General features: G+C 38.4%; 5 protein-coding genes across 8 annotated transcripts in view; 4 read left to right on the plus strand and 1 right to left on the minus strand.

Annotated features, from left to right (window-relative positions):
- Positions 1-14,952, plus strand: part of smad1 (SMAD family member 1) — a 23,132-nt gene extending 8,180 nt beyond the window's left edge. Inside the window, exons 2-7 of the mRNA XM_041260093.1 lie at positions 767-1,399; positions 6,465-6,725; positions 7,150-7,269; positions 12,686-12,907; positions 13,040-13,296; positions 13,640-14,952. Of these exons, the coding sequence (XP_041116027.1) occupies positions 1,000-1,399; positions 6,465-6,725; positions 7,150-7,269; positions 12,686-12,907; positions 13,040-13,296; positions 13,640-13,783 (1,404 nt within the window). The 5' untranslated portion in view covers positions 767-999 and the 3' untranslated portion in view covers positions 13,784-14,952. The remainder of the gene's footprint in view (positions 1-766; positions 1,400-6,464; positions 6,726-7,149; positions 7,270-12,685; positions 12,908-13,039; positions 13,297-13,639) is intronic.
- Positions 14,953-19,474: 4,522 nt separating this feature from the next.
- On the plus strand, positions 19,475-26,511 carry mmaa (metabolism of cobalamin associated A). The gene is made up of 7 exons (XM_041260104.1): positions 19,475-19,780; positions 20,162-20,595; positions 21,052-21,174; positions 22,152-22,322; positions 23,109-23,194; positions 23,637-23,786; positions 24,970-26,511. Exons 2-7 carry the CDS (start codon positions 20,193-20,195, stop codon positions 25,255-25,257), a joined length of 1,221 nt encoding a protein of 406 aa, XP_041116038.1. The 5' UTR covers positions 19,475-19,780; positions 20,162-20,192; the 3' UTR covers positions 25,258-26,511.
- A 7,825-nt stretch (positions 26,512-34,336) lies between these two features.
- On the plus strand, positions 34,337-44,462 carry LOC121321211. Its single transcript, XM_041260115.1, has 7 exons — positions 34,337-34,746; positions 34,937-35,016; positions 37,391-37,467; positions 38,315-38,387; positions 41,411-41,469; positions 42,153-42,222; positions 42,615-44,462. The coding sequence occupies exons 1-7, from the start codon at positions 34,466-34,468 to the stop codon at positions 42,812-42,814; spliced, it is 840 nt and encodes a 279-aa protein (XP_041116049.1). The 5' UTR covers positions 34,337-34,465; the 3' UTR covers positions 42,815-44,462.
- A 4,370-nt stretch (positions 44,463-48,832) lies between these two features.
- LOC121321223 (zinc finger protein 827-like) lies at positions 48,833-99,994 on the minus strand. Of its 4 annotated transcripts, none has more exons than XM_041260148.1 (14): positions 99,674-99,994; positions 87,720-88,868; positions 77,129-77,307; positions 75,633-76,095; positions 71,769-71,999; positions 68,692-68,928; positions 67,872-67,929; positions 63,630-63,730; positions 62,190-62,327; positions 58,509-58,680; positions 57,913-58,079; positions 54,741-54,950; positions 54,328-54,505; positions 48,833-50,171 (listed from the first exon to the last, which is right to left on the minus strand). In XM_041260148.1, exons 1-14 carry the CDS (start codon positions 99,714-99,716, stop codon positions 49,319-49,321), a joined length of 4,179 nt encoding a protein of 1,392 aa, XP_041116082.1. In that variant the 5' UTR covers positions 99,717-99,994; the 3' UTR covers positions 48,833-49,318. The 4 variants fall into 4 exon arrangements, with proteins under 4 accessions (XP_041116082.1, XP_041116074.1, XP_041116066.1 ...); XM_041260140.1 differs by having other exon boundaries at positions 68,692-68,931; XM_041260132.1 differs by having other exon boundaries at positions 77,123-77,307.
- A 22,942-nt stretch (positions 99,995-122,936) lies between these two features.
- lsm6 (LSM6 homolog, U6 small nuclear RNA and mRNA degradation associated) lies at positions 122,937-135,433 on the plus strand. The gene is made up of 4 exons (XM_041260159.1): positions 122,937-122,995; positions 126,242-126,343; positions 134,683-134,796; positions 135,194-135,433. The coding sequence occupies exons 2-4, from the start codon at positions 126,250-126,252 to the stop codon at positions 135,226-135,228; spliced, it is 243 nt and encodes an 80-aa protein (XP_041116093.1). The 5' UTR covers positions 122,937-122,995; positions 126,242-126,249; the 3' UTR covers positions 135,229-135,433.
- The last annotated feature ends 7,468 nt before the right edge of the window (positions 135,434-142,901 follow it).

Genomic DNA, 142,901 nt, shown 5'->3' on the forward strand with positions numbered 1-142,901 from the left:
AACTCATTGAAGTCATTTCATTATGCATACATGGCTTTGATTAAATATGCAGTATTTTCCCAGGTGAAAAAAAGACTTGCGCTGCTTCTCTAAATGTAGGAACACATCTTTTTACCTCAACCTAAGTCTACAGTAGGTCATGTAGTTTTGCAGGTTGGAATAAGACTTACTGAATTTTGATAAACCAGCTCAAATTTATGTCTGGTTAACAAGTGTGTTGTGGTTGTATCTAGTACATGATGTGCTGTACTTAATGTTTCGTTACTTTCTTCTGTAGAACTGTGATGTAATGGACATTGTTCATAGTCAGTAAGCGAGATATTTTGCACATCCTAAGTAACTGCCAGCAAATATCCCAGTATCCCATAGCTGTGTGTGTGTGTGTGTGTGTGTGTGTATGTATGTATATATATATTGGTGTGTACTGTTGTGGCAAATGATCTTCTCTTGATGTCTTGTATTGACAGCTGAACTGTAGTGCCAGTGTTGGGATTCAGGATTCCCACTGTGTCCATGGTATGTGTATAATTTGACCCTTTGTGACTCAAGGAACAGATTCCCAGAAGCTGTAATAAAATGACATCACTTCCCAAAGAGACCAGGGTGTTCTGCAAATATTAACTCTGCTTCCTGTGCTAGGCTAGTTGGTGTACTGTTGTTTTGCCCAAATCCTTACATTTGGACAAAATGTATAAGACCCTACCCATTTTGACAACTTCCTTCCCCACAATGTTTTTAACTCTTGTGTGCTCTCTCTCTCTTTCAGGTGCTTGTGACAGAGCGCAGTAACCAGACTGAAAGAACAAAGCTGATTTATTCAGATGGCGGAATGCTCATGCAACCTTTCTAACTGAGACAAAAACCTGAACCACACTTAAGTTTTTTTTTGTTTTGTTTTTTTGTTTTTTGTTTTTACATATTTTTTATTTTTGTGGGAAGCTGACTTTTTTTACAAAAAGTTTCTGTTAAATCAGACGCTGCCCACGGGGGAAAAAAACGATGAACGTGACCAGCTTGTTCTCCTTCACCAGCCCGGCTGTGAAGCGGCTACTGGGCTGGAAGCAGGGCGACGAGGAGGAGAAATGGGCGGAGAAGGCGGTGGACGCCCTGGTGAAGAAGCTGAAGAAGAAGAAGGGTGCGATGGAGGAGCTGGAAAAGGCACTCAGCTGCCCCGGCCAGCCATCCAACTGCGTCACCATCCCCCGCTCCCTGGACGGCCGCCTGCAGGTGTCTCACCGCAAGGGGCTACCGCATGTCATCTACTGCCGCGTCTGGCGTTGGCCCGACCTGCAGAGCCACCACGAACTGAAACCGCTGGAGTGCTGTGAGTACCCCTTCGGCTCCAAGCAGAAGGAGGTCTGCATCAACCCCTACCACTACAAGCGGGTAGAGAGTCCTGGTAGGTAGTACTGTAACCCTTAGGGAGCAATTTGTAGTGAGCCTATTTGATTGAGCTGGTAATTTGCTTCATGGTAGATTTGTGATGTTTAGTGTGTGCTAATTGCTTTCTGGTAGGGGTGGGCGATTTATATTTAAATATCATATCGGGGATCTAAATTGGCAACAAAAAGGTCAAGGCCATAATGGCCTTCAGTTCAAGATATTTGTGGAGGGCACCAAGGCCACTAAACTTAAGTCAAGGCCAAAGTGTAGAATGTTGTGTAATTTTGCTTAGGATTCATATATTCCATGGCCAAGAAAATGACCTTTCAAGTGTTCTCTCCAAGTAGTGGGACTTCCTTGGGGTAACTCTGAACAGAAATAGTTCTGCATCTGTACCAAGGATAATATAAAATTATTATCCTTGATAATATATGTACTAACGTTACTGTACCGCACACTGCTTTACCACATATCATGGATTTTCATCTCGTCACTGATCATGTGAGGGTGTTAACATTAAATCTTGTGATAAGAATTTCAGACTAGGAAATCCTCATAGCTGAAGGGCATTAGATTGCAGAGATGGTAGAAATGGTATACCAGTAAATATCACAAACTTTAGTTCCAAAAAATTATTTTTTAAAAAATGACTACAAAAAAATGTCAACTGTCCAAAATAGCCCCAGATTACGGTACATTTAATATCACCAAGCAGATGTGATAAGGATCTTGTGATGTATCAAACAAGTTGCAATACAATAGAGAATACTGCTTAGTCAGCTGACTCCTCGTGCTTTAGTGCAGGAAATACAGGTACATTTACCTTCCAATACGTTATTTGGGAAAGGGTTACAGATTAGTATACTGTTCATGGCAGCAGTTGAAAATGTGAGTCAACTTGGTCGATCTGAACGCTGTACAATTGTTTATTTACATAAACAAAAAACTAAGTCAAATGTAATCTTGATGCCATAGAGCAGTGGGCACACTTTATTCACAGGAAGCTCCTGAGGGTGACAAATTTTATTAGCACCAGTGCAATGATTAGGTTGAGAGAATATTTCAGATTTTGGTCCATTTATTAATTTGCATTTTGTTTAATATCCTGTCGGTATGTTTAGTTAAAATTATCACAAGTAGTCTGTTTCTACTGCCATTGACAGTCTTAAACCCTTCCTTTTGAAAATATTGGAAGAGAAAGGGGGATTTTTTTTTTTCTAAATAACTTTTCGTTGAATTGTTACTGCAAACAGTTTGTCTGCTTGACACTATCGGCTCATTTGATACATTGTGAACTTTGATTCCATTACCATTTTGCTGTAACATTGTACTGTAACTGTTCATAGAATTTGTCTGAATTTAGGGGCTAACTCATGCAGTCAGAGTTCAAATTAACATTCAGAAACGCAGCAACATGGCTCCTTGCGTGGTTTATTAAAGCATTTAGTGAACCTTAAAGTTTAATGGTTGTAAACTTGTGTATTCGTTTAAACTGTATACAAGTAGAATATGTACTCTGGATAAGTGATCCTATATTTTGGGATCGAGATTACTGCTATCTGGATCGCTTTGATACAGTTTGTCAGAAAATGTCACTGCTGGAATACATTTATCCAATATATATAGTCGCTTTGATCACAAAATATAGGAATTACAAAATCCGGATCACTTATCTGGATTACAAATTGAGAAAACAGCCCCGGTGCTCAACTGTCTGACTTGCCGAAAGCAAAAACATCTCCACTCAATAATTACATTAAAATTAAAGAAAATGAGCAGTATTTCAGTTTTATTGAAATAGATGTACCTTTTCTCCATCTAAACGTTGTTACATTTTTTTAATAAGCAGTATTTTTTTTTTTTTATAAGCAGTACAGTAGGGTCGGCTGACGAGAGAAAACCAGCTGTAGTGTATGAGAGCGAGGGGGAGAGAGCAGGAAATTCCAGACTGGGAGAATGAAAGCTTTGTCTTAGGCTTGCTCTTTCCACCCAGCTGCAGCAAACATGTGGTAACATTGAGGAAGAGTGCAGTGGGAAGCTTGTCATCTGGCATGCCTGCCCATACAATAGTAGGAAATAGCAGTGGCCAGCTTGCATTTGTCTTGTGTAATCTCCTCCTTCTCAGCAAGTCCCAGGGTTGAAAAATACCACTTGTCCTTTTGGATTGGAAACAGCTGCAGTGTATAGTCCAGCATTTATACTCTATTCTGTCATCTAGCCTGGGCTCTGAGGAGCAAATTTTATTGTCTAAGTGTTAGTTGTGGTTGTGCAGCATTAAAAGTTATTTCCATAGTAAATGTAGTGGAGTCGTTCCCTTTGTTTGAGTAGTCCAAAATCACTGTCTGTAAAACCAGTCGACATGTTGTAAACAGGAGAATAACACCATCTGCTGAATGGTTCCATTAGTAACAAATGGCAGCTTGATCTGGTGTTGGCCTGCATTCTACCCTCCCCTCTTTCATTTCAGTCAAGCATTCTTTTTCTTCATTTTATTAATCAAATTAAATACCTGTATAGTAAGTATAAAAAATGTATTTGGTCAATTGCTGCTTTTTATAAATGCATATTCTCTATGAACTCTAACAAGGGTGCTGAGCTAAGAGAAACTCATCTACTAGTTAAAGATTCTCGTATAGTCTGCATAAACTCCTTGGTCAAAATGTTCTTGTGACATTACTAAAAACAGGTTTTGACATACCCCTGTGCAAAACAGTACCTGTGTTGAAAGATTCTCTCAGGCTCAACTAGTGGTGTCAGGAAATAAAAGAAAATAATCCTCCTGTGCCACACTTCGTACTGTCACCCTAAGTACGACGTCTCACAGTGGATTACTCTGATGCTTGCGTAAAAGTTGCTATATTATAGTTTTTTTTTTTTTTTTTTTTTAAAGCAAGCTCTGGAACAAAGGGCCTTACTGACTTTTTGATATTTGCACTGCCACAGTCCATGTTTCCAGGTAGGGTTCTTTTATATGTGTACACATTTATCCCAAGGAATGATTCATCCACAGGTTTCCCATGCAAGCAGTTTTTAACATTTTACTGAACTTGACTGTAAAGCTTTCAAGTAGAGTACTGCTTTAATGGCACCTGCATCAATACTTAGGAGTTGATATTGGACGCAGGTAATATACCTTTCTGTACAGAGTTTCCATTTGGCTTGCAAATCAGAACAGAGTTTCTGCTGATTCTAGATTTGTAACTTGAGCTTAACAAATTGAACAGCTCTAACACTTTCTGGCCCCTTTTGTACCTTTTGAGTAAGATGAGGGTTAAGTTGACAGGTTATTAACAGCTTGGTGGGTGTTGGGTATTCATCCTGCTTGCTCTGCAGAAGGCAAGCATTGACTTGCTCCATCTGAAACCTAACTCCACTGGTTCCTGATCTCTGGGAGCTTCAGAGATGCTGCAGTGTGGCCTGAGGTGAGGCATGTGCACAGTCATATTCCATAGCTAGATTACCATTCACACAAAGCTAGACAAGTTGTAGATGGCAGTGAAATGGTTGGCCAATAGAAACAAGAGCTACTCAAGGGCTGTTAATGTAGAAGTTCTGTTTTATACTACAGTGTTTAAAAAAAATAAAGGGACACCGAGGATGTTTTTACAGAGCAGAATGTTAAACTGTTAGTTCAGTTAAGCTGTGTCTCAGTACTTAAGTGCAGAAATTCCAAAAATGTAGGAGCATATGCAGCTATATACAGTGCAACCCTGTTATAATGCAGTTGTTGGGCCCATAATTAGGAGACAGGGTTATTTGTGTTTCACTAATCTTGGCATTTTTGTTCCCGAAATGACACGCACAATTTGCAGGTACTCGAATCCGCGGTTTATTGGGATGATTATTCCCAGCCCGTTTGCCTGGGCCACACCAAAAACAACATAGTCTTATACTCTCACAGCAACACATTTTCACAGCAGTTTGTCTCGCTCTTTAACGCAGCACCTTTTTTTTTTCTAGAGCAGCCCTCTTTGGAGTCAATTTTATCAAGAAAACCTTTTTGTTTTTCTTTGTCTTTTTAGCCATCCACGCAATATCTGATATGTTTTGAAACTGCTTGAGTTTCACCTTTTCTTACTCTATCCACCATATCAAGTTTCATTAACAGATTTTAGTTTTTTGCTGTCTGCCATGCTTTGTACTGTATATTGTACAGAATCTTCTGTCTGGTTTTATTAATTTTACATCAAGATTAAAGTGAACTGCCCTCAGCAATAACTACAGTCACATGTTTTCACCTGATGTATGAGGAGGATGAAGGCTGGCAGTTTCTTTTTTTTTCTTTTTTTTAATAAAAAAAAAAAAAAAACACTTTGTTTGAAAGGGTTTGTGACAGGATAGCCCCAGGGCCCAAGATGTTACTGGAAGGAATTGGAGACTGAGACAGAAGCTGCAGTTTTTAAAGTGCAAATCACGCATTGTATTAAATAAAAAGGCACAAGGGCCAAAACAAAAGACTTGCATCAAACAAAATAATATAGGCTGGGCATTCGCCTTCAATATAAAGTTCACTAACATACCCACAGGTCAAAAACACTCTCCTAGCTCCCTCCAACAAACAAACAAATGATTTCTGGTTCCTTTTATACATGTGGCCACTCCCCAGTTATCACTAAATTACCTAATTGGGGAATGGCCACATCGTAATTGCTGACAGGGACAGATTTAACCCCATCCCTGCCAACCTTGCATTCAAGCAGGGTTGCCCTGCCACAGGGTTATTTTAAATATTTAAGCTAAGTAACTATGTACAGAAATTCAACTCCATAACACAGAATACGTTAAGGAAAATGTAAGTAGTTTTTAAAGTTGTATTACCTAGACTTTTCTACTGGGCTACAGTGTTGAAAAGATATCTGTAATATGGAATGTTCTTACTTGGTAAGTAAATCTTTTTTGTGGACTCAAGGAACTGTCCACTGGCTTAGAGTCAAGCAGAATGAGTCATGTGAGATTCTAACTGGGGTCCTCGGCTAACCACTAATTCGCTTTTGCCACCAAGAAGTAGGACTTTGGCTGCTTAGAACTGTTTTATTTTTTGTCCTATTTTCTAATCCTTATTTATCTTCTCCCCCTCCCAGTGCTTCCTCCGGTCCTGGTTCCCAGACACAGCGAATTCAACCCTCAACACAGCCTCCTGGCACAGTTTCGCAACCTGGCCCAGAATGAGCCCCACATGCCTCACAACGCAACCTACCCTGACTCCTTCCCCCAGGCCAACAGCAACCCTTTTCCCCATTCACCCAACAGCAGCTACCCCAACTCTCCAGGCAGCGGGAGTGGCAGCACCTTCCCACACTCTCCTGCCAGCTCGGACCCTGGGAGCCCCTTCCAGATACCTGGTGAGTGCCTGGACAGGTGCATCATATTCCTCATAATTTCATACCTCATGGTGGTGTATTCCTGAAGAAATGCTCAAAAGGTATTAAAAAATAATTTAAAGCCAAATTCCACCACAGCTTGTTTGTTTGTTTGATGTGAAATAATAAATAGTAATACAAGATAATCCCTTTAGGGGCTTTTCAGATTGTGAGTGTGATTTTTTTTTTTGACTGTGCCAGATCAGATTGAAATTACTTTGGATCACTTGAACTGAGCAAAACCTGGAGGCATTGTTACTCAAACCAAGTATATATCTGAAGAACCGTAGAACCACATACTGTATCCAACTGTGATGAAACTTGGTAATGACATTCCCAAGTAAATGTTGAGCATCTGAATCTGGCTATTTCAGTGTGTCAATGCAATCTGTTACTTTGTTTTTAGCTGAAACTCCTCCTCCTGCATATATGCCCCCAGAGGATCAGATGACTCAAGATAGCTCCCAACCTATGGACACCAACTTGATGGCACCTCCTCTTCCCCTAGAAATCAGCAACAGACCAGGTAAGTAAACCAAGGCATGGAAGCTTTTTGATTTCTATATGTGTAGTAGAACTAAATAAAAACGTGTTGGTTAAATGTGCATACTGTGAAGAGAGTTTGGAAAAATGTACAAACCATATTCTGTCACATAAAATGTATGGTTTATCTAGTTTATTTTCACAGAACTAAAAAAAAAGATGGAACCTATGTAGACCTAAAATATTGTGTATGCTTTGAGACCAAAAATGAGTCCAATATAAAGGTATTGAAAAAATAAACCTGGAAATCTATGTTGAAAAGTGGGTTAACATGACAAATCTGTATCCAATTATTTTTTTATTTTTTTTAAATAACTGCAAAATAACTAACAGCTTCACCCTTTACTTTCAGTACCCTGACAAACATCTGTTTTGAAATGGAAAGGAAACCTATCTAGCTGCTTTAATGCTTAAAATATTTAGTTTCAGGTTGAATCGATTCCCAGATGAACAATTGTGCAATTGTTCTTGTTGGAAAGTCTAGGAATGGTTTTGCTTTAAATTTGACATGGCATTTGGCCAGTGTGGCTTGTTTATGGTTTCAAGATGCACAGTGAGTGGTGGTCTGTAGCAATATTAGAGAAAAACCTGAAGGCTCAAAGCTGTAGGTGAACCAAAAGTTGGTTCCTTTTAATCTCCAAATAAATTACAGAAAATGCAAAAGGATAGGTAACATTGAGATTTGTTTCTGTGGCTTAGTGGACTGACTAGAATTGTTTATTCAGTCAATAAACAGTGTGTGTGTGTGTTTCCCTTAACAGGTCATTAAACTGAGGCCGTAGATAAATGTGGTAGGTAATAAGCAGTTGTGCTCAAATTTAGAAGCAGGCAGTATGACAAATGTAAATGTTTGTTTACAAGCTGCAATGAAGACATTTACTGTAGACCAGGTCGAATTTGAATACATGGGGGGGGGGGGGGGGGGGGGGGGGGGGGGGGGGTGGGGGGGGGGGGTAATATTCTTGTGTATTTGAATATCCAACATAAAGAATAAAAGGCAGATACGCATCTGTACTACAGCAGACAGCATGCAAAGTGTAAGCCGCTAAAGTTCAAGTTCACTCTTCGGAAGAGCCGGCTGGGTTCACAAAGTGTAAGCAATGTCCAAGCCCAGATTTCCTTGTTCAAGTTAGTAGGTTTATTTAATAACCTGTAAATAATTCAAAATAATGAACATACCTGGTTGTACTTCTAATGGTCAGTGCAAATGTTGACGTTGCTCCATCCATTTACAGAAAGTCAGCAATAGATTTTTTACATTGTACTGCAGTCCACAGAGTTAAACTACTTCCATGCTGTTTTCTCAGTCACTGCGGTGTTCTGCTTAGCATTTTAATGTCTTTACATTCAACATAAAGCTAAATTTTAGAGTTCTAATTTCAATGTTACTAAAGTTAGGCTTCATTTTTAGCACTTGCTGTATCCATTTGTTTACAAATTAAAGTTAGCCGGTGCAGTGCTCCTGGAAGCTGTTTCACGGCTGCCTAGCAACAGCGGCTGTGTGCAGTCATTACAGGGTAACTCAAGTGGGGGGGGTCTGTTTTAACATTAGCTGAAAACAAGGCAACACAATTGTCAACAATTTCAAACCGAATAAGTTTACTGTAGAATTCTGCAGTTACAAGCATTTCATGATTAATTCGGGTCCTTGCGTTTTAATGTGGCAATCTCATGTATAGGAACACACAGGGTTCAACACTAACTTTAAACACTTGTCAAGTGGCAGCATTTTAAAAAAAAAAAGGCGTGTTTGCGTCTAAAAGCTAACATACAAGTCTTTTCATGTACTCAAGTATGTAATATGCCATTTGAATAGTTTTGTTTTTGTGTATTCGACTACACTGACCCATCTCTGGACTGTATGAACCATGGCAGTATTAAATAGGCTGAAAATATAGTATAGTAACATTTGTCATGTCACCTCACATCCAGGTGTTTTATGACAACTTTAAATTTTTAGTTTTTATTCCAAACCCATGCCAGTACAAACCTACATTTTCATCCCTACAAAACATTTGTTTTGTAAGAAAGAAAAAAAAAAATAGAACTTTGTATATTAATGGTTACCTTATGTACCCTAGGGCAGGGATTCCCAATCGTGGCCTTGGGAACCCCTATCTCTTCTGGTTTTCATTCCAACTGAGCTCGCAGTTACTTAATCAAAACCTTAATTGAACTAAATTTGCTTAATTAAACCTTTTTAATTATTCTCTTCCTAAAAAGTTGCCAATTTTTCAATTTACTTCTAAAATTATATAGTTTCCTTGAAAGCTCCAACTGTTTAAAAGCTAAAAACAATTAAGGTCTAGTTAGTTAAACTAATGAATAGTTCAATTAAGTAACTGAAAATTCAGTTGGAATGAAGACCAGCAGACACAGTGGTCTCCCAGGACCAGGACTGGGAAACCCTGCCCTAGAGTAAACTGAGCATTTGCTGGAAGTTCTCATCAGATTTGATCTAACAAGCTGCATCCTGTGGAGTTGAGTAATTACCATTGTTGGTCTTTACTGGGAATGGAGAAACAAAATGCACCTGCTCACTATCACAGCATTTATAAAGGAAGTTTGAAATAAACATGCTTGCTTCTTCAAGAGAGTCCAGCTGGCATAGCTTCTATCAGAAATTAAGTGGCATCGATGTAGCCTTGACATTTACTTGTACTTCATAAAATGGAAATAAATCGTATCTCATACATTTTAACTGAGTACACTTCTTTTTTTATTATACTGAATCTGCTGATTTTTGTTGTACTAATGGGTGCAAACGCACCCCAGCATGTTAAAGACTAACATGTCTTTTGACCTAGGCCACCAGAAAATTGGAAGCCTGTAGCTCAAAAGAAGCTTAATTCCCGTTTGAAATGTGTTCTCGCTGTCGTCATCACATTGAAAATAGCACCAGATCAGCCATTCATTTAAAGAGGTCTGTCTTTCAAATTCAACATTCTTATCCGTTGTGCACTTAGCATAATTCACACAAACATTTGTACTGTCTTTGCATGTAGGGGTGTCACGATATGAACATTTTCTCATACGATTATTGTGTGTGTTATTGCAAAGAACTACAAAAAAAACCCTTACAAATGTATAAGGTTTACTGTTTATTAAGTTATAATAGGTATGAAATCAGTATAGCCTAAACTTTAACTATAAAAATATGGTGCTCACTTATAGTACAATAGATATTTATACACTACTCAATATTTGAAATGCAGCATTTCCAAAGTAAAATAAAATAAGCCTTACAGAAAAAAAAAAAATTGTCCAGCCTTTTTTAGTGTTTTTCTTGTATTTTTTTTTTTTTTTTGCTCATTTAAATTGTTGGCACCAAAAACAGAACATAGTCCAGTATGGGGGGGAGGGGTGGGGGGGACGACGACGACAACTGACTAAACATTAAAAAGGAAATATTTTCATTGGCGTGAGGTGGACAAACTTAAATGGCATTCATTTCAGGTTTTTGTGTAAAAACACTAACTAACATGTTTGTGTTCTGGTGAAAGACGTGATCGGAAGTGTGTTACAGTATTTCCACATGCGTTCAATATTTCCAAATGTTTTCATATGTCTGATTACATTTTATTCATAAATAAAACAGCTACTTGTTAATCTATGTATACATGTATTATACCATGTATTATTATATCGCCAGCATAGCTGTCAACAAATGTCACATCACATATTCTCTAAATTGCAATTTTCAAATGTATTTTTGTTTTATTAATAAAAAATAACTCATTGATGTTTTAAAATACTAATACTAAAAAAAAAACTACTGAACTGTTTGTATACTATACACCTTGTATAGTAACACACCAATATTAATTATAACCAGCAAATTCTGCTCAGGAGGACATCGTTTTCCTGGCTTGTCAGATGACAATCAAGTACTATGCAGAGCAGCTAAACACAACTTGGCAGCAAAATAAAAAGCAGGAGACTGTTCGTTCAACAGTACAGAGCCAATTAAAAAGTTAATATGGCCAAGTTTATCAGTGCTTGTGTTTTTGAGTTATTTATTTTTAAACAGGAAGTCCAATATGCAAACTGTTCATAACATTAGTAATTTGTGACTGTATATGATCAAATACGTCTTAAACCAAGAAGTTTGAAAACAGTAATATTTTGTTGAAACAAAGACAGATTCAAGTATATACAGTGAGTAACATATTAATTTAGATATCCGATAGTCAGTTATGTTCAAGTACACTGTACAGAAAGATCACGTTGAAAAGAATTACAGTAGCTAAAACATAACATAATTAAACACATTTCAACTATTAATAATACTTCAACTAAACTGTTTATACTTTGTTCCTTCTTTATAAAGCGTTCATGGTGATCTCTTAAATGCATGAACATATTTGTTGTGTTGCTGCTCTTGCAGAGAACACTAACTGCATGCTTTACAGATTGGACCCCCCTCTTCAACAATTCGATCGTCATCATTTTCTTTAAACCAAAATAATCCCATATTGATTTTCTTTCATTTTTTTGGAGGGTACAGCTAGTTTGTCTCTTCACTGTCTGCCATCTTGTAGTGCAGTGTGCGCTGCAAACGCACACGTGATTCAAACACAACTGATCTTACACAGTGCTGGGCCACGTAACACGACCAATCACAGCATTAGAAAAGTAGATAAGTTTCTACACTGGAAAAGAGTATGCAGGATGAAGTATACAGTGATACTGTCAGATCACTTTAAAGATTCCATCACTGCAATTTGAAATTGACTTGTATTAATTTAGGATTACAAATTATGACTTGATGTTGACAATAATTACCGCAATATTGAAAAATACTGACGATCCAATAATTGTCAGAATATTTATCACGATTTATCTTTTTATCGTTGCATTACAGACACCCCTATTGCATGTGTGAATTTGTTTAATTTTCATAATTATCTTGCACCATAATATCTTTTGTTTTTGCTGAACATCTCTGGACGGTATGTCTAGTCATTCATGGCATACTACTGATAGAACACGTGATTACAGGCAGCATCCTCATAAGTAGGAAAAGAAAGAACTGATAGTTTAAGAAAAAAGAAAACAAACTATTCAGCTAATGCCAAAGGAATTCAAATGAAGAGATTTGTAGTTCTCTTTACAGGAAGGCCTGGGTTCTGTTTTAAAAAGGCACAACAAAGCCCAGATATTAATGAAATAAGTGAATGGGGAGCTACATAACCAATACATTATAAACATTAAAAATCAACTTAACACAGTTCCTGTGCCATCAAGAACCTGTGGTCAAAGTACACCCACTGTTGAAAAATGATTAATGGATTTGAGTGGTGCTTTCAGACTTTGCAGACCATCATAGCTGCTTGTTAGACTCTTGTTCATTTTAAGAAATGTAACTTTTTTGTTAAATTTTTTTTTTTCCTCTGCAGATGTTCAGCCAGTGGCCTATGAGGAGCCAAAACACTGGTGCTCAATTGTTTATTATGAGCTGAATAACCGTGTGGGAGAGGCGTTCCATGCCTCCTCCACAAGTGTGTTGGTGGATGGCTTCACTGATCCTTCAAACAACAGGAACCGGTTTTGTCTTGGACTCCTGTCCAATGTTAACCGCAACTCCACCATTGAGAACACTAGGCGGCATATTGGCAAAGGTGAGCAAGTCTGCATTATATCATAAAACTGACGTGTGTAATTCAGAAGTAGGTGGTGTCAAATAAACTAAACCTAATAAATCACAAAATAAATATTGATTTGCGATGCATTTTCTGTATTTTGTTTCTCAGGAGTCCATCTTTACTATGTTGGGGGTGAAGTGTATGCAGAGTGCCTTAGTGACAGCAGCATTTTTGTGCAGAGTCGAAACTGCAACTATCACCACGGCTTCCACCCTACGACGGTTTGCAAGATCCCCAGTGGCTGCAGCTTGAAGATCTTCAACAACCAGGAGTTTGCTGAGCTTTTGGCCCAGTCTGTGAACCACGGCTTTGAAGCCGTCTATGAGCTTACTAAGATGTGCACCATCCGCATGAGTTTTGTAAAGGTAAGTGAAGATGGTGGTGGGTGTAAATAGTAAAATGTAATTTGGGTTATGATCACATATGCTGGTCAGCAGTGAGATGGATATAATTTATATGAATGCCTGAGCTCCTGGAGATAGATTAATTGTCCAAGTCTGCTGGTTAATCTCAAAATCACCATAAAAAGTGTAAATTAAATAGTACCAAGTTAAATGTTTTAATCTCTTAAAAATGTTTGCCTATTTGAATTCAGCATACCCTGCCAGGGATGCTTTTTGGTTTTTTTGGGTACACCAAGTTTGAAATTGAAATGTGAGATTTCAATACTGTTTATTGTTTGTTTGTAAAAATTCATTTTTATTCTAGGGTTGGGGTGCAGAATATCATCGCCAGGATGTCACTAGCACCCCCTGCTGGATTGAGATCCATCTGCATGGGCCTCTGCAATGGCTGGATAAAGTTCTTACTCAGATGGGATCCCCTCACAACCCCATTTCTTCAGTGTCCTAGACTGTTTCCTTGCCCATCGCTGTTGGAAACGAGTGTGGAATTTCAAAGGGGGTTGCATTTTACTTGAAGGATGTTTGAAATGGGCACATTGCAGAATGGCACAGGGGTGTGGGAGTCTGGAAGATACTTGATTTTTCTGACCAACTGTAATAATCAAGACCATCATGCGTTTGAGTATCAAAGCTGGTCTCATTAATTTGTTTTAGTTTACATCAGTATTCCATTGTATACCCAAGCAGTTATTTTGTCTTGGTGGGTCTGTTACATGAACATTAAGGATTAAAAAAGGTGGAAGGTGACCAATTGAGAAAAAAAAAAAAAAAAACGGTAAATAGTTTTTGTAGCAGAAGTTGTCATTAGCTTGTTTCTGTATTGTAATCATGACAAAAAAAATTGCTATGGTTGCAGGTGTGTGTTATAGGAACTGAAATATGCATTGCACAGATTTAAAACCTACCAAGAGCCTTTTTTTAAAACTTTATTAATACATTTCAAAATGCTTCCCATAGCAGTACTTCAAAAAGGGGGATGAAATACAAAATAAGATTTATCATAGTCTTCGTAATAACCTTTTCTTGTGTACTGACTTGTATTCTGCATTAGAGTAAACAAAAGGCTGCCTTTGGAAGTTTAGTATGGTTAGAATAGTCTGCAGGTTTTGCAGGTAGTTTGATATGGTAGAAAACTGAAGTAAGCAGATTAGCACAGTTATACATGACCCCTGGTGTGCATTTTACAGGTAACACGTTTGTTGCTGTGCTATTGACCTAAATCTTTTATTTTTAATTATTTTGCAATTGCTACTTGACTTGAATTGCAGTAGCTCAGCTGGAGTACTGTTTGTCTTGTTTTTTTTTTTTTTTTATATATATATGGACATGGCTGTTGTACTAAATTAATAACAGCCATGCAAGACCTAGCAGCTAGTAAAATGTTTTACAGGAGTTTTTTTTTTTTTTTTTTTTTTTTTTTTTTTTTTTTAAAACTGTCGTTTTGTATTAACTTTTTTGTATGATCTTTTCTGCTCCTCTTGTTACGCACTTTTACTAAATGCTCCCCTTCCTATTTTTTTTTTGTTTTGTTTTGTTGTGCTGTTGTATTCCCGGAAGGCAATTTTATTCCATGAATATCAAGTCTCTACTGGAAGATTCAATAAAACGGTTTCATTATCACTTGCTTCCTTACCTTCTTTCCTATATATAAAACTTGAATTTCAGAGAGCCTGTTTTATAAGGAAAAATAATCATTTGACCTTCAATGGCTGTCCTATTAAGTACACTTTTGAGTTGCCTCTGGCCATATTTGTGATATAGACAAAATGCTTTTGGTACACAGCTGTGTTCTAGGATTCTGTTTTCTTTTTATCAGTGTTAAATGTAAAAATTAACCATTTCTATGCCACAAACCTCTGGCTTTATCAATGAGACAGACTAAACTCTTTTGAGATGTCTGTCTCTTCAGTTGATGTCCAGTAATTAACCTCTTACCATATCAATGATGCATATGAAAATGCGTTTTAACTTTTTTACATATTCATTAGGAGTGTGCTGATACTTGTAATTGCCTTTACAAAATTTGAAGTTGTTGGATATTCATTTTAAATTGAATAAAATGTTGTAATTACTCAACACAAAACAATGCAGTCCCTTCGTTTCCCTTGTGTACACAATTGAGCACATCAAGCAATACCAATCTGACAGTGCAATTTAATATAGAACCTGTCGTGATCAAACTAACAAACTCATTTATAGTTCTAAGTGATTTGTTTGTCTTGCCTTTTTTATATTAAAGCATTAGTTTCTTTAGAAATGCATCATCTCTGCAGTGAATTGTGGGATTGGACAAGGTGTTATGTGATTTAAACTCGACCGAAGAAATACATATCACTGTTTCCTCAGCAGTAGTTAATAAGGTTAAAGGAAAGGTCATGTTTACGTGACAAATCTGTTGCATTAGCTAGTTTTGCAACATTTTCATTTTCAGTAAAAATATCAGTGCACCAGATGAGGAAAATTTGCTTCTGATCTTTTTGCAGAACAGTCAGTGCAGAAGTTAATTGCCGTTGATTAGTACTCCATTGTTAAGGTGAGAGAAAGGAATCCTCTTGTTTTGAAATCAATACATTAATAAATAGGTTAATACTTATTAAAGGCAACTACTCAGAAAAAGAACACCCCTAATGTTCATTTTATTTCATTACTTATAGTTTTTAAAATACTTAATATGTTTTTGTTACTTTAAATTGATTAACACCTGGCCATACATATATTGCACTAAACATCACAAACATGTACAAATGATGTTCTGTAATGGGGTGTAACAATGGAAAACTGATTCCTGGTTTGTTAATCGCACTGTAAAAAAAAAAAAAAAGACCTATAAACAGGCCAAGTCAAATTGGAAAATTCCAGTCTGCAGTCCTATGTAAGTATTTGGTGTCATGTGATCCAATGGACCAGTATAAGCTCAGTTGTATGCCACAATTCTGGGAAAGCAGAAGGGTGTTCACAAGGGGCATGATGGTGAGTGCTTTTCAACTGGCTCATTCCTCAATGCAGTGTTCATGGAATGGCTGTGCTTCCTTGTGGATCATGACCGATTTAAGCCCTTAAACTAGGAAATTGGTTATGACAAACCTTTAACTTGTCTGTTTCCACCAGTAAGTATATGAACTCTACAGAAAATGGTCTTAATTTAAAACACAAATGGTTTTCCCTTTTATTCAACTAATGGAGTCAACGTGTGAGATAAGGTAAACTAACAAATGCATGTACTAGATTTGTCAAGTGTCAAGGTCTTCACAACAGTGCAATGTACAAAAGAAGACAGGGTGATCAAACTGAATACTACACACCAAGTAACTTTAGTTGTTATTGAACACAGAGTTGCTTGCTAATCATGTTCTTCTTTAAAAGCAAAGATCAAAATATGGCCTAATCTTGTTGTACATGTAAACTTTTCTGCTTGTTATACACACTTCTAAATTAGCCCCCCCCTGACTTAAGTTGTCAGATGTAAGGTCAACATTTCTTTTATATAAAGCTTTATCTAATGGCAGTCATTGAATGTAATACATAAGCAATATACTACTTCTGACTTCTTGTGATTCAACTTACAAGCCTCATTTTATATAAACTATTTTAGCAAATGTCAATATGCTGTTGTGCAGTACTAAAGAGCCACTTTTGAACAGGATAACCATGCCCTCTACTGGCTTGGCCAGGCAATTGCTCTATTGACACCTGTGTGTTAAAAAAACAAAATTACCATTCAGAACAGGCTTTTATTTTCCACATTAAACAGGAAGAGGAATGTAATCTTTGAGCTACACGAGTAACACAACTGCTACGTAAGCTAGCACGAGAGCACTTGGCAAAAAAAAAAAGTGGTCTATGTGCAGAACCCTATTCAATTGTGTTCTGATAGCAAATGAAAATTGATAGCATATTTACATGTTACTGCTGCAAGTAGTAGCAGGAGAATGTATATTTCTCTCAACCAGTTAACCATCTGGGAAGAGCAGTTAAAGCAGAGCGAAACTTTTGGTAGATGAAAGAAAAAAGTCAATCTACACAAGTTACATTTTAGAGTAAACTCGAACATGATTATGGGACACTACAGATTTAAACTATAATACGTTTCATTTCTGGCATTACTCTTGTTTATTCATTCTCTTTAATATTTTAATATTGAGTTCTAGTATAGGCCAGGTATATAAGGACATAATAATTAGGTGGGACACGATTGAAGTCTTTAAAATCATAAAAGGTGCTGACATAGTTAACTCAAACCATTGCTTTAAGCACAGTACAGAAACCAGGACCTGAGGACACAACCAATTAAGTGGAGATAGACTTAGGAGGACAGAGGGAAGGATACACTTATTCACACATAATGGTGAGCTTTTGGAATGTGCTACCTAGTCATGTTGTTGAAGCAGAAGCACTTGGATCCTTTAAGACCCAACAAAGTTCTGAGATCAATCGGCTACTAAGAACCAGATGGGCTGAATGGCCTCCTCCTGTTTGCAAATTTCTTATGTTCTTTTTTTCTTACACAATTTATTACAGTATCTTACTTTTGCTGTTAAATGTACAGAGTGAGACCGTTAAAACAGTTCAGCATTGTGATGTCATGTGAGTCTCCCACTGACATCTAAGTAGAAGGCATTCATTTAGCCTTTAGTGATGTCATTATATTTACTGTTTATTCAACAAAATCCAGGGAACAGTAATTTGTATATAAGTCAGTGTTGTAGAAACACGCTGTCATACACACATTAGAATAAGGCTGTGCCCCTCAGTAAATCGTGGGTAGCATTCCACGAGGTAATTTAACAGGAAGCTGATGAGAGCGCTTGTCAGTTGTTTTTATTTTCTGACATAAATTAAATAACTTGCTTTTGCTATCCGACTCTGTAAGCGGACAGCCTTCAATTTACATGTGAAACTTGTTGCAAGAACTAAACTGACAACATAAGTGACAGCTAGGGGTAACCACTGCAGACGGGAGCTAACATTATGCCAACTCTTATAAGGGGGAAAATGATATGGCAAGTGTTTGGGTCTGGTTTGTGTGGAAAAAAATATGAAGCAACAAGGCCATAATTTTTTTTTTTTTTTTAAGAAATGTGTCATGCTAGCACCTGCAAGCAAGCTGCACTCCCACAATAACATTCTCTTTAACGGTTCAATATGCCAGCAAAGGTCATTCAAAATCATTTAGACTAGATTCTGATCTGGGCAGACACATTGCAAATGACATTAATAGAGAAAAGTGTAAGGTTCTGCACACAGCCCCCCCCCCAAGACCTCACACACACACACACACACACACACACACACACACACCACCACCAATACAGAGATGAAAATAAGACTCCCATTGCATAGTAGTATGACCTATTCTTGATTTTGCTATGAGTTTAATTAGACACACCTGAGCTTGATAAATATACACTGGGGCTGCTCAAGCACATTATAAAACCAGAAATGGGTAAAAGTGCTATGCAATAGGAGTCTTATTTCCATACATGCAATACATTACAGTTAGGTGTTTTAGCAAAAGAATCAGCAATTATGCACAATAAATGGGGGGTTGTAGTATTAGCTTGTGAGACATAAGTAATGGATTTTAAAGTACTGGTTACCACTCATGTTTCCGGTTTGGACGCCACTCCTGACTCGTTTGTGTGGAAATGTATCGGAATTTAAGTGGAAATTAAAACATATCCTCAAAAAACGACATTATGGCTTAATTTGCCTAGTTGATTTTAATGAAGGAATAAGGAAAGAACTACAGCAGGGGAGGTAGCATGAAGCACCATGCAGTTTGAACTCTCTGGAATCTACAATAATATTCAACACCGGTATATGAAACAGGTGCATTTAAAAGTACAAGCAATCAAATAAATGCAGGTACATGTGGTAAAAGCCTTAGTATCTGCTTTCAATATAAAACTGGATTTTTTAAGCTTTATCGTTAATCGTTATCGTTAAACCCACATGATAAATTTGTGATAATATTTTTTATACTTTTTGAAATGTATTCTCTAATTTGCACCATTATTAGACCCTCTCTCTGCGCTCCTCACCAGTCGAGGCGGTATAGCCAGTGCAATAAGAGTTGTCATCTTTCCCAGTTGACGCACGGATTTCTGGGAGATGTAATTTATAAATTCTAGCAGCGCACAGAAAGAACCATGAATGCCTTTGAGAAAATAATTTGGACGCAATAGCTATAAGGAAGGAAAGAATTGCAAGTAATATTAAAACACAAGATAATATAAATGTACTTTTCACTGTCTCGCGTGTAAATATAGGGGCCGTTCCCAACGTGACCGGATATGGGATATGGGAAGTACTGTGTACACAAGTACACACAGCTCACAGGCAAACTTCACTGAGGTCAAGTTCATTTTGCAAAAAAATATCAGCATTGTTGGCAGCTATTAGATGTGAAAAAAAACAAAACAAAACTGCGTTAATGTAAATGAAGGTAAGGTTAACACGCTTCTCAGGAAGACAAAGAGCAAATATAGTAGCGGTAATTTATTTTACGCCGTTGCGGTGGTTTACAAAAACAGCAGTTGTAACTAACTTAATAACTATTTTTATTTTGTAGAAATTGATTCATACAAATGTTATAAACGTGAACAAACCGGTTTTGGAAAACCATCATTATTGGAAGCTGTTTGATATGGATACAAGACCGCTACAGTACAGACAGCATTCGTCTTTTGTTGTTGTTGTATTTGTGTTGATGAGTTTTAGGCAGCATGTGAGCCGCATAGAACTGTTGGTAACACGTGGCTGGCTAGCAGACTTCCATGTAAAACACTATCACTACACTTAATTATGCCCTCTTTTTTTATTTCAGTTCCGTTTCATTAATGATTAAGTGCTGAAGAATGGGAACCACCAACCTTTTTTTGCCCCATTTTAGAAGAGCTGCTGCAAGGAACCACATCATAAATGCTATTGTTCAGGTAGTTCCAAAATCCAGCTCAGGACTGTGTTCTCAACACACTGGTAGGAATGGAGTGGCTGCAGGACAAAGGAGAAGCTATTGCATTCAGGCAGCTTTGAGCTGGCAGCTGCATGACCTCACAGCAAAGGAGCAGAGACTGCTGGCTGGCCTGTACCAGGGCCTGGTCCAAGGACATCGGGCCAGCCTTGCCGAGTCCATCACACTGGTAGAATCCTGCAACAGCAGGAAGAAGGAACTTGCTCAAGTGCTGCTTCAGCAGGTCTTGGCTTACCAGAGACAACAAGAATGTTTACATGGAGGAAAACCTCTTGCTTTCAGAGTGGGTCAGTCCCAGATTATTATATACACAGTGTGTATGGACTATGAAGTTAAGTGTTAATTCGATGTAATTGCGAAAGGTCTGATTAAAGCATTCGTTTTTTACCTTGGTAATTAATATATACCATGCCTTATCGTCTCAGCCCTGCCCCTTTAAAACTAAAAGGTGCTGTAACAGAGATTGTAAGATTTATATTTACCTAGCCTGTTCGCTTTAGTATCATTTTAGTATTGAGTCTACAGATAATGAGCCCACCTCCCCCTCCCCCTCTCCACACTCAATTTACTAGAAAGTTTCTTTCAGAGGAAATATTTAATTGTCTCATTTACCATCCCACAGATTTACTAAACAAGAATGGCAAACCGTGGTTTAAGTGAACATAGATTGCTTGTTAGCATTGAGTAGTTCCTCATCATGCTTTTTTAGTTTTGCTCCAACATTAAAGGTTGTGCTTCGTTAGGGTTGTCTGGTCCTCCCGGTGCTGGAAAGTCAACCTTTATCGAGGTGGTTGGGAAGATGCTGACGAGAAGAGGACACAAAGTCGCAGTTTTGGCCGTAGACCCATCTTCCTGCACTACTGGAGGTAAGTCTTCATAGGGCTTGATACTGCAGTAATAAATTGGCAGTTATATGTTCATGCAGGACTACACAGGGAAGTCTTTGTAACAAGCCATAGCTGGTTGATCCATGATGGCGTGGTCTGCTGCTAAAGGTAAACAGTGAAGGTCACATACAGGCATGTTAGCAGTCTCTTCCTACCAACCTTGGTCAAAGATTTCACGATTTCCGTGAAATTTACCCATTGCCGTGTTATTTGTAGTTTTGTGTGAAAATTAATTTCTGAAAGAAGTGTACAATTTTTTTATCACTTAAAAATAAATACTGCAAATGCTTGCTTTAGTAATGCACTACCTGTCACATTAAGAAAGCTGGTTTTGTGTGCTTCCAGCAAATGAATGAACACAGTGCAAAGAGCTGCACGATTTCTTTAATGTCTTCAACATAAGACACCAACTGCATCAAAGATCAGAAATATTTCTGCTAAAGATTGCTCTGTCCAGTACAAGAAGCGGACAAGTTTAAAATATTCTGAAATTTACGGTTTACTATTGTTCAGGTAAATACAGTATTGAAATATTTAAGAACATTTGTTGTATAATAACTACAGAGAATATGATCACTTTTGAATGTAACAACACTATTTTTTCTGCTTTTAATAAATATTGTCATTGTGAAATATATATTTACAGCCCAGTGTATCATGTTCTGCAAACAGTAGTTTGGTAATCATTTTAAGATTCACTCTTCCTCCCGAACTTGGTTACTAGTGCCTTTCTCCAGTCTGCTTCTTGACGTAACTTTTTTTGGGTATTACAGCTGTTCTACCTCTGTCATGACTAACACATTGTGAAACGCTGAATATGTATTTTTTTGTTTTTAGAAAAATAAGCAATACAGCGCGCCATCGTTGTTTCACATTGTCGCAATTCAAGAATTCACTTATTTTCATGTTTTTTAGGAGGGAGAATTGTCTCCATTTTTTTTTTTTTTTTTTTTCAGGGTCTCTCATGGGAGACAAAACCCGGATGACAGAGCTGTCCAGGGATATGAATGCTTACATCCGTCCTTCCCCTACCTCTGGTACTCTGGGAGGAGTAACAAGAACCACAAATGAAGCCATACTACTTTGCGAGGGAGCAGGTTATGACATAGTTTTGGTGGAGACTGTAGGTAAGATTTGTTTTCCAGTGTTAGGTGTTATTAGTAATAGCGTTCCTATTTAACTATGGATGGCAGCTATTCTTCCTTGGATTCCAAACATATCTTCCAGGCTGTATGTGACACAAGGCAACTTTTTCTTGCAAAATTTAAAACAATGAGTTCATAGCAAATATTGATACCTTCCAAGGAGCAATTAAATTAATTGTTGCAGCATTAATGTATAGCCTTGAGAAGACCTTTTGTGTTTTAGCAGCTAGTTGCAAGGTGTCTGTCCCTGAAAGTAAAGTAAGTGGCTCCCCTCTGCCTGTTGAAAAAGTACAAGCTGATTTGATCTGAACATGGTGAGCAATGCTTTGCTGTAAATAGAAGCTTGTACAGTTGGACTGCAAAAAAAAAAAAAAAAATTCTACATGCCTCTCCCCTTTCAGTGCATGAAGAAGATTGAGGGCAGGGCTACAGAAATCAATATTGTGAATAGACAGAAGGTTCTGCTCTTGAGCTGTCAATGAGAAAAGGAGGGCAGGGCCTCTCTGTATATGTTAGTGCACTGGAGAGTGGAATAATTTCGCATTGGGTTTGGTCTTGCACATCTTTAAAGGTCTGTCCTCATTACTGTGTAAAATAAGAAAACAATTCGGATTTGTATGGGTAACATCATGCGTTTTACTGGCTATTCATGATTGTTCAAAGCACATTGCTACAAAGATTTAAATAATCCTGCAGTTTGAAGTGCCAAAATGCAACACTATATTAGTATTACAATCAAGACTGTATTTTTTTTTTTTTTTTCCCCAGGTGTTGGACAGTCTGAATTTGCTGTGGCTGACATGGTCGATATGTTTGTGTTACTGATTCCGCCAGCCGGGGGTGACGAGCTGCAGGTCAGTGAGAAAAAAAAAAAGTGCCTCTGTGTTCTAATGCTGACTGGCAGGGAAGGGTCTGAACTGCTCTTGAATGCACCACTCGTCTTATGCTGCTGATATCTCCTCTCCAGCAGCAAGTTACCTAGTATTCAGCACGCCCCACAAGGTTGGGGTGCTTTGAGTGCACCAACCTAGTTTGAAAATTCAAATACTTTAAGCAATATTTTTTATTATAAATATTTTAACTGCAAGGATTTCTTTTTTTCAGGTATAACAGCTATAAAAAATGTCTCCATGTAAAAGAATATTAATAAGATATCAGTTGGATACAACGTTGTTTTTAAAATCTTTTATTTAGTTTGTTATTGAGTTATTCCCTTAAAAACAGGATGATGCAAGATCATATTTAATTAAATTCCAATTATATTTACTGGTAATTGTATAATTGCAATCTCTGCAGGGAATCAAGCGAGGGATTATCGAAATGGCAGATTTGGTGGTTGTAACTAAAGCTGACAGCGACTTGTTGGTTCCTGCGCGCAGAATACAAGCTGAATACACCAGTGCTTTGAAACTTCTTAGAAATAAGTCAAAGTTGTGGAAGCCGCAGGTTTGTATTATCTGTATTCTGTCTCTCCAAATGAAATGTAGAAATTTATTGTAAACAGCAGATTTTACAGTAGCTGCAGTAGCACCATGAAGAGAAAAAACCACTCCCTCAAATCTGTGTAGCTGCATACCTCTCCCTTTTCAGTGCATGAAGAAGATTGAGGGCAGGGCTACAGAAATCAATATTGTGAATAGCCGGAAGGTTCTGCTCTTGAGCTGTCAATGAGAAAAGGAGGGCAGGGCCTCTCTGTGTTGTTCACATACTCACTGTCTGAATACATTAGTGGACTGAAGAGTGGAATAATTCCACATTGGGTTTGGTCTTGCACATCTTGGAAGAGCTATTGCCATCTGCGTTAAGTTCCATCTTATTTGAATGACATTTTTAACATGCTCTGTACAAGTTGTTCACTTTTGTTTACAAGCAGTATTAATTTCCATGGAAACAAAAAGGTTGAATAGTTACACCAATGTAATGTAGGTGTTATTGTTAGGTACATGTTAAAGGTAGACTTGATATTAAACATCAAAAGGAAAACAAACTAGTAGTAGGTGCAAGAGGTCTTCATAGGTCCAAAATAACAAAACTGATCCGACCCAGAACATGTATGACTGTCAGTACTAAAAGCAGCCTCGCAAGCAACACTAGATGCTGGAACACACATGCGCATGTGTGGTCTGACAAGTTTATCAACAGTAAAATAAAAAAATAGTAAAAAATAAAAAAAAATTCACAAAATCACCTTTAATAGTAATGCATAGCTGTTTTACATTATGCAGATGGGGTACACTGAAAGAAGTTAACATTAAATGAAGAGACCCAACCTGAGTGCTGTATAACAATTTTCTACCCGGAACCCGCACGGGTACGGGTCGTATCTTGGGTCATCGGGTCCGCCCCGGAACTGTGAAGACCTCAAGTAGGTACTGCTATTAGCCATAGCGATACAAACTTTAATAACTACAAACAAATGTAAAACTTTGTCTTGATGGAAGCACCCACAAGGCGTGCAATGGTGACTGCCTTGAGCTTGTCCTTTACTCATTTTTAGGAATGTATAATTGTGCATTTAGAAGAAGGGACAGTGACGAATGTTAATTAATACCTGATATTTTTTACCTTGTGGTTGAGACACTGTTAAGCAGATGCTCGAAACATTGTCTGTATATATGTCTATTTCTAGGTGACCCGCGTATCCTCAAAGACTGGAGAAGGGGTTCCAGAACTGTGGGCTAAAATTAAAGAGTTTCATGAGGCCATGCTTGGCAGTGGAGAGCTGTTAGCCAGGAGAAGCAGCCAGCAGAGGGTGTGGATGTGGAACTTGATCCAGGAGAATGCGCTGAGGCATTTCCGAGAGCACCCTGCGGTCCGTGAGCAGATCCCAGGCTTGGAGCAGAAAGTCACCAGTGGGGTGCTGTCTCCAGGACTGGCTGCAGATCTGCTGCTGAAGGCTTTCTCAGCAAGACAATGAAAACTGGAGATAGTATTTTACTGATACCTTCATCACCACTCATTCACCACCGCAGTAATGAGGAGGTGGGGTCTGTCTGCCAAAGAATGCTGATTACAAAAGAGCAGCCAGCCAGCTAAGGGCTCTTTGTTTTGGATGTAACACATTATATTCACAGGTCTCTTTTCTGCTGAGTTTTCTCTCTCTGTGTCCCTCAATCCATCCTTTCTACTGCGACAGGCTACCAGAACAGTTTTTTTCTCATAGACACTTGCTAGAATCGCAACTGGTTAATTAACAGGAAATGTTTCACTACCTGTTATTGCTTAACTGATCCACCCAGCGTCTTTGATCTGTAATACTTAACTGAATGTTTGTTATAATTGTGTCTGTATCAGGTCTTGGAAGTGTGACTCTCTTAGTAATGCTGAACTGAAGTGTAAACACCTGGGGCTTGTAATTAAGTGTTGCACACATACAGTGAATTCCTACAGGCAGCATGTTTTGGTTTACAGCTGCCAATGGCACCTAACCCCAAAAGACCGTTGCCAGAAAAAAAATTAGTCCCATTTGTTGACCGTTTTAGTCGCAGTCTGGAGCCCTGTTCGATCTCCATTGTTCAAAAGTGGCAAAAAAAATAATTCCGACATACACCCCAAAATAATGGTCCGCTGAAAGAGAAATGCACCCCGATTTACCAGATGTAATCTCTATGTATTCCTATAGGAACCTGTTTTGAAGACTGAGATACGTTTAAAAGTATGGATTTTGAAGACTGCATTATTTACGCACTACAACATAACGGAGTGTGACAGACTCCAGGCAATTCAGAACTGCAAATGGAGAAAATATATTCAATATTCAAAAGTGGATGTATTTTAATTCAGTTTAATGTATTTCAGTGTAGTGCACTCTGGTGCTAGTGGGACTTAGAGAATTGTTTTGAACAAGGCCGATCGAGAAAGAATCTGAAAGTTTTTCACAAAGCTTGGAGGCAGAGTTTTCCAACCTTGGGGTCTATTCAGTTGATCTAAACAGTGGTGGATCTAAACACCACCACCCTCTACATAGTAAATTAACCTTCATGTCAATCTGAAACGAGTGGTGGTTTAAATGGGTGAAATGCTGTATGTGGCAGGAATTCCTGTTGCCATGAAAAATATGATGAATTTTAAAGGTAGCTATTGTATTCATAGATGTCGCATGGAGCTTCATTTTGGATAATTAATGTTGTGGAACAGACAAGTGATAACAGAGATATATATATATATATATATACACACACACACACACACACAGTACCAGTCAAAAGTTTGAGTACACTTGCTGGAAACTAGGTTTTTTTCATAATTGACAATGTTTTACGTCATATACGTTTCTGTAAATACTTGAAAATAAAAACACATGTTACAATATACAAAACAAAACATAAAGAGTATCAAAGCAATGTTCAAGAAAATTTAAAATGGTCTCAAAATCTTGGATTCTTCAAAATAGCCACCCTTTGCCTTAATAACAGCCTCACAAACACGAGGCGTTCGGTTAACAAGTTTCAGCAGGAAATCACCCGACACGTCCTCCCAGCTCTTCTGCAGCAATTCCCAGAGATGTAGGGCACTTGGTGGTAGCTTTGCTTTGACTCTTACGTCCAGATCGTCCCATACAAGTTCTATGGGATTGAGGTCTGGAGACTGGGCAGGCCAGGTCATTAGACAGAGTTGTCCTTCACTTTCCTTCTTCGCCAGATAGTTCTTGCACAACTTTGAGGTGTGTTTCAGGTCATTATCTTGCTGAAGAATGAAGGACTGCCCAACTAGCCGTAATCCTGAGGGAATGGCATGCCTCTGAAGTATGCTATGATAGAAATGCTGGTTGAGCTTGCCATGGACTGGGTAAAGATCACCAACTGTCACCAGCAAAGCAACTCCGGACCATGACACTGCCTCCTCCATGCTTGACAGTGGGAACCACACATGCAGAACTCATGCGCTCACCCTCTCTGTGTCTTACAAATACTCGGCGGTTAGACCCAGATATTTCAAATTTTGACTCATCGGTCCATAAGACTGACTTCCACTCCTCAAATGTTCAGTTTCTGTGTTTTTTGGCCCAGGCAAGTCTCTTCCTCTTATTCTGCACTCTTAACAATGGTTTCTTTACAGCAATTCTTCCAGTTAGGCCAGCTTCACGCAATCTCCTCTGAACAGTTGATGTTGAAACATCTGTACTTCTAGTAGCATTTAGCTGAGCTTGTATTTCAGGGGCAGTTAAATCGCCGGTTTCGCAGACTTGTGACTTGAATGAACTTGTTCTCTTTTTCTGAGGTCACCCTTGGCCTGCCTGACCTTGTTCAGTCCTCATGAGTGGCAGTTTCTTCAAATCGTTTGATGGTCTTGGCCACAGCAGTTACAGACACTTGCAAAGTTCTTGCAATTTGTCTTAAAGATTGACCTTCATTTCTTAAAGTAATTACAGACTATCTTTTTTCTTTGCTTATCTCAGGTTATTTTGCCATTTTCTGCTCCCTTACATTCAGGAATGACAAACTTGTGCCTATGCTACCTATATTTATAGTAATCTTGGACCCTCACCTGTTAACAATAACTGGTGACAAAAGGTTAATTACGTAACATGCTAGTTAACTCAGAAAATCTAACAAAGACACTTTTATACTTAGGCCAGTGTTCTAACACCATGTTATACACATTTCAGACTTTTAACTGACTTGGGCTTCAGACTGAAATCCCCTTGCTTTAGATGACCATTTCATTGAAATTGACAAGATTTACATTTTCATTTAAAAATTAAATTTTGAATGCAATTCACTTATGATTATCAGCTTATATAAGTACACTTATCATATAATGAAATATTAAGTGTTTATAGACAAGTTTATACAGTTAAAAGCATAGATAATCATGAAAAACCTGGTTTCAAGCACCTTGTACTTAGCTTGATTCATGCGTCCTTCACAAAGACAAATCTGCCCGATTCCAGCCTTGCTGAAGCACCCCGAGATCATCACCGATCCTCCATCACATTTCACAGTGGGTGTGAGACACTGTGGCTTGTAGGCCTCTCCAGGTCTCCGTCTAACCATTAGACGACCAGGTGTTGGGCAAACCTGAAAATTGGACTCATCGGAGAAGATGACCTTACTCCAGTCCTCTACAGTCCAATCCTTATGGTCTTTTGCAAACCTCAGCCTGGCTCTTCTTTGCTTCTCATTGACGAAGGGCTTTTTTCTAGCTTTGCACGACTTCAGCCCTGCCCCTAGGAGCCTGTTTCGAACCATCCTCGCCGTGTACTTCACCCCAGCTGCCGTTTGCCATTCTTTTTGTAGGTGACTTGATGGCATCCTATGGTTGCTGAGTGACATTCAAATGAGTTGGTAGTCATCCCGGTCAGTGGAGAGTCGTTTTCGCCCTCTGCCGGTCTGTAGCTTTGTTGTCCCCAATGTGTGCTGCTTGACCTTGTTCTTATGAACCGCCTTTGAAATTTTAAGGATGGAAGCAACCCGACGCTCACTGTATCCCTCTGTCAGTAAAGCCAGAATTGAACCCTTCTTTTCCTCACAAAACTTTCCTTTTCAACTCTTGGGCATGGTCAATAGTTATTTTTTGAGTCCAATTACTTTTGAGGTACTACTAGCATTGTTTTGCCATCCAGCTGGTCCTATTGCAAGAGGATAGTGATGACCACAGGAGTGGTTTTTATACTTTTCCTCATTAAATAAGATTTGGTTCAGGTGATCCCCTAATCAGTACCTCATTCAGTAGAATGAGGTGTGCCTGTGTTGGAATTCAACAGACACTGGAATGGAATGGCTGCCATACATGCAGAGATGCTGTTTTAAGAAAAATTTGCAGTGGTCTCTTAATTTTTTCCAGAGCTGTGTGTGTATATATATATATATATATATATATATATATATATATATAGTGGCAGATTAGGGGGAGGAGAGGTAGTGGGGGATATTACATTCCCCAGAATGCCATAGGAGGAGCCAGAGAGGAACACCTGGCTCCAATAGAGTTAATGTGCCCCTGCATCAAGGGGGTGGAATCCCTGTAGTCACGGCTGTGTGCCAGACTGAGGAAGTCGCATGGAGGAGAGACCTGTGTGGTCTACAAAAAGGTACTGTGTGTCCAAATGTTTTGGCACAGGTAAACAGCTTAGCCATCCTGTGTGGTAGTCAGGGACTTCTAAAAAGTGTAGTCAGTGTTCCGTGAAGGAGGTAACCATTTGTTTTGTTTATTTATTATTTGTTGGTTTTGTCTTTTTCTCATCTAGCCTGATGGGTAGATTTGGGATTTTACCAACTGTGTAAAAGGGTCAAAAAAAAAAAAAAAGAATTATGAGTGACTTGTACTGCTGCACTGCTCCTAAATCAATACATCTCCTGTAAACATGTACTAACAATACAACTCTGGGTGTTGAAGTTTTGTAATCCCCCATTATATAACATAATAAGGGCATTTGTGTTACTGAATACATTGTGATTCCCTGCTATAAATAATTGAAAGACACTCTTGAGGGAACTCGTAATAGACCCAGAGTAATGGATTTATGTGGATAATTACCAATGTGCTTGTTAGTTGTACATGCAGGATAATATCAGCAGGGATGAATGCTACATCAATCAATATTTGTTTTATATAGTACCTTTCATAGTGGACCACCATCAAAAAACGCTTTACAAGATAGTGAGGAACAATGCATAATACATTAAATACAGTGAAATACAGGGCATAGTACATTAAATATAAACAGAACAAAAAAATGCAAATAGATTAAATACAGGCATAATAAATTAAATACAAGGCTAGGATGTAAATTCTAAACATTGTAGATGTGTGTATCATACAGAATCATATGAATAAGATGGAGTGAAAAACCTGAAATAGCAATTTAGACAGCAGCTAATAACATAACAGGCTTAAAGAATAGTGGGTCTTCAGAGTTGATTTGAAGTGAGCGACTGTGGGAGCTTCACGAACTAAAGATTCGGGCCATGAAGCTAAAATAACACTCTACTTGGGTATAACAAGCAAGCCAGAGTCAGAGGACCTCAGCTTGTGTGCAGGGACATAACGGGTCAGCAGGTTGGAGAGATACTCTGGACCTGTGTGATGAAGGGCCTTGTAGGCAAGCAGGAGAGTTTTGAAAGTAATCCTGAACTTCACAGGTAACTTTACAGCTGGGCAAGACTGGATAATGTGAGCATGCTTTTTACATCTGGTAAGGATCCTAGCAGCGGCGTTTTAAACCAGGTGCAATCGGTTTATAGCGCTTGACGGAAGACCACCGTAGGGAGAGTTGCAGTAGTCTAGTCGAGAGGAGATGAATGCATGACAGAGTATCTCTGCATCCGGCAGGGAAAGGAAGGGATGGATCTTTGAGATGTTTCGGAGGTGGTAGAACAAGGATTTGACTACAGAGGAGATGTGGGCATCAAAGGAGAGGTTGCTGTCCAGAAGTACACCAATGCTTCGTACAGTGGGGAAGGTAGCAGCAGACAATTTCCGAGGTTCTTGAGCTTTCAATACTACTAGCAGTTCAGATTTGTTGGTGTTGAGCTGAAGAAAATTGGCAGACATCCAGGCCTCGTAACTCATGTTACATGCTACTGCCATAACGGTTACAGATCGCTGCCAACAATCCAGATACAGCACTGGAGGGGCTTGTAAAAAAGACTCATCAATAATGTACAAGGGCTGTAAAATAACTAGGGTAATTTCTTTCTGTACAGCTTTGTACTGATCTTGGCTACTAAATCTGGATGATGATATTCCTTTTCCTGACACATCATTGAGATCTGTGGACCACTTCATAAATTTTATGTTTCAAGGTGTTTTTTTGTTTTTTTTTCCAATGAAACACGGGTTGATGTTCATTAAACCACTCAACGTTTTTTTTTTTTTAACAGTCTAAAACAGTTTTATGATTATCAAGCTATTCATTAAAACAGACAAAAACGTGTACAGTAATGACTCTAGCATTGAAGTGAAGTAATTGATTTTCTATTTCCTGCTTCTGACTCGAAGATGGAACACATCGACTATAACAGTGTGGGAAGGTCCTTTCTTAACAAAAATCCCCACAAGGACAATGTATTCCTGTGAAAGATGGGGGGGATAATCAGAGATCTCCTTGAAGCTAATATCTAGCAAATAACCTTCTGTTCTTAGGATGTTCTAATTAGCAACATTCTAGTTAACTGACTGCAGCTTTGATAACCATTTTCATCCTCCATTACTTCAAATCATTAATAATCTTTTTTTTTTTGTATTACTCAAGTCTATAATTACTACTTTTGTTCTGTGGTGTATTGCCCTCTTTCAGCTAACATGCTTGCAAGGGCCCTGTCGCCATGGCAGATTTACATTTAGGGGAATGTTGCCAGGGCACTGTTGTTCTTGCAGTTTCTCTTGTACTACAAGTACCTTGGGAACTTTTGTGTCAGTGGAGCAGATGGGCACCCACTTTAACATCTCTACCAAAGGACTGCAGCGTTTTAATAGCAGTTCACACAGCACTGTGGTAGGTTGTTGACAGAGGTAAACCGGTTCAGGTGTCTCCTCAAAGCAACAAGAGTGCAATATATATATATATATATATATATGTATTTTTTTTTTTACTGATGAATACTTAAATGTTTAAATTAGTCTCTGATAATTTGAATTTATTCATGTATGGACCATTATATATAAAGAAAAGTATGCATGATGAACACATTCTGTATTGCACATGCAAGATTCTCCAAACATGAGTACATCAAGCATCATTTTAACCAAGCAATCAAAACAATAGTTATTCTTGATTTTGAGTGTCGCAGTGGGGGTCATCAGGTCAGCACCACTACTATCTATAGTGGGTGTCACTGACATCTAGCTTTCACAAGAACCAATACAAAGTAGTCCCACTCCTTCAATCATACCAATATATATGCTCCCCAAAATGCCATTACACTAACACTAGTAGTCTCATTATAAAGCGGAACATGGCTCTGGCTCCTGACTACAGAGTTATACAGTGCCAATAAAAAGTCTACACCCCCTTTCAAAATGTTCACCTTTTGTTGCTTTATAGGCTGAAATTAAAATGAATTACAATAGTTTTTTTTTTCATTTATCTGCACATCCTAACCCACACTTAAATAAAAACTGAAATAGCTTGGTTGGATAAGTGTCCAACTCCCTTGTAATAGTAATTCTAAATTAGCTCAGGTGTAACCAATCACCTTCAAAATCACACACCAAGTTAAGTGACCTCCACCTGTGTTAAATTGTAGTGATTCACATGATTTCAGCAGTTCCTGAAGGTTCCCTCTGCTGGGTAGTGCATTTCAAAGCAAAGACTCAACCATGAGTACCAAGGTGCTTGCAAAAGAACTCTGGGATAAAGTTGTTGAAAGGCACAAATCAGATGGGTATAAAAAAATATCAAAGGCCTTGAATATCCCTTGGAACACGGTCAAGACGATTATTAAGAAGTGGAAGGTGTAAGCCGTCCCTCCAAAGTGGATGACCGAGCAAGAAGGAAACTGATCAGAGAGGCTACCAAGAGGCGAATGGCAACTTTACAAGAACTATAGGCTTTTATGGCCAAGACTGGTCAAAGTGTGCATGTGACAACAATATCCCAAGCACTCCACAAATCTGGCCTGTATGGTAGAGTGGCAAGAAGGAAGCCATTACTCAAGAAAGCCCACCTTGAATCCTGTTTGAAGTATGCAAAAAACACTCAGGAGACTCTGTAGCCATGTGGCAAAAAGTTTTGTGGTCTGATAAAACTAAAATTTAACTTTTTGGCCTAAATACAAAGTGTTATGTTTGGCACAAACCCAACACAGTACATCGCACATAGAACACCATCCCTACTGTGAAGCATGGTGATGGCAGCATCATGGGGATGTTTGTTATCAGCAGGGACTGGGGCACTTGTCAGGATAGAAGGGAAAATGAATGGAGCAAAGTAAAGTCCTTGAGGAAAACCTGCTGCCCTCTGCAAGTAATCTGAAACTGGGACGGAAGTTCACCTTTCAGCATGACAACTAGCCAAAGCACACAGCCAAAGCTACACTGGAGTGGCTAAGGAACAAAAAGGTAAATGTCCTTGAGTGGCCCAGTCAGAGTCCCGACCTAAATCCAATCGAAAATTTGTGGCATGACTTGGATTGCTGTCCATCAACGCTCCCCAAGGAACTTGACAGAACTTGAGCAGTTTTGTAAAGAAGAATGGTCAAAGATTGTCAAATTTTGGTGTGCAAAGTTGGTAGAGACCTATCCCAACAGACTCAGAGCTGTAATTGCTGCCAAAGGTGCTTCCACCAAGTATTAACTCAGGGGGGGTGGAGACTTATCCAATTAGGATCTTTCAGTTTTGTGTTTTTAATATATAAAAGACTTTCTATAGGCACTGTGTGTATATATATATATATATATATATATATATATATATATATATATATATATATATATATATGATATAATATAATGATGCCTCAGTCATTTGTTGTTTATTCTGCAGCAAAGCATTTTCCACACACTAACTCAAGTAAACCAAATCTTTATAAAGGTCAAGAATAAGTCATAGAAACATACATATTTATGTCATAAAATAAACATGAACACAAATAAAGTGGGAAGAAAGACGTTACCTGTGTCATGTGTGTGTGTATGTGTGTGTCTGTTTCATTTTAGTCCTGTCACGCATATTCCTGCTTTTAGATTTTAGACTTTCCCAGGAAGATGCCACGAAGCGAATCAGGTTCAAATAACTATTTGAACACCTTAGCAACGGTCGCTGCGTTGCCTCGAGCCTAGTAGTCTGTTTAGAATGCGGTGATGCTGCATCTGTTTATTTGTTTCAAGCCGAGACATTTGGAAATAGTGACTGTTCGGACCATAAATTGGCATGTATGTACACTGTCAGATTAACTGAGTTTCACCTAATTCAAAATTTAGCACATCAAACTGGCTATACAGTATTGTGTGAGTGTGCATTCTGTTTGTTCTGGAGATTCAGCACCAGGATTGCTTCAGCAGCCATACAAAGTGATCGGCTTTTGTTTGCATAGGCTGTTGCTTAGCAAAAACAAAGCAACACAAGTGTTCACAGCATTACAACAACTGAGCTCTCTGTCTTGATAGCTTCAAACAGCTCTGAAAACTTTATTACTTCATTTAAAAGATTGCAACCTTTTTTTTTTTTAAACTTATCGAAAATGACGTTTTCTCAGTTGCGTAGTCAGTCTGACGATTCCACTTTTGATAGGCGTTGGGGGGACGCGAAAGGCTGTAGTCTCTCATTGAGAAAAATAGAACAGCAGGGCTTTGAAGACATCAAAAGAAAAGCGAGAGTAGGGTGGGAAAGAGATGATGTGCAAAGGGCAAAAAGCGCCACCACCTACAGGGGGCAGCACTGCGCCAAAACACTGGATGAGCCGACAAAGCTCAGGCGCAGACCATGCTCTCCCACCAGGCTAAACAATCCTCATCCACCAGAGTAAGTTCAGGTCTTGGGATATCTCGTTTCTGGAAACTGTGTTATACACTAGCTATTATTTAAACATTATTATTATTTTTTTTTCTCACCTGTAAATTATGTAATGTTGTCTGTAAAAAAAAAAATGTTGCCAAAACAGCAACCTATGTAATCTACATCACTTTTTTTTTTTTTTTTTTTTGAAATCCAGGGTGTTTTTAGTAACCCGGCTTCATAGCATCCCCGGGTATGTGGCTAATGCACGACTGGACGCTGCTTCAGATCCAAGAGGTAAGCACACGTTCCTTAATAAAAAAATAATAAAAGGAGCGGGGGGTGCATTGGCAATACGGCCACTTCAAAATGTATAGTTCTATTACGTTACTTTTGTTGTTTCTTTATTTATAATATATTTTGTTATACTTTAAGAAAACGTGTCATGAAATGTACTAAAATATTACCATTACTGCTTTTACTGAAAATGGTGTTATCGTTTATGGAACATATTGCAGTGTTGGGTGGAAATGAAGACAGACTCACACTGGTATTTCAGGTTCTCGAATGCAGCATGCAGCTGAGCAGCCTAGTTCTACTCAGACTAAAAAATAATAAAAGGTAGTTACACTGTTTTGGCTATGTGCTACGCCCAACTAAGTGCAGTCTCTGGCTTGATTCCTTCTTTCTTCCTTAGTCCTGCTTTTCTCTGGCTCTCCTTAGCTGTTTTCTCCAATTATCTCTCAGTTCTGCAGCCCCCTTTGTCACTTTGTCTGTCCAATTATCTCTCAGTTCTGCAGCCCTCTTTTAGTCTCTAGAGGCTTGCCACTGCTCCCCCTCTCCTGCTTTTCTCTGGCTCTCTTTAGCTGTTCTCTCCAATTATCTCTCAGTTCTTCAGCCCTCTTTTAGTCTCTACAGGCTTGCCACTGCTCCCCCTCTGCTACTTAACCCCCCCCCCCCCATCCAGGCCATGTCCCAGCCACCAATCCCAAGCATGCACGACTTCCCGCTCTTGATCACTTTCAACATTGTAATAACAATTTACCCCAGATTTGTGACAACAATGCTGCAACCGGGTTCCTCTCGTGGTGCAAGTCAAGCTTCTGATTGGTGGCAATTCTCCTGTCTCTGACATCCCTGAACACCTGCTGCAGTTGAACCTTTGACTGGGTCACAGAACCTTCTACAATGTGGTTACAGTTGACCCAGGGTGGTTACACAGCTCTCCCCTTAAAGTCCCTCGTCCTTGATGGGACCAACAAAGTCCCGAAATCCACGTGGGGGTCTGCATTGGCATTGGGGTCTTGGCTGCCCAGCTGACCCAAGGCTCCCTGTGTCTGCAGGTGGTGGTCTGTTGAGTCCAGGTGGAGGGGGACTGTCAGGCAGAGCAGGGCCAGAGCTACAGTATGGTGAAGCAGGACTGTCAGGTAAAGGGGAGGCAAATACTGCCGTGTCAGGCTGCACAGGGTCCCGTCATCGGTAGGGAGCGAGCCGATCCTGGTGGAGTACCACCCGCTGTCCTCTGGGTGGAAGCTGGATTCTATAGATGACCTCCCTGCAAGACCTGACAAGGTCCTAGCCAGTGGCTGTCTGTCTGGGGGTAGTGGCCCTGCTTCCATTAGGGGCTATATACCCAGACCAGCTCCCCCACTGTGAAGTGCCTCCCTGGTGTCGTACTTTCTTTTCTGCTGGCAGCCTGTAACTGGTTCCTGGCAAAGCTATGGGCCAGCTACAGACGGTCCTGTAGAAGCCTGGCATGCTCTGGTCTGGGTGATTCAGTGGAGAGGTCCAGCGACCGGCCAAACACCATCTTGGAAAGGCTACAAAGTTCCCGGCCGAAACATCAAGCGCGCCAGGGTTCAGGAGGTGTTCTGTACTGCGGAGCGGCAGGCCAAGATGAGGTACAGCTGGACATTCCAGTCGCGTTAGTGAGTGGTGGTGATGATCAGCTGGACCGCAAGCATGCAGTTAAACCGCTCGACCAAGCTATTGCTCTGCGGGTGAAGGGGGATCATCCAGGTCTCAGTCATCAGCACCTCCCTGAACACCCTTGGCTCAAAGTTCTGCCCCTGGTCACTATGGAGCTCCTGAAGGATCCTGAACTGGATGAAGAACCCCTCAGCAGTACTTCAGCCACTGTCTCCGCTTTCTGGTCGGGCAGCGCATAGGTTTCAGGCCACTTTGTAAAGTAGTCGAGGCCTACCAGGACGTATCAATTCCTCTTGTCTGAGTAGGGGAATGGGTCCAAGACGCTGACCCCAAACCTCTCACAGGGTCCACCAACAGGAAGCTGCTAAACTGGGGGGCGTGCGACCGATCTGTGGGTCATTTGCGGGCAGTGCAAGTCCCCAGTAGAACTACTTTAATTGGTAATTTACATGCATCTTAGTGGTGGAACTTTCTAAAACACTGCGGTGAAATAATCAGTAAGACAGCAATTAGTAAAACTTAATTTGATAAAATATGAATTGAATATAAAAATGTTATCCTCTGCTCCAAACACGGGTTTAATGATCTAACTAAAAGGGGTTGATCTAACTGTGTAATAGTGGCCTGTTTTAGAAAAGGTTCTGACAGTCCTGTCTATTCGTTACAGTAATTGTTTTTGTTGTCTGTCCTGACACCCAGCTATTTCAATTTTGGCCTAACGAAAATCTTAAAACCTCCACAGACAAAGACAATAAGTATCCATGGCCAGGCACAGTTTCCTGGACCCTCAGAAAAACCCAGACTAACAGAGACAAAGAGGTTTGTATTTATTTATTAATTTGGACGGCTGCATACTCCTAGCATCTTAAGTGCCAGGGAAGATTTGATCAGGTTCTTAGTATTATTGCTGTTCTAATTTGAATGTGCTGAGACATCTACATTGTAACCCATGGAGAACAAACAACAGAGAGTGATAGCTAAGTGAGTTAGCTGTGGAAACCTAAGGTTGGCATTGACATTATGCTTGATTATGTCTTATCAGATTATGTTCTTCAGCAGTGTAATCAAATCCAAGTGCACTGCTCCTTGAAATATTGTTTGCATTATCCTCCTGTGCAGCCCATTGCTGATGAATATTAAGGACAAGTAAAGCAGAATTTGATGTAGGATTATTAGGATATCAAACTGATTAGTTTCTTGCTAGTTAAAGGCTGTCCTTATAAAAGTTTACCACAGGATTTGTGCATGCAATTTTTGCAGTTCTACCATGCTTGTCCCAATGTTATAGGATGTATTTACCATAGTTTACCCCGGTGTGCTTTGTTTGTTCATATTCTTTACCACACCTTGCTATTCTTTACAATGCTTACCTATGCTTTAGTACACTCTGCAATGATTTTACTATGATCAACCTTTCCAAGGTGTTAAAATAGTCATCTTACTCCTTTCTGAAAATGAACTTTTACACAAACTTATAAATGGAGCCCTTGGTGTCTACTTAGATCCTAGGCTGATTCAAGTCAAATATTTAATACCAAAACCTCAGTAGATTATTTTAATCAATTTTTATGCTGCAGATGGCATTGCTTGTGTTTATTGTCATGTTAATAAATAAATAATAATGCTGAACTGTAGAAAGCTGGTGACACATCACTTCCTTTTTCAGGTATTTCAATCGTTTGGTGATTCTTATTTAGCTCAAGCAGTTGCCGCTGGGAAGAAACTTACCTCTGAATCTGGTGGGTAGCTAGTATTAAAAAAACTACATAAACCACAGAGGTTTGAAAGTCAGTGGTGTGCATTTCCATTTAGTATTTAAGACTCCAATGTGCAGTTTGGACAGACATGTTACAGAAAACATGTACGGTATTTCCTTTTTAAAAACATGAAATCTGGCAATTTACTAGGTTAAAGCCTTACTTTCAATTAGTTTTGCACTTCCTTGGCCTTTATTTGTCACATCTTCAATGCCTTTTCTTCCAGTATTAACCAACTAGCTGATTTCTTGAGTGACTGACATTATTTAGTACTATATAGTACTTGAACCCACATAAGAGGGTTTTACTGTCTAGTAAGGCCTGCCTTATTCTGTTAAAGTGTAACATAACCAGAAGGGCCTTACCAGACGGTAAAACCCTCTTATAAGGGTTCAATTACTATTAGAAAGTGGCTGCGTTAAAAAAAAAAAAAGTGAACATGGTTTGTGAATGGTTTGTTTTTACAAGTGTGGTGTTATTTTGCGGTACGCGTTAAAATGTGGTACGCCCTGTGCTGTTCTTGCCCGGGCATGCACAAATGATTTTAGCTCAGAAAACAAGGAAATGCCCATCTGAACGATGTACAATGTACTGAGTTGGGCCTTAAAGTTCTTTTTAATATTGTTTTTTTTTTTTCACAATTCAGCAAATGTATGTGACTGATGAGCAACAAATTGGGTAATCTAAAACTGTAAACAGATTCAATTTTGTGGGTGATCTAGTTTGTCTTGCTCGTAGTGATTTGTGCAGTCGTCAAATCACAGTACTTCCGAATCAATGTGCCCTTAATTAGAGCCTTGTAATATGATTGGAGATCTAATTTTAAAAGGTGTCAATATAACTTTTTAAATTATTATGATAAGGCATGTTTATTTTAAGTGTAGTAGGCTTTATTAAAGTATGGGGCTATATTAAGATCACAACGATAACTAAGCAGTATTTTCGTTTGTTTGTTTTTGCCGATCGCTTACAGCCCTGTGTCAGCTAGTTAATAAATGCTTGTCATGCCATTTCTTGTAACTGTTCTACCCATCTCCCTTGCATGTCTTGGATGGGATCGACAAAGGTGTTTATTTTTTATTGTTTATGTATTTTACTTATTATACTGAAAAATAACAATGCAATGTGCTCTGAGTGTATTGAACCGAATGTTGCTTAAACAAAAATAAAATCCAGGGGGAAAAAAAAACAAACTAAAGATCTGCCAAAAATATTACTATTTTTGTATTCATTTTTAATTTTAAATAATGGTAATTACCTTTTATCTATTCGTGGCGTGCTGTTTTTATTCCACAGAGGAGAGTCCCTAAGCTTATTTCTTGCAAACGCACGTAGTAGCGCAGTTCACAGCAATTCTCCAAGTAACACAGTTTGACTGATCAGGTGAAACGACAGAGGAAATGAAACAGTAAGAGACTTCCCGAAGTGTAGTATTAGATATCATATTATAACATCCTATAACATGTGTTTCTTTGAAAACTGCACATTTGAGACCTATAGCAAAAGAAAGAGCACAACAGATAAAGATTAGGAATGTTGGCTGCAACAGCTCTAAAGGATTGAGGTTCAAAATTTACTGTTTCCTTAAAGGTATAGTCTATATGGGAAACTTTCATTGGTTATTGTTGGCTTTCTCATCCTGATGTGGAAGTTTTCTCACAATGACAGTGGGGAGTTCTTCAGTTTCCTTATCTTAGGAAGGGATGATGGGTCCATCAGGTGAATGTATTATCCCACATAAATTAGGCAGTGTTCACACTAGAATACATACAACAGCTGGTATGTGCAATTAGAATGTAGAATTTTTAGAAACATTTCTGATTTTACATATGGCCAGGACCTACTGGCATAAAATAATATAGCCTGTCCACTGTGCACTGTTAAACCTTAAACAGATGCTGGCTGCATTTTGGTGTTACTGCATCTTGTAAAGCATTTTGTGATGGTGGTCCACTATGAATGGCGCTATATAAAATAAAGATTGATTGATTGATTGACTGGTGGTGGCTGTGTGAATTTCCCGCTATTCCAGTCCATACCAGCAGGTGGCAGTGTTAGTTAAATGAATTGACTCCAAATTGACCCGGCTGGGCAGCTAGAACATAAGAATGCCCTCTCAATACACATATAGCAGTCTAGAACAGGACTCAACACAACAGTTCTCATCAGCTCAGCTTCTTACAGACAGTTCCAGTAAGTAGTTAAAGTTGCTGGAAGGTCATGAGCCAAGATCAGCATGGGATTACACATTTTGGCAACCAATTATGGAGTTTCTCCTGCAAATCTGCTGACTGTTCCCTTATGACCCACACCAAAAGTGGATGAACTTACAACAAAAGTCAGCACACTATTGATCAGTGATGACCAACCTTTCAGAAAGCTCACGCTGTGTAGTCTGCAGCACTAAGAAGGGCTCCTGCAAGGAAGAAAAATCTTTTTTTTTTACTATAGATGGTTGCTCTTGATTGGATGGCACGTTGGAGTTTTCTTTTTTCAGTCACATATACGGTATATAGCTCCCCCATTTATAGCAACCGTGATTCGAAGTTGCCTTAGGTGAGAGGTTAATAATGGGGAGGTCAGTGGGTTAGCATTGTGTTTTAAAGCCTCTTTCCTTTATCATAGGTTTAGTTAACTTAGCACAGGTCAGTAGTGAACAGAAGTCATTGCCATCTGGATGAAGGGATGATTGAGCTGTTCCTTGGTGTCCACACCACCCACAACATCATCACTATGGCAATGAATCTGCAGTAGCAGGTAGTCTTTAAATGTAGCAAGGAGACTACCCCCTCACCCCCTAACTCTCCAGCACAGGCTTGAGCCATGCTCACATTGCCAGGCGCAGAGGATGATGAAGTTAGATCCCCAGTTCTGGCTTCTATAAGCAACCCCATTCATTAAAAGAAGAAATATATAATCTAGGAAAAGAAAAAAAAAAACTGCTGTAAAAATTACATTTCACATTTCTGCCAATAAATAAATAAAATTAAAATCATGCTTGACAGGTTCAATGAATAAAAAGACTGATGAGAAAGACCCACCATCGAAGAGCAACATCATCCAGGTAGGTAGTTTCGTTCTCCTTTGTTTTAATAGTACAAACAGTGATGGTTAATAAACCTGATTCTTTACTGACCTCGTTTCACTGTAGTTTATATTGTGTAGTACTGTAATTCCTAATGCTTCAGAGTTGAACAATTAATAAACCTTTAGGTTTTGGGGTAACAGTGCTTCTCATGTATGTTCATAAACTGGTTCCCAGCCCTCTGAGCCTGTGGCAGAGCGAACAGGTAGGATCCTGGCAGAGATGATGCATTGAGAAACCCATCAAAATGCTGAACTTTTGTGAAAGGAGTCAGGAACCAGTTAGACGTTTCTGATTGAGCAGGTTGGATTCAACCAGCGGATGTTGTGAATTCAGAAGACATTTTGACTGGAAGGCCTGACGCATAATCAATGTGAAATGAAAATAACTAGTCAAAACTGATTTATGATCAGGGATATGTTAATAAAAATATCAAAACAGTTGCAATTACTGTAAATTGAAAAAGATGTTGCAGAAATATTTCCAACTAAGGAGGAGGTTGGGGAAAGTAATGCGTTGTGTTTTAAACCCTACAGCCTGTTCAGTAACACTTTAAATATCATTTTGCTTTTTGGCCCTGCTGATAATGAAACCAATAGCCACAACAGAAACAGACAGGTTAATCTGCCTTTTCAGTGCAATGCCTCTTCTTCTTTTGACAGGCCCTGTCCAAATATAATCCTGACTCTGTTGTGTCAAGGAACAGATGGCTCAGGAAAGCTGGGAAAGAAGGTAGAGTTTGAAATCTGAGAGATTGAGAAGTACATTTCAGTTATTTGTGAGATTCAAAAATGTTTTCTCAAAGGCTCAATATACATTTTTAGTTGAAGCCCCACTCCTCTGTTGAAATCCAAGAGCAGCTGGAATGGTTCTAGATTATTTTACTGTATGGATATTCTAGGGTAAATCTCCCATTCGCACTGTAGGTCTCACATGTGTAGTTTTGAAAGAACAACAAAATATAGCAAACTTTTTGTTTATTTGTTTTTCATTTTAAATAATATTATCTGGTTCTACACTTTGGGGCACATGTGGGAATCCCTGTTTCTGTGTTTTTGGAATGGGGTTTAATATTCTGAGAACCATTTTACTGTACTGTCACTGTGACACCTGTTTTCTTCCAGAAACCATGGCAGTAGAAAAGCTGATCAAAAAACTTTCCATGAACCATAGGGCGGCTCCGACGTGTTGCCCTCACTTTCATGTCACCAGCTTTGACTCGCTTGGGGTGAAGCCTCTGAAGCCTAAGGTTTACGATTACCAGATTAACCCAGAGTGGGTCACACAGCCCTGGCACACCCAATACCGCCAGGGCAGGGACTAAACCTTGCCTCCCCGAGCTTACCAACAATAACATCACTAACATTTTAATCAACAGAGGGAAATTAGGGATTTAAAGCTGTCTGAAGAGGCGGGGAAGTGATTTGTCTTGGAAAATCAATCAAACAAATACTTTTATGATTTTATTGAAGTTTTAGGAAAAAGTTACAAATACGACCTTGCATTGTAATGTCACTGTATACATTGTTTTATTAGTATCTCAAGCTTTACAGCTTGCAAACTGTAGATTTCAACTCATGTTCTTGGAAACAGCCCCCTTTAGCCTTGATCCTTACCAGGCTGGTAAATGTTATAACATACTCCAGACAGACTGTGGCATGCTTGCTGGTGATGCTACCAGGAGGACTGATCCACATTGTTAGGAAGCCTTGGTTTTACATTCCTGTTCACTTCCATCAACTTAAAGAATGTCTGGTGATGTGATGGGCATTGCTGTGACCACACACTCGCCTGCTACTTCCTTCCATTTAACGAGGCGCTGCAGATTTTGGACGCATGATTTTGAAATGATGATTTTTTCTTTAAGATTAATTCAACCGATAAACTGTTGATCAGGTGGCGTGACAGGTCCCACAAAATGCTAAGTCAGTTTTCTCAGTGGAAGGCATCTAGCCCTGAATTAGGGTTTAGTTCAGAAGACACTACTGGGAAGAGAGCCTGAGATGATGATCACTAGGAGTGCACCAAATATTTAGATTTTCCAAGTAATTCCCTTTAACAAGATATTAAATGAAACTGACACAAACCTGCCTTTCCCTCATTCATACAGTACCAATCAATGGCAATGAACTTCAGCATTGAGTGATTAAAATGTTTAACTGGAAATACATTCTTTTCACTCAGGGCAGCATCGTTTTTACTGCCATATCCTGGGTGGAGCTGTAAACTGAGAAAAAACACGTGGCAATACTATAAATGCCACTGATTCATCACGTACATGTGACCTTTCCTTAGTCCTACTTTAAGATCTAAATCATGCTTACTGAATAATCACAGCTGTTACGGGAGATGTGTTTGTTTGTCGAGTTTAAGTCCCACAATTCATTGCACAGATGTTGCACACAATAAATGTGTTGACAAAATGTGGTTTTAGTTTGGTTGATTATGACAGGTTCAATATGAAATCCCACGCCAATTGTTATTGATTGGTGGTACTCAGTAGTTGTGTAGACGAGAGAAAACAAGGGAAAGGTTTGTTTTCTACCTTTTAAATAAGGAGTTAAGCGGGCTTAAAGGGAATAACTCAGAATGTCAAGAGTATCTGCACACCCCTAGTAATAGCTTACAGTGCTGAATGTCTGTGATATGAAGGACCTGGCTAGGACACAGTGTGGGATCCCCACCAGCTCACCTGCTACAATATTACATTCAGAAGATTCAAACCCTCACAATATTTGTTGCTTAATCAATAATTATGCTGTTATAACTTCAAAAAAGTAAACAAAGACTTATTTATAAATCCAAACTATGTTTTAAACTCCAGTCAAGTAGACAAATGTTTTGAAAATGTCTTTCCAAGGACTTTCTTATACAGCAGGTTTCACAATACTTACGGTCGCAGACAAAAGTACTGGCATCCTGTGCTTATTATACCATAATTCAAGGTAACAAATTTAGTAAACTTCAGCCACTTCAAAAAAAAAAAAAAGCATGATGGAGGACCACCAGACCAAGACCGTCATGGTCAGCCCAATCTCCAGACCTGAACTCCATTGAAAACCTCTGGAATGTGATCAAGAGGAAGATGGATGGTCACAAGCCATCAAACAAAGCCGAGCTGCTTCAATTTTTGCGCCAGGAGTGGCATAAAGTCACCCAACAGCAATGTGAAAGATTGGTGGAGAGCATGCCAAGACGCATGAAAGCTGTGCTTGAAAATCAGGGTTATTCCACCACATACTGATTTCTGAACTCTTCCTAAGTTAAAACATTAGTATTGTGTTGTTTAAAAATTAATATGAACTTATTTTCTTTGCAATATTCGAGGTCTGACAAAACTGCATCTTTTTTGTTATTTTGACCAGTTGTCATTTTCTGCAAATAAATGCTCTAAATGACAATATTTTTATTTGGAATTTGGGAGAAATGTTGTCAGTAGTTTATAGAATAAAACAAAAATGTTCATTTTACCCAAACACATACCTATAAATAGTAAAACCAGAGAAAGTGATAATTTTGCAGTGGTCTCTTAATTTTTTCCAGAGCTGTGTGTGTGTGTGTGTGTATATATATATATATATATATATATATATATATATATATATATATATAGGTTCTATATAGGTCACAGATCAATCCAAATGTGGCAATTACACCGTTATTAAAACAGATTTTTATAAAAATTTAACGACTGAAGTATTTTTGTAAATATTGTTTGTTAAACTACCAGTAATTGTGTATTTTTGTCTTCTCATATTAATTAATGTTCACTAAATGTATTTAACATGTTTTCCTGAATTGTAGGGTGCCAATATTTTTGCCTGCGACTGTACATGGTTGTCTGGTCGAAAAGCTGTTATGTAGGCCTTTTAATGATTTTGCTACCTGTGTTGTTCAATCTGTCCTAATGTCGTTATTATATACAATAAAAGGGACAACAATGTTGTATCTGGAGTAAGCTTTACTTCCAAATCCTGGTACATTGAAAACTGGCAATATGAACAAAAGATAATGCAAAAACAAACAAATACATTCTGAAATACCAGTTATTGTCACAAAGAACCCTGTACAGCCTTAAAGATTAAATAAAAAGCTTTATACAGTATGTAACATCTTTACTGTGTATGAAGAAAAAAAAAAGTTAGAAAAAACATTTATGGTGCTTTAATGAATAATAAAGTACAGCAAACTTAAAGCTAAACATGGATCAAAGAGACAGTGCTGAGAAACGACTGCACTACTAATGCAGGTCGACAAGTCATTCTTAAGAAAACAATGTAAGTGCTAACTAGAGATTGCAATATCATGCAACTTCTGACGTGCTAAATGTAGTCACGAAAAAAACTAAACCACTGTGCTGCTTACACTTAGGCAAACAATAGCTGAATTAAGTGCTTAGAAAGGGTTAGACCAATTCATTAAATGCTTTTCTCCCCACTGAACGCAATGTGGAAGTGCAGCCTTTACAGATTATTCCATACAATCGAAGGCAGACACAAAGTGTCAGTCGATGGAGAAGTTTCTCAAAGGACATTGAAAAATCAGTTTGACTTATTCTCAATGATGTTTCTGTTTTGCTACCAGCAAGTGGCGCTAGAGTACAAAAGATATTACAAAATCACTGGGAGTGTAAAACTCATGGAAAGCATGAACGTAGCAACAGAGCTGCATGCTATTCATATACAAAGCAAAAACTGAAGTGGGTAAAGTTGTATGTGAATTAATCCACAGATTCAGATTATTAAAAGTACTAGCTTATGTTCAGGCAGCCCTTTTATTCATTTATTTATGTATTTATTTATTTTTTTCATTTGTAAAAAAAAAAAAAAAAACAAACAAAAAAAAAAGGCAAAACAGCAAAATGCTAGTGAAACACAACATAGGAAACTTGAATGCTGTACTTTAAACATAAGCATGTACTTAGAATAACAATCAATATTTATATATATATATATATATATATATATATATATATATATATATATATATATATATTTTTTTTTTTTTCTAGTCTTATTTTTTTATTAGTTTCACCATCTTAATTTTGTATCAACACCTCCTTATACTTTTACTGACAAATACAAAATAGTGCAAGACTAAAGCACTGTGCAAAACTGCCATTTTGTCTTTTTTTTTTTTTTTAGCCTGAGCACTTTTCTCTCAGGATTCCTCTAACATCCATTTATATTATATCCAAACAACACTTTATGTACATGATACTTGTCCAAATCCCTTAGAGGGTTAACTATAGAGGAGCCACTGCAGTACTCAAAATGTACCTGGACTATGATAAACACATATAGACATACACACACATTCAAATGTGCTACTCTCATTCCCTTACAGGTGAGACAGCATAGGTAGGGAACAGTGAAGAAGATATATGATATACTTTAGAGAAGTTACTCTAACCTTCATAACATTAAGGCAGTTAAATTTTAATTGCACCAAACACATTGAGTTTTACCCTTTTAGGCTTCAGAAATAGCTAAGCATCCCAAATGTGGATGGAGTGTATTCATGACTATTTTTTCATCTCTGTTTTTCACTGCTGGGATAATGGTCGAGATGATGTGCAATAGTTATGATACATTTTTAAACAGCGTGCAATTTCTCAAAGTGTTTCTCTTTGCAAATTATTTTCTAATCATTAATAATGTTTAGTGTTTTGTTGATAAAAACCATTATTTTTGTTTTTACTTCATGGCTGATTTCATGACATTATTTATTTATTTATTTTTAAAGGAAGATTCAGTGTGTAGTTTTAAAAGGTAGTGTTTTACACAGCTCCTTACAATGCCTTACATAATGACACAAAGGCACCTGCAGTCTTCATAACCAGATCAACGAGCCTGTGAGCACGTGTGTGAGTATGCATGCCTTAATGAACACCCCACTTCCCATTTCAAGATTCCAGCTGAAGTAATAACATTTACAGGCATGAGTGAGTATTTGTGTTTGTGGAGGTGCCAGGATTTGGGGGTCAAGCTTTAATTGACCCTTCTAAAACACAGGATTTGGAGTTTCCAGGGGCCCCCGCAGTATAATCCAAACTGGGCCTGAACCAAGAAATGTCCTAACATGAACCATTTTGAGCATCCATAAACATAGCACCATGTGAAGAGCAGAGTGGATACTGAACACTGACAGGAATGTATGGAAATTATATATATATATATATATATATATATATATATATATATATATATATATATATATATATATATATATATATATATACAGATAGATAGATAGATAGATAGATAGATACACACACACATATACACACACACAGTCAGCACTCACATATCCGACCATATAAAATTGACTTCAGTGACGGTTAAATATGTGCGACGCATATCTGATTGTTTCATTTTGACCAGTTCAAACCCCTTGTATCTTTTCTGGGTTTCCTGCAAAACAGACAATATCAAAAATAGATATCTGAAAAGACTGTCTTTTAAAAATAAGTAGGCTTCCATTTAGATATATTGTATTGGTTTCACTGGTAGAGTATTATATTTTTAACAGAAGTAGTATTTTAATTCAGAACCATATAATTCTGAAAATATCACTTGCCAAAACTAGAGACAAGACGTTAACTAATACAGTGCGTACTTTTAAATCCGGTACGGATTGTAGCGGTATGTAAACTTTCCCATTAACAACCTAACAGCAAAATAACATCTAAATGTTATCCATGCATAGAACTGCGTAAAACATAAAAGGGAATGCAATTTAGCCAAACCAAAAAAAATGTTTCCAGAATTAAAACAGTATCCAAAGTCAGTATTCAAAATTGCAGAATACAATGCTCAATAAGGCCCTAATGTCACAGTTTACTTGTAAATGCACAAAAGCAACAAAAGAGCAGAGAAAAGTTTTTTAAAAAAAAAATCAGAGTACCTAAAACTGTTTAATTAACTGTTACATTACCCTAGCTTGTCTCGATCGCTTTGTTTTGGCTGCAGTTTCGTCAGGTGGAACTGGAGGAAGCGCTGTGTAACTGCACAATATAAGACAGACTGATTTGGCAATTAAGAGAGAATTAAAAAAAAAAAAAAAAAAAAAAAAAAAAATATGCAAGCTATTCAGATGAATTACAAAATTGAAGAGATGGGATTTGTATCAGAAAACTGGTGACGGAGTCAGAAATCGCGTGTGACGGGTAAGTGCATTCATTTGTTACACACACACACACACACATATATATATATATATATATATATATATATATATATATATATATATATATATAAAAAATGGGGATTGATTTTATTCTTAATACAAGGGCGGTAAAACGTGACTAACGTGTATCTGGGTAACAGATAACCGACTGCTGACTGCATATCTCTCTCTCTCTCTCTCTCTCTCTCTCTATAGACACACACAGTATACATATTTTTATATAGCTTAATATAAAAGTTTAGTCTTAGAACTGTTAGGAACTACTTTTGGGTTTTGGGTCTAATTCATCATATTGGCAGATGAAAAAAAATTCCAGACATCCAAGAATAACTGTTTGGAACAGTGAAGAGAATATCAGAAACCGTTCAAACATGTCTAGACTTCTATCCCCTCCTCATTCTCTTCCCCTCCCAGTGATTTTTGGGTAGTGCAGTGGATTCCTATTTAAGAGAAGTCAACTAAAACGATTATAACCAGGAAAAAAAAGCAGCCATGACATAAATGCAATAAGCGCAAATACAGCCTTACTTTTTCTAGCTCGACTACCATTATATCCAGCAAGTCCCGTTAACTTGGTTGAAAAGCTCCTATTGCAGCGGTACTGTCAAGAGAGTAAGGGTTGGGTATCAGGGAGGCAAGCTTAGACCGTCTTTGCCCTCTCAGCGAGCCCCAGGTAAGCAAGGAAGGAGTGTTTGGGCGATTCTGGAGAGGGGAAGGGGCAGGAGGACTCGGGCCGCAGTCTGGAGTAGGAAGATGAATGGTGGAATGTGTTGCTCCCCCTGGTGCTGTCACCGAACTGGCTAGGTGGGAAGAGGGTGGTGAGGGGAATGAGGTGGGCCAGGTCACAATTCCTGTACTTCTCGTAATGGGAAGAAAAGGAGGTCCCGTTTGTTGAAAAGTAACGCAGAACCGGCTCTGCCGCCTGCTGCTGCTTGCCCGTCACGGACAGAGCCACGGACTGGAGCGCATGGGAGGCGGACATGGTCAAGAGAGGGCTGCTGCTCCCACTGCTGTTGCTGCTGCTGGTCAGGAAGGCTTCTTTGCCCTTCCGCGGATGGGGGTGGTGCTCCTCGTCCAGGCACTCCCCATTCTGGTGCTTCTTGACGTGGCGGCTGAACACAAAGGGGTGCGTGGTGGTGAAGGCGCACTCTGCGCAGCTGAAGCTCTGGCGGGGAGTGTGCTTCAGCTTCTTGTGCAGGTTGAGGTTGTCCTTGCGCTTGCAGCTGTAGCTGCACTGGTCGCAGTGGAAGGGCCGCTCCCCCGTGTGCACGCGCACATGCTCGATCAGTTTGTTGGCCGTCTTGGACAGGTAGCCACACTGCTCGCACTTGTAGTGGTTGCCCAGCCGGTGCTCGCGGATGTGCATCTCCAGCTCCAGCTGGTTGGACTTGACCGCCTGGCAGATGCGGCACTTGTACTCCATCTTGTAGTGTGACTTCAGGTGACACTCCAGGGCCGAGGGACGGTTTGTGGAGTAGATGCAGAAGGGGCACCTGAAGCAAAATCAAGAAAAGCAGGTCAGTAACATGAGAAGCTGACCCATTTCATCATTTATTTATTTATGGAATATTTCCATTATCTAGGACAGCCAAAATGATGAATCCACATTTTCTTTTATCCACATCCATTATTTGAAGATAAGGCTAAACTTATAAGACACTAAGAACGTCAAACAGAAGATGTTTCAGTTAAGCTCAGTTAAATAAATACAACTGAATCCAAAGATGTCCTATTGGGCTTGTGTGACTTCATAATAAGTGTATAGTTTATGTTTAAAGGACACATTGGCAATATAGTATCTATAAACACACTACTAAGTATGAAGTACCTATTTAGTCTCTTTTAAGTTTTACCTCACAAGGTTTGTTCAAGGTTTTTCACTGGCAGATGACACAACCACAACCTTGCCTAGCTTAAAATGATGGGGAAGAAACAGAAACAATACTATAAAAAAAAAAAAAAAAAAAAGGTAGGAGATTATGACCAATCTACTTTTGTTGAGTCGATGTGCAGTGAGCTGGAGCCTAGTGCTAAACTACCTGGCTGGAGGTCTCTCTGGGATCCTTGCTGAAGCTCTGCATGTGTCTACTCCATGGGCCAATGCACTGCCTGGGGTTTATCTGGTCTCACTCAATAATATGTGCTTTTTAAGAGCTGTGCTTCGAGACTTCAATAACAAAACAGAGGTTTAACAACAACTGTGTGGAAAAAGAGGCGCGGGACACACAAAGAGAACAATACAACCGGAGATATCAGAACAGAATGAGAAAAACAACTTGATTTTCAATTTAAGTGGTCTTACTGATTCCCAGCAATCCCTTTTGAACAAAGGACTCTCATATGTTCCAACCACGTTGACTAATCCATTCAAACTTAAAGAACAACTTAAGGTTTTTCGTTCATTGAAATTAAAATATTTCTGTAACAGACACAGTGGACCATATCGATACAATTATCCCCAGAACATATACATCTTTTAAAACACAGAGTACATTTTGCTCACAAGTTAATAATGCAGCCATTTCAAAGAGATGTTGACAGAAGTAAAACGGCAATTATCCGATACTAACTTTTATAAGAAATTGGTCGGTGATCCCACTACTGTCTTTAAATTGGAAAATGATCGTTTTTTACAATCAGCACATGAATTGGGATATATTTCAGAAGGTGTTCACAAGTATTTAACATGTGATTACCCTATAAAGCCTGTGAGATGATGATTACCCTATATAAGATATATATATATATATATATATATATATATATATATATATATATATATATATATATTATATATATATATATATATATATATAAGGTATATAAATCATTGGACAATCCACCAGGCCGCCCTATTGTCTCTGGTATTGGTTCTCTTATTGAACCCCTCTCTAATTACATTTATTCCTTTCTGTGACCCTTGGTTATTGAATTGCCTTCATATCTTAGGGACACAGGTGACTTTATAAGTCAATTATCAAATGTTAGATTACCTAATGAAAATATAATTCTTGCTACACTTTATGTTGTAGTCTATTCCACATTTTGATGGCCTCAATGCTCTTAAATTTGATCTTGATAACAGAAAAGACTTCCAGACACCTATTGTATTTTTAACTTGAGATGGCACATATGATCCTCACTAAAAACTCCTTTCTTTTTGAGAGAGATTTTTATTTACAAATTCAGGGTACAGTAATGAGAGCTTCATTTGCACCCGATTATGCAATCTCTTTATGGGATTCCTTGAACATAATATATTTGGACATAATCCTTTCATAGAGAACATCAGTATGTGGAAACGATATATTGATGACATTTTTTTTTGTTATGGTCTGGCACAGAAATAGAACTTAAAAGTTTTGCTGCTTATTTGAATGGTTTGATTTTGTCTATCAATTTTAGTTTGGAATATGACAAACAAGGTTAGCTTTCTCGATATTACTGTATGTCTGGATGTGGGATCCTTGTATACCACCCTCTATACCAAACCAACTGATAAAAATAGTATTCTACATGCCTCTAGTTTTCATTTTGTGCCATTAAAAAGGGGACTCCCCTCTACAGTCAAATTTTGCAACTTAAATGTATTTGCTTTAAAGCTGAGGATTTTGACATTGAAGCTGGTAAAATGTATGACCAATTCTTACCTAGGAATTACCCAAGAAAATGGTTAGATAATGCTCTCTTTAAAGTTCACAACGTCGATACAAATCCTTATGTGAAGAAGAATAAAGAATTCTCTTCCATTTGTTGCACGACCTTTTCAACACACAGAGAAAACATTGGCACATTCTATCAACTGACACTATTGGAGGTAAAATATTTCACTATATGCCCTTCTTTACACATTATAGAGGTAGAAATATGTGTGATATTTTAGTTAGACTCATTTAAAGATACAGCTAAAAAGTTTAACTGGGGTACAATAACTAATGGATTCTTTCCATGTCGAAAATGCGCAGCTCGTGAGAACGCCATTAAAATCAAAACCTTCACAAGTCATGTTACTAACAAAGAATATACGATTCCCAAGTCATTACTTGTACATCTGATTTTGTTGTTTATTTAAACAATTCTTGCCCTTGCAATTTACAATGTCGGCAAAACCAAAAGACAACTAAGAGTTTGCATCAATGAACACAAAAGTGCAATTTGTAGAAAGGACATACATTCGCCTTTGGCTATACATTTTGCGGAGAAAAAGCACTCCACATTGGATTTTAAATTCTGTGGTATACAACGTCATAGGGGGTAATCTAAACCAAAAAATTACTTCAATGTGAAGCTAAATGGATTTTCTATCTCAAAACAGTACACCCTGAAGAAATTAATGACGAATTAGGGTTATCTTGTTATCTTTAGAATAAATACATCATCTTTATTTAATTATCTCTAATACGAACATAAATGCTATTTAATTGTGTCAATTTTATTCCAAATGTATATGAATTACTATAATCTGGATGACTGTTTAAATTCATTAGTTTATCAATATGCTACATTTTTTATGATCCCTATCATTATATTACATATTATATTTTCCTGTCAATGTAATTATATAATATAGTATATATTATATGTTCTTTAATGTCTATATGTTCTAATGTATTAATTGGTCTGTAAACCTGTTCATCTGTTTTTAATTGAACACCTGACTCTTTCAATACCCAGGTGTTCCTAACTTGTTTAGCACAGCACTGAAGATGGTCAAACGACCAAAACGTTTGCACTTGCACTGATCGCTTTATTTGCTTGTTCTTTGGTCTAATAAAATAATGTTTTTTTCGCTTGCTTTGATGATGCAGTGGTTTCCTTGTCGCCACTCTCCTGATCACAGTGTGCGGATCCTTTTTGACTTCTGCTACTGTATGTAATTGGGGATCTATGCACCTGGTTTCGTTTGTTTGGACTTCGTTTTTTAAGGCGCAGTAAGAACTCTATTCAAGACTACATTAATAACAACAACCATGGTTTGAGACTGAATAAAGCCGCCTCGGAAACAGATGAGAAAGGTTAAGATTACCAAACCTTATCTATAAAAATAAAAAAAACCAGAAAAAAAAAAAAAAAAAAATTAAAAAGACTAAATATTGCCTTATGTTATTTAAACATGCTGAAATGTGTTTTTGCTCTTCTATATGAAAACTTTCACATAAGTATACATTTATGATTTATAACTTCACTAAAACAAACTCTTCTTATAAAGAACCCCCGTTTTTAACAATACCAACAGGAAGAATCGATTTTTTCAATGCACATTAGCCCTATTAGAATGATCACGTACAGGATCGACCCAGATAGAATGATCTCAGTACTGACTGACACGGAACTTTCTCTAGTGTCAAGTGTGTTATCCTCTCAGTACTATATACTGATGTTCAATTCAAATTTGCCGTTTTGTCATTATTCTGACACAGAAACATGCCAAACCCCATTATAGAGAACACACTGATATAACAAACACTTCTCCAGGTCCCAGGGGGGTTCGTTAGAGTGACGTTAGCCTGTATGTTTAAAGAATGTCTGGATTGACTTCAAGGGCTGACAATAGGCTGTCACAATGAAACTACATTTCTAATCATGCGGAGTGAAGCTTCAGCACAGGACAAATCAATAATGAACCTCTGTTGTACTTGCTTTCCTTACTTGAGCCCTCCAGTCGGAACGGTATGGCATTTCTGGTGCTCCAGCAGCTGCTCTGGAGTCTTCATGAACTTGTGGCAGACGTCACACTCGAACATCCGCGTGATCAGGTGGATCTGCAAGTGCCGCTCGTACATCATCTTCGTCTTGCAGACAAAGTTACAGAAGATGCATTCGAAACCTGGAAGGCAATGGGTTCATAGTAGCAACTGATGTTTTCAAATTCATTTCCTCTAGTACCCTCTCCCATTAGAATTAATTATTTTTATTTCTTATGATTTCCCCTCTCCCCCATGAAGTATTCTTATTGCAGCAAAGTACAAAGTAAACATCGTCTGTTCATTGATAATACAGCAACATTCTCATATGGAAAAGTACTCATGTATGTTCATAACTTCTGTAAAATGTATAGGTACCTTTTTCAGACTTTTCCTCTGCGCCCGATCCAGAGTGGCTCCCTGAACCTGATTGGGTGCTAGTTTCCATGGGCAGGACCAGAAAGCTCTTGAGCTCCTCGTTGCCGTGGGCGATGTCACTGCTCTCTGAGCCATTGAAGGAATCGCTAAGTGCTGACAGTGAGGAGGATGTGCTCTTTGTCTCACTCAGAGGGCTTTTTGAGTTGTGACCTAAATTCAGATATTGTCAGACTCAGACTGAATTCAGCACTCCAGAAGACAAATTTACTCCCAACAGAACCCAACCCCCAACCAAAAAGTATATTTTCACAGCACGTGGACTGAAAGCACAGCCTAATCAACTTTGGAAGTGTTTCCTAAATTGTACCCTTCAGTCAGGTGTCCGTCAAGTAGACCCCTAAACATCCCTGTTACCTTGTTTTACCACAGCTATTGTTCTGGAGATAAAGGCCTAGAGAAAAGTGAACACATGTCCCTGTATCAGTGTCACCCAGGGGCTGACCTTGTAAAAGTTTACCACAGTTTTACCATGATTTTCTCCTGGTTATACTATGCATTTACTATAGTTTATTCTGGTTTATTAGTATGCTTTACCATACCTCTCTATTCTTTACAATGCTTACCTATGCTGCACCATGATTTAACACTACTCAGTTATGATTTTATTATGGAAAATTTTACAAGGTTATAATTCAATAATTCAAATGTCTGCAAAATAGAATTAAAAAATTAATTAAACTGTTGCCTTTCAGCATTCCTTTTTTTAATTTCCATTAGGAATACAGTTACTTGGTTATTAAAATTGGTTACAGTACTATATAAACTAGAAATGTGAGTTTAAAAATAAAAATGAAGCATCCCTGATAACAATGTCATCTAAATCAGATTAAATGGTTTGTAAAACTGATGTAAATGGAAATGTGAAAGCACATTTCTACTGGACACCACCTGTAACAAAATGTTATTGAGAGAATCACAGAATTCTGCATGTAAGGACACTATCTCAGGGCACCAACTATAAATAACTATAAGACTGCGGTCTGCACCATTAGTATGGTCAGAGCTAAATGCAATTTGGTATTGAAGTGGTCTTTACTGAGCAACAGTTGTATACAGCTATACTGTGTACCAAACATCAAGACAATAATTCCAAGTGTCCTGTCTCTGTACAAAAGAAACTTAAGAAGTCACCTGAGCTAATAATGGCAGACACATGAGGTCAGTGGTGCACAACTCATGCCATGGAGGGCCAGTGTCCCGCCTTGTTTTTGTTCTAACCATACCCTAAATTAGTTAACTGGACCAATTAAGCTTCTAATTATGTCCAATAAAGTACTTTAGGTTGCAGTTGGAATAAAAACCTGCAGGGACACTGGCCCTCCAGGACCGAGTTGTGCACCATTGGTTTAGGTCATAGATTAAAGTCATGGCTATCAACACCATTTAGAATAAATCACTACCTGAAATGGTTTCTGAGATATGAGGCTTTGAAATTTAAGACAGCAACAGCTTTGCAAAAAAAAAAAAAAAAAGTCACATGATCGAACTTGACCATTGAAACAAACAAATGTGTTCCGAGTATTAAGCCAATATCATGCTGAAAGCAAAAGTCACATGACCCTGATATCGTGGCCATCTTAGATCACAGGTCAAAGTGATGGGTGTCGGATTTTACTCTATAGTTCAATTTCCATCTTTTTTGAACATCTCATTCTTTTGTGTTGGAAATATATTTGCTATTGGTTGAATAATTGATATAGCTTATTTTATTTTTATTGCCAGAAGATGCAATGTGATATACGCTACAATTGGACTTTGTAACAGGCTTGGAGCATACAAAAAATTCATATTCCTGGGGGTGAGGAATCACAATTGTGATTAAAACTACAAAAGTCTCCCATAATGTCTCTCGCTCCACTAACTTTCTGATGCCTGTAGAAGTGTTTTTTTCTCCCTGTTACACTCTCTTTCCTCTTTGATGCTTACAACCAGTTTTCGGCACACCTTATTTGGGGCATTTTTTTTATACTGTAAAAAATTGCTTATTTCATGGCACTTCACGGTCTAAAAATAAATATTTCACGATTAAACCTAATATTTATTAAAGCAGAAACAATAGCCCTGTCATATTTAAAATCTATTTTTCTTTATTTATTGCACTAATGTTCTCAAATATGACTAACAGCAGCAAATGCTAAGACCACCTTTTTAGTTTGAGTTTGCAGTTCAAGTTCAACTCCAGATTGCGTGATGCTGCCATGTGGAATGAGGGCTATACATTGGCATGGGTGCATTTTTTTTTTTTTTTTTTAGTGAGTATGCTTATTATTTTCAGATGTGTTTTTTTTTTTTTTTTTTTTTTAAAGCTATATTGCAATGTTTCATCTTTTAAGTTATTCCCCTATATTTTGATGTATGAATGTATCTCTGTTTTATGTGGCTATGCATGGTTGAGATCATGTACTAGTGTGACTTGCAGCTGGTACAATGCAATCAATCAAGAAAAGTAAGTAAAATTTGTATGTGGTTGTTTTTATAAAGCACTTTATTCCCCAGGACTCCCATGGAAATGAGATCTTCAGTCTATCCATATGTGACAAACAAAGCTTTAAATACATAATAGCATAATATTCTCAAAGGTCCAGACTAAGTGAAGACATTTTCAGCATCACTGTGCTGTAAGTCATGGACATCAAAGGGCTTACAGTATTTATACGTACATAATAACCTGCCCTTCTTATACAAGTTTGGGTGTAAAGTATAATATTAATGACAATAAACAAACAGCGTTAATTTTTTTCTGATGGTAGTTTAATATAAAGTTTCAAACTCCGCTCAATAATGTACAGCTTTGTAAACCTTGCCTTAGTCCCAAGTGCGATGTCATGAGTACTGCTCATTTACTGTCGCATTTGTGCTCATTATCTATAATACCTCAGCATTTTTTAATTTTAGTCCACTTCCAGACCTGCAGAACACTTAGAGGTATTTGAATCCCTGTGTATATGTCTTCAAAATACTGTACAAAACAATGGGCATCTTCCGACTAAAGAGACTTTCTGTTTGAAGAGTTATAAAAAGATGAGAAAAAAGAACAAAAAAAGTAACAAGAAAAAATGAAGTACGTCTATGAAACAGCAGTCGAAAGAAGAAAGAGGCATGAACACACTACCTGCATGGACTGTATTTACATGCACCTTCATCTCCCCTTCCTCGCTGCAGATGAAGTCACACGTGCCGCAGCAGATTGAGAACATCCACTGCTCCTTATCAACGTGAAGAGACATGTGGCTGACAAACTGGGCATTCAGCTCGGTCTCAAACCCACACACGTGGCAGCTGCAGGGCGCAGAGAAGAGACAACAGACAAAACAACATTTTAACAAAGGTTCTGCACTTTTCATTTGAATCCAATACAGATATTAAGTAAGAAACAACTGCCACCAACAATACAAAGCACTGGTAGAGGGCTACTTCAATGAAAAAAGAGGCATTTACTGGGGCTCAGGTTTGTATTTGGCATCACAGTCAAGAATCAAGGTTGAAAAAAAGACTCCCATTAAATAGCTCTTTGACCCATTCCTGGTTTTACTATGATAAAGACACACCTGAGCTTGTTACCATTACACTGGGGTTAATCAAGCTCATAGTAAGACCTGGAATGGATGAAACTGCTATGCAATAGGAGTCTTATTCCCATCCCTGGATAACAGTAACTATTTCTATTATCAAGTATTTATGCCCAACCCATTACTGGGACAGCATTACCAGTAATAATAGGGGTAGTTCTTGCGGTCGTTGCTCTCCGTGGTCACTGCGCTCACGATTTCCTCAGTGTCGGTGCTCACCAGCTTCACGGAGTGGACTGTCAGGTGCTGGTTGAGGTTGGCACGGCACTTGGCAGCATAGGGGCACAAGTGACACTTGTACTTTCTCTCTTCTATAATTAGAATTAGCAGTCAAACCTTGCTGTCAGATAGAAGAAATGTTTGTGTTTTCTGTTTTACAGTGTAAAGTTATGGCCAAAAGTTTTGCATCACTCAAGAATTTTAGGATTGAGACTTTTTTTTTTTTTTTTTTTTTTTTTAAGTACATGAACATAATTTAGGACTTTTATTTAAGAAACTACAAAATGATATCGCAAAAGTCTACCGGAAGCCAGAATGGTAGGACTTCGTATTTGCAGCGCATTCCATTGTGTTTTAAGACCTTAATCCTCTGTCATGGACTCAATGAGGCGCTGAAGAGTCAAGTTATCCTTTAGATTCCTCCATGCAGCCTTTTAGGGCTGTCAGCTAAGCCTCCAAATAGCAATCGATTAATTGGGCACACAAAATCGAATTGTTCAACCAAATAGCGATAATTATACTGCCTACATACATTTTCGCTCCATTCCCCTCCTCATGATGTGATTATTTTAATATCATTGCTGTTACATGTACAAGCTTGTGCACAACAATTGAATATGAGGGGTAATTACACCTTACTAGCATCAGAAGAAAAAAAAAACATTTACACAGGCCCAAAGCAAGTTTAACACACTACAGGGGTGTTACTAAAATATTTATTCCAAACAGATTGCAGTACTTTGGAATGTAGTCTATATGAAACTAGACATGAGTTTGTGAAAAACATATTTTTTTAATTCAGTGACAGCTGCAGCATCACCCATTGCGATTTGTTAATACTGTACCACCTAACCTTCACTATCTGTGAAACACACAACGCGGAAACCCCTGTTTAAAATAAGGATTTTCTTCAACGTGCACAATTTATTTACAGGCTGTTTGCCAGGAATACAAGCCTGTCATCCTGCTCTAGATTCAAAGTGAGGCGCTTTTTGTTTGTTTACATCAAATACACAAAGGGGCGTACTTTCAAAGCATTTTCAAAACTGATTCGCTGGTAGGATAGGACCAGCAAATCAAATGCTAGTTAACACGAGCAGGAAAAGAAGAGCACGCTCACAGCTTATCTGTGGCAGAAATACTGTAAGGCAGGGCGTTTGGGGCATTTTCGCTGAAAAACTTAATGTTACTAACTATGCGCATTATAAAAATGTAATTATTGAATTGATTACCCAGTATTTATATCGATGTACAGTATATAATGAGGAATGGAATCGATCGAAAAATCGATTTTCGATTTAATCGTAGCAGCCCTACAGCCTTTACACTTGATTCCAGTTCGTTTCGGTTGCATGGTTGATTTTTCCTGATTTCTTATCCTAACAGTCCTCAAATATTCTCACTAGGATTGAGATACGGCGAGTTTCCAGGCCAGAATTGAAGTGGTGTGATACTGTTGTCTTGTCTAACCATTTCTACACTTGTTTGGCTCGATCGAGGGGCTCCTTCGATAAAAGTAGAAATCACTGTTGGGAAAATGGTTCTGACCCATAGGGAGGAGGTGGTCTTGAAGTGCTTTCAGGTACCAGTCCTTGTTCATAGCTGTCCCTTTGGGTAAAACGTGTCGGGATCCTGTGCCTTTAGCATCCCCCGATACGGGCAGTTTCCAGATGCTTCGTCATTGGAATGGTACACTCTGGCTTGTGCCTTTCTCCTTTGTGTCTTCGAACTCTTGGTCCACCTCGGTTTCCAAAACAGCTGAAGGGGGACTCGTGAGAGAAAATTACTTTGGTCCAGTCATCTTTGGCCCAGTATTTGTTTGTGTGACAAAAGTCCAGACAATCTCTGATGTTTTTCTTGCTCAGAAGGGGCTTCTTGGCAGACCTCCCCGACATGAGACCATTCCTCAAGAGACTCCTCAGAGCGCGCGCGGACACCTTCACTCCAACGTATTTTCACAGCAAGTGGACACAACTGGCCTTTCTACCTCTCAAACTTGGACGGCTGGATGATCCCAAATACTGTGCTTTTGCTTGCATAACCTCTGTTGGCTATCCTTCCTTATGAGGTGCAGTGATGGCTGAGTGTGTTTCCGAGGAGGTATGGCTCTTCCCCATGGCTTGGTTTGAAGTTACAAAATCTTTGTAAAACCATGCTTAAATCTACACGTTACCACTTGTTACCTTTTGATTACTTCACGTGTCAAGATGTCTTTTCAGAAAAAGTGTTTTCATGTAATTTAATATGTTAACTAGGGATGTCACAGTACACCTGTTTCACGGTTTTGAAACCGCAACCATTTTCCTATACCATGGTTACTGTGTTCACAGTTTTCCATGGTATGCCAAAGTAGTTCATGTGTTTCTGTCTCTACCAGATCCCAATTGTTGCTTGTCAGTTTTGAACTCCAAACAACAAAAATTAAATAAAAATAAAAACCAGCGCCGCTGACGGTCAAAGTGTTTCACACAGGAAACAGTTGTGTTGAAACTAAATAAGCAAAACTAAAATGTTGGAAAGTAAACAAACTCGTACAAGTAACGAAAGTGACCTCTTTCTCGCTACAAAACTGATAAAATCATCCAACTGTGGATATTTTGGGTGTGAAAATAATAAAGAGGGCTTTGTAGTTGAGGATGGAAAACCGGTTTGCAGAGCATGCAGGAATCAGGCAACAGCTAGAGGTGGAACACATCCAACCTCTTAACTCACCCACAAGAGTATCAACCGTCCAGGAATAGAGAAGCTCAGGTATACACTCTTATTATACTCTTAAACAATAAGTTTTATAGGAAAAATGCAACCGCAGTAAGAGCACTGAAATAAACAGCTTAACATAGCTGTTTTAAAAAGAGAGAGCGTAATGTTAAAAGTGTTAAAGTTAAACTTAATTAATAAAAATATTACTTGAACACGGTGTATTTCTTTAAATAGCCATTTTAAAAATGGATTTTAAAAAAATGACATTATACCATGGTATGACGATGTTCTCATACCGTCAAAATGCAATACCGTGACATCCCTAATGTTAACATAACATTATTCAGTAGGTTTAATTAGATAATTCTAGGGTGATGCAAAACTGTACTGCCATAGCTGTACAGTACAGTTGCAGAACAAATAAATGCTCATATTAAAAGGGCAATTTGTTTCATGCGTAATTTTATTTATTTTTGCACATGTTTGTAATCTCCAATATTGAATTTTTATATTTTTCTCTGAATCCGAATCCACTTGGCATTATTCATGCTGGCAGAATCAAAGTTGCTGGCACCTTTACAGAACATCACGAATCCATAAGTCATTAATATGTGGTTAATAGGCGTCGAAAGGCAACTAGGATCCAACATGCACAGATAATACCAGGGGGATTCCGATAAAGAGAAAGTGGAATGGATTAAATTTAATGTTGCAGCAACAGAACAAAGAAATCATTCAGAATGGTTGTAAACATAACAATAAAAAAAGGCAAAAGTCAAAAAACAGAAGCCACCTACCCTCCAAATAACATTTGAATCCCCACTTAGTCATAGACAAACCTTGTGAACTGCCCTGGAAGAGGTAGCTTCTGTGATGGTATTTACTTCAATGCCGTGCTTACCAGTATGTAGGGAGAGGTGTCGAGACAGTGTCTGCTGTCTCCCGAACACCTTCCCACAGATACTGCAGGGAAACAGCTGCTCGTTCATCTTCCACTGGGGTATTTCGTTCCCTGATTCCAGGCTCGGCCTCTCAGAGTCTGGAACACAAAACCCCACCACACGACACAGTGCTGTTATTGCACCTGAAGCGAAAGTGTTACAATCTTGAACAGCTTTCCATTGTTCTCAAAGTGCTCCTGCTTTTTTCTGTGGGTCATTATCTGGCCTGTTTAAATTACAGAATGTCGTAAAAAGCCAAGCACTCACCTGGTATCTGCTGTTAAGCTTCTATACGTATTATTGTATTGTATATCATTCTGAAAAAACAATGAAGCGAATTCATGCAGATGCGTTGCGGCCACTGGCCTTCGTCAGTGCAGTAATTGACGAAGTCATTGTTTTTTTTCCATAATAATAATAAATATATAAGCTTAACAGCAGATACCTGGTGAGTGCTTGGCTTTTTACGACATTCTGTATATTTACTTGACACCTATAGCACACCATCAATACAAGGCTTGTTTAAAATGAAATTGCTACATTTTTTAAAATTTCTTAACTGAAAACCAGTGCCCTGCCAACAACAACGACGACTTCAATTTATATAGTGTCTTTCAAACTCCAGCACCTCAAAGCGTTTAATGAAAGTTACAAAAACAAGACAAGAAGAAAATAAATAAATAAGAAAAATAACACAAAAACACATGAGTTCCAAAACAAGCAGAGCAATATTATTTAACCTCATTCTCCATGGTCCACCATGCCAATCAAGTTTTATAAATTACAGTTCAAAGACCTGAGAGATTAAAGCCCTCAAGGGGATTTTGCACCACAAATGGCTTTTGGAAAACCGCTGGTGCAAGATGGCAAAAGCAGTGACCACCCACAGAGGCATAATTGGACTCTTGAAGATAAACATTGACAGTACAATACTTCATAACAAATGTATTCCATTGAGAAGGGCAAGGCGTACCTGGAACACCAAGGGTTGTCTTCTCAGAAATACTTTTACATTACTATCCACTAAAGCACCCAGACTGTTCAATTAGACTTCATTTATTCATATTTATGAAGCAGCTGGGGAAGCAGCACAGGCCAAAGTGGATGGGTGAGGATTAGCAGAGTTCATGACACAATGTAATCATTTTTACAGAAACTTGGGATACCAGGATAAGAAACATCCATTTGCCTTTTGTATTATCGGTTACTGATCGGAGATGTGAAGTATGTTTTTTTTTTTTAAACTGTACAGCTTAGGAATCCTTTTGGAATGAGTTAACCATTCAGAATGTGATAATGAGGTATCTGCTACCATGAAGGTTCTTTCTCGGAATCAGATACAGGATCAGATGTAACAAAGACCCACTTAATGAGGGAGGTTGAAGCCAGTGATTTCATACCTTGGAGTGATCCCCTCCCAGAGGAGCCTGATTCGCTGGGTAACAGGTCCTTGGAGCTGGAGTTAAAGGGTGATTGTCTGAAGTTGTCTTCAAGGTAAGGGCTGATAAATTTTTTTTTTTAAAAATCGAAAAAAAAGAGAGACAGATGACCAACTGAATTTCTAATATAACCTACACTTTTTTTTTTTTTAATCTTTCAAGAGTAAATTTAAAGCATTTTAATAATTTATAACAATTTCTAATAAAACACATGACATATAAAAGTTAAACTCAGTAACATTGAGTTTTGACTGCTCCAAATGCAAAGAGGATAACCATATACAAATAACTGGTTAGAAGTAGTTACTCTGCATTAATGATTCAGGCAATTGCTTGCATCATCAATGACGAAGGTTCAGATGAAGAGTTCAGAGATTTCGGATCAGATGGTATGGATGCAGTCTGATTGATTATGCTTTCCTGTTAAGCTACAATCTATATATATATACAGTACTGTGCAAAAGTTTTAGGCAGGTGTGAAAAAATGCTGTAAAGTAAGAATGCTTTCAAAAATAGACATGTTAATAGTTTATTTATCAATTAACAAAATGCAAAGTGAGTGAACAGAAGAATAATCTACATCAAATGAATATTTGGTGTGACCACCCTTTGCCTTCAAAACAGCATCAATTCTTCTAGGTACACTTGCACAAAGTCAGGGATTTTGTAGGCATATAGTCAGGTGTATGATTAAACAATTATACCAAACAGGTGCTAATGATCATCAATTCAATAAGTAGGTTGAAACACAATCATTAACTGAAACAGAAACAGCTGTTTAGGAGGAATAAAACTGGGTCGGAACAGCCAAACTCAGCTAACAAGGTGAGGTTGCTGAAGACAGTTTACTGTCAAAAGTCATACACCATGGCAAGACTGAGCACATCAACAAGACACAAGGTAGTTATACTGCATCAGCAAGGTCTCTCCCAGGCAGAAATTTCAAGGCAGACAGGGGTTTCCAGATGTGATGTCCAAGCTCTTTTGAAGAAGCACAAAGAAACTGGCAATGTTGAGGACCGTAGACGCAGTGGTCGGCCAAGGAAACTTACTGCAGCAGATGAAACACACATCATGCTTACTTCTCTTCGCAATCGGAAGATGTCCAGCAGTGCCATCAGCTCAGAATTGGCAGAAAACAGTGGGACCGTGGTACACCCATCTACTGTCCGGAGAAGTCTGGTCAGAAGTGGCCTTCATGGAAGACTTGCAGCCAAAAAGCCATATGGAGGTTCCTTGCAAGTTTGGGGCTGCATTTCTGCAAATGGAGTTGGGCATTTGGTCAGAATTAATGGTCTCCTCAATGCTGCGACGTATAGGCAGATACTTATCCATCATGCAATACCATCAGGGAGGCATCTGATTGGCCCCAAATTTATTCTGCAGCACGACAACGACCCCAAACATACAGCGAAAGTCATTAAGAACTATCTTCAGCGTAAAGAAGAACAAGGAGTCCTGGAAGTGATGGTATGACCCACAGAGCCCTGATCTCAACATCATCGAGTCTGTCTGGGATTACATGATGAAAGAGAAGCAACTGAGGCTTCCTAAATCCACAGAAGAACTGTGGTTAGTTCTCCAAGAACTTTGGGCCAACCTACCTGCCAAGTTCCTTCAAAAACTGTGTGCAAGTGTACCTAAAAGAATTGATGCTGTTTTTAAGGCAAAGGGTGGTCACACCAAATATTGATTTGATGTAGATTTTTCTTCTGTTCACTCACTTTGCATTTTGTTAATTGATAAATATAAACTATTAACATGTCTATTTTTTAAAGCATTCTTACTTTACAGCATTTTTTCACACCTGCCTAAAACTTTTGCACAGTACTATATATATATACATACACACACACACACACACACACACACGCACACTGCAAGTGCTTATATCTCAGGCATATTTTAAATATTTGAATGCTATAGTGCTACTGTGCGTGCTATGTCAATGTTTTATTTCGTGTTGTTTTTCCACACTGGGCACTCCAATTTCTTACTTACAGGGATTATGTAAAGACATTTATTTTAGTGGACAAAAAAAATTCACTTGTTTACATATTTTTTAATGTAGCAATGCTTATTCTAGCGTTTTTCACCTACAAATGTGGTTTAAAAGGTTAATGTTTGTTTTGTGAAAATATTTGACATGACAAAACAGTGGACATGCTGCAGAAACTTTGAATTGTATTCCACCAGTCAATAAATATTCAGTGCGACTGTGAGCTATGCGCTACCTTTGAATTTTAAGCATGTCTAATTGTAAACCTAATTAATGAATTGTCAATTAAATTGCAGTTAACTTCTACAGTTAATGCGCACATTTTTTTGGGAGATTCATTTTTTTAACCCATGTTAATCGCACTCCTTTGTCTTGTCCCTGTTAGCATACCGTAATTCATTTCCTGCAGCATCATTTTGATACACTTGAGTGCATGCCAGGATTGAACGAGTGTCGTCATCGTCTGAATATGAAATGAGTCACGGAACCGCATCATGTAGCAAAACCCTGAAACTGAAGGACTTGTGAATGGGGAGTTTATTTTGTAAACACTTTCTGATGGTTCATTGGATAAAAAGAGGGTTACTTGCAACTTGGGTTCTACTGTCAAAGTGAGTTCCAGTATCACTGAAGTGCATCTAGTCTGCTGCACCACCTGGGGGCTAAACATGCTTTCACTTCTCAAAAATACACTTTCTAGCAGACAACAACACCACAACAAATTAAACCTGATCATTGTAAATGCAGTAAGGTGAGTAATAAATTGACTCCATTGTGATTTAGCAGTTTGTTCCAACAACATAACGACAATGCTGGATTGTAAATAAATATAAAACTATAAAGAGACTCCAGAAACAGGAAAACAGGGTTTTTATGCCAGGTTGCTTTTTGTATGATAATAACAACAATAATAATAGCAGCAGTGATAAAACAAACTTAAAATCAGACGGCTGCAGTAACTGTAACAATTAATCAATGCATCGATTGATCATCTGTCCTTAAATTTCCTGAGCTTCGATTACATATTGGTGTATCGATGCATCAATTTAGAAACCAGTTTTAAAGTGTCCTGTTGTCGGTTAACATTAAAACCTTGAGTGTGACAGTGTGCTTCTTTTAGTGCCAGTATGGTAGATTAGCGCGTTGCTAGGATACACACTTTAGGCTACATTCGCATTGGACAAGTCAAATTAGGAGTAGGCCTATTGTATTCAAGTTTTCTTGATTTAAAAATTAAGGCAATATCTTTTTAGTTTTTGTGGTGTGTGTTTTATATCTACCAATTACCTTCTTTTGATTCAAAGCATGTTGTGTTTGGATTATATGGCAACATTATATAAAAATAAACTGAATTTCGTATGATTGTTGTCAATCTTAGCACTACAGTAGCTTTCAGTTTGTTTTTTTTTTGTTCTCAAAGGACTTGCAAACAGCCTATAAGACTGTAGCCTCAGTCTTTGCTCAAAACAGATCAGATTATAAATCAGGGCTTCTGATTTTGTGTTTAACCAATAAAAACCGCTAAAACACCGGCACAAAAAAATACAGTAACCTACAAAAAAAAGTACAGTTGGGCAATGTCCCTCCTTCCTGACTTGTATCTCACATTGATTCTTTCTGAATACTTTAAACCCACCAAGTACTGAGTGGCAGCAAATTCCCACATTTCTATTGGAGGACTGTAACACAAGATTTAAAACGAGATCATAATTACTAGAGCGGAGGATTGTTCTTTCATGTGAGATTTAAAACTATTACAGTGCCAAAGGGAGTATTTACAGGCTTGTGGAACTTAAAACAGAATTGTAAATTGTGGCGAAATGTTAAAAAACAAAACAAACAAAAAAAAAAACACACATCAAAAAACCAAAAACACACAAAAACACTAGAAGAATATGCCTGTGACCATAATGATTTTGTTGTTGAACACAGCAAAGGAAAGAAGATACAGTTAATACATATTTAACAGAAAAAAAAGCCCAAGAATTTTGGAAAGTAACCGAAAACAATAATTTCAAACAATATATAAAAAACAAAAGCCCTGGAAAAAAAACAAAAACAAAAACATTTACATAAAAATCGAAAATAGCCGAAAAATGAAATAACTGAAAAACAGAAGCCAGAATTATAATATTAAAACCCTGACTGTTTTATGCCTTGAAAACTTTCCGTGCAGAACCAATGAGCTCCCTCTTGTGGCTTACCTGTTCATACTGTTCAGGATACTGTTAGCTTTGTGGTTGTGAGCTTTGCTCACTTTTTCTGAAAAAGAAAAGCTCTATTACATAACACAGAAATAAATTCTTATTTATCTTTTAAATTCCACAATTTCCTTTAGGTTCAAACTCATCCAGGTTACAAAGTAAGTTACAAATATTCAAAAAAGGAGAAGGTTCGTTCTTATCAGCAAAACATGCCCTTGTTGCTTTCCTTTTCATAAAAGATGATTTATATAGAATTACTATCTACAGTCGACAGTTTTCGTCTGAGAAGGCAGACAGACTTCAGTGTAAGTGACAGACCAGGTCAACAATACTTATTAACTCGTATGAAGAGACCCATAGAAGCCAAACCAACGGCAGACTTTTTCTGGCCAAAAATAGGCAAAGAGCCAAGAGTTTTTGCATCCACCATGGCAAATGCACATGCTGAAAGCTAGCACATACACAAGAATGCACCCAATCTAATTAAAACTGATTGCTAAATGTTTACTGAAATGCTTATTAAATTAAACAAAATATAAGCCTTTCATTTGACAGCCTCTCTAGATAGGTTTCCAAATTAAGCTTTAAAAATAAATATGCAGGGGCTCCTGAGTGGAGCATCTGGTAAAGGCACGCCGGTTCGAGTCCAGGCTATTCTATTGCTGGAAGCTCCCAAATTGGCCCTGTTTTGAAATGAACGGTGTGTGTGTGTGCCCTTGTAGCCACCTAAGGATTCTTAATGGCAGTCAAACTGGAAGCATCCCATGATTTACAGTAAAATTATCAGGTTTCTTTCCACTGTAATAGTGGGGTCTCATACCTGACAACTGGAAGAGGAGCTCGGACGCCATCTTGACAGATATATCCTGGCTGAAGAGAGGCTTCTGGTGGCACCCCAAGGCCTCAGGTAGGTTTGGTAGCGGCTTGTTTTTTTCCTGCCTTGGTAAAGTGCTGAAGCCGAGCATGTGAGCAGAGGAAGGAAGGTCCTCGGGGAATTCCACTTCCATTGGTTCGGCTTTCACTGTGACCTTTTGTATATTCGCTTCTTTGTTGTTTTCTGCTGAAATCAAGCAGAGTAGAAAGATGTGTTATTTCCCAGGTCTCTGTCATATACCTTAGCTAATGTTCTGGCCAAGGATAGGACTTTAAGGTTACCCCAAGACTGTTACTATAGAGATATTTTTGGTTGAGTAGCAAATAAATCAACAGAAGAGAGTGAGATGGAGAAATTAAGTGGACCATGCTGCTAGCCATTGTCAGGAATGTAAATAAGACTCACGGTACAGTGGGTCAGACCACTACAGGTTGTACTGTGAACTAGTCTCATCTTTAAGTTGCAATGACAGTCTATAACATACAATGTAGTACAGTGATGAATGGTGAGGGTCTGTACAAGTTTGCCGATTTTGCAGACACTGATAGGACCCTTGCAAGTTCTACAGAAGAAGATACAGATTTATCATTGTATAGCTTTGCTCAGTTTGAGATGTTCATCGACAGAAAATACTGCCAACATGTATGGAACTAAATGAATAGAATAGCAGCTGGAACACTGACAATCAGGGTCCTGCTTACAGTAGTAAGATATGCACGTTATGCACAGATGAATGAATTTGAACATATAATACATAAGTATGTAGAAAATTATTGTCAGGATTTATCCCATGAGTTGATGGTTGGGGGCTTGTATCCCACAGAAATCTGCTAACCAACTATTTTCCTGCTGAATAAGCAACACTGATCATGCCTGCCGCTGACCTACACTGAAAGCATGCTATAGGCTCTGGGGTAAAGGTGTCCAATATGTCAAAAGCATAGCTATGCTAGGACAGTGAGAGAGAGTCTAGCGCGCTGATAATGAGGTGCGAAAGACAGAACAGATTTGTGAAAACCCCAAGGAGAGGTTGCAGAAGGGACAACAACCTACACATCAGATAAAAAATATAGATGCTAGAATGAAAGTGAATAGCAGAAGATCGATATATCGCTTGAAACTGAGAAGGTGGGAGAGAGGAATATTTGAAAAATGTTTAATTTTTACCATGAGTGGAATGGATCTAAGAGGGCTACGAGCATGTAAATGGATGACAGCCAAAATACTAAAAAAAAATTAAAGACAGAAGAACAAATTCTTCGGAGAACAGACGTTTACTGACTTAGAGGCGGTTTCAGAATCATGGAAAACTCTAAATCCTGGTTCACTATTTGCTGTACGAAGGACGCATCTTGTCGCAGCCCTTTTCACTGTGCAAAGTGGTCGCAGCTGTTCATACTTTAAATACAGACAGCATTCGCAAAATTGGACACATTGACATTGAAGTAGATGTGCCGAGACTGCACCTCTTATACAAGTGGTTTAAAAAAAATCAAAAGGGACGTCTTTGGTACATCCATCCTCAACCAAAATTAGAGCGATCTGGGTATATGACAGAGATATTTTAGAATGACAGATGAAAGGTTTGAAGATCTGTTAAGGCTGTATGCCAGTGGTGCACAACTCAGGTCATGGATTTTTTGTTCTACCCATACCCTAAATGAATTAATTGGACCAATTAAGCTTCTAATTAGGTCCAATAAAGTACTTTAGGATGCAGTTGGAAGAAAAACCTACAGGGACACCTGCCCTCCAGGACCTAGTTTCCAAAAAAGACCCATGACACAAGATTGCAGATGTAAACCCGACTTGTCGCACAGGGTCGGAGACCCTCGAATCCGACCAGACATTATGTCTGAAGTATGTATTGCAAGTTGTGTACTCTACAGTATCATACTAGTCAAAAGCAATAGTCTTTATATTATCGGTTTTGGTGTACTATTTAAAAGCTCTTGTGTATGTTGATGTAGCTAAAACTACATTATTTGGTGACCTTTCTGAATTCTTGTTTTTTTGCCGCACCTCGCCTGTGAAATGTACAAAAAATTACCGTGCCAAAATTGTAGCCTTACATATGGGTGCTTTTAGATGGAAAACAGTGGCTAGGAGAAATTACAGAAGTCAAGTCAGAAAATAGAAGTAAGTGTCAATTAAATGCCTCTAACTGGACCAGTTCAAGAAAACAAAGTGGACTCAATTATGAGTGTTTGCGTCATGTTAGGAAAAATAAATTGATGTAAGAGGTATAAATTAAAGGTTTCCATGGCAACCGTACTGTAATATGCCAGACAATGACACTTAGACACTGGATGTATCCACTGACAGCAGTACAGTACTAGCAATTCATCCAGAACTTCAAGCACTTAATTATAAAATGTGAATAAAACTAAAGAATTCAGAAATTGAAAAAGACTTGTCAAATCTCAGTTAAGATCAAGTGATGCCCCCCCACCCCTTCCCCCACAGAACCAGTTTTCCCAGCCAAGCTAATGTAAAGCAGTACACACATAGCAAACTGCTCATTTAAATCGTTCAACTTTGGAGTGGTACTAATGTCTGTAGTATCAATTTGATAACTAGACATCAATTAAATTTTGTGCTGCTGTGCTAATTGTTCGCTGTCTGACTTCTTCATTCTAGACAGTCACGTGGGGCGATGAACCCAACACAGTCAGCTGTAACAGCTCTGCGGAGATGAAAAGTCATAGCTCAGATGGTTTTCTGAAATCCAATACAGTGAGCAGTTAAATTAGTAAGAATCCGTAACGATTAAAAAAAACTACACCCTGATGTGCTGATTCCACTGGAAAACAACGGAAAATTAATTACTGTAACGTGCTTCTAAATATTCATTAAAGAGCAAAAATGTACCTATCTAATATTGAGATACATATAATCCAATACAACCTTATTCAAACATCAGATGAAATAAACATTTCACATTTCCCCACAACAGTTCCGATGAAGAGGAGGGGTTATGCTGTATGACACACTACACTGCAAGGAAAACTATAACCTAATACCTGAGAGTTTCATCAGCAGCTCTGATGCCACCTTCATGCTGATGTCCTGACTCAGGAGGCTGCTCTTGACGAGGGGGTTGCCTTCTGTTGTGCTCAAGGGCCTCTCAGGAGGCTCCTGGCAGAACATGTAACTTGGCTGGCCCTGCGGGACCGTGGGGCTCATGGACTCTTCAGGTCGGGGTTCCTCTTTCGCAATGAACTGGGGCTTTGGAGCTTCTTTTTGATTCGCAGCTGGAGGGAGAAACGAAAGTGGAAGACCGTGATTGGAGTGTATTGACTACTAGGCTGCCACAATAACTACTACATCTACCACGTTTTCTACAGTATGCATAAAACAGCAAAAAAAAAAAATGGACAACAGTCTTTTATCTATTTTACCTGTTCAGCATATTGCACCATAACATGAACTATGTAGTTGCATGTAATACAGACAACTGGAGTATATGTACTATCCCAAATCCACAAGGTGTCAGAACAAACTAGGTTAATACTATATGTGCAGTTTCATAGACAGGACAGATGGAAGGTGTTTTCCTCACACAGAACTATTCACTTTCACAAAGAACGGACCCAAAAACATTCCACAGAATACCACAACTTGCACAAATCATGGCATTTGGTTGGACTGGTTCTATAATCATCCAGAATACACTCATTTAAATGTAACTTCTCTGCTTCATGCTCTTCAAGCAAAAAGGGGACTGGAACTTTGCTGAAAGCATTGGAAAACACAATGTAACAATGCAAGAACTGTCTAGCATGTGCACTGGGAAAGCTCCACCAGCACGTTATTCCTTACTCGGTTCAATACCAAACCCCACAACTGAAAATGAATATCGATTACTTCTACAGCAGACAGACCTGGCCCTGCAACGGAAATACAACTAGAGTTATTACGGTGAAACCCCCGGAGATCAATCCAGTAACTCTTACTCTGACATCACCCTCACGAGTGTGCTCCTTTTAGGTACAACGCATTATGTGGCGAGATACTGTCTGTCTCCATGGGCCTGGGGTCAAAGCACAGGTCTGCAATGAGCTCTGCCCCATTCTGGAGGCTAGGTTAAATATACTGTCCACTGGGACTAGAGGTAGCCAGCCATTATCTTCTTTTTATAACCCATTTACACTCTCTGAAGACGGCCATTTATACTTCCAGCCCCTGCAGCTGAACTCGATAAAACTGATCACACCAACCAGGCCTGCTCCAAGCATTCCTGGTTAACCCATGAAACAGACTTTATTGTTTACCATTAGCGCTTGCTGTTAGTGTGTGCGTGTGGCTGCGTGCGTGAATTCTCTGCCAAAAAAAAGCAGAATAGGGTTCCACAGCACTCTGACAGCACATATTTCATGACCCTGCAGTGCAAGCCACTTTTGAGGTCATCAGGCGAGGGAGCTACTGTGGTATTCATAACGGCCTTAACCTTCAAGATAGAGTTTTCTGTTCGGAGACGAGCAACAATAACAAAATGTCATCAATCTGCAAAAGCCTCCTTGCACAGATTAAGGTCAGTGCGTATTACAGACAATAATTTTAAAGAGATGGGAGCAGGGTGAATAGCGATGCACGGGAGACACTCTGAAGACATCAGGAACCCGACGACAGGAATAAAGAAATTTGTTATGGAAAAAAATGACCTGGAATTCGATTAGGGTATCAAGGGATCTTTTTTTTTTTTTTTTAAAAACAATATGAATTCTCGGATTCTGCAGGGATTTTAGTAGCATGGAAATAAGAGTGATCTTTTTTCTAAATGGTGAATTCAGAAATATGCAAAAGACACCAACATATTTTAAACAAGTACGCAAATTCAGCTATAAATTCAAAATTGTATCAGTAACACCCAAAAGTGAATGGGTGTGAGTACATCAACAGTGTGTACTGAATAGTATGTATCTGTGAACGGATGTACTTGCACCTTCATATTACATGTCTCCAGATTGTGCTACTCTCAGTAACTTATGCTAAAGAATGTGGACACTGAGTTTCTTCAAAATGAATATAAAAAATGTAAGTATAAAAAGTGTCAGATGGATATATAGACAGAAAGATGCCTCCACATACCCCTGCAATGTGATACTCACAGTAACTTCAGCTAAACATATTAATACCAAGATTCATCACAATGTAACAAGTGTTTTTTGTTTATATATGTATGTTTTATATATATGTAGTAGTATGTATATATATATATATATATATATATATATATATATTATATATATATATATATATATATATATATATACACACACACACACACATATATATATATATATATATATATATATATATATATATATATATATATATATATATATACACACACACACACACACACACACACACACACACACACACACACACATATATATATATATATATATATGGGTAATATATATATAGTGTGACAAAGATGGACATATGAATGGACACCCCCATATATCCCTAGAATCTAACACTTAATTATTAAGCTTCATCACAATTTCATTAAAGTAGGACTGCCTCTGTTGTGTGGGATAATTCATTTTCCAAGGTATGCCATAGCCATAGAAAACAAACTGCAGCCCAGCGGAGATGCTACCATCTGGTTCACGGTAAAGGGCTTTCTCCTTCCTCAGATTCAAATATCAACTAGGCTCATCTTTTTTAGATGTAGTAGAGCCTGTTGACACCAGTAAGAGTGGTATTTATTTTTATCTACTGCTCTAACTATCTTTATCTGGCTCATTGTGAAGCACTTGACTCCTCAATCAGTCTCTGTGAGCTGTCATCTAATATTGTCATTAAGTTTCCCACACTATGACAGAAACCTGACATTGCTGTGTTAGGCGGCAGTACTGATTTTAAAACTGCAAGCAGATGCAAATGTAACACAGAGTTATTAATATCATCTGCATCATCATTATAATTCTTACTATCATAATTTAATATTTCATACCTAAAATATATTCATTAAAAAAAAAAAAAAAAAAAAAAAAGCAAAATGAGTCCTATTCAAATGTTGAAATTAAATTAAAAATTATAGTAACACTGTAAACCAGTAGGAGAGGAGAACTAGGAAAGCTAAATAACTCCAGTCCAAGTTAAATAAATAGGACAATCATTCAGCTCCAGCTCTATGAGCACTAATGCAGACAGGACCACACAGCACTGCGTATTAAATCTTTCCACTGAATGTTTTGCCACCTTAGGGGTTCATTCTAGGTTAAACTGCGTGCTTAACTGTAATAGCCAATGCCCATCAGCTCAGCATCTACAGGACCAGGCTGCCAGTCTACACAGGGTGCTTGCAAACAAGATGTTGTGTCTCTGCATGCTACAATTATGCAGATAAAAACAATATTAAAATCAGATAATCTTTTCCTTCAAACAGAACAACGACGAGCTCACGACTGAAGCACGTCAAGGGCATATTGTGTTGTTTGAGGGAAAGAAAACAAAAAGACGAACCACACTGCATTTCATCCATTCCAATGCAAGGCCATGAGATTTCTATCCATGAAACTTGTGGTATTCTTACACAAAACAAAGATGATGCAGTAAGGGCATATTCTTCTTATCACAGATATTGATAGCTGGAATTCATGTAAAGGCAGAAATAGGTTAAAATTAGAGACACCTCCCCCAATCTCCTAAGTATGAGAAGGTTGTCCTGAACTACTGAAAAGCTATTTAGAACCTTACATTGTATTGCATTAAACGGCAGCTGCGCCAGTCTCAACCATCTCACTTCTGCTAATAGCCTCCCCACCACTAGTCAAACCCACAACCTATAATCTCCACTGTAATCTAGTTGCAGTAGAGCTTTTAAACATAGCCGTCTGCACCATGGAGCTGCATATCTCTAAGTTTTTTACCTGAAAGCTTCATGAGAAAATCTGTCGCCGACTTGGCGGAGATGTCAGGGCTGAAGAGGGAGGTGGGAGGGGTGTTTGTTTTCAAATTGGAGACGGGGTAGTCCTGAGGCTTGGTGCTGCCGGGGAGCCTGTCTCTGCACAGGGGGAATGGCACCACCGATATGTCCCTTTCCAGGGGCTCCTCCTTGATGGCGGCAGGGATGTGATCAGAGGAGTCGGCAGAGTGCAGCTTGAGCCAGGCATCAGGCGGTGGGGGGGTTTGCCCCTGTAACATCCCCTCCTGGTCCCCCGCCGTGGAGCCCTCGCCCTCGGTGTCTGTCGTCACCTCCTCCTTCACCTTGACCTCGGAGTGGGGGAAGTGCTGGTGGCAGCGCATGTGCAGCTTGAGGCTGAAGTGACGGGACGAGGTAAAGGGGCAGAGCTCACATTGGAAAGTCTCACCTCTGTCTTGGTGCTGGTGAACCTGCAGGAAGAGAACACTCCTTTAGTGCAGAACCAACATTTCCCTCTGGAAAAAAGCTGATTGTAAGCAATACCAGAAGCATGCCTATTTGGCTCATGTGACTATTTAAAGGGATGTTTAAAATTAATTTGCTATTATTTATGGTTTTTTTTGGGGGGGGGGGGGGGGGGGTGAAATTATGGGAACAATCTTTAGGACCCTAAAATAACAGTCAATTGTGCAAATACCCAAACTATGAAAGGTATTTCTCCATATACTCTTCTCATGATGTACAAAGAATGAAACAAAAGATAGACAGCACATCAAATTGCTTCTTGCGTTCACTCCAAATTCAAGTAACATTGGCTTGTACTACTGAAAGGATAGAACTACTATTACATAGAACACACACAAATGTGTATACAGCACAGTCTAGTTAAGTTGAATTCTGCAGGCCCTCTAAAAACTTTGACATCAGAAATTCAACTAAATACAAAAGTTTAATAAATAGAGCTCTTTTACTTCAACCAGCAGGTACCAATGTTCCTATACCCTGTGATGATAAGAGAACAATCATTTATGGTGTCATTAATTTAATATTTTATATATTTTGCCCCTGCAAGTATTGCTTTGGGCTGTCATTCTGCAAATTATTTCTCTTCAGGGAAGTTCAAAACATATCTATGGACAAATTTGCACAATGAATCCTCCAGGTGTTGTCCTTGTAGCTGGAATAGTTTTGGGCCAGAGAAAGGTTTCAGAACAAGGCTTTGGAAGATATTTCCAAAATTACACAGAAACCATAACAGCAGCTGGAATCAGCTAGAAGGCTGAAAATGTTGAACCCTGTCCCTTGGGATATCTCATCTGAGTTCAGTTTTTACTCAGTTTTACCCCTGCGTGGAACAAAGTACAGGCATTCCTGTGACTTGCCCATGGACACAGAGAGCCAGTGTAAGCATAAACAACAATGGAAGCCCTTCCAGTGACAACTACAAATGCAAAATCAAAGTGTAACCTCCTCGCTGTGTTTGGAACAGTTCATCACCTGTACCTTCATGTGCGACTTGAGATTATCTTTGCGAGCACAGCGGAAGGGGCAGAGTGGGCACTGGTGGCTCTTGAGGCCAGTGTGAATCACCATGTGTCGTTTCCAGTAGCTCTTCCTCTTAATGACCAGACCACACACAGGGCACTGAAACGGCTTCCCTCCCTCTTCAGTGGCTGCTGGCGCTGTGGAGGAGGAGGGGGAGGAACAAAGAAAAATAAACACGCTGCAGGCAACTAGGCAAGCACACTGCTCTTTCCATATGAGTCAGGGCTTAGCCTTTCTTTGGGGGTGTGCATGTTACCACATTAATAGATCAGATGAGACCAGGACAAAAACTGTCCTACAAAAGGAAGGAAAAAGCAGGACTGTAGCCAGACACATATGTGCAGCATGACCCAAATACGAAGACTATGGACAAAATGTTCATTCGGTATGCACCAAGTCTGCCCCAATTTCTCCTGGAAGGAGAGAAGCACCTTAATTTCTACGCATCTAAATGACAAAAAAAAACAAAAAAAAAAAAACAATTTAAATATATTTATTAATACTTTGATTTAGCTTGTTTCTTTTCATTTTTAACTAAAATTGCTTTTTTTTTTTTTTTTTTTACAAAAACAGAATGAAAATGATGTGCCTTGAGATAACAGTGATTATCCTTAAAGTAATTGTAGCTAACGAAATAGTTCTGTGCATTTTCTCCCTTTTATCTAAGTCTCAAATATGCAGATTTGAAAGAAACACATTTTTAGTGAACATGTACTCTCATTTGAAATCATGATATCTGGTACAGTAGTCTCCTGCTAAGAGAACACCCCTCGGGAAGCAAGGAAAGTATTCTTATAGCCGAAGTGTTCACTAAGACAGAGTCTGCCACCAGATACAATATCAGTGTTTGCGCAAGGCCGCGTCATTGCGCCAATGCTCCCTTGAAATAAAAAATGTCTCAGACCAGACGCAATACCAATACGCAGTAAATTAATGCATTTTGTATTAACATGACATGTCTGATGACAGGCTAATCTTTTTTACTTGTTGGTTTACACTTGCGTTTTCATAATTAAACTTCCGTGCCATTATTCTCCTGTCCAGTTGAATGCGTGCATTACACACACTCTTTGGTTACAGTTTAACAGTAAAGCCTGGACGACAACAACAGGCTTGTTAACAACACGGCCCGGCACAAATACAACCTTGTATCCCTGTTACACCCGACCATTACTACTGGAAGAATAAGTAATCAGCTTCATCAGTGACTGTTGAAATGTAGGCTATTATATTTGTGCTTAAAAATACTGTGAAATTCATCCGCTGTAAACTTATCTATTTGCTAGACAAAATATCTGTCTGATATTTGGAGATATGGAGTGACCTAGCAAGTGAATGGGAGAAATGTGTACTTCTGTGTACTACAGTACAGTTTATAGACAAAGTGCAGTAGATTTGTGAAACGAAAACCGTATCATTGATTTTAAAAAAAAAAAAGAAAAAAAAAAGGTAGCCTAGGGAAACGTAATAAAGTTTGTGAAATTTGTCCTTTCTATGACAAAAAATGCTAAAATTCAGGGCCAAAATAATTCAGTATGTGCCAAGCACCAACTCTCTCTTGGCCATTTTGCCAGTGGCCTATAATGGCATGATAAAAATATATACATACAGTGTATGTAAGTATATACAGCACTGTATATATGCCTACAATATATCTTGCATTGAGAAAACACCACCAGAATTGAAATAAAGGAAATTATTATGTAATGCAGTTCACGGTTTTGTTAAGTAGCATTTTCGAAACATTATGTGCAATATTAAAATATAGCAAATCCACAAACGAAATACATGTTCTATATGTGAAATTTTATTTTATTGTGTAACACGGGTCATCATTTAACAAATTAAAACTGTACCTGAAGCAGATATACGCGTTTATCATATCAAAAACATCAATGTGTGTTGTAACAATAAAGCAAAAATAGTTTTGAAAACTGTCCAAAATATTTACTGGGTGGGGGGGAATAAGAATGAAAAATGTCAAAGAACAAAAATGTCATTTTTGATATGGAAATTGTCAAAATAAAGGGGCAGCTGGAAGGTAAGAATTTACCAGTCAGGACAATGGCATTTAAATACTAGTGCTATCAAACTGTATCTGTTGGTAATGTGGTTTCTTCTAATGCAGCGGTTTTCAAACTGGGAAAAAATCTGAAATGGCGGACAACGCATTTTATTTAGTACCACTTGCCAATCTATTGCAAACTTTTGTCTTGTAATCAACGTTTAATCACTAACACCAGACTGATGTGCTGTGACAAAGCGTTCAGTGCACACATGGCTAATTTACATATCAAACAGGTATGTTTGAAATAAGCCCTGTTTAAATGTCTTTACTCAGTGATACACCAGCATCACTCATGGGGTTTCCATGCAAGTTTTTTTTTTTTTTTAACTCGAGACATTTACACGAGAAAAATGTCTTGTGTAAAATGCTTTTTTTGGTTTCCATTCGCTCAGTTTATTTTACTCGAGTAAACCGGGCTTTTCACCCGACGTCATGCAGATGAATGGGAAAGGTGGGGGTTGATATGTAAATTAGCTATGCATAAAGTACTCGTGCTGTTTTTGAAGATTACTAGTAAAATTCTGTGAAAATGTGTGCAGAGAACTCGTACACGAGTGAATCTAAGCTGCTGTAATAAAGCAAATTACCTCGTGTCTCGTTGGTTAATAATGTATTTTACTGCTCTTGCTCAAATTGTTTTTTAAATGTCATTAGTAGGGTGTACTGTTTCAACTAATTTATCTTACACGACACATTAATTAAAAACAAACTCGGAGGTATAAAATGAAACTGACCAACAGGTATTGCAGATCGCCATGGCTGAAAACTGAGAGATGTTATCCCTTTCATTCAGGCAATATGGAATATAGGGGATCAGGTAATGCTGCGTATACTACCCTGGCTTAGAAACTGACAGCTGCTGAGGACGTACTCAACATCACGCTTAGGCAAATACGGGTAGTGGGCACTTGAAAGGGAGGCGGCAGATACTGATGAAACGGACTGAAGTGCAGCATTAATTCATTCCCAAAATTGCCACTGCCTGCGACTCAAAAACAAGCACAATCCCGCTTATTATAAGCAGACTTAGCAACTGTGAAAGTTACTTCAGCATTCCTTTTCAAATGGACAGCAGCGATTTGAGGAGGCTCATGCTGTCAGAGATTCTCTCCTTTCTTTTAAGTTGTGTTGGATACTGTTGTGTTAAATATTAATGATGCAAACAAATAAAACACAGTCAATACATTCATTTGCTGTTTTATTTGGTCAGTTCTGAGAGGGCATCAACAACTTGTTGGATGTTGTTGCGCTGTTTTGGGTGATCGAGCTGGCTCATGACATCCAGTTCACCAACTATATTTATTAACATGGAGGGCAGACACGCGTTGTCTTCTGAGATCAAAAAAAAAAGAATGGGAATTTATTCAGTTAGACATTTAAGCAGCTCACTTACTCTTCGTGTTTAAATTTAGCGTAGTTTTTACAGCAAGGGTATTTTCAAACAGCTGCTTTAATACTATAACAAGGGCATAACGCAGTTCATGGTAAGTGGTTTTATACAGAACTGTAAACCCACAAGAGATATATAACATGACAGTCCAGACACAGCAAAAAGCAGTAATAAAAAAGCCACCCGATTTATCATTAAGGTGAACTACACCACTGCTAACCATAAAATCGCCCATCAGCCACTACTTTCTGCCGTCTTCGAATCCACAGTAACAACTGACCTGTTCCCTTACAATATTTATAGTTAAGGATAAACACACTCATTAACATTTACAAGTGAAATGCGGGTTTCCATGTGAAACGGGGTGTGGATTTTCCTGTGTGTTTTGTCATTTACACGAGTAAATGAGATTTATCCTAGCCCTCTCTTTGACCATTTTTTTCGGCCACAAACCTGATTTACCTGAGTATTTCTCCCAAACGTGCACGCGCATCGCCAATTCACGTGTAAATTGACCCGCATGGAAACCGCATGACTGTGACACATTTCCGAATAATTTGGAATAATAAAGTGACAGTGGGTATTGTAGAGACACCTAGGTTACTCTACAGCTTTGCAGTTTATTTTTTGTTCTTCAGAAACAAAAAGGTCAGTAAACCAAACTCTGTTGGCATATTTAAAACAAACAAAAATAAGAAATGGTGGTTGGTTCTGAATCAAATATATTGACCCCCCTCACTGAAGAAGATTTTGAAAGGGGGCCACATTGACCCTCAGTCTGCAAGTCCTGGAGCAAACACTGCAATATGAATCAATAAATAAATGTGTATTACTTGTCATGACACAAGTGCATCAACATATGAAATTAACTGAATAAGTAAAATCAAAACAATAGGCAAGTACAGTACATGTCAAAAGTTTGAGTACACCTGCTTGAAACCAGGTTTTTCATGATTATCTATGCTTTTAACTGTATAAACGTGTACTTATACATGTACTTATATAAGCTGATAATCATAAGTGAATTGCGTTCAAAAATATAATTTTTAAATGAAAATGTAAATCTTGTCAATTTCAATTTAAATGGTCACCCAAAGCAAGGGGATTTCAGCCTGAAGCCCAAGTCAGTTAAGTCTGAAATGTGTATAACATGGTGTTAGAACACTGGCCTAAGTATAAAATTGTCTTTGTTAGATGTTCTCCGAGTTAACTAGCATGTTACCTAATTAACCTTTTGTCACCAATTGTTGTTAACAGGAGAGGGTCCATGATTACTATAAATATAGGTAGCATAGGCACAAGTTTATCATTCCTGAATGTAAGGGAGCAGAAAATGGCAAAATACACTCAGTCAAACAAAGTAAAAAGACAGTCTGTAATTACTTTAATAAATGAAGGTCAATCTTTAAGACAAATCGCAAGAACTTAGCAAGTGTCTGTAACTGCTGTGGCCAAGACCATTAAACAATTTGAAGAAACTGGCACTCATGAGGACCAAACAAGGTCAAGCAGGCCAAGGGTGACCATAAAATCAGAGAACAAGTTCATTCGAGTCACAAGTCTGCGAAACCGGCGATTAACTGCTCCTGAAATAGCTAAATGCTACTAGAAGTACAGATGTTTCAACATCAACTGTTCAGAGGAGATTGCGTGAAGCTGGCTTAACTGGAAGAATTGCTGCAAAGAAACCATTGTTAAGAGTGCAGAATAAGAGGAAGAGACTTGCCTGGGCCAAAAAACACAGAAACTGAACGTTTGAGGAGTGGAAGTCGGTCTTATGGACCGATGAGTCAAAATTTGAAATATTTGTGTCCAACCACCAAGTATTTGTAAGACGCAGAGAGGGTGAGAACATGAGTTCTGCATGTGTGGTTCCCACTGTCAAGCATGGAGGAGGCAGTGTCATGGTCTGGGGTTGCTTTGCTGGTGACAGAGTTGGTGATCTTTACCAAGTCCATGGCAAGCTCAACCAGCATTTCTATCATAGCATACTTCAGAGGCATGCCATTCCTTCAGGATTAAGGCCTTCATTCTTCAGCAAGATAACGACCCAAAACACACGTCAAAGTTGTGCAAGAACTATCTGGCGAAGAAGGAAAGTGAAGGACAACTCAATCTAATGACCTGGCCTGCCCAGTATCCAGACCTCAATCCCATAGAACTTGTATGGGACGAACTGGACAGAAGAGTCAAAGCAAAGCTACCCATAAGTGCCCTACATCTCTGGGAATTGCTGCAGAAGAGCTGGGAAGACAAGTCGGGTGATTTCCTGCTAAAACTTGTTAACCGAATGCCTCGTGTTTGTGAGGCTGTTATTAAGGCAAAGGGTGGCTATTTTGAGGAATCCAAAATTTAGAGACAATTTCCAATTTTCTTGAACACTGCTTTGATACTCCTTATGTTTTGTTTTGTATATTGTAACATATGTTTTCATTTAAGTATTTACAGAAACGTATACGATGTAAAATTATGAAAAAAACCTAGTATCCAGCAAGTGTACTCAAACTTTTGACTGGTACTGTATATGTTAATAAACTATAACAATAAAGTAACAGACAAACTAACATTAACAAAACTAAACCAAAACAACATGGTCAAAATGCTTAAATCACTACGCACTATGAAATTAGGGCTATCAGAATGGCAGCGGCAAAAATAATGGGTGTTACTTTGGGTTAACTTAATGTTAATAAACTAACTGTCAAACTAAATTAACACAGCACCCCTACACAGGTTACAAAATGCAGCAGCAACATACAAGACATGCACATTACTTAACAGCAGGGTGAAGCAACTCACCAGAAAAAGGAATGAAACACCAAACTGCTGAACGACTTGTGTCTGACTCAGGTTTTTTCAAGAACTCGAACAATTCAACTTTGTAAACAGCGACGCATTTTGCCATTTCTTTCATGCCATTTTGTAGCGATGAGGTGCACTCGTGGAAATCAGAATACAAAACAATTCAGTGATATGACAGCGGTTCTGAAAAGACTTAATAAACCAAATCAGTGTCCTTCAAGACACTCGCGATGACAAGTCGCTTTTTAACAAAACAGTACTGTATATGTTGTGAACGGATCTCTATTGAGGCCAAGAAGGCGTTCTTTTAAGGAAAGTTCCTGTTCCTTTAGCTGGAGCATTTACAATGGGAAAAATCAGTTTCAACACAAGTGTGTTCCCTTAGGCGAAGTGTTCTCATAGGAGGTGTTCCTATACGCGGAAACTACTGTAATAACAATAATAATAATAACAATACTACTACTACTACTAATAATAAGAATTATAATATAAACAATTACTACTCTTTTTTTGTAATTTTCCTACTGATTCCATATACATAACACCTTGGCTAGTACAGTAGTTTGTAAAAAGGCAGACACTGGCTGTCCAATATGGGGAATTTAGTTGACATCGGGCGGATTGAGCGCTTTTCTAATTATCATATTATTTACAACCCGTCCATTTCTAGAATCACTGGCAAAGCATTCCAATCAGTTGCGACAGTAGAGACAAAGACTGTTTACCCATGTTTGTTTGTATAGGGGCACTTTGAACCCGGCACTTCAAAACTCCTGTAGTAGTACATATCCCTACTGTACAAACAAATTATTAATACAGTTTGACTCTCAACTCATATAAATAACACACAATGACAGCACTAGCAAACCCTGCTCTAATGACCCCTGGTTCTTTAATGTCAAGAACGGAATGTGACAACATTAATAAAAGCTGGATATCTTGACCTCATTTTGTCCCATCAAAATAATGCTTTGCAACTAATGAGCCTTAACTGAAAAAAAACTTTTGCACTTCCTAGGTCATTGATCGAATTGTCCCCATCCCATCACTGGCTTCTTTCTTGTCAATAGCCAATCAGATGCCTACCCTATTGACTGACACGCCTTCAGGCAGTAACATGCTTTGACGTAGAAGACACTGCTGGGGTGAAATAAAAAGTAAGTAAAGCTGTAACTTTCTGGAAAGCAAAACAAGCTAACTTGGATCTTCTGTTAGCCCAGTGTAGTACCAGAGGTCTGTTTTAAAATGGAAATACATGTTTGCTGTAACTATGGGCCAAACATTCAAATGCCTTGCAAGGGTTGTTGTAGAGATTTTTGTCCTTTTTGTGAAAAAAGTTGTGCTTTTGAGTGAGATTCAAAGTAGATGCTGTGTTTTAAAAAATGGGTTTTGCAAGTTGTTCACTCGAGTGCTTTTCCCTCAAATTTGGGGGAGGTGTCATGAATAATCCCGCAAGTTCACCACGAGCTAAACTCAGAAGTTAAGTTGCTCGCAAATCACAATGTTGCACGGAAATCACTTACATTCCTCTTAATTATTTTGCAGGAAGTATTTCAGGACAATCTCTGTTACTAGTTAAAGAGTGAACATAGCTTTCAGACATATATTTGCAAATGCTAGCAGAGCAACAGCAAAAAAGGAAATATTGTATGAGCAGAATAAACAGACAACGTATAACAATCCTTGACTTGTCTACTGAAGAAGTTCTTAGTCGAGTTATACTTTGATTAGACATAATAACATTTTGGTTTATTTCCAACTCAAACATTTAATTTATTTGTGGTTTATTTTAAACAGTACTAATTACCAGTGCTTAATCTGTAAAAAGAGATGTGCCTGGGCGCAAGCAATGACAATAATACTGTTCTTAATCATAACAAGTTTAATTCAAAGAGTATTGTGCATACTAGTGTTAGAATTTATAATTACGTATTCTATATCATATATGCCAAGCAGTAGTATGCACAGAAATACACTTGAAATGCAGGACAAAAATATGTACTTTGCCCGTCCACTTTGTTTGCTCTTGTGTATGCACTATTATTCTATGTTTTGTTATGGTTGGCATTTAAACGGTTTAAAATGAAATAAAAAGTGGAAAGGCATTCAGATGACTCCAGAAAGCTGATATTGATTTAAAAACAAAGAAACCCATACACGAACACTGGCTTGACCCATGGTCCGCGCTGTAGCAATATCTAGGTATATCTAACATTGTCAGCGCTGTGAACGCAACAGAACAGCACAGTTTGTGTAGATTGCAAAAAATAAATAAATACATTTCTGTGTAGGCTAGATAGCTGTTAGCTTGGTTTCTCTATTAATTACATTCTGTTCATTGAAAAAAGGAAGAGAGAACGTGGCTGATGTTGCTGTTTTTATATATTTTTTTGAACAGGGGCAATGTTCTTGCATGTGGTAGGGGTACAGGCAGGCATGATTGTGTTTAAGTTCAACACTAACTCTAAATAAACTGTTATTAAGCAGTATTACAATCGGAAGCAGTGGTATTTCAAAATAACAGAAGCCAGTTTTCACTTTAGTGAAGTAGGCTACAATATTTTTTTCATTAAAAACTTGCTGTTTATTGAAATTAAATGTTCAGCTTTCATATTGAAGCTTGTTGTGTACTACTCATTCAATCAAACCAAGTAGTGTAGGAATTTGCTTGTATCGTTCAAGACGTTTTTCAGATCAAGTAAGCTTATTTTATTTGTGTATAAAAAACGACAATAGAGTCATAGTCCTCCCTTCGCAGCCAGTGTCATCTTTATGGCATGTAAATGGTAAAGTAATTAAATATCCCTGGCAGTCAACTGTCTCTGTTTAGCGCACGCAAGAGCTTGTAGAATGGATACAACTGTGTTGTGAATTGTAAGAAAGCGCATTTGAGAGCAAAACATTTTATGATATTTTTAACTTTCAAAGAGGTGCTGGGGCTATGTCTCGTCGAGCCCAAATAATGCATCTTCATTTTTCAAAAAGTTCCGATGGTTATATACCTCGAGAGATGCGCTTGATTTCCTGTGTTAATTCATGTTCATTTATTAATTTCCGCAGTGTAGCAATAATTGCAGTTTCTCAGCAACTTTTTTAGATTTCACACACACACAATTTCACAGAGAAAGATGAGAAAATTTGCAAGACCTTTGAATATTTGCCCTTATGTTTGCTACAACTACTGTAAGCTTTTCAACATGTCTTCAATGATTAAAAACAGTAATGTTAGATAAAGCATTTGCCAAAACATTTGTCTGCTTGACTTCTACTTCTTATAGTTGTTCAGGATATATTTCAATTTTTACATAGCACGTACTTTGAAGCAAGGTTCTGAGCATTGAGAATCTAGAAAATAATGATTGTATTAAATTATATTGGAGTCTAATGCAGCATAGCTTGTTACTTGTCCGGCTTGCTTCACTGTGAAGGGCCTTTGGCCAAACTGGAAAAAGGACATAACAATGCAACAGAGAACCTGGCTAGGGTGGCCAACTTCCATTTGTCCCCTGACAAGCAAGCGGAAAGCGAAGAGGATATCACCAGCTCTCCCAGTTTTATAGCATGCCTGGCTGACTCTAGAGCGCTCCCAGATTATCTCCATAGCTGGACTGTAAAGCATGTGGGAGGAATGAACCTACAAAGCTACAGTTAGGGCTAAATTACAATTCATTGCAAGCCCCCCAATAATGTAACATACACTGTGCTAACTGACAATGCCCTCAGTGGACGGGGACTTGAGTACCAAGGCATCAAACTTCTTCCTACCTAACAAGGTGACTTTATATTGCTATGCACAAACAAAACTGATTGTATTAATAGCAGATAATGCTTTTGAAATGTTAGAAAACACCTGTAAATGCAGTACAGTTGTTAATATCTGGAGAGACAGTAAGGTAAAGCAGATCCACAAGCAGCAGGGGTAAATCAGACTCCTATTGTATAGCAGTTTGATCAATTCCTGGTTTTATTACGTGTTTAATAAGACACACCTGAGCTTGTTACCCATACACCACGGCTAATTAAAACTGTAGTAAAACCTTGAACTGCTATGCAATAGGAGTCTTATTTCCATCTCTGGACAGACACACATAACCAGTAACTAATAAACAAAATTAAAAAAAACTAAACTAAAAGAATACCACAGGAAGAATCAAACAGGAGAAAGGCATACCAGTCATAAATGTCTCTCTGAGAAACGTATTTTATTTTTGGATTTAGCCCACATTGGGAGAACCAATTACTGCCTGCCTGCCTCTCCATCGGATTCTAGCATTAGTGCTGTACGATACCTTGGTTGCTGGCTTTGGTTCTCCCCTTGGCTGTTGATGGCAGGAGCAGCTCCAGGGTTTGCGATGGCGTTGTCACGATCTTCTGGTTCTTGTCCAGCAGTGGCTTGAAGTCCTCTGGCGGGCACACCACCAGAGGCAGAGGCTCCTTCTTGTCAGCCAGAAGGTTCCCAGCAGCCCGGGCCGCCACCTCTTTGAGCAGGGCCGCTGAGGACGTCATGGAGACAAGTGAGAGGAAGGAGCTGGCGGGGGGCTGGTGCTCCACTTGACCAGAGGAGAGGCCCCTCTCGCTCACCTTCTTCGAAAGGGCCGCCAGCGTGGAGCTAGCCGACTGAGGGCTGAAGGGGGAGGCGAATGTGTCAAAGCGCATTGTCTCTTCAGGCCTCCCCACCGCTGTCGATGCCGAGGGGGAGGATGTCACTGCGGCGCTCTGGTCCTGGAGCACCGCATTGGCAGCTGCCTTCAGCTTCTGGATGGCAGAGTCTGGGGAAAGGCTGCTGCTGGGGGTCGTGCTGGCGGGTGGCCACTTCTCATGGCTTCCCCACACAAAACTGCTACCGCCACTGCTGCTGGTGACAAAGGGATCGCAGGGCTCCTGCTTGATGCTGTTTGTAGACACTGTTGCTGCTGCTGGGGAGGCAGCTGCAGAGGTGCTGTTGGCCAGCTTCCGGGCAAGGGCACTTAACTGTTGGGCGTGATGGGAAGAGGGGGACAGGGCCAGGCTGGAGTCAAGGTTGACTGGCGAGGAGTCCCCCCCTCTCCCTCTTGCTGCAAGGTCGCCCCCATCCAGCTTGAGGGAGCCAGCCTCCAGCAGACGCCTCAAGTTGCTGCTCAGCGGCTTGCCCAGCATCTGGGCGCTGTCCTCATACAGAGAAGAGACGACGGAGGACAGTTGGTCCTTGCAGGCAAAGCCCACCTGCTTGAATGCCTCATTGTCATCAAGCCCCAAGTGTTCCAGAGAATTCCCTTGCACGGGGGTGGGGCAGCCCAGAGAGCTCTCCGTGGAGGTGTCCTGTTCCTGGTGGGGTGAAATCCTGAGCTCGTCCTGCACATCCCCATAGGAGGACTCGGATGGAGTGTCCGAAGTGTTCCCAAACCAGCTGTCTTCTCCCTGGGGCTCTCCTTCTTGTTCTTCTTCTACTCTGTCAACATCTGCAAGACAACAAAGAGAGGGCTGACACCTCCAGTTCCAACACATAATGAGAGTACACAGCAGTTCACAGTGCACAAGATAAAAAAAAAGAAAACATCCAGTTATCCAAGTAGTACAGTATAATTTTTTTTGAAAATATAGATTTGTTGTTTCTTTAACAGCCTAGATTTACTGCCGTTTTTAAAATGACAAATACATTTATTTAAAATGTTTAAGTCACATAGAAACAAAATGACCTACTATTTTCCAGTAACTTAGTCACTTATTTAAACATTCAGTTTAGTATCCCCATTAGGCCTCCTTTTACAAACTAGTTTTCCAAGGGTTTATATATATATTTTTTTGTAAATGGTAACCATGGTGATGGAGTCTTGTGGGAGGCTAGACGGTAAGGATTCGGGGTTAATCGAGGTCATGCAACCTGATTAATATTCATGAACCTGGGATAACCACAAGGGAGGCAATAAGGATAGGGTTAAGGTCACTCCAGGTCATCAATATATACTTCATATATTAATATTCATGAAGATTACTGCCTGCCAGCCAAGGGTGAATTAAGGTCATGAATATTCTTGATGATCTATTAAATATTCACAAACCTGGGATACAACCTAAGCAGCACAACCCACAAGGCCTGACCTCCTTTGGACAATATATTTTATATAAGCAATTGTAAGCCTTCCTAGTTTTCAATAATTTGATTTGCTGGACTTAAAACAAAGGTACTTAAAACACACCAGACCTGATGTGATGTGCTGTTTTTTTTTTTTTTTTTAATAAACAAGATTTAAATAATTTTACATTCTTATTTATAATATGAACACAATCCGTTAATGTGTCATTGTTTACAATTCCTGTACGGTATTTTACAAAAAATTGTACAAATCGTCAATTTAATAAGCAACGTATTAAATTAAGGCCGTATTATTTTATAGACTTTCAAATTAATTAAGCTGAGCTGAGCTGTTGTTTCCAAGTAACTACCCAGAATGCAAACAGTACACAACGTTTCAGCACCAAATGCATGTTTCTTGTGTACAGATATACACTACACAAAAAGAGAGTGTGACCAGTATTTCAGAGGTGGAGAAAGGTAATGATGGAAGACACTTTGTTTTATTTGTAATCATTTACATTTAAAGGACAACTAGTTAAGCCAGAAGATCAGCGAGTGTTTGTAATACATATGGGTATGCAAACATGATATGAGACAGACAGGAGATATAAATCTATCCTCCATCAAGTATAGGGAAAGAAAATCAATGCAAAACCCATTTGCTGCCATTTTAACCCACTCAGACATCTTGCCTATAAAAATCTTATGCATGCATTTGAATGTAGGACAATTTTCTATTCAGGGATACCAAGATTTTTGGCAATCAAGAGGTATGGTTTTGGGGAAAAGTGTGTAAGTGTGTGTGTGTGTGTGTATCTGTGTGTATATATATATATATATATATATATATATATATATATATATATATATATATATATATATATATATATATATATATATATATATATATATATATATGTGTGTGTGTGCGTGTGTGTGTGTAGCTACGATACAAAACTGGCGTAAACCTGGACACTGTACAGTGTAACTCCCCTTATAGGAGCCCCTGCTAATGTTAACCATACATTACTGTTCGGAGGTTTTGGCATGCATACTGTATCCAATGAATTTAGCAAGGGAATCAGAGGTTACTTAGTAGGTCAGCGTCCACATGACTCGAGTTAGGTTGCCTACCAACCCGACTGAGCTATTTTGTAACTTATACTGGAATAATAATCAGACCGTCTGATCCTGAGACCAGCATTAAATGCGTCAAGAAAACCATCAAGCAATTCAATTTAGATTAAATGCAGACACCTTTTACTTATCAATAGGATGGTTCACAAAAGCATTACCAGATACAAATACCTTTTGTATGTTATTTTTTTGTGTGTCCCGAGTGTGACACAAATGGTCCACAGAGCTAAAAACAGCACGCAGAAAGGTAAGGGCTCTCATGAGCTTTGTAGTGACTTGTCCTTATTTGGAAAAAGGTATTCAAACACCATTTAATTATTATAATTTTTTTTTTTTTTTTTTTATTAATAATGAACTGTCTGTGCAAGGCTCTTGCTTTTCCGACAAGGCCCGCTGTTCATTCTAATGAGCGCACACAAGGGCCTGTCTGGCTAGTAAACACACCACAGACAATATGTTTGGTTAGCAGCATCTCTGCCGAGCACATGTCTCAATAAATGACTTGCTATACTCTCAAGCAGGAAGATAATCCTATTAATTGGGGGCACTCTTATGAACCTGTTTGCTCCTGGTAAATAAGCGCTCCAAATATATTCTGCAGGCTGACCCCTAGACTATAAATTCGGACTGTCGTCTGTCTTCACACTGGCATCAATTTGTTAAGAGGGCTAGTTTTCAAGTGAAATTACTATTATGTAAACTTCTTAAGGCTGGACATCCTGTTTATTACATTTATCATGTTGGGCGTGAAAGATGTATTGACACATCACTGTGTGAAATGTGTTTGGAAATCAAGACGGTCATGCTGATCCTGAAATGTGGTCCATTATGCTTCAGAAACAGGTGTTCAAAACACTGAAACACTGGGAAGTCAGAGTTTCCTACGAGCATACATTTTACATATTATTAAAACCTGCCATCATAACAATAATCCATAAGAGACATTTTCATCAGCTTTTATAGCAATACGGTTAATAATAAAAATGACCCCCATTTACTATAGTAGTGGTGCATAGCTAATAACTGAACATCATTGGCCTCAGTTGTCAGATGGATGATGTTCAGCTTCTGAATGGGAGATGCATTTGTGTGGTGAAACACAGAAAGTGCCCTCAGCGCTCTTCTCCCCCCGAAATATCCTTATGACCTACTGCCAACAGTATGTCTACTGCTCCTATAATGTCGTTATTACTGAGTGTAAAAGACTGTAGCCAAACGCTGGCTGTCACTGCTATAGAGCTTACTGTAACAGCTTGTCAAAACATTTAAAAACCCATGAAACGCACTTCTCTTCTTTAAGGAGTAAGCTTTCTGTAACACAGTACTGTGGCAGATGGCGAATTTGTGTGTGGGTTTGTGTGTTTATTACATTTTAGATGCTCGACTCAGGGTTAGAAAGTCAGTCCCGGGTTACAGAGCTACAGTTAGCGTGGGCTACGATACAATAGTTCAATCATTCCAGAAATATTCCTACATTGTGTAGATCTCATGTCAAGTTTTAAACGAAACGAATGTTAAAGCTAACATGTATCTGATAGCTTCTGATAGTGCTGACTCTCAACACCTTCTCTGCTGTCATTAACCAACCAGCTGTTTCCTAATGAGTGACATATTTGCAGAGAAAGTGAGCGGAGTAGAGACAAAATTCTGCTCATCGCTCATAATATCCTCCGTTCTGCTCTTTCTTCTGTTCCGCTCCACTGCTTGTGATTCCCGCCCCTCTCCCCCGATCAAGACAAAAGAGGCATGCACCGCTCACATTGTTTTTTAAAAAAAAAAAAAAAACAACACAACAAAATGAGTAAACTAGCCATTCCTTCCCCCCACTGTGTTGCCCACTGCAGATGAAAAGATGTAATGTACATTCAGAAAGAATATTATTTAACCATCCTTAATTAAAATCACATACGTTGACCCAAGTTAAAAAAATAAATAAATAAATAAATAAATCCCCAGCTATGATCAGCAAAGAAAAAAGCCAACATAAAGTAGTCAGAGAAGTTATCTAATTCAATTCGAAGACGCTTTCTCACTAATCTTGATTGGTACTGAAAAAATGTGTACATCGAAAATAAAGAAAGCTAGGAAATATCACCTTGCATTGAAAAGGTTTTTAGCAGATTGTTACGATGCTGTGTATGGTGTACTTACCTATTTCAAACTTTGCATACGATTTGTATCAAATTAGTTATACTGGGCTTGTCTGTAGCTCAAAGCAACCCACAAACACATATGAGTAAGTCTCATCAGGGCTAACAGACCACTCTGTAGTGATTTAACTATTTTAAGAGTGCAGAAAACATAAACTGTGTTCACAGAGCTGTTTTGGGGCATAACCGTTCAACTATATAAAAAACAATATAGGCTACATAATAACCACAGACAGATGGGCACACTGATGACTTCTCACATTTTTATATGGCACAGATGCAGTGCCACAATCTGAAGAATATATCTTTTTCCCTTCATAATGGATTATAAAGTGCAACACCAATCACATTGAATAATAAATAAAAAATATAAAAAAAAGATTTTTTGAAAAAACGCAAGTCTGCAGACATAAAAGTGCCTAGTTTGGTTACCATATACAGGCATGATGGAAAATACTGTAAAATAACCGCATCTGTATTTGTCACCCTTTTTTTAAACTTTTGCGTGAACTCCATGGCCACACATGTATTTAAGAAAAAATAAAAACGTGCTCAGTTCTTCTCAGTGTTGTGAAAGAGGGTGCTGTAAATGTCTGCCCCGCGCTCCGTTCCAGCAACTACCCCACTCCGTTCCCCTGCTCCATATACAATTGGCTCGCTCCTCTCACACTCTCTACATAACTGGCATCCAGGGCAACACGTCGACCAAACAGGAAATGACTGAGGAAGGGACACAGTAACGGGCTACCTGCAATTAAGTCATGGAAACTGAGAATGTTCTTTAAACTACCTAGGATATACCTGATTTTAAAAACAATGTGTTTTCTTTTTGTGCCTTTCAGAATTCCACAAATGCAATCTGCATAGGAATTTATGAAAGTATGAAATTTACTATTTCCATTTAAGAATATTATTTACATAACGGTTTTAGCAATCTGCTGTAAACAAACTGTTACTCCCCCATAGCTGTATTCACTTTTAATTACAGTAGTAAAACCTACAGACTCAGGTGAGACTCATTCATGCTGTTATTCATTCAGTTCAGATCAGATCTAGCAGGGGAAGTTTACTGTACCTAACAAGGGAACTTCTGAAATTCAGGACAGGGTGCCAGACTGGTGTGAGTTTGTAACCCTGCATAAATTAGCTGAAAAACCTGCCCTCGCGCCAGACAAGTAGGCCCCCAACATAAACAGATCTTGCAGAAAGCAATCAGATGTCTTACAAGTAATGATTTACTTTAAATGTAGTTCTTATGATATTATGCATTTCAAAAGTGGATCGATTTAGAAGGAGCCATAGAGTTACTTCATTACTATTCCAATATTGAACCTGCTGTAGTAGTTAAGTGCTGGGGTGATTTTATTACTCAAGGCACATTATACCATTACATTATTTTGTATTACATTGTTCTCAGGCATTGAAATACATAACCACCACAATACTGTATTAATTCCAGGGCTCAGACAGAGAGCTCCGTTTTTAAGGGAGTGCAAAGTTCAACTAAGTTGTTTTTTTTCCAAAAAGTATTTTTTTTTTTTTTTTTGCAGAAAAAATAAAAATTATAAAATTAGCAGCTTATTAAAAAAGTTAGCAACTTTTAAAAACAAACTGGCTTCAAAGCTTTGCACTTGGTACCACACACTTTTTACTGTACATGCCACAACCTTAAAATACTCTCACTTTGTCTTTGATAGTACTATGAAATAACAACAAAAGCCTTTATTTATTAATTTACTAATTTGTGACTTTAATGTGCATGAAAGGCTAAGAACTGTGGCGCCAGCTTACTGTGAAGCTCTGTGAGAACACGCCTGAGCCTTGGGCCTGTCTCAAGCTTACTGTGCCACATTGTGTGGTGGTTTAGGTGGGTAGGTAAGATACCACCCAAACTCATTTCACTTGTTATTTAAGCCTAGACGTCCAGACCATAGTGAATTAGCCTGCTGTACCAACATTTGCGTGGGTTATTACTGACATTTATTAATTTATTTTTACATAACACACACTGAAAAAAAGCAAACTGTGTTCATTAAACTCAAATGTAGCAAAAATATTTATTTTTAAGTATCTTTTTTCTGGTGAACTCTATTCGATAGTTCTACTTAATGCAAACTAACTGCAAACATATCTCATGCTTACTTTATGAATCCAAGGTTAAACAGAAACCTCTACTGACATGCTTGATTAGGTGCATCCAGGTGCAAACACTGTGAAGCATCCGTCAGGTGCACTCACTTACATCCCTGTAACAAAACAAACAAACAAGATGGCAACAACAGCTATGGAAATTCATACTACCTATTTTAAAATTATTATTTACAAGTTTTTCCCTGGTTTGATTGATGCTTTAGTTTGAGGCCCAGAATTCCTGATGACATAGGCTCTACTGTGACATTATTGTCAGCTTCTCGGCTGGATTTATATGTGTCCATATAGTCTCTATAAAGCATGGGTGACCAATCACAGTCCTGGAGGGCCAATCAGCTCTAGGTGAAATGAGATAATAAACTACTTCAGGTTCTGGACGGTTTAATTGGTTCAGTTAAACAATTTATAACAGGGTTGGAACAAAGACCAGGACCGGAAGTAAAAACTTTGGCCACCCCTACTATAGAGGCTAGTTGGAGAGTACTCCATGTTTTCTGGCTAGCTACAGCAGGATCCAGGTACCTGGCAACCCATTTAAATGGACTTTATCAAAGATGGATTTTTTTCTTAACCTCGGCTGACCTTCTACCTGGTGGTCTGAAAGGAAAAGCTAAACAGGGATCTAAGAATTATGTTGAACTTTTCTTAATAAAAATCTGCCTTGCCACACATTATCCGATTGTTAAACCAACTGTAAAGAGGGAAAAACGTGGAAGATTTGAAATACATTTTATGTAATTATTCAAAAACAAGCAGTTAACCATTATAATATACTCAAAGAATGTGTGTGTGTGTGTGTGCGTGTGTGTGTGTGTTTTAATATTTAATTTAATTAAATATTCGTGGATATAGAAACTCACAAGTAGAATGCCACCTCAATGTTCTCCTATTTCTAGGAAAGTAATACAGCTGGGAACTATTTGCTCACTAAATATCTTGGTATCCCTTAATAGATAACGATCCTCTCTTTAAAATGCAATCCGTCTCACAAGTTCAGAGGTACCCAAAATACTAACAATGCTGAATGACCGGGTGGGGCATTTGTTCTATATTTTACCCAAAAACAACTTTCCTGAGTGACTCTGCCAAGACTGGCACAACATTCAATGCAGTGTTGTCCTTGGCAGTCCTTAATCAGAAACCTATTTTATGAAGGTAAAATGGAGGGAAACTGTCATACCCAGCTATTCCACACTGGCAGTAAGTGGATCATATTTTGGGTACCACAGTACTTGTGTGAGAGACTGTTTATTAAATTCTCTTGCATAATTTTAAAGAGATGACTACCTAATCAGGGATAACAGGGTATTTAACAAGTCTGTGTAAAGAAGAATGGGCAATACAATCCCCGCCCTTAGTCTTGCCATTAAATCATTTGTGCTTGAAAATCAGGGTTATTCCACCAAATATTGATTTCTGAACTCTTCCTAAGTTAAAACATTAGTATTGTGTTGTTTAAAAATGAATATGAACTTATTTTCTTTGCATTATTGAAGGTCTGACAACACTGCATCTTTTCTGTTATTTTGACCAGTTGTCATTTTCTGCAAATAAATGCTCTAAATGACAATATTTTTATTTGGAATTTGACATATATATATATATATATATATATATATATATATATATATATATATATATAGACACACACACACACACACACATATTAGTGGTTGGAAATGGTTTGGCCTGTGATTGGTTAAAACCTCAACATAGGAGCAAAAATAGACTGAACTATTACCCTAACATCCTTACACCACCGGGCAATAGTCTCCCTCTGTCATGTGATTGATTCACATCAGTGTCAGCCCCGCCCCTTTTCCCCTGTACTCCTCGCAACAAGAGAAAATGGCTGAATTTGAAAAAAACAGCTGAAAAGAGATTCTTTGATTAACAGAAAATGTATTAAAAAACATACTACAAAAGAAAGATGCTCCAAACACTAAAATAGTGATTAAAATGTCACTGTCTTCTGACTTTTTTTGAAATTCAAACAAATTCAACTTGATGATGTAAACAAATATGACAGCCGGGATATAAAATGCATTATGCAGCTGTCAGCCAGCCAGACGGAGAGCTGTGTGCAAAAAAAACTTAGATAAATACACAGTATGAACTTCAAAAACATTATTTTATTTATTTACTTATGTATCAGCTATATTTAAACAAAAAATATAAAGTTGTATTTACTATCCGATCTTGCCTCACTTATTTTCTTTACTGATTCATATATTAAATATGTACTGCAGACTCAGCCATAGTGGAAAATTAAATGCCCCTCTGGAAGACCATTGTTTCCTCCAGGGTGGAAAGCCATCAGTCTGCGGCTTCGGGCATTATAGCCCCGTCAGTAACAATAACCTTCCCTCAGGTCAATAATTTTCCACTATAGCCCTCCTCTCTCCTCTCTCGTACATGTTTACTAATATATATATATATATATATATATATATATATATATATATATATATATATATATATATATATATATATATATATATATACACATACACACACACAAAATTATTGTCTAATTGACTTCATTATGGTTTTATTATAGTCTAGAGGAGGACCCTGTCGCTGGTTCTTGGGCGGATGTGTGCAGCTGGGACGCTTAACAAGAAATGCGTTGCTAGGCAACCAATTGAGCAGTTAGGCTCGGCCTGCGCTGAACTGATCTGGAGGTCCAGATTGGCTGGGAGTCATGTCCTGGGAGGTTGCGTGCAACTCAAAAGGTGACTGCACCACAGCTCGAGGCGTGCTTTGTTGACACCGAGGCGAGCGTCTGCTCTGCAGGATAACTATTACAGAACTCTTCAAATGCAAAATGGTGCCTGTGAAGGCTCTGCTCAGCCAGGACCGTCGCAATGACCCAGAGTCGCTGGGAGGTCGGGTGTTCGGGAGCTACAGTAGTTTAGGGGACGTTGATCCCAAACAGTATAGAGTGGGTTTGCGTAGTGTAATAAGTCCTGGAGCGGGACGTCTCTTTTAGTGAGACTAGCGCTCACCCTGTGTGGCAAACTTTTATTTTTAACTTGGTTTTGTTTTATTTATTAAATCTGACACTAGAGCTACCATTGTTGTTTAATAAACCTGCGCACAGTGTCAACACCCAATGCTCTTACTCAGTGACGACCCACACACGTAACAAATCCACCTCTGTTAGTGACCAATCCATTTTTAAATTGTTATTCAATAGGAATCTTCCTATTTAAAACACTCAGATATTCTGAATTCCTGCCATAAGTTATTGTGTCAGTGGGTGACCTGGTATCTGCACCCTTCTACTGCTATAACAGACTGTCAATAAAAAAATAACCTTGTATTTGTAGGTGTGTAAGGCTTTAATAATAATAATAATAATAATAATAATAATAATAATAATAATAGACATTAAAAATATGACATGTGTCTGCAACAAATGGCCTTTCTCGCTTCGTGATTCTACATAGCAGAAAATAAATCAAAGATACTGTGCTTCTGTGTTTTTAACACATGTGTTTGTCTATTAATCCCAACCTAATCTGACAATTTATTTCACCATAACAGGTAAGCATACTTACATTATGCAATACATATGGTTTCCTTTTGGATTAATACATACAGTGCCCACAACAACATATTTGTTCTCAATTGTATTGCATTACATCAGCCCAAGAGGCATTTTACATACATGAAAAGCATAACGTATAAGTTTATTCGATGTAAATTACAAATTCTCACAGTATGTTGCACTGACATCGTATGTTTAACAACAAATCAGCTGTGCACACAGTCGTATTGAATGATCAATGAGTTTTGTTCTGAATCTACGGTACCTTCGAGATCCTCTAGCGGAGAGACTGAGCAATAGCAAGTCGACTGATAAAAGCACAACCTAAACAACGAACGTATGGTCATATTAACAAAAAATAACGATTACTGTAGCCAAAATATACAATGCTAATTTAAAAGGATGCGTTGTGTCACAGCTCGGCTGTCAAGAAACGTGGCCGTGTTGCTCAAAAGACTCCGTTATTGATCGCAGTCCGTCTACAATGAATGGCTGGCAGTGGAAAGCAGGAAAAAACCCTGAACTTCAGGTGACCGACCATGGCTTTGACACAGGCAGCCTGCAGACATGAACCCAACTGAACTGGGAGGGGTGGAAAAAAATACAACGGCATAAAAAAAAAAAAAAATCCCTCCAGGTTCCAGTCGCTCCGAATCAAAAGAACATCGTATCGTAAAACAATCCGGGCTTTTTTTGATCGTAGGAAGAAAGTTACAGATGCTTTGCAGGGATAGAGGAACTAAGTTGCCGAGCGGTGTTGGACTGCACTATTGCTGCTAAAGCTTGGGCATCGAAGTCTGAGTCTAGCCTGGCCTGGCTTGTCTGATCCGACTGACCCTTCGTTTTATTCCGGCCAGATTCTCAGATCCTCCCCTTTTGATTCCATAAGCGCCACTGACTTCCACGGCCAGATTCACAAAAACACTGTGCAATAATGCCATTTACTGCCAGGAGACACGCAAACTGACCGCAACCTCTGGGAGAACAGGACCTTTATCGATCATTTACCATTAGAGACACCGCTTATAATACACTCCGCGAGCTTCACATCGCCAACATGGCTGCCTAGCACAGACCTTAAAAAAAGAGAAATAACCTACGCCGCGTCTTTGTCCATTTCACCTCTTTAACCCTAAGTACTGCGCAAAACACACAGCGAGCCATTAAAAAAACACAGAAAAGCATTAATCGACTTACGTGAAGGCAGGCGCTTGGGTTGCTCCTGTTTCCTTCTTGGCATTTTCCCCCTTTTTTCACATTCTTCTCCTTGTTTAGGGATAAGAAGAAAATATTTTTTCCATGGAAATTGTATGCGAGTGTCTGATGGCAGGGACTTGTCGTGCACCTGGCTGTCCCCGGTTTTGAGTGTGTTGTTGGAAGTAGGAACAGGGGAGGAGATGGTGGTAATGGTGTTGTTCCTGTGTCTTGACTATGGCTGCTCTGTGTGTGTGTGTGTCTCCGAGCGCCTAACTAACACTAATGCAAGGATCAAAGGGCAGCAACAGCAGAGCACACAGCAGCACAGCACACTGGCGGAAAAGCACACAGGGTGTACTACACTGACTGACTTTGACTGCTCCTGACCAAAAAACAAAAGCAAAAAAACGTATGTAGATAAATCTAGTTAGATATAGATAATTAGATTTAGATTGTTCACCAAATAAAAAATAAAACACATTGACATTTAAAGCGTCACCTATATGTTATCATTTTTAAACGTCTATTAAAATAGTTCAAAAATATATATATATATATATATAATATATATATATATATATATATATATATATATATAAACAATTGCATTTCTGTCAGAAAATTATGAAAATATTTTCAAATGTTCAAAACTAACGGAATTTTACACTGACCTTTATAATGTACAGTATGCAGCCTGTCAGTTTGTAAACTTTTCATAAACAAAAATATTATATTGTTTGTTTTACAGTAGCTGCCAATTTTAGTATTTCTTTTTTTAATATGTTGTATTTCATTTTATTGAAAAATGACATACATCGATTTATTCAATAGTTTTGCAGCGTACATGTGATATGGAATAATTTTCAGAGTAGGAGGCAGTTGGAGAAGTTTTAAAAATCAGCATGCAAGTAACAAGTTAACTAACTAATTGAATATTTAATATTTAATACATTTTTCATAATAACTTTAATGGTTTGACTAGAATCCAATATAAACAGCTTTGAACTACATACATTTTCTCGGCTAAAAACTACTCAACCTTTTCAAGAAATGTACATTATGGCTTATTGTCTTAAAAGTTTTCTATGCCAGGGGAGAAAACATAAACCATTGTTTTACATTGTACAATAGCTACCTTAAGTCCCTTAGTTAAGATCACAATCTTTACCAAAATATATTGTAGCGATGTAAAGAAGGACACAAAACAGAGTTACGTAAAGTAAACACTTGGTTAATTCTCACACAACTAAATCGAATAAAATAACCAGTTTATTAAACAACCCAGATTCTTGCAACAGTTCCTTCTTCTCCAGGCTAACCCCGAGATCCTGCTCACAGCCCCTTTTATAGGGGAGCTGGAGGGAGGCAGTGCCCGGCCCAGCCAATCCGCACATAGCTGAAAATACCCTGCCTGACAGTTGGTGAAGGAAAGCACAGGCAGATAGCGATGGCAAACTCCCCAGCCCAGAGATCCTGAAAAGTCCCTGCCTGGCAGCTGTGGGGAAAATCCCCAGCCCAGAGATCCTAGAAAGTCGCGGCTAGGAGAAGTGGGAGACACCCGCCATTACACAGTCCCCCTCTGGTCCTTATTATGCCAAGAGGCTTCTCAATCTAGGAAATGGCGGGGTCTGGTTTTCACCCTCTGTGGCCTTGGCATAACAGATCCTTGCAGGGTAGCTGTCAGACTGGAAGAGTCCGCTAGAGGGGTGGCTCTGGCAGGTAGGCCGCAGGGTTGACCAACAGGTGCGTCCACGGTCCTCTGCACATCACTGGCTGGTCCACAGTAGGGAGCAAGCCAGTCGCAACTGAGCACCACCCTCCGGCAACCGCGGAGAATCTGGACCCGGTAGATTACCTCTCCCAGAGGCTCTAACACCCGACAGGGCCCAATCCAGGCGCTGTCCAGTTTCAGGCAACAGCCCTGCCTACGTTGGGGCTGGAATACCCAAACCAGCTCCCCTGTCCGAAACGGCCTCCCCTTCATCAGTGTCATAGTTCCGTTTCTGGTGGCAGCCTGCTGCCTGGAGTTACACTCAGGCAAAGTCTGAGTCCAGGGGGAAATCCCTCTGTGTCAGGTGGCCGGCCGAACACCAACGTGGCTGGGGTCCTCATTCCCTACCCATCATCAGCAGGGCCGGGGTGCAGTTGGTGGATTCCTGCACTGCAGAACGGGCACCCCAGGGCCAGGGGCAGCTGTGAGTGCCAATCCATCCAACTGGCCAACTGGGTTGCCAACGTCCAATTAAACTGGTCCACCAATCCATTGCTTTGAGGATGTAATGGAGTGGTCCGGGTTTTGTGGATCCCCAGCCGAAGGCACATCTCTGCCTTGACCCGGGACTTGAAGTTCTGCCCCTGATCCTAGTGGATCTCCAGGGGGACCCCGAACCGGCATACAAACCCCTCCAGCAGTGCCTCTGCTACCATCACTGCCTCCTGGTTTGGCAGGGCCAGCAGTACACCCCCCTCCCCTGCTGTTTGAAGAGTAGCTCCTGTTCCCGGTCCTCTTTCCTCCGGTAGTGCTGGCAGCCTTCTTCTGCACAGGGCCGCCGTGACAGGGCATCTGCATTGGTGTGACAGATCCCAGCATGGTTTTGCATTGTGAAGTTGAACGGTTGCAGCTGCTCAATCCACCGAGCAACCTGGTCCTCCAGCTCCTTGAGTGTTAGTAACCATTGCAGTGCAGCGTGGTCTGTGCGGATGGTGAATGGAAGGCCGCAGAGGTAATGGCGGAACTGGTGCACCTCTGCCACCATGGCCAGCAACTCCCGTCGGATGACGCAGTATCGCCTCTCTGCTTTGGACAAACCCCGACTGTAGTACGCCAAGACCCACTCTTCATCGGGCCTCTGCTAGAAGAGGACTGCCCCGATCGCCAAGTTGCTGACACTCGTATCCAGCAGGTACAGCAGCTCTGGATCAGGCGGGGAGAGCATGGGAGTACTGGTCAGGGCGTCCTTCAATAGTCTGAATGTGGCCTGAAAGTCAGGGCTCCAGCAGAAAGGCTCACTCTTCTTCAGTAGCCGATTCAGGGGAGCTGCAATGTCTGCAAAATGTGCCACAAACTGGCAGTAGTAGGACTCCAGTCCCAGAAACGTCCGCAGCTCCTGCTGGTTAGTTGGGGGGACGGGATAATTCCAGACCTAACTGACCTTGTCTGCCTAGGTGCTGATGCCGTTGCCCCCCACCTGGTGTCCCAAGAAAGTAACTTCCTTCCCTAGGAAGCTACACTTGTCCGGGTTCAGCTTTAGCACCGCCATCTCCAGGCGTTGCAGCACCTGCTGCAGAAAGGTGATGGCTTCTTCGAAGCTGGGGCCATGCACCAGCAAGTCATCCAGGTAGACAAAGCAGCGCTGCCGGGGAATGTCAGCCAGGGCTCTTTCCATCAGCCATTCAAAAGTAGCAGGGGCATTGCAAAGCCCGAACGGCATCACACGGAACTGCCACAGACCAGAAGGACGTCAAGAAGGACACAAAACAGAGTTGCTTAAAGTAAACACTTTGTTTATTCTCACACAAATAAATTGAATAAAATAACCAGTTTAAACAATCCAGATTCTTGTAACAGTTCCTTCTTCTCCAGGCTAACCCCAAGGTCCTGCAGTGCCCGGCCCAGCCAATCCGCACATAGCTGAAAATACCCTGCCTGACAGTTGGTGAGGGAAAGTACAGGCAGATGGCGATGGTTGAACTCCCCAGCCCAGAGATCCTGGAAAGTCCCTGTCTGGCAGCTGTGGGGAAACTCCCCAGCCCAGGGAGCCTGGAAAGTCCCTGCTAGAAGTGGGTGGCATCTCCACCGTTACAATATTAATAAAAATCAAGATATTTAAAACAAAATTAAAATTATTGTCTGTTTACAAACAGCTGCTAAGACCTTCAGTCACTGACTGTTCCTTGGCCACTGCACTGTTTGACACAGCTCTGTATTGTATATTTGTGGGCCTCTACATTTAAGACTGGACACTTAGCCTAAGCACTGTGTTACTATTGAAACATAATACATAGTGGTATCACAATGTAAAAACTAAGTCTTGTGACATCACTAATGGCCAGATTTCCATAGGCATGGTAGATCTAATAGCTGTATTTTTTTCTTTACATGAAAAAAGAAAATTGTCTTCTCTTTATTACCGAACCACAATAAATGAACTTTTACCTACCATTTTCCACCTTATTAACTTCCATTAGAGCAGTATAATACTGTCACAAGTCAATTGCACACTGAAAGCAAAAAGGCCACACAGCATATTTTGCTATACTTAGTTGACTGTTATATTGTGAAAAATAAAAGGCCATGATATAATTCAATTTATGAGTATACATCTTCATAATCTAAAAAGAAATGCACATAACTACTTAATTACATCTCATACACTATTTCAGAATAACTCGATCATGTAATCATCATTAACAGTGTGGATAAATAACCGATACAACATACCATTATCAAGTGCAAGTGAGGGTGGCAGCATGCTGTCTTTTTAATAAAGACTACAGTAGTGGAAATTTCAACATGCTGTACTTTAACTTAAAAAGAAATCTATGGTATCTGATTAAGTTATGGTATCAGAGTAAGTTAAAGAAAGTTTAGTTATCATGCCTGACTCTCTCCTGTGTAATGAAATTGTGTGATGAACTATTATCATTTACTTTTTCATATACGCATAAGGTAATGCTCCGGGAGGCTCTTATTAGTCACCACGTATACTTTGTTAAACATAACTTGAAAGAGATGCTGGTGCATTAACGCAGGTAAGACTCAACAGGCAGTCTTCTCGTAAAATGTAAAAACATTACTCACGTGCCTCTCATTTGAATGTGTAATATCGTTCTTTTTACAACTCTTGATAAGCCTACTGTAATATTTTATCCAGCAAAGTATTTATTTAAATTATGTTCTATACCCACCTGCGAGAGCTTTTAAATGGACACACTCTGTTATTATTAACAGCCTATATGGCTTTCTGAACTGCCCTTACACAAAGGGTACCATGGGGTTACAATGGTAGGACCAAGATTTAAATGTTAAATGCTGAAAAAAGAGAACTAATGAAGGGTCATGTTTAATTAATTATGATACAAAACCTTGCGGTCTCAATGCAAGCAGTGACTGCTGCACTCCTCTTAAAAACCACAAGTTTCAGGTTGTCTCTAGGGGCCTGATTTTGATGAGAGGGCAAACTTCAAATGCTTTAAAAACAAATCTGTGCAAACTGCCTTTTCTCTGTAATGCAATTTTGGTGACAGGCCTACTTTGCCCCACCCTTTACCATTGGCATAGTGATGGTGGTGGGCATAGCTTTCAGGGTGGTGCCTCATTTGCTTGTTAGCTTTGAACGATTCTGATGATGGCGCAGATGGGGCTGACTGTGTTTCAAACTAACCAGGTAATGGAAGATTTGTTTGAAAAGCAGACATTGTCAATCCTCTTAGACAAAGGGAACATCAAGTGGTGAAGGAGCTGGATCCTGGTTGCAACTGACATTCGTCAAGGCGGAATTATCTGTACCACTGTCACTCACTATCATACAGCTCATTGTGTTTGTGCCTCAGTAACACAGCATTGGATAGCGAGCAAGGTTTTCATTTCTTTTCATAAAACGGACATAGAAATGCCCAGGATATGAAAAACGACTTAATTCACAAAACAGCTTTGTTTTTAAAAAAAAAAAAATATCCAACTATACGAAGAAGTGTTTAACATTTTATTTTTACACCTTTTAAAGTATACTGTAGCCTATCACTGTTTCATGGTATTTACTGTTACTGACTTTCAACAACACATGTCTAGATAAAGCACTTTAACACAAACCTATATATGCCTGGTGTTTTATTCGTCTTCTTGTTGGTCGAATAAAAAGGACAAGTCAACCAAATAAGCTGGATACCCTGCATGGTTTCTTCCCATCCACTGTTTTCAATGGACGGGTATGTAATGTTTTGTCTCAGACATTGAGAACTCCCTATTGATTTTCCCTGTGAATATTTTTTTAAGAATTTGGTGGCAAATTTTTTTTTTTAGAAAGATTGTCTTTGAAATCTGCAGCAAGAGAAGCATACAGAGTGAGCAGCTAAAACCCTGAAATGGAACGCTTGAACAAGGGAACACAGTTAATTGAATAGTTTTTTATTTCCTTTATTGTCATAAACTGCACACAGACACGCAAAGTGTCCGTTCTCAACAAAATGAAGACCAGGCTACAGCAGGGGTTTTCAACCTTTTTTGAATCACACCCCACCTTAAAAATTTTTTGTACTTTACTGTACTTTTGTACTTTTCTCCGGCTGTACTTTTATTTTTTAATGTCATTATGTCATTAGCCAGTACTGCATCACAGATGACACACTGAGGACGGGGCTCATCTGCAGTGCCAACAAACATCCAATTTCCAAGTTCCTTCATATTTCTGAACATTTTGTTTTTTTTAGAGATGATAATGCATCTGCACAATTACTTTTTTTCATGCACTATAAACCGATCCATTTTCTGCACTGAACAAGGGTACAATGCGGCAGGACCGGAACTGTCACTACTTCTAACACAGAATTGCCCGTGATCGGATCTCTGCTTTATTAAGCATGGCTTTCCACACTAAATATGTATTGGTATCAGCTAAAAAAACAAACAAATAAAAACATGTAAACTTATGTGTGAAATTACTGTATTATTAGAAACGTTGCTCTTACACATGCTTACCGTTTGCCCACCCACTGCACTGAGATACCACATATGATTGGAACAGGAATAAGTCTGTGGTCTGTTTATTATTCCCCCGAGCTGTGGTGTGCCCCCCCTCCCCCACCCTCCATGTTAGAGAGCCTCCACACTGTTAGAGAGGTATCTGTCTGCCTGTCTGTAAAAACTGTTTGTTATGATGCATTCTCAAGATATAGCTCTGGCGTCAAAGGAATCAGTCATTCAGAAGCACGCTGTCAATGGAAGCCTTTGTGACATTTATTGAAACTGTCCAGTGTCCTGTCATTGCATCATTTGGAAAACTGATGAAAATGTATGACATTTTTTCCCTATTTAATCTGCAATTAAGTGCTCTTTTTGGACTAGGGTTGTCCATCCCTTCTTTTTAGTGAGGAAATTGTTTTAGAAAATAACTGCACTATGATAAAGGAAAATCATAATGAAGGGTGTCACAAAGACGGCAGGAATGGGTGACGTCAGACCAGAAGCAGGAAATAAAACGATAGAGAGGTGGAGTTTGGTGGAGCTGAGCGAATGCTTTCGCTCAGCATTTAATAAATAAACAGAACAGAAAATAAACAGTTGTAACAAACACAAACAGGACACAGCACATTCGCCAAAATAAATAGACAAACAAAAACGGACTAACACTACACAAAACAGGGTGAGCAGATATTTTAACTATTATTCTTACAATTATTCACTATTACCTCCATCTCCTATCCCATTCTCCACTCACCGAACACCCAACCCCAAGTGAGTGAAATCATGCTGCTTTTATGCCGCTGTACCGAGACTCGACTGCTAATCAATCATTCAATTGGAGTCGCGGTACAACTGCACGCGAATTAATAAAGTGCAAAGCTCACATATTACATTTTACTTGCACGTGAAGTACTGTGCAATCCTCGTGCCTAAATACAAATATACATTTTAAACACTAGTGTTACACAGACCTGTTTATATCCTGTGTACCAATGACTATACACCAACATTTAACACACCACACGCAACATATAACAGAAAATACACGCAGGGGCGGGCACTTCGTCACAAGAGTTAGGAACAAATTAAAAATATTAGACTAAAAGAAGAATCACTTACGGTACTAGTAATTATCACATATTTTGAAGATTGTATTTAATAAAGACAATGCATTTTGTTGAGTAGTATATGCAGTACCATAATGTGTCATTACTGCTGCATGGTATTCTTTCAATAAGAATTGGGATAATTAAGTCTGTGGCTAGGATTTTGTGTTGTTGTCACAAAGGGATTAGGCCACTGTCTGTCCTGTGACCCCAGCAATACCAGTGTGCTGAGGTAATGTTTGTAATTGTGTAGTTAACTGATAGTAGTCATAGCAACAGGAGCCTGACCTCATAAAGAAACACACCATTAGGTCACAACCCAGACATAACCTCGTTTTATTTATTTATATTCTTGTGCAGTAATCTATAGTAGTATTTTGGTACCACAACTTTACCACTATAAAATAGCAATTCACAACAGTGCAGACTGCTGCCAGACAGTCATTTGGAATAGGAAGTATACGGTGCATCAAGGTGACTCATTCCTTCCCCATGGGTGTATTTATCAGTACATGTGCAATGCTTAAAGTTTGTGAAACAAAGGATCTGGGAGGCAGGAATGGTGGTGGTTGTGTTGTTGTAAGCAGAAACAAGATAAATGTATTCAGACACAACCTCACAGGGATACTTAAATATAAAAGCCAATGCAGTGGCAGTACAATGCTTAACTGTAGCATAAAAGAAACTCTAAAGGTAAAAGCCATTGGTATAGTGGTACCCAGAGTGGTAACATTTTCATATTGTGACATACCAATGGTATCATAATGGTACTAGCCCCATGCACACTGAAAACCCATTGCATCTCCATGGTGGTTCCAGTGTGTTATGACAATGACTTTAGATAATGACGATTTCTAAACAATAAAGCATGGGTGATAGATTAGGGTTAGGGTTCCCTAAAACAATAATATATTGAGCAAGAGATTATCCACACATGTCAATTAGCAAACCAGCAGCCCTACATACATGTAAACCCCTTTTTTTAGTTGGTGATAAGGGTTGCCTTATTCTGCATGACACTTGTTTTATAAAGGCACTGTGGGGAACAATGGCCACCGTAAAATGTTTAGCTGCGGTGGATAATCCATGCTACTGTTTCTTAGTTACATGTGCAGATTTTCCAACACCTTTTCTTAAGGAGGCTGTAACCTTAAATGTATATTTTGTTCCCTTAGGTACAGCGGAGCTCGATAACCTCTTACTGTCACAATCAGTAACCAGTGAATATTGCCTCACACAGTGGCAAGCTGTTTTTCACAAGTCCTTAACTCTTTCCAACTATTCCTTGGGGGACTTGTAAAAACACTTGACTTAGTCTGCTTTCTGTTAAAGCAGAGTCTAGGCTAATATATGGAAGAATGTAGTAAACAGATACCAAGCTATTATTGCTGGTGACCTGATTGCTCCCCCCTGGGGCTGGCTGTCTAAGGTTGCTGCACCATTGGGTTTAATGTGGAACTGCTGAAGAGCCATCTGTTGGAAAGTAGAAGACAGTGCAGCTGATCAAGGAGGCTGGTGATTAGATGGATTCCCTTTCAGGTAGTATAGAGGCAGCATAGACAGTCTTCAGTTTAACACCTGACAATGATAGCTGCTAAAGATGTGCGTGTGTGGTATGAATCATATCTAATTAAATTGTACAGTATTTTTTTAAAAATTCCAAATCAACCAATAAAAAACAACTACGTTTAAGCAGCAAGAAATACAGTTTGGGAATATTGTTTAACGCAGGAGGAATTATGGAGAAAATGTATTAAAAACCACTTTTTTTCTCAATAACTACTTCTGCTTTGGTCAATCTTTTCCTTGTTTCTTTTCTTTCTTAGGCGCATGATAATTAATGAGCAATGGAAAACATGCTATAAAAAAGAAAATATTGAAAGCTTTTAGTGAAGGGTAGAATTGCTTATGCCCATTCAGACCCCCTCTAGCTAGGCCTTTTGAACAATTGATATAGATTTTGATATTGTTAGTAAGTTTTTTTTTTAAGTGTTCCTGCATATCTTGGGCTTGTTTTCAAAATCTCCACCTCCCTTTAAATGTTAATTAGTCATTGTTAAGCTGCCTCTGCATATTAATAAAGAGTAAAAGACTAACTGGGTCTTTGATAAAATCCAGGAGATTTTAAATGATGGACCTGCTATCAGTGTACTCTCCATATTAGGCGTTTTATGCTGAAAAGAAAATCTGTCATTGTTAAACGAGGAAAAATAACAAAAGCACAACGACTAACTCGACGAGTGCAAGAATGAAATGCAATTAGGATCAGTGATGAGCAATTCATGCAATTTGTCATGTCTGTTTGAAATAAAAATTAAGCAAAACAGAATCAGACTCAGTGAAGATATGAAGTAACGATGCTTTGTAATTAACAGCTTTTTCTGAGTTTAATTGGGAAACAAAGTCAGCTCAAAATAAGTTTAAAGGGATCAAAAATAAAACCCGAAAACTTCAAGCCCTACGAATATCTTGTGACGATAGCTCAATGGTTTGTGACAAATGTCAAAATAAGTAAAGATATCCTCCAAACTGTCAAGCCTTATGTGATTAATTGAATGTACAGGTGAAATGTGGTAGGGGGTAAGGGTGTCTTCTCTTGGGTACCCCCAGCTGAGTGGCAGAGTTGCAACAACTGTTCTTCAGATAGGCTCCCCAGGCCCCAGTGTCGACTAGGCCTCATTTTGTCAGTTGCCCACTGTGGCTCCAGAGACTAGTCGCTGCCTGTGCCCAGCTCTGCCACGACCTGCTGTTACATTATAGCCTGCATTCAAGCTCTGAGTCCATCTTCTTATTCAACTATTGGGCTGAGCACTTTGATATGTAATTAACAGTATCCCATCAGTTAATATCTGCATGCTCTAGCTGTCATGTGTCATCAGCTGCACCAGCAGTAAAGATGACCTTCACTCTGCAATCAGACTTTAAGGTTATAGCCACTCAAATATTTGGGTCAATCAAGAAACAATTAGAAATGACCCTGGGGAAAATAGCCTACTAAAAAGAAGACACCTCATCATGCCAAATATTTTATAACAACTGAGATTCTCTTTTTTAATTTAAACTAAACCGTATATTTACAATTGGCTAAAATGGGAAACTGTTACATTTATATATAGTTGCTTCGACCTTCTGGTGGTGGTGGCATCTTTATAATTTATGAACTGCACAGTTACAGTAAGGTTTAAGAAGAATACAACAGCTGATACAGAAATATTTTCTCTCTGAAAAACAGACAGTTCCATTATCCCTTTAAATACTTAGAAAAAACAATTAGTATCTGTCTTTGTGTTGGAGTCTATGATTGTCATTGTTCTCTTTGGTGAGTGCATATTAGTAAGGCAGTGTGTTGTCTCAATGTTTTAGCTACCTGTATATAATCCTACTGGTGGTTAAGTTCCCCAGTTCTACAAGAGACTTGTTCATGTTTCTTCTGTCTCTTGGATCAGGACAAAAATTAAGAAAGGAAGAGGATTTTCTGTAAACAATAAGCATATCATCATTTAAGCAGTAATAGCCTGCTATACAGTATGTACAGAACTTATGGACTCCAACAGCTAAGAGTCGGGATGTTTTTTTCTGTGATTAAAATTAAAATTGAGTTTCCCCTGCCACAATATAGACAACCAAGCAATAGGTTTAAATAACAATTTACACAAGTTGTGTTTATTGATGCATTTTACAGTCTTCTTTCAAAAGGAATGCCTGGTTTAAAAATTTCTGTACATCGGGAGCAAGTATATTCGGGCATGTGTGTTTAAAAAACGCTAACTCACTTGATAATTTGATTGATTTTGTTACCATAAAAAAAGGGTAAACAACAACTAAACCCCTTGCAAAAGAATACCAAATCAGGTGTAAATTAGCCAGTTTGAAATTATACAACCCCCTTTTCTATAACAACTCTCTGAGAATCCTGCCCACAGTGCAAAAACTAAAACATTTGTGACAAGATACACAACCTGTATTTTTCCTCTTATTCTGCATTAAACCAATTCTTAGCTCCCTGGTGTTACCAGTGTCCAGCACCAGCGAAGACCCGTTCTTTGGAAACTGTCTGTGCGGTGATCATTGCAGCTAGCCTCCCATTGTTGGATCTTTCATATAAATTGATTAAAGTTTTCATTAAAATTCTACAGTTAGCAGAATTTTACCTCCTCCAATAGTGGACATGCACAGTATTCTGTATATAAAAGCTGACCTGGGCTTTTGTATCAACTGCACAAATTACTGATGTTTCACAAGGAATTGTTTAACTGTTGTCCAACCCTTTTAAATCGCTGAACAATTATTGAAACATCATATCAGTGTGCCCCTGTACTCCTACGAAGAAGATGAATTTCCATTGTACTTTTACCGTGCTTTAACATGCCTCACCCTAATGTGTCCACATTTCTCAATGCAATGATCTTTCCATGCTTTCCTATGTTTGTCCATGCCTATGTTAACGCAGTATTATGCATCTCCCTTGTTAAGGTTTGATGCAATAACTTGCACCAAGTAAATTTCATTTGCATCCAGCAGTAACTGTACAGTAATGAGTGGTTTAAGATTGTTAACAGGCCTGAGGCAAAGACACAATCCAATTCACATTTGTACTGCTGGTAGCCACTGCGTTGTTGGCTTTTATTGCACCATTTCTGTAATAAGCTTGCAGATAGCAGCTTTGCCTAAACAGAAACATCTGTCCCATGTAATACCAGCAGTGCCCTCTGTGATATCTATATCTTGTGAATCATGCATGCCTCCTCCATTGTGCCAACTGTTGTGCCTCGTGTGCCACCTGTCTCTTTCATTTCAGCTGCTCAGCTGTCAGGTTCGACAAGGGCAGCTGCACCCACTCTTGTCACTTCACGTTAACGGACGTGGGATTAGCTTTAAATGCTCCCTTTCTGTCTGGCCTTTTTTTTTTATATATAAAGACAGCCAGCTAACCTTTTTTTACTCTCCAGAGCAAATATTAATTAAGCAAAAGCACATTTGTTCTGTTTTTTGGAGTCGCCTCCGGTGTATCTGTGGCTCAAGCTAGCTTGTGTGATTTAACATGCCCATGTCATTCACATTCAAATCAGCGAAAGCAGAATGATGACAAACACTAACTCAACCTATGACTCAAATAATAAAGTGTGTTTTTAAACATTTTCTTAAGAAGGACGTTCACACCAGTCAAAAAGATGTCCATTATCATCATTAACATCAAAAGGCAAATAAGTAATAAAGATTCTTAAGATTGCTTTTCCACATGAACAGTTTTTAATCTGACATTAAACCAGTAAGTAAAAAACTAATAGGATGTTCAATTCGCATGTGAATTATAAATTCAAAATTAGCTTCTCTGGGAACCCATGCTGAGGCTGATTGACCCAGTCAATTAGAAGCATGTGGATGTTTTGGCCAGATATTTACCCAGCCCTCAGTAAAATAGGCAGCAATGTGTCTACATAATTATTATTGCATCCTTGAAGCAATCACTCTAATAGCTCTAGTCTTGACTTGTTTTGGAAAGGATTCCAGTTCGATATGTGTGTAACACAATTTAATTATAAAGACAATACACTTTCCCAATACTTACCACATTTATATTTTATCTCCTTTATTACATACAACCGTTTCACCTGTGCTTTCACAGAAAACTGATATGATATACTGTTAAAAATGTTCAATAGAGGATGTCTTTATACATCATTCATAACCGTTTTTTATTTCGCTGTACAGTTGGTTACTTGGTATGCAAGTAACATACATACATGTACAGTACCTTTAACAAGGATATATTATCTGTATTCACAATATCATGAGAAGGTCACCATGACCTACATGATCCACAGCACATGGAATACAATAAAAAAAAATGCATGAACATGTCAATCAAAATGAGACAAGTAGTTCCCAATATATCAGTCAATCACCTTGAAAATGTAATTTTGACCTATATTTACTGTCTGTGAACAAACTTCTCAAAAAACCTCTAGCATTTGTATCAATTTTGGGTGAGTGGTTCTGAGGTTAAAGCTTTTAATATCCCAATAATAATGCATGAGCAGTTCTTTGGACAAATGCGAAGGACACAATACAAACCAGCACCTCCAATACATTCCCTTTGCTGAGACATGCATCCCTTATAGGGGGATTGTGCTCAAGGCTATACAGGAGAGTGAAGTTTTTAAAGCACTTTGCATGCAATTTTAGTCATAGCAAAACAAACAAAGGACTTCAACACTCAAATCCAAAATAAAGTCGCACACACGCTGCCCTTTCTCAAAACTAACTCAGGCGCTGTGGCTCAGCTCCTCCTAGAGATGTGGTCAGGCTAAATTGAATAATTAATTGCCAATCTAGCTCGACCACATTCTGGACATGTGTTTTTTTCCTTTTACCTCCAATTAGGTCAGGCCTTCCATTCAAGCACACATTCTCACATGCTTGCTGACCTGCTCAATAGGAGGGGAAGCGCATAATAATTGACACTGCAGGGATGGGTTTTCACAGCTGCCAAAACCACACAGATTTATAATACTAATTAATAATCAGAAATATACATACAAGTTCATGTGCAAGGCCTCAGTCCCTACCAAAGGGATAAATAAGCATTTGCATTTCAGGATTTAATCGACTACTTGAAGTATCATTCATTAAAACTTTTTTCTTTTTTTGTTGTTGTGACATTCTAATAGTTAATTCTACTATAAATAAAAAGAAGAATACACTGTGGGATGCATTGAAAACCATTTACACTTCTGCTTTTTTTTAAATAGCACTTTTTGGTGTTTATGTAGCTGTGCACAAATACAGCAACACAAGATAAAGAAAACCGATCTATACAGCCACAGTATGCAATAGCTCCCCATCTCAAAAACAACTCCCTCACTTTATTTGACTATTGACTCTACAGTATATACATTGTTATATATTACTCTGCAGATGCAGACCGTGTTCATGTGCACAGCACACACAAAATTAACAATGTGTATTAACACATGTAAGGCCGCGTGATAGCTAACATGTGTAAGGCCGCATGTTAGCTGTACGATAAAAAGGAAAGTGCATGTGCGCTTCGAGGTTCTTGGGGTTCTGTGCTGGTGTGTTTTGTGTGTATCTGCCTTAATAAACAATGTTTGATTTTATACACTTTCCCTTGTCCGGGCTTTCTTATTTCCGGACCCAAAAATACATAACATACATCTACCTCTCTCTCTCTCTCTCTCCTTTTGGCCCCTCCCCTAACGTTGTCCATGAATGAGGTAATCCCTGATATGAGCTGTTGGCCTTCTCCAGGGAAGGTCAGATGCAGGCCACACCTCCATTGCTAAGTTATTATGAGCTAAATGCCTTTTATAACTTGTATGAGTTTGCTCTTTGGCATTTAACAATGATTTTTTTTGATAAGTGACTTACATTCGTTTAGTGAGATTAGCGGGGACATCATAATGGTTATCTGCTCATCCACATTTCTATCTGATCAGTTTAAACTGTGTCAGTCAGAGGATACACTGTATACTAGCTCAAAGCATAGAGCTAGTAACATAACATAAAAACTTGGCAGGGCATTTGGACATGCAATTTGGTCAACAATGTACTGATATAGGCAAAGGTTTTATAAGTTGGGACAGGAGCTGTATTAATGACATTAAGTGAACCGTATGGAATATGTTATACTCAGTAACTCAATATTAAATATAGGAAAAAGAAATGGTGAATACAAAGGTAATGGGTCCCCAGTGGCTCACATAGTATCATTTTTAACCGTATGGTATATGAACCCCCCACCCCCCCCCCCACCCCCACCAAGGGGGGTGGGGGGGTGCTGATCTTGACCCTGGGCCCAGAGAGAGTATTACATTGGCCTGATCTTCCACTGGATTAGGAAGGAAAAAGCAGGGTATATATAATCAAGGTTTACTCTATTAAAAGCAATAAACAATGTATGTGTTTTTCAAGATGCCAGGGTCAAAGAGAACAGCAAAGAGGGCCACTGAAGTGAATGGGCCACCAGAACCAAACCTCCATCTTGCCAGCTTGCGTTCGCAACTATATATTCAAGCAAATGTAATAAAATCAGTTAACTTCAGGAAGTTAAAATAGTCTGTGGTAATTTCATCTCACTGCATCACAGCACGCCTACTCGTCACGCTCAAAATGAGGCCAAGTGGTGACTAATCAGACTGTCCTGTCAGGGTTCAGTAGCTTTGCAACATCAGCTGCTTAGGTTCACAAGGGGAGAGGCAGTCAGTGAGTGGGTTAAGATGACATACATACTGGATAAAAATGGGGATAGATATCTAATTGGTAAATCTAAAGTTACATTTTAAATAAATAAATAAATAAATAAACAAATAACTAAGAAGCTTTATTTTTCACTTTAAGCGTGTCTGCTCTCTCAGAAATCTTGAACATTGTATTAGGTTTGAGGATAGTCAGCCTAATGTATATGTTAAAAAGCAGCAAAACAAAAACAAAAAGTTAGGAGTGAGTTGTGCTGTTTGACCACATTCTTTCTTATACCTTATAACTATACTAAAGCCAAGAAGTCTCTAAGAATGCAAGACACAGGAATCTGTATGCAGATGACACTACATGACATTTAAGGGAGTTTTTGTTTTAGCCATTGAAGAAAGGCATTGTAGTTTATGCCCACACTATTGGGAAGCAGATCCTAGATATAACCACTGAGTTACTGGCATTATCAAATGACCCTTTGGTATAATTTAAATATAGGGCTACCAATGCAGCAGCCTATTAGTTTCAACTGTTATATTAAGTAGATTTGGTTAAGGGATAGTCCATGATATCACTAACAAAATCTACACATATGTAAAAACATAAAGACAGGGAACCTCCACATATTGTACCCCCGGATTACGATATACTGAATCAGAATTGAACAAAGAGGTTTCGTCATATTTGTTAAAAATATATTGTTTATTGCTTTGTAATGTAATTGACACCTTGGGTGAATTGTAACATGCCAATTAAACCAGTTTAACTGAGGTTTAACCCTGAAAACAAGTCTTTAAAAAGACTGGCCTATGAGCTCCGTTGCAACATACCAGTTTAGGCTGCAAGGTGTGAAAAGGCCTTTTCAACGTCAACATATAAGCATCAGCTTCATTTATCCAATTTTTCTCTGTCTATTCTGGACCATGTGGTAGCAGGTTTAACGTCTACCTTTGAAGTGACAGTATTTCCATCTAGAAAGATACTCACCGATCTATAGCTATATTACAACATCAGGTAAGATGTACATATATATATTATTTTATATTTTAAAAAATTGTTAATATAAATAACTATTGTTTAAGCGTTTAATGATCTTAATGGTCTTATTTTAGATTTTTTTAATTGTGTGCGAAATTAGTTTTTAGAGCTTTATCAAAAAATCGGTACACATATATATATCAATTATAATATATATATATATAATATATATATATATATATATATATATATAAACAGTATACTAAAATGCACAAATGTAAAATGTGTACAGGTAAACTAAAATAGCAAACGAACTGGGAAATAAGGTACTGTGAAAGCTGCCGCTCCCATCTCAGAGAGTTTGTAAATTGGTGCAATTTTATGATTGGCTTTTGTTTTATTATGTTGAAACAATGACAGTTAATTTGGCACCAAAGCCAACCTGGAGGATTGTACCACCAGAGGAAAACTGTGTGCACAGATATACTAAAAGAAACTTAAATTCAATGACAAAGATTTTCACTAGAAGTCTATTTCACTGTCTTCAAAAAAGTGTTTAAAAGTTATTGATAATGTTGTGTTCATTGATACAAAAGGGAAGGTGCAAGAAGCCTAACTCCTAAAGAATACCTAAAAACACATGTAACTTTAATGAATTATACATCTTATACAGTAATAGTACAAAAAAAGAGGCTATATGTTATTGTGGCATTATACAACTATAGACAATAATTTATTGTCCTTGTCTTTGTCAGTGCCCAAATAATACTTATCAGTTCATTTCATTTTAAAATGTTGGAAACAAATGAACCTGACCTCTTGAGAAGCTGCCTCTGCTATTGTCAGCCCAGGCTTGCTGTTATGGCTGCCAGTGTAACAGTCCAGTGCTCTTTCTGATGAAAGCAACACTGCCATTATCAAATCCAAGCTATTAGTTCTATACAGTCTGGGGTTAAAAGGAAGAAGTGCTGGCCAGCTGGCAATCTGGCTTTCATTTTAACATTCCCGGGAGGATTTCCATTATCCTTTCAGTATCATGCTTAACCTCCAAAGAAAGCCTCACTTCTGAAGGTCAAGTCTGTCTAGACTCTTCTCAGCTTTGACTTCCTGCTGCAGCTACGCTACAGTCACAAAAGGACTATGACTGTAAGCTCACATGATGCCTTTCCACCTGATTAAACCAAGCAGCTCACTTCTCCATTGTAATTCCCCTCTGCTGGGTTCACAGGTCAATGTAGCAAATTGTTTTAGTTTATTATTAGAATATATATACATATACAACACAACATGTGAACATTCACTTTAGTTTACCATAGAGATTTAATAATAATAATAATAAACAAATGATATTTGTACTGAATAAATACTCTTACATTAATTTCCTTCCTTTCATTGCAGAAGCAAAGGTGCATTTCTGCTTTAATGTCTAAAAAAGTCTAAAAAAGATTATACTTATTGGCTACTCAGAATTCATTTTAAGGACTTCAAAAGAATACCATTAAAGTCTTTTTTGTCTTAACTACTGTAAGTGCCTGTGGAAAAGTGGTGAGTGCAGTGCAGGTACAAATCACACAGACAATTACAAACAGGTGCAAGGGTGTTTATTGAAATGGTTTACAATGTCCAAAGCCTTATGGTGAATACCTGTAAATAATAAATGATGGAAGGGATATGTGTATCACTTCAGTTTGTATAATCCCACGGGTTTGACCTGCAACCAAAAATCCAGTTTTATCACCCACACAAAACACAAAGATGATGGCCTGCGGCTGCAGCTCTGGATCGTGCTAGTAATCTTGAAAACAGACGAAACAAACAAACAACGTTTATAAGACAGACTAAAAGAACACTCACTGTTTCTTTTAAATGTAGTGGCTCATTTTAGATTGTTTTTCTAACCATTTACGAAGGAACAGATTACTTTGCTATGCCCCTATTTTATACCCTCGCTCAGGACCCCTTGGTTAACAAGCGCATCCGCTTCTCCAGTCCGCGTATGCCACGCTGTTTCCCGTTCAGGTCATTGAGTTCAGGTACTGTAGCTCCATCCCTTTTCTAGCCGCCAACTTCCACCTACCCACAGGAATAAAGTGTCATGTCTTTTAGTCCAGGGTATTCTGTTCCCTTTTATCTAGTATCCTTTCAGGTCAGGAGGGAGATCTAACACCAAGCGTCATTCGATCTCTGTTACAGGGCTTCACTCACGAACTGTAATTTACAAAAGGAGAATAGCTTATTAAATTATCATTAAACTTGGTATTAACATTATTGAGCTTATCAGATTCTGGGTACATTTATACTAAAGTAATACAACAATGACTACAAAAGATTTAGAAGTGAGTAGTTTTTCGAGATTTACGATTATACTGTATTCTACAAAAGATTTAGAAGTGAGTAGTTTTTCGAGATTTACGATTATACTGTATCTTTTGTAGTCATTTTTGTATTACTTTAGTATAAATACATGTTAATTTGGATTCATATGTTGTTTTTTTCTGACTTTATGTGAACGAAAAGACACACATTTGACCGTTTTCTCATTGGAAATAGTGATATTTTGAAATATCACTGTCCTGGTCACAAAAGCAAAGGAACAAAAATTGTGTTACATAGTGTTATCGCGTGATGTGCCGATTTTATTTCCTAAATACAAATAAAGTATTTAAGCAGATGAAGCCAAAAAACATAGCCAGCTCACCAGTCAGGTCTCTTGTACAATATTTTAGAACAGATGTTTCACAAGACAAGAACAGAAGGGCTATATCTGAAATACAAGCAATAAGAGAGCAAAATAAATTTTCACTGAATATTAACTGTGCCTAGGTGTACAAACACTCATGTATATGTCTTAGGGACTTGTTATGCAGACTAATGTTTAACACAACTGAAAACTACAAATTAACCCCAGCCCTGGACAGGGCTGCTGCTGCACTGCTACCGTGACAAGCTGAAACCGTGTTGATGGTAAGCAGTTCGTTATTATTCTGCTCCTTTAGTTAGTACTTGCTAAGCCTTCTCAGGCAATTTACCATGCCCATGTGTCTCTCTTCTCACTTGCTTTTCAGCCATTTTTCTTTATCCTTTGCCAGTTCTTGAGTCCCTTCCAAGATCCAAATCCTAGCTTTTTCTTTTCTTTGGAAGGCCTTTTTAGTACACATCACTGGTTTAAACTGTATTTAAATGGTTTTCTTCACAGATGCTAGATGTGGGTTGATGCTTCAGTTGATAATTATAGTAATACATTGTTGGTGTACTGAATGACAAGTGAAATCACCCCAGTAAGTATCTTTAGTTAGTGTAACTTAATGTGGCCCTAGTCGTCTCACATCTATCCATCAGGAATATAGAGGATTTGCATGCTAAATTGATGTTTATGTAAAAGGATTGCTATTTAGTGAACTAACAAATATATGAGGGCAGTATTACATATTATTATTGGACAAAAAAAACCCTAAAAAACCCATTTTGCACGATTCTCAATATTATGTATTTCGTAGGACCTCCATGGGTTAGGTAGGTGTTAACATGTTTCTGGAGGGATGCATTACCATGCCTTTAATCCTTCAGGAAAGTAATGGGTGGAGCTCTGTAGCAAAGCGACTTTATAATTAAGTTACATTAGAAGAGAAGATAATGAAATGTTAAATGTGAGGGTTGGAAGTGTTCATTTAAACAGCCAAGAGGTGGAAATGACTAATAGGATGCAACCAGTTTCCTAACAGTTTCTTTAAATTTTATTTTGTATTAATATTGTAATGGCACGTGCAGCCTCGGCCGCAGCAACAGCAGCCCTGCAGGATATTGAGCTCCTAGATGCATGATACAGAGAGGCGGTGCGAGGCAGGAGCTGGATCCTGCAGGAGCTGTTACAGGTGCAAGGTCATTGATGCAACTTTGCACAGGAGGTGACCCCTCGTTAAGGGATCCAAGGGATTCAGAAGAGGGAGGGGTGCACCTGGACCGGCATGGAGCGGCAGATGGGAATATGGAGAGGCACAGCAGAGGGAGAACCATCAGCAAACCTTTGAAGTATAGCAGGATGGTAGACAGAAACGCCTTCCAAGCCATTTGAACTGATGGCACAACTGGAGTGGGTGGACGAAAAAGCCCTCCAGTTGGTGAGCTGTCTCATCGAAGAAGTGCTATCCTGCCTGCTGACACTTTCCCCTGAACTGCGACTGGACTATGCTACCCTTATCAGGACACTGCGCAGCCGTTTCTGTAGCGGGGGGGGGTGTGTGTGTGTGTGTTCCAGTTCTGTTTGTTATTTAAGGACGGGGACGGGGGGTTGTTTATTATTCTTGTTTATTTATTTATTTTATTTGCCTTAGGGGTATCTGTATGTATTTTGTCTTTGTTGATGTTTGTTGTGTAAGTGCTTTGGCAAAACTTAATTTTAATTTTGTCATGCCAATAAAGCCTTTTTTTAATTTGAATTTGAATTTGATCTTCTGTTGGATCCAGCAGCCGTTCTAATGGAGGCACAACCGGAGGGATGTAGTGGACTTTTGCAGGTATTGGGATAGATAATATAATATAATATTATATTATTTGTATAATATATAATATTCTGGGGCCCTTTCCTCACTCGGATTAGGGAAACTGCTACATCCTGTTGGCCAATGATTACTTCACCAAGTATCCAGACGCCTACGTCATCCATGATCAAAAGGCAGAGACAGTGGAAGAAGCCCTGCTGGAAGGGTTTGTTTGTCAGTTTGGTGTGCCGAAGGAGCTGCACTCGGACCAGGGGCGCAATTTTGAGTCCAGGGTTTGGTTGACATGCGTCAACACCTGGCAATCCGTTAGGCTTGTGCCACACCACTGTACCCTCAGAGCTACGGGCTGGTGGAGCGGTTCAACTGAGTGAGATTGGGTTGTCTAACTGCCCTTGGTTCTGCTGGCCTGCCGCACTGCTGTACAGGACTCCACAGGTTGCACCTCTGCATTGCTGAGCTATTGTTTGGCCGGCCACCGGACAACCCGGGAGAGGCGACCAGCCCGGAGTACGCCAGAGAGTTACAGGAGCGCCTGGATCTTGCCTGCCGTTTTGCCAGTGACCAGCTGACTTTCGGATGAGGGGTTGGGACTTGGAGCGTGTTGGGGAGGTGTACTGGGTACAGCTTCCACCCAGGGACCATAAGGTCAACACCACCAACCAATGACTCACTCCAGTGGCCTGACCTATGCATCACATTACAAGACCCACAGATGATGCACTATCCTTGCACAATTGCACTACTAATATGTCATTTTCAACATTACTTGCTGTAAACCCAACTTGTTGCACCCTATCTCATATTGTCTTTCAGTAGAATTATTTATCAGTATTATTTGCACAGTAAACTATACTGTATTTAAATATTAATGTTGCATTAATTGTAATCCTGTACTACTACTACTACTACGACTACTACTACTACTACAATAATAATAATAATAATAATAATAATAATAATAATAATAATAATAATAATAATAATAATAATAATAAAACTTAAGGGGAGCCTGCGAGATCAGGGCAGTAGGTAATACAGTGAGACCTGGGCTTAGTGGAACAGAGCAGAGCAGAGAAGAGTGAATAAGATAAAGAAGCCAAAGACTTCTTCGAACATCCGATAACATTGCATGTTATAATAAGTCTTCCGTATATAATGTTGATAATCTGTTGCAGATATTAGAAACGTATATACATTGGATATCCGGTATATATATATATATATATATATAGTAATATATATATATATATATATATATATATATATATATATATATGTTTCTGATGCTTTCCCCATGCTTAACAGTGGTTTATGTAATTATTATTATTATTGTATTAATTTTTTTAAATACATAATTTCCCTACCTCTGTGAGGTTTACAAAGCTCGGCAATACTTGGTTATCATTAAACTTTCGTTATGGAACTTTTACATGATTGGAATGTATTCGAAAAGCGAAACACACCGTTTAAATACTGTTTCCTTCTGCAACATAGCCTTTAACTAGTTAGCCCGCTAGCCTTTGAAGTCTTTGAAAAGTGAATGTAACATTTGTTTTTTACTAAATGTTAACAATTTACTAATTTCATCTCCTATTTCTTGGTAGCAGACCGTTCAGAAAAAAAAAAATATTGCACGTACTGAAACAAGAAAAACATGGAAATAATGTAGTCCTGATTCTGAACTCCACTGAAGAAATGTGATTTGAATGAAACAGCACAGTCCTTTTACGGCTTTGCTATTTTCCCTATGGCGCTCCCGTAGTACGTCAGCGACTGTATAAGCTGTCGATTGGGTAGGTTGGAGCTTTAGAATTTAGGAAGGGTCGTGGACGGTGTAGGATCGGTGAGTGAGTAGCGGGGCAGCGAAAATAAATATTCTTTCTTTAGAATTTCCACGCGTGGGAAGGATTGTCTAGATGTATGGCAATGTAGATGATGCATACACAGTAGTATTATTTTACTGTAATTTGCTTTGCTTAAAATTTGTTATTGTGGATTTAGAAACTAAAAAAGACGCCACGAGTGAGGCCTTTGTTTTTAACTACATTTGGAAGCAACTGTGTTTAATACAGTTGTAACATATAGTATAATTTGCAGGTTTTTATTTACTTTTTTAAAGAAAACATTTTTTACAGATAGTGCCAGTACTGTGAAAGTATTATGCATTTAAAAAAGATATGTTCTATTATCAGTTATGTAGGAGGGGCTACTGCAGAGATATGTATGCTCTGTATGTTATGGGTTTTTACGGGGTTCGCAGAAATACAGATACTATAAATTAACTCTAGTTCAAATGTAACACGTATCGCTTAAAGAAAAAATTAAGAGAGTGCTTTGAATATTCCGGTCTACAATACTTCCTTCAGGAAGCAATGACCGCGAATCATTTGTTCCCTTGTAACGCGTGGTCCTCTTACCTAATTAATCTAAAAGCAATATAACGTGACATGAACCCGTTTTGGGGATAACCCTCCCGTGTTTTAATTTGGATCATGTTTTGTTGCTGTTAAATACATTGAATGTGTCTTTCCTTAGATTCACCCACATTATCACTGGCCCTCATAAATGTTCTGAATTTTTCTGGCTTGCTGATTTTTTTTTTCCTTATTTTTTTTCATATACAGTGCTGTGTAATAAAGTTCAGACATAGCTTTTTGGCTCCCTACTTGTGTTCAATGTTACATCGGCAGTGTGAAGCTAGACAGTTGTAGTTATCAGGATCCAGCTGCATTGTTTATCAATCCTTGATTTTTTGTTTTTAAAGAAAAAGCAACGAACCAGGTGCTCTAGCATTAATAATTCTATCGGTAACATGATTGCTAGTGCAGAATAGAGGGATTCATTTTAAGTCTTGCTATTGTTTTTTGGAAAGAAAGTGAAATTTTAAACAGTTGTGCTTTTGCTCCTGCCATATTGGAGGCTTGGCATGTTTCTTTTAAGGATATAACTTTTAATGGAACAGTGATTTTTATATATATATATATATATATATATATATATATATATATATATATATATATATAATACACACACACACTCTATCTGTGTGTAAATAATATGCTAAAACAAGTGATAACAATCAACAGTATAAACAACAATGGAGAAATATTATTTTGCCAAAAACTATTAGCAAATGTGGTGTTTTTTAAAAATAAATTCATGTTTATAAAAAAAAAATGTAAAAATAGTAGTACAATATAACTAATAAAAACAAACAATATAACACTTAACATTTTTAACTGGTTCAGGTTTTGTGCGACTGTGTGGTATGTGTAATAAAATATAACTTTTTTTAAAAAATAATACACACACACAAATATCTCTCGGTTTCACTGACTCTTCTGTATTTGTCTCCCACTGCTGAGTGCAATGCCTTGAAGCAGTTTATTGAGACAGAAGGACTTTCCATCACATCCTGCTCCACTGCACCAGATATGCCTTCTCCTTTACCCTGACACGTCTGGAACATGACTAAGATGGAAAGAAGCATCTGATGGTCTTTTGCTGACTCTGGGACCATATAAAGGCACATCAGCATCGTTAGGAATGCTTCCTAGCTGATGTGCTAGCTCTTCTCTGAATTGCAGTTGGCAGTATTATTTTTTTTTTTAAATTTGGAATTGCCAATTATTTTCTTATTTTCTCCCCAGTTTGGTAAGCCCAATTACTGTATTCCAACTCGGCTTACCACTGCCACCCCTGCGCCGTCTCTGGAGAGACGATGACAGACGCACGTGTCCTCTGAAATGTGTGCCGTCAGCCGTCCGCTTCTTTTCACTATGCAGGCCTACCATGCAGCTACCTCAGAGCTACAGAGTCGGAGTACCACCCAGCTCTGGGCAACTTGCAGGCGCCCGGCCAGTCTACAGGGGTCGCTGGTGTGCAGTGAGCCGAGGTCTCCCTGGCTGACCTGGGGCTCGGCAAGCTGCAATACAACACTTTGGGCAAGACCATGAACTTGTCCCTCTTTGCTTCCTGTGTACACATAAAAGTTGTATGTGTGGCCACTATCTGAGCACGCCAGTACCCAAAGTTTGAAGCCCCATTGTGTTAAACTTATTTTCTAATCGCCCTGTATATAAATCTGAAGGTTTAGGTACTAGTAATTTTTATTATAAAGTAAAAAAAAAAAAAAAAGTAGTGAAATAACTGAATTAAACACAAATGACAAAAATACTATTACCAACCAGAACAAAATAAAAAAAACATGCAGCAAAAAAAAGAGAAACCACGACAAATATAAATTGCTCAAGTTATAGAGTAACTTTGCAGAGAACTTTGAATCAATTAGCAACACAATAAAACACATGCTTATTTATACTTTTGCTATTACTATTATAAAATGCAAGAGCCCATTTACAATTACAGTAAATATATCAATTATCTTACCTTGTTCTGTCACTGAATCTCTTTTTAGCTTTCGTTGCTGTGCTCATGTGACACGACCCTGTCGCTTCTGCGGCGCATCCCCCCCCTCACTCTCTGGTGCTTCTTCATCTGACGAAAAGTCAGACCCCCAGGCAAGCAAAGCTTTGTCCAACTCATCTTGTGGGTTTAATACACCAATTTCTTCAAAGAAAATGTCTAAAACATAATTTTCTAAAAAAAATCTAAAAGAATCCCGTCTTCCTTTAGCTGCCATCTCTAACTCACGTTTCCCTCGCTCGTCTAGCTTTGTCTCTCTTCCTCTAGTTTCGTTAAATACTGTATTGGCGACATCTAAATAAAACTGATTGGTTGTTGAAACCTTCAGAGCTGTCAGCCATTTGGTAAGCAACCAATAGTTGTTTAAGGCTTAAAATGGATGTCTAATGTCATATTTACATCATCATATACGAACGATTTGTAGCGGTGCTGTAGCGGAAGGGGTAAAACAATGAAACCCCACGAATAAAAACCAAACCTTCATTATAGGAGTGAACTTTTCTATTGCCTTTTGTGTTTAGTTGGAATGGGGACACTGCATCTCACATCTGCAATATTGGAAACACTTCTCACAATTATGAATTGTGTTTTTTTTGTAGTTGGTGGAATATATTTTCCATTATTTTAGAATATGAATACATCTCTTTTTTTTTTTTTTTGTCAGGTTTGAAAATGAGTCTTCGGAAACAAACTCCCAGTGACTTCTTGAAGCAGATCATTGGAAGACCAGTGGTTGTGAAACTGAACTCTGGGGTTGATTACCGAGGTAGGATCTGTATTTCTTAATTATATGACATGTAGAAGAGTAGAGTCTTTCACCACTGTGGCACGGTAGTGAATTTGTGATCGCCAGTGTTTGGAATATCCATGAAGAAACGCTTTTTAAAATCTTTTTTTATGATCAGTACTTAAACTGTGATTTTGTGATGTCTGTGGCATGTCCCGCCAATTCCAGCTGGCTCTCTAATAAGGGTGGGAATTTCAAATAATAAGATATTTGAATATACCAAGAATAAAAGTTTAGATTACTCAACCCCTAATTACTCATAAGTGACTGGTCCTTAGAATGTATTAGCTGCAGCCACACATAGGGAGGCCTAGATAAATACATCAACAGTAACCACAAAGAAACATCTAAGGCATCTAATGTATTCAAAGTAAAAAAAAAACAATTTTAACTAGGAAATAAAAATATATATATCTATAATATAGAGCATAAAAACGAGATGTACTGCACCAGTACTTGCTGATTCCATGTTATAATAATAATTAAAAAAAAGTCTGATTCCAGAATCAATCCAATATCAGTAGGAGACTTATAGCAGGACTCGAACAACATAGGCTTAACATTGTCCGAGTAGTTTGCAATCAAAATTTAAAGTAAACTTTTATCCAAAAAAGGAGCTTTTTAAAAGAAAAATTTCAGCCAGAGACATTGTGTTTTCTTCCAAAGTAGCAGATGGGTGCTTGCATTTTAACAACATAAGAACATAAGAAAGGTTACAAACGAGAGGAGGCCATTCGGCCCATCTTGCTTGTTTGGTTGTTAGTAGCTTATTGATCCCAGAATCTCATCAAGCAGCTTCTTGAAGGATCCCAGGGTGTCAGCTTTAACAACATTACTGGGGAGTTGATTCCAGACCCTCACGATTCTCTGTGTAAAAAAAGTGCCTCCTATTTTCTGTTCTGAATGCCCCTCTGTCTAATCTCCATTTGTGACCCCTGGTCCTTGTTTCTTTTTTCAGGTTGAAAAAGTCCCTTGGGTCGACATTGTCAATACCTTTTAGTATTTTGAATGCTTGAATTAGGTCGCCACGTAGTCTTCTTTTTTCAAGACTGAACAGATTCAATTCTTTTAGCCTGTCTGCATATGACATGCCTTTTAAACCTGGAATAATTCTGGTCGCTCTTCTTTGCACTCTTTCTAGAGCAGCAATATCTTTTTTATAGCGAGGTGACCAGAACTGAACACAATATTCAAGATGAGGTCTTACTAATGCATTGTACAGTTTTAACAATATTTCCCTTGATTTAAATTCAACACTTTTCACAATGTATCCGAGCATCTTGTTAGCCTTTTTTATAGCTTCCCCACATTGTCTAGATGAAGACATTTCTGAGTCAACAAAAACTCCTAGGTCTTTTTCATAGATTCCTTCTCCAATTTCAGTATCTCCCATATGATATTTATAATGCACATTTTTATTTCCTGTATGCAGTACCTCACACTTTTCTCTTTTAAATGTAATTTGCCATGTATCTGCCCAGTTCTGAATCTTGTCTAGATCATTTTGAATTACCTTTGCTGCTGCAACAGTGTTTGCCACTCCTCCTATTTTTGTGTCGTCTGCAAATTTAACAAGTTTGCTTACTATACCAGAATCTAAATCATTAATGTAGGTTAGGAATAGCAGAGGACCTAATACTGATCCCTGTGGTACACTATTGGTTACCACACTCCATTCTGAGGTTTCTCCTCTAATCAGTACTCTCTGTTTTCTGCAAGTTAACCACTCCCTAATCCATGTACATGTGTTTCCTTGAATCCCTATTGCGTTCAGTTTGAGAATGAATCTTTTGTGCGGGACTTTGTCAAAAGCTTTCTGGAAATCTAAATAAACCATATCATATGCTTTGCAATTATCCATTATTGATGTTGCATCCTCAAAGAAATCAGCGAGATGATGAGATTTAGATGAGTGAGCATTTAACTTGTTGATTTACAATACGAAATACGTGTGCTGCAGAGATTACATTGCACGTGGTCTCGTTTAACTTTTTAAAAATACTTCCACGCGTTGCTTTTTTTATGCCATTTTCATTGCTCGTGTACTCCCTTAGCCAATAGCAGAGCTAGGTAATGAAGGGCGCCCGCCTCCCTGTCAATTATCAGTGAGGTGAGAATTATAGTAGTTGATCACTTCTGACATCCTCCTCTCTCAAATACTGTGCCAAGTTTTGCCAGGTGTAATTAGCACATTTTCCATGTGTTTTAGAAAGTGTTTGAAACTTGATCAAAGTATTCGAGTAGCAGTATTATTTAGATTGCTTGAATATTCGGACTCACCCCTACTCTCTAAGTGGGGATTTTTGGAAATTATATGTAGATAAATAAAATATTCTGTATATGGGAAAATTATGTAAAACATACTTGATCACATTTTAACTAAAGAAAACTATGGAAGCAAGCTTGTATTTATTAGGGGTGCCAACAATATGAAAATTGAATCTTGATATCGTGCACTATTTTGATATCGATAATATCGAATTCAAAGCACAGAAATATAATAACACAATATGAAACATATAGATGTTAACAGATATTTACTTATGAAAAGCAATAACTTACTTTAACTTAGTGGTGCTTTGCTTCACAATATCCATGGAGAAAAACAAGGTCTTGTTATATTATTTTTCTATTCTGTGCCATTGTCAGTCGCCTCAAAACTGAAATATTTCTATATGTCACTGCGCACAGACTAGCAAATCTGGAGGTAGTTGAATCTTTTCTGCTTATAAATGGTGACTCACAACATGGTGAATGTTGCATTATTTTGAGATGTGTTTTGATGTTTTAAAAGTACATCTTTTTATCATACTGAAAGTTCATATTTTAAACATACATTAATAGCTCAAGTAATCACGCGGACAAAATGCAGTGAACCACTGACACGTTACTCAGATAAGTGTCAGTCACGTTTTTCCCGCATTAATTTGCATTAATTTGTTACAAATCAATCCCCATTTGATGTGTAACAAATTAATGCACTTGCCCATCACCAGTTTTCTGATACGAAGCCCATCTCTTCAATGTTACAATTTATCTGAAAAAATTAAAAAAATTATTCAGTGCTTGTCAGGTGCGTCGGGTCCAGTTTATTTTACACCGTTTAAAATATATTTTCAGAGTAAAACAGGTTTAAAAGGCACTGAATCGCAAAAGGACACTCAGTACTGTATCTCCAGCCAAGCTCCACCCATTGTTCGCTGTATTTCCTTTAGTTGTTAGCTTTTTCATTTGCAAGTGAACTGTCACATTAGGGCCTTTTTCGAGCACTATATTCTGCAATTTTGGATACTGACTTTGGATATTGTTTTAATTCTGGAAACTTTTTTAATCATTTTGGCTTTGCTAAATTGCATTGCCTTTTACATTTTTTAAATGGGAAATTTTACATACTGCTACAATACGTACTGGATTTAACTATATACTGCATTACAGTCCACATGTCGTCTCTTTAGTTTTTGTAAGGGATATTTTCAAAATCATCTCTTCCTGAATTACAATACTAATTCTGTTAAATATAGTACTGTACCAACAAAACCAATACAGTACATCTAAATGGAAGCCCACTTATTTTGAAACAGGCCTTTCAGCTATGTATTTTTGATATTGAATTTATTTATTTATTTTTTTGTGTTCCCTGAAAAACGGACAAGGGTTGGAACGGGCCAAAATGAAATAATCAGATATGCGTCATACGCGTTTAACCGTCATTGAAGTCAGCGTTTTATAGGGTTGGATATGTGCGTGCTGAATGTAGTGCTTAAGGCAACGTACAAGTAGCGTTTGGTACCTTGTGGCGAGTACCACATAATGTGGAATCATAACCGTTTTTTATTTATTTATAGCTGTTGAGTGTTTCAAATACTCTTGTTAATCGGGTTCTTAGAAAAAGAAATGCCAATCAGTGTGTGTTTGCCTACGAGACAAAAAATGATTTGTATGCACAGGGTTTGTTTTGTATCTTAATAATAATAAACTTGATTATACTGTGTTTGTATTTTTATTTAATTTGTTTTAAATTGGCGACGAGACACTTTTGCAGCAACATGACCATATACACCAGAAGCGACAGAGGCGATGAGACAGGTTTGAAAACTGCCAGATCTATGCAACTGTTAAGAATTGCTATGATCAAAACTATGATTTAAGACTATGATTTAAGACGAAAATTTTTTGTCAATATGATATAGTTATTATAAGTTTCTTCTCTGATGGTATTTCAGCACATATGGCAATAAGTCATACACACCAGGCTTATCCAGTTCCTTAGAAATGGACTCTGATATTAGGGATGGGACGAACAGTTCCGAATAATTTTCGTTTAAGGTCTCACTGAACCGACACATTTCAGTTGAAAGCCGGATAAACTTTTAAATCACACAATTAGGTTGTGCTGTGTGTATAATCTCCAAAGTGCTTTCAATTAAAAACAAATAGTCACCTTTTAATTTGTAAACAGGCGAGTTTCCCGATGCAGATCTACATTATAAACACATAGTGTGGAACATCTTCAGGTAAGGTTTAGAAAAAAAGAAAAAAAAATCTTGTTACATTTCTTCGACCTCAACGGTTTAAAAGATTTTATTTGAGAGGAGGCAAAACATACATGATGATAATTGGCCAGTTAAGACGTCATTTCCCTTTGAATTGAAAGCGCTCTGCAGAACCTAATGACATCATTTAAGAGCACCACCATGTTCACATTAAATGTTGGTTCCATTTTTTTTTTTTTTTTTTTTTTTTTTAAAAAACAGAAGAGCATTATCTAACAGAAAATAATGTGCCAAAATAAAAGTGCTTAAGTGATTGCAAATAAATAAATAATTCAATAAAAAGTGAATATAATGCAGTAATTAAGTCAAACGTGCCTATTTAAAGTGACGTGAGCAGCATTACTAATTTAAATTTCATACAAGAATGTATTTAATGTTATTAAAAGTAATCGTTATAAATAAAACATCATGCAAGACACCTTAATGTAAACATTTTCGTTGTATTAAAAAAATACATAAAGAAATCTTAACCTGACTTGTTTGAATGAGAATTATGAATACACATGGTTAAGATGCATATAAATGCACGCATTATATTTTTTCTGCTTATAAAGTCAATCTTCTTACTCTGTGAGCAGGTCAGTGTTTTTAGCATTTATTATGCAGCCCCATAAGGGCAGTTGGGATTGGCTGTGGCTGAAATTCCACAACGCATTGTGGGCAGGATTACAAAGTACCACGTGATTTAAAAACCATACACCGATTGGCTATGTGCCAACTGGTCGAATCAAAGCGTTATGGCTCTCTTGGCATAAAATGTAAAATTCTTTACACATTAGTAAGAATTCCTCTACGCGTTGCATTTTAAAATGTGTTGTGAAAGAGTCACGTGATGAGAATGCTACCCTTTCATTGGCACTTTCTCAACGGGTTGCTAAAATTCCTTACGTGTTGTGTCTGTACGTTTGTGGCCCCTCCTGATTTGCTTGTGCGTCGTCTGTGGTGTGAAAGGTACTTCTCAAAAGTATAGGTTCTAGTCCTTTTGAAGCAGCCTTAAGTTTACCACAAACGCACTCTGTCGTTGATGTGGTAAACTTTTTGCTGTAATTTCATTGGCCGCAGATTTTTCTGTATGAAAAACGCACACATTATGGTTAATGTGCATTTTGAACAGTAATTTATTTGAAGGGAGAATATTTATCAAAGTTTTTTGCAGATCCCTCAATGCCGTACTTTCAAAAACTTGCTAAAAATGTTTTTTTTTTGAAGGAATTTTTATAATATTTTTATATTTTTTTTTGACCACTAAATTTTTAATGTTTTTAACATAGTCCTTTTGAAGCAGCCTTAAGTTTACCACAAACGCACTCTATCGTTGATGTGGTAAACTTTTTGCTGTAATTTCATTGGCCGCAGATTTTTCTGTATGAAAAACGCACACATTATGGTTAATGTGCATTTTGAACAGTAATTTATTTGAAGGGAGAATATTTATCAAAGTTTTTTGCAGATCCCTCAATGCCGTACTTTCAAAAACTTGCTAAAATTGCGGGAAGGAATTATATTGGTATTTGAAAACACATTGGTCATAGGGAAAGAAGGGATTGATACTCGTGTGAGCCAGTGCGTCTAGCTTTTTGGGAGTTTGAGTTTTTAAAGAAAATTAAATGCTCATGTGCGCTGTGTGGTCCAGGGATTAAAGAAACAGGCTTGTAACGAGGAGGTACCCGGTTCAAATCCCAGCTCGGCCACTGACTCATTGTGTGACCCTGAGCAAGTCACCTGTGCTCCGTCTTTCAGGTGAGACGTTGTTGTAAGTGAATCTGCAGCTGATGCATAGTTCACACACCCTAGTCTCGTATCTAGTCTCGCTTTGTGATGGTGGTCCAATATGAAAGACGCTATATAAAAATAGATTATTATTATATCTTAGCCAATTTTATTGTTTTTATAAATGGTATACATTAAATACCTTTAAATACATGTATAACATAATGTGTGTCTTTCATACAGGAAAATGGGAAATCTATGAAATTATGTTAATACATATCTGATCCTGGAATTATATTGTTTGCTATACGTACTTTATGCTATGTTGGGAGCAGAATGCAGTTTTTCTTAAGAACAGAAGTATTTAAAATGTGCTGTTTTAAGAGCAGTGGGGTTTGACATGATATCATAGCTGTCACCTTGTTGTATGGTGAAAATGTGATTGAATAGCCGCAGTACTGTAGTAACTAAGGGTCTACTTAAATTGCGGTAAATGTACTTATTTGTCATGAGTATGTTGCGGAATAAAATTAAGATTTCGCAGACCTGTTTAAACATTAAATAAGCCTAAGTTGACAGTATTTCAGAACACTGTAAAGCATAAAAATAGTGGTCCTTACTAAAACAGAGTGCTTGTCATTTGTTAATGGCAAAGATGCAGCATCCCCCTGCAGTTGACTTGTCCATAAATTGAGACTGCACGTTCTGCATCCACTGATTTGGTGTTAAGGCAAAGCTTTGCCAAGTTATACAAATGTGGAAATCGATTAGAAACAGCCCAAAAACTCAGTTTACCCAAACAGCCCTGGCATACTTTTATAAAGGCAATATATGCATTTCATAATATTGATTTAATAAAGGCAATATATGCAGTATGTCTTTTGTTTAATGTGTGATTCTGAAGCTAAATAGCGATCAATCGAGTTTTCTCCAATTACCTCCATCTGCATGTACAGTTTCTTTGGGAAATATCTTGACACGGTCAATCACCGAACTATACTTTGCTTTTTTTGCTTTGTCGTCCATTTCTACTATTTTACCTCCAATACTGAAAACTAGATTTTAGCAAACTAAATAAAAAAAACAGCAGCAGCTTTGTCCCACCCCCTACTGCACAGTACAGGTCACAGAAAAGCAGTAAAGACGCAGTGATAGGCTGATTAAAACTTTGTTGTCATTTCTTTTTTTAATTTTTTTTTTAATAAGTTTAGTCGTCTCTAATTTTTTACCCCGGTTTTCTCCCCAATTTAGTGTGCCCAATTATTATCTGTATCCTCGACTCACCACTCGCAACCCTGCCGCCGACTTGGGGAACAGAGGCTGAAGCACGTGTCCTCCAAAACGTGTTCCTGCCAATCCTTCATTTTTCGCACTGTGGACCCACAACAAGGCCACCAGACCTATAGTGCCGGAGGACAACACAGATCTGGTGAGCCGTGGATTCCCCTGCTGACCTAAGCCCTCCCCACCTGGGCAGCGCTCGGCCAATTGTGCACCACTCCCTAGGAACTCCTGGTTACGGTCGGCTGTGACACATCCTGGACTCGAACCTGTGATCCCCAGACTATAGGGCACATCCTGCACTCCACGTGGAGCGCCTTTACTGGATGCGCCACTCGGGAGCCCCACTTTGTTGTCAAAGGACGTTAACCACTTTGGATAATTTTTTTTTTGTAAATGTTATTTGTGGACGACGTTTTTTTTGTTTATTTTTTGTTTAGTTTATGCACACAGGACGGCGAGGGATTAAAAAAGGGCTTCTGCAGAAGGAAGATACTAGTTTTTGTTGCTTGCATTGTGCAGTAGTTCATTTAAACGAGGTTTCTTTTTTTTTTTTCCTCTCCATACTTGTTCAGTATGCATTGACCCCTAAAAGAGGTGAATTTCACGGTGACCCCTCAATTTCATGATTTCCGCGAAATCAGGATTTAGGTAGACCCCTAGTAATAACCATGAACTGCAGTAGCTTGTTTGAGGCCCTTTTATCAGATGGCTGGAGCTCCTCTAGACATAACAAGTTTGGTTCCTGTTTAATGTGCCTTTCATAACATTTAGGTGTCCTGGCATGTCTGGATGGGTACATGAACATTGCAGTGGAGCAGACGGAAGAGTATGTCAATGGACAGCTGAAGAACAAATATGGAGATGCTTTTCTGAGGGGTAACAATGGTAGGTATTAACCAAACCCTGTTGTAAAGTGAAAAAAAAGAAGAGGTCAAACTTGCAGGAGTGCCTTTGTCCCCAACACAGCTGTTCTTGTACAGCATGTATAGAAAATTAAGACCACCTAATTTTCTAAATATGTGCCATACATATTGAACATGAAATGCATTGTTGCGCTGAATGATTCAGGAATTTGCTTCTAACCTTGAAGTGCTGTGATTGTATAGTGCAATGTAGGTTGTGGACATGGAGCTGGTGCCGTTTACATTATGATTTTAGGCATTGGCACAAACATTTTATTTGTTAACTTTAACCTCTCTTTTTATCTGTTGTATATTTGCCTTAAACAAAAAAAGAAATTCCTTGCTTTTCTTATAACATATTTTATTTGTTTCTCTTTCAGTGTTGTACATAAGCACTCAAAAGAGGAAGATGTAATGAAGACTGTTCTTCATTTTTTTTTTTTTTTAATATTGGTTGTGTTTTGATTTTCTTTATAATTTTTTTTTAAGCATTTATGTTGTGTCTCAGCCTCTGTACTCCAGTCTTTGAAAATCTGGTTCTGTTGTAATTGGTTGTTCTAGTTTGATTGGAGGTGTTTTTGGTATACGAAAAGATGATTCAATAAACAGTTTGTGCAGAGTATATAGTTTTATCTTTTTAATCTTTTTTTTTTTTTTTTTTTTAATAAAAAGTAAAAACCTGCCTATCTTCGCATTAGCCTTACCAAGAACATGTTCAACAAGCACCTGAAAGGGCAAAACGCATCAATACAAATGAACAAATAAAACAAGAAGACCCTGAGAACAGCAGAATGACATGAACCCTGACGTTGCAGCTCTGCAGCGTTGCGGTAGGAGGTTTTTACTTACTTGTTTAGACGTGGATTGAGACTGATGAGGACGATTCGTCTGGGCACCTGGAGACAAGGGCTGTGCCTCATCTGTTGGTTTATGTCTGATTGTCCTACTAGGCCAGCTTTCATAATGTGTTGTGGAATTGATTTTTTGTGTGGCTGTAGTCTCGTGGGGATATTTTCCCTACATGTGTAAAGGTTTGTGATTTACTGTGCTCACTGAGTCACCAGTGAATATTTGTCTGAAGTCTTTGATGGGCTAGGTGATCCCTTTTCAGTAAAACAAAAACAAAAAATTAACCATGTTTTTTAGATTGGGGCTAAAAAAACAAAAACAAAAAAAACCCTGGAACTAACTCCCTGTGCTCATTTCAAGTTTGCCAAAAAGCACCTGGATTATCCTTAAGAGTTCTGGAACGATGTTCTATGGACAGATGAGTCAAAAATGGAACTTTTTGGCCAACATGGGCCCTGTTATGTCTGGTGAAAACCAAACACTGCATTCCACATTAAGAACCTCATACCAAGGGTCAAGCATGGTGGTGGTAGTGTCATGATTTGGGGATGCTTTGCTGCATCAGGACCTGGACAAGTTGCCATCATTGAAGGAACCATGAATTCTGTTCTGTATCAGAGAATTCTACAGGAAAATGTCAGGCCATCCGTCCGTGAGCTGAAGCTGAAGCGCAGCTGGGTCATGCAGCAAGACAATGATCCAAAACACACAAGCAAGTCTGCATCAGAATGGTTGAGGAACAAGAAATGTGAAATTTTGGAATGGCCTAGTCAAAGTCCAGACACTAAACCCTATTGAGATGTTGTGGCAGGACATGAAACTAGCAGTTTATGCTCGAAAACCCACAAATGTCACAGAGTTGAAGCAGTTCTGTGTGAAGGAGTGGGCCAAAATTCCTCCATGGCGCTGTGAGAGAATGATCAATAACTACAGGAATCGTTTGTTTGCAGTTATTGCTGCTAAAGGTGGCGTAACCAGTTGAGTCTAAGGGGGCGATTACTTTTTCACACGGGCATCGGGTGTTGCATAACTTATTTCATTTATTTATTAAAGAATCAAAATGTTGTGTTATTTGTTCACGCAGGGTCCCTTTTATCTAATATTAGATTTTGGTTGAAGATCTGATAACATTCAGTGTCAAAAAAATGCAGAAAATCAGATAGGGGCAAATACACACACAGTACTGTGAAAAGTGTGTGTGTGTGTGTGTGTGTATATATATATATATATATATATATATCTATATATATATATTATATAGTCTAAAATCTGTTTCTGTATGAAGAAATGGATTTACAAGGGAAATAGTCACAGTAATTTCTTAAACCTCACGTTACGAAAGAAGACAAAAGACTCCAAGGTCAGACTTAATCTGAATATAAAGGACATGTTATTGATCAAACACAATAGAGCTGTGCTAGAATAAGGTGTACTGTTTTACATGATCATGGGTTTCATACTCAACATGGTGCCACTAGGTGGTTAATTACTGTAAGTGCAAGAAGTAAAGAATGGAAACAAAAAAACAAACTAATATTCACATACCACTAAATGTTAAAATTTTGAGCTACCATAAATACGAACAGGGCCCCCCCCCCCCCCCCCCCCCCCCCCCCCCCCCCCCCCCCCCCAGCCCCCCCCAAAAAACATTGGTGATGCACGAGCGTAAAGGCTTTTTTGTGAAATTTGTTAAGTCTTTGTATATGTTAATTATTTCTCGTGTTTTTGTGAGGGGCGATTTAAAATATACACTGCCATTCAATGTTTAATGCTGAACAACCGCAAGGGAACATCTTTGTGAGCTTAAATAGCATTGGGTTTTGTATCGGCAAGCTTTTGTTATGTGATCAAACGCTATAGGCTGGTTAATCATTAAGCATACCGCTAGACACTTTTTCAGTGGTATTCCATTAGTCATTCAGTGACACCGGTATTGTGCTCTTTGTTCTACATACAAATGCATTTTATATAAGAGCAGATTGCCACATTTGCAAATGTATTTTACATGCAGAGCTTTATGAAATGGCCAGGGCCCCTTCAATAGGAATATGTGGTACTGCTGACGTGAGTGACAAGGGTATATTGTTCAGTGTTCATGAATTAACAATGGATTTTGTTGTGTGATCTAGAAATATGTAGAAAATCTAGTTTCCTAGCATTATAAAATACAAATGAACACTTTAGATAAAATCCATAACTGACTTCAATATGCATACAACTGACAACTGCTATAGTTTGTGTTTTATTTTAAAATACTTGTATGTGTCTCATTTTATGCATTTAGAAGAACAGGTACTGCATTCTGTTACATACAGTGTAATGCTGAGATTGGTAGGATATTCCATATCAACCAAGATGTCAATAAAAGCAATAGATCTTGTTGGCCTTGCTGAAGATTTCAGTCCTATTCGGATGACAATGAGAGATGAGTTAGGGTAATGATTGCAGCAAATGTATTGTCTTACATTACACAGGGACCAAAATAACTGCAAACATGAAGCTTTCATACTGAAGAGTCACTAGATTTGTATAAAATATTTTAACATACAAAAAATGCAATTTACTATGAAACATCTTGGGTCCACTTGAGTATTTTATTTTCAATTTTGTAATGTTACAGTAACAACAACAAAAGTTGCACTGAAGCAAAAAAAAAAAAGAAGTTTGGCCCGCTTATCCAACTTGCTAAAGACATCCTATAGTCATGATCCTGATCGCTCCAATTTTGTATTTACAGCATACAGACAGTTGCTTCTGTCTTTGTACAACAGCAATATTCATAAAAATTACAGATTCTGTTTTTATATGGCAATCAGATCACAGACTGATTGTTTGATATTAGCCAAGCTGTTTTGGGGGGAAAAAATAACCAATCATGAAAACCATTACAGAATCCATTATGCCTGGCACACAGTTTAGCAATAGTAATGCCTAGTCCAGTAGGCTCAGCGCAACAGAAAAGCTTTGTTCACAAAACTTCTCATATCTGAAGAAAACAGCAAGGCGCTCCAGCTGAAGCAGGATAAGCTGCTTCCCAGATGATCCCTTATAGCAACAGATACTTCCCCATTATTTACATGGCAAAGACTGCGGCTCTGAGAGGGAGGGAGGGGGGGCTGAGAAGTAATGAGATTAAAGAAAGGATAAGGTGTCAGAAAGTTCCTGTAGGTATTAAGCGACAGCTGCTGCACTTCCTTTTTGAGAGGGAGTGGAGCTAACTCTTCTCCAGGATGTATCATTCTGAATTCTGGAAATACTTCACACGTGGCCTTCTCAGACATTAAACTAAAGGAAAATGCAAAAAGATGAGTACTTTATGGATGTTTGGTGGGGGGAATAGGATGTGATTTACTATGCTAATTGCATGAAAGCCATTACTGATAACAACATTGTTGAAATGTTTACATTATGTATAGAAAACCTTTAAAGGCTATTCTGCAAGAATAGTTTTTGCTGAGGTATGAATTGCTTATGAAGATTAGCCTGTTCGGTTTCACTTGCGGATTAAACATTAGAAATCCATTCAATTGGACTATGCTGTTTATTTCCATGAATATGATACGCTATACGGCCAAATAGTAGATAACTTTATAGAATTTTTTTTTTTTTAAATATAATGCAAACTAAAGATGCACAGAATGGGATTTACAATATGCATATTTTAACAAATATTTCAAACTAGTGGTTCCAAGTCTTTTAGGGACCAATAACAGTCTTATTTTGAAGCAAGTGCAGAGATACATTTTCAGAGAGGAATAAAACTACTAAGACATTTCTTGCGAGTTTTATAATATTACCAACCGTTTTATAACTCTCTGAAAATTTTTTATTTTGAATGGCACTGCAATCATGGATTAATTAACCATGGATCTAAATTAGCACGACTGCTGCACCTGAAAGTAATTCATGTGTAAAAGATATATTTGGGTATTATAACCTTGTCTGTTTGGTCCTCATACATAAACTGTAAGTGCAATTCATACCTTAAATAACTATTCAGAATATTCCTGTGATGGATTTCATAAATCAAAATGTTCAGCAGTGATTCAGGAACTATCCTGACCAGTGCCTATTTATAGCAGTAAAATCCATCATGTGTTAAAATGTTCCAGTGATTAATTATTTGAATGACTTCCTCCCCAATAAAGACACCTCTTGCACATAGCAATCATTTTCAAGGGTGAGTTCTTTGCTGATTTCATGAAAAAGAATTATAACTCTTGATTTATCTGAAGGCTGACATTTAGTGCTGTTGTTGGATGATGTGAAAATCACTTATTGGGAAGCGGTTCACTGCCTCATACCTCAGTCTGAACAGCATGATGAAGACAAAAGGGATGCCATTTTTCTAAATACTGCACATTTAGAGGCATGCTGGTGTAGGCATTTGAGGCCTTTGAATCTTCATAAACTGTACTACCTTGTTTTCCTGGTTTCAAAGTATGTTCAACATTTGGTAAATTTGTTTCCATAGGAAAAAGAAATGAGTAAATGTACCAATGCTATAAATAGGTAATACAGAATGTGTCCTACCCACACATATGTTGTTAACTTATACTGGAAATATTTATTTCTAAAAAAAAATTGTTTGCTAATGAACTGTAATGGCTGGTTTCACATACCTTGGTTAGCACTAGTCATGGACTACCTTACCCGAGGTAACATTAAGTAGTCTGAGATCAGTGATAATTGTGGTTTGTGAGACCATGACAAAGCTGGCTTCATCTAAATAATATATACAGTGGCTTGCAAAAGTATTCAGACCCCTGACCAGTTCTCTCATATTACTGATTTACAAATGGTACATTGAAATTTCGTTCTGTTTGATATTTTATTTTTAAACACTGAAACTCAGAATCAGTTATTGTAAGGTGACATTGGTTTTATGTTGGGAAATATTTTTAAGAAAAATAAAAAACTGAAATATCTTGTTTGCATAAGTATTCAACCCCTGTGCTGTGGAAGCTCCCAGTTTGCACCGATGAAAGAAATTGCCCAAACGAGGACACAATTACCTTACCATTGGCCTCCACCTGTGAACCATTAAAGTTGCTGTCACATTTTCTGGATAAAAACTCCACTGTAGAAGGATCATTGGTAAGGCTGTGAATCTGAAGGAAAATGAAGACCAAAGAGCATTCTACAGAAGTTAGAGATAAAGTAATACAAATGCATAGATTAGGGAAAGGGTACAAAATAATATCCAAGTGTTTGGATATCCCAGAGAGCACAGTTGGATCAATATTCAGGAAGTGGGAGCTGCATCACACCACCCAGGCACTGCCAAAAAAAGGCCGCCCCTCAAAACTCAGTGCTCAAACAAGAAGGAGACTTGTGAGAGAAGCCACAGAGAGGCCAGCAATCACTTTGAAGGAGCTACAGAGTTCAGTGGCTGGGAGTGGAGTAATGGTGCACCAGTCAACCATATCAAGAGCTCTGCATAACACTGGCCTGTATGGGAGGGTGGCAAGAAAGAAGCTGTTACTCAAAAAGTACCATCTGAAAGCACGTCTGGAGTTTGCCAGAAAGCATGAGAGTGACCCAGCTGCGATGTGGGAAAAGGTTTTGTGGTCAGATGAGACCAAGATAGAGCTTTTTGGCCAAAACTCAAATCGCTTTGTGTGGTGCAAGCCTAACACTGCCCATGCCTCAAGACACACCATCCCTACAGTGAAGTATGGTGGTGGCAGCATCATGCTGTGGGGATGCTTCTCATCAGCAGGGACTTGGCATCTTGTTACAACTGAAGGAAGAATGGATAGAGCTAAATACAGGAAAATACTGCAAGAGAATCTGCTTCAGTCTGCTAAAAAACTGAAGCTTGGGAGGAAATTCACCTTTCAGCAGGACAATGATCCCAAGGCCAAAGCAACATTGGAATGGCTCAAGAACAAAAAGGTGGATGTCCTACAGTGGCCCAGTCAAAGTCCTGATCTCAATCCCATTGAGAGTCTGTGGCACTATTTGAAAATTGCGGTCCACAAGCGTCGTCCAACCAACCCGAACAACCTGGAGCAAATCTGCCAAGAAGAATGGGCCAAAATCACTCCAACCACTGTGTGCAAAGCTGGTACATACTTACCCCAAAAGACTTAAAGCTGTTATTGCAGCGAAAGATGGCTCTACCAAATATTAATGTGTGGGTGTTGAATACTTATGCAAGCAAGATATTTCCCAACAAAAAACCAATGTCAGCTTACAATAATTGATTTTGAGTTTAAGTGTTTTAAAATAAAATATTGAACAGAACGAAATTTCAATGTACCATTTGTAATTCAGTAATATAAGAGAATTGGTCAGGGGTCTGAATACTTTTGCAAGCCACCTTTATATATATATATATATATATATATATATATATATATATATATATATTTATATATATATATATACACATTGAGAGTACAAAACATTTGGAACACAACACCTGATCTTTCCATGAAATAGACTAACGAGGTGAATCCAGGTGAAAGCTATAATCCCTTATTGATGTAACCTGTTAAATCCACTTCACTCAGTGTAGATGAAGGAGAGACAAGTTAAAGGATTTTTAAGCCTTGACACAATTGAGACATGGATTATGTATGTGTGCCATTCAGAGGGTAAATGGGCAAGACAAAAGATTTAAGTACCTTTGAACGGAGTATGGTAGTAGGTGCCAGGCGCGCCGGTTTGATTGTTTCAAGAACTGCAACACTGCTGGGTTTTTCACGCTCAACAGTTTCCTGTGTGTATCAAGGATGGTCCACCACCCAATGGCAGGCCAGTGGTCGAAAATGGATCATTGATGAAAGAGGCCAAAAGAGGCTGACACAAATTGTGCAAAGCAACTGACAGTCCAGTACAACACAGCTGCCGAAAGACCCATAAAAGAATGTACAACTCATTGTACCTTGACACGAATGGGGTATGGCAGCCGACGACTTAACAGAGTTCCACTTCTTTCAGCAAAACACAAGAAACTGTGGTTGCAGTGGGCTAAGGAACGAAAACACTGGACACTGGAGGATTGGAAAAACATTGCCTTGTCTGATGAATCCCGGTTCCTGCTGTTTCCTAATGTTTTGTACACTCAGTGTATATATAGATGCACATAAGATTAGTTTCCTGGACTGCTGTTCTGAGTAGCGTTATATTTTCTATACAGTACTTCCATAGCAGTCAGTCAGAGTTATCTTTCCTAAGAGGTGAAAGACATAATGGTACAGAGGTTTTGCATAAGAACTGTCACTTATAAGA

This window comes from Polyodon spathula, chromosome 1 (genome assembly GCF_017654505.1).
Source record: "Polyodon spathula isolate WHYD16114869_AA chromosome 1, ASM1765450v1, whole genome shotgun sequence".
Lineage (NCBI taxonomy): Eukaryota > Metazoa > Chordata > Actinopteri > Acipenseriformes > Polyodontidae > Polyodon > Polyodon spathula.

Bases quoted from the DNA above. Each gene is read 5' to 3' on its own strand.
- mmaa (XM_041260104.1), top strand. From the start codon at position 20,193: ATGGGAACCACCAACCTTTTTTTGCCCCATTTTAGAAGAGCTGCTGCA. The intron at 23,195-23,636 runs GTCAGTGAGAAA...CAATCTCTGCAG, and splicing joins CCGGGGGTGACGAGCTGCAG to GGAATCAAGCGAGGGATTAT. The intron at 23,787-24,969 runs GTTTGTATTATC...GTCTATTTCTAG, and splicing joins CAAAGTTGTGGAAGCCGCAG to GTGACCCGCGTATCCTCAAA.
- LOC121321211 (XM_041260115.1), top strand. From the start codon at position 34,466: ATGACGTTTTCTCAGTTGCGTAGTCAGTCTGACGATTCCACTTTTGAT. The intron at 38,388-41,410 runs GTGGGTAGCTAG...CATGCTTGACAG, and splicing joins GAAACTTACCTCTGAATCTG to GTTCAATGAATAAAAAGACT. The intron at 42,223-42,614 runs GTAGAGTTTGAA...GTTTTCTTCCAG, and splicing joins CAGGAAAGCTGGGAAAGAAG to AAACCATGGCAGTAGAAAAG.
- LOC121321223 (XM_041260125.1), bottom strand. From the start codon at position 99,716: ATGCCAAGAAGGAAACAGGAGCAACCCAAGCGCCTGCCTTCAC. The intron at 63,731-67,871 runs GTAAGCCACAAG...AAAATTTATCAG, and splicing joins ATCCTGAACAGTATGAACAG to CCCTTACCTTGAAGACAACT. The intron at 62,328-63,629 runs GTATGAAATCAC...TTTGTGTTCCAG, and splicing joins TGGGAGGGGATCACTCCAAG to ACTCTGAGAGGCCGAGCCTG.
- lsm6 (XM_041260159.1), top strand. From the start codon at position 126,250: ATGAGTCTTCGGAAACAAACTCCCAGTGACTTCTTGAAGCAGATCATT. The intron at 126,344-134,682 runs GTAGGATCTGTA...CATAACATTTAG, and splicing joins CTCTGGGGTTGATTACCGAG to GTGTCCTGGCATGTCTGGAT. The intron at 134,797-135,193 runs GTAGGTATTAAC...TTTCTCTTTCAG, and splicing joins TTTTCTGAGGGGTAACAATG to TGTTGTACATAAGCACTCAA.